At 53.8% G+C, this 126,965-nt stretch overlaps 3 protein-coding genes and 1 long non-coding RNA gene across 5 annotated transcripts; 3 read left to right on the top strand and 1 right to left on the bottom strand.

Moving 5' to 3' along the window:
* The first annotated feature begins 9,739 nt into the window (after window positions 1-9,739).
* Window positions 9,740-27,043, top strand: Cdx1 (caudal type homeobox 1). The gene is given in 5 exon segments (XM_028890083.2): window positions 9,740-9,919; window positions 9,921-10,260; window positions 23,711-23,720; window positions 25,292-25,437; window positions 25,925-27,043. Coding segments are annotated over 5 exon segments (831 nt in total). The 5' UTR covers window positions 9,740-9,821; the 3' UTR covers window positions 26,162-27,043.
* Window positions 27,044-31,812: 4,769 nt separating this feature from the next.
* On the top strand, window positions 31,813-50,752 carry Slc6a7 (solute carrier family 6 member 7). The gene is given in 15 exon segments (XM_028890103.2): window positions 31,813-32,039; window positions 36,685-36,868; window positions 38,385-38,516; window positions 38,636-38,870; window positions 40,538-40,676; window positions 41,885-41,957; window positions 41,960-42,018; window positions 43,285-43,388; window positions 43,515-43,639; window positions 44,395-44,507; window positions 44,579-44,710; window positions 45,153-45,252; window positions 45,421-45,521; window positions 46,056-46,223; window positions 49,281-50,752. Coding segments are annotated over 15 exon segments (1,911 nt in total). The 5' UTR covers window positions 31,813-32,006; the 3' UTR covers window positions 49,494-50,752.
* Window positions 50,753-60,006: 9,254 nt separating this feature from the next.
* On the bottom strand, window positions 60,007-122,747 carry Camk2a (calcium/calmodulin dependent protein kinase II alpha). Its single transcript, XM_028890118.2, is given in 20 exon segments — window positions 60,007-61,505; window positions 61,764-61,992; window positions 66,082-66,176; window positions 68,681-68,756; window positions 76,101-76,149; window positions 77,112-77,144; window positions 81,796-81,815; window positions 81,818-81,832; window positions 85,686-85,728; window positions 87,149-87,232; window positions 87,849-87,971; window positions 88,690-88,784; window positions 88,887-88,970; window positions 90,509-90,611; window positions 93,644-93,716; window positions 93,819-93,884; window positions 94,712-94,766; window positions 99,068-99,127; window positions 106,259-106,353; window positions 122,484-122,747. Coding segments are annotated over 20 exon segments (1,464 nt in total). The 5' UTR covers window positions 122,546-122,747; the 3' UTR covers window positions 60,007-61,501.
* Window positions 107,968-116,376, top strand: LOC119086275. 2 transcript variants are annotated; one of them, XR_005089523.1, is made up of 4 exons: window positions 107,968-108,133; window positions 109,207-109,301; window positions 111,049-111,992; window positions 115,229-116,376. It is a non-coding gene; the product is annotated as an uncharacterized LOC119086275 (long non-coding RNA). The 2 variants fall into 2 exon arrangements; XR_005089522.1 differs by lacking the exon at window positions 115,229-116,376 and having other exon boundaries at window positions 111,049-112,921.
* Window positions 122,748-126,965: the final 4,218 nt, after the last annotated feature.

The following is a 126,965-nucleotide window of genomic DNA, read 5'->3' as shown; positions in this document are numbered from 1 at the left end:
CACTGAACCTCTGCCCCGTGTGAGGAACCATCCTGGGTGCCAGGACTCTGTAGCAAGAGACCATCTGAGTTGGAGAAACATTCCCAGACAAGCGGGTACCCACTGGTGGAGTGGCTGGCAACACACTAGAGGAAGAAGACCCAATGGAGAGACCCGGGAGATCAGGGTCTTTAAGACTGCCACGGCTGAGTCCTGACTCTTCACCTGGGCCTGGAGCTGTGTCCTTTGCTACCTTAAACTTCGGGTCTGATTCCCGTCCATCTCTGCATACAGATGAGTCCGTCATCAAAGGCATGTCTGACTCAACACTCACTGCAAGATAAGAGCCTCTAGGCAGTGGAGAGTGGTGGAGCAAGCCTGTGATCCCAGACAGGCACACCAGAGGACCGGTCTTAGCCACATGGGGAGACGCTGTTTAAAAAAAAAAAAGTATATTCTTAGATTCCAGAAGCAGAAATTCTTACAGGCAGACCACCCCAGGAATCCAAGCACGACCGGAGCTGAGTTCCCCTCTCAAGCTGCAGCAACAGCAACTTCCCAGGAGCCCCGGGGACCTCACCGGACCAACCCTGCGACATGATGAGCCAGACTACAGGATGGTGGGAGACAGCCTGGCTTAGGCACCCCCTCCCCTTGGTCCCTGTCCTAGACTATTCCCCTCTAGCTCTTGTTAGGACCACAGACAGGGCTTAGGAGGACAGTGGCCATCTCTTCCCAGTCTGACCACCCTGGAGATATACACAAACATGTCTCTTGCTTCACCGTCACATTTCTGACTGGAGTCCCCAGGCAGCAGCAGAGGCAGAGCCTGGTGGGTTAGGCTCTGGTGTCAGGTCTCTGGCCTGGGGCTCCTGAAACTCTCCCAAGAAGGATAGCATCAGTCTTGTTTTCTCCAGAAGGAACAAAGGCCCAGAGGTAAACTGGCACCCAGAGAGGGAACAGGACTTGTCCAAGGTCACCCAGCACATTGCCTCACATGTTCATGCCTACCCCCTCTTTAGCATCATAAAGCCCCTGGGGAAACAGGAAAGGGATTTGCCCTGTTTTATAACAGGGAAACTGAGGTACAAGTTTAATGAGCTGCTTGAGCTCATCTGGCAACAGCTAGGATGGATGTGGGTGGTCTGGAACCACACTCAGAGCCAGGTACCCTGCCCCGCCTCCCTCCCAGCTTAGCTGCTGAGCAAGGTACCACCTGTGTGTTCCGGGCCATCTCCCTGCTCTTCTTCCCCAGACCCTCTGGTGGCTTCTCTTCCACATTCCCGCGTCTCTAAATCCCTGGCCTCAGACTCCTAGCCCTCCAAGATCCACTGGGTATTGTTTCAAAAGGACTTGGGGACTTGAGTGGAGCGACCTGCCCCCCACTCCTGGGGATGCTGGTCTCCAGGGTTTGCAGAAGGGGTGTCTGAGATCATGCACAGCTAAGTTCTGCCCTCTTTTGACCTTATCTTCTGTGTCTCTGTACCCCACCTCCCCACCCGCCCTCTCCTCCAGTCCTACCAAGGTCTCAGATCAGGGAAATTCCATTATTTATCTTGCTATCACTTCTTGGTCTCGTCTCAATAGCAATTGCTCGGCCGAGTGCTGGGCGGGACTGTGTGGAAGAGGGCACTCTGACTGGCCCAGACCATGTAGGGTAATGAGTCTCCAGGAGGAGTGCCTGACCCAGGGCTCAGTGTCTACGCAGGGTCATGGGGGGGCATGGATGATGCCAAAGGTCACAGGGTCAAGCCTACACAGGATTTCCTGTGCCAAAGACTCCACCAGAAACTGTCAGCTCCCTGGGTTTGAGCCCCAAAGCACAAAACAGAGGGAAAGAGAGAGATGAGGGAAGAGGGGGGACTCTACCCCCAGAATTTCTCTTGGTTGTGGTCCTCTGGACCCTCAGAACAATTGCAGTGCTCAGAATAGCTTAAAAGAAGCAAGGAGGAGGGTCCACACCAGAGTCCCAAAGGAAGTCGGGACACCTGGCCCTGGACTTTCACAGTCAGTGGAGGGGCCCCTCTCCTATCCCGAGCCTCAGTTTCTCAGCTGGGGTCACTGTTGCACACGGACTTTGGGATGGTCAGCTGCAGGGCCCCCTCATGACTGGACACTGACTAGGGAAAGGAGGCTGGCAGGCCCTGGGGCAGGGGACAGTTGGGGGCCAAAGACGCGGCACAGAGGGGAGGGGTGTTGGTGGCGGCTCCCCAGGGGAAGCTGGGGGCTGTCGTTTCCGGCCAGCCCTGCTGTCCGCTGGCCCATCTGGAATCATTTAGCTCTACCACCATTAACCCTTGGTGGGCACAGGAGCTGTTTCTCTTCCCGCTGATGGTGGCGGGGGTGGGTGGGGGGGGGCGTGGGGGGCGGGGGCGGGGCACGCGGGGGATGGGGGGAGCCAGAGGCCGTGCACAGGAGATACGGAACTACACAGAGTGCCACAGGGCCCTTACGAAGGCCTCGATCATGAGGCTAAACTGTCACAACCAAAGATAGATTTGGCACCCAGAGACTAAAGTCGGGTTCAGATTCCGGCCTCTCTGTTCCAGGCTGGAGAACCCTGAATGAGTCCCTGAGTTGCCCAAGCCTCAGTTTCCAGCTCTAGAACACAGGTTAGGCCAGGGCGGACACCTTGGACTGTTGAGATTGTTGCTGTCCTCCAGGGCGCAGCATGGTGCCTGTGAGAGCCACCGAGGGAAGGGTGGCTTCTCCCCCTGAGAGCACCCCATCACTGTGTGCCTCTGCACTCACTACTGCTTGGGCATTCTGCAGGGATCAGGTAGCACCGTCATGCTGGGGTGGCGAAGCGAGGTCCCAGCCCCACTGTGGACAGAACAAAACATGTACCTTCACTCCCCGCCCGTATCCTAGGAGCTCCTTTGGCTATGGTCAAACCGTGAGGGGAAAGCTGTTAGCAGTGGGTGACGCGCAGAGCTCAGAGGGGGCTGGCTGGAGGCCTTGAGGCACCTCGCTTCTCACTCCTACAGTCCGGAGGTAAACTAAGGGGTGAGGGCCTGAGCGCTACGCCCGAAGTTCCAAACCAACCCAGGTGCTTCTTAGCTGTAGGACTCACAGAACGCCCCAGTCTTGGAACTTTAAAATAGAGATACAAGTGTCTGCCTCACGTGCTGTGAGAGGCCCGAGTCCAAGTCCCCACACAGGTTTGGTGTGAGCTGTAGTGGGTAGCCATTCCAGCTTGGATCTGGAAGTTCCAACCCCCAACAGTTAGAGTGCTACAAAGGATAATGGACCCTCAGGTATTCCTAGGGACTGCTGTCACCCCGAGGGGTTCATGACCAGAGCTGGAGGGAGGCCTCTCTGCCCACTCACTTACAGTCAAGGTAGAAGGTCATGACAGAAGCGTCTCATGGCAGGCCATATGATCCTGGAGTGTGGGCAGAGATGCAACAGCAACAAAGGCCTGATCTCAACTTCTACACTCATTGTTCTGCCTTGGAGAGAGGGTCCGGACTCTGTGTAACCCCCAACATCTCCCTCACCATCAGAGCAGGAAGCAGCACTCTGCGGTGTGAGCTGAGGGCCCGGAAGGGGAGCCCCCATGGGAGAAGTCCCCGTGGACCAGCTCAGCCCTCCCAAGGCAGGGCCAGCAGCCACCACAGCTGGCTCTCCCACGCTCCTGGAGCTGCCCTGAAGGCTCCCGGGGCAGGCCTCGGGTGTGAGGAAGCAGCACACGTCCCAGACCTTAGCGCGGTCATCTCCAGTGTCAGAAGGGCATCCTCAGCACAAGGCCACTGGACAGGCCCAGAGGATGGAGGGCTTCCTGGGGGAGGTGCCCGAGCGGCAGGACCCTCGGCTTCACCCTAGCATCTTTCCCGGCTACACACCGTGAGCAGATAGGTAGAGCCTCTCTACCTGCAGCTGGAAAGCCAGAGGCTTAGAGTCGAGCTCACAGCATGGCGACACTTTGAGCAGGCGAGGGGAGCAGGGGGCCATGGGTCACCTTCCAGAGATTCTTGGGACTTCTCTTCCTAGGCCAGGCTGTAGCTAGTGAAGCAGGCCAGGATGGCAGGAGATTTGGAGTTCAAGACATGTCCGTTCACACTTACCCCAGCACTCCACCCCCCTTCCCAACATCCCCCCCCCCCCCCCCCGCCATCGCAATGCCCCAGGACCACAGCGCACTGTGGCGCGCATCCTCCTACCACACACAGAACAGCGGCGGCAGGACCCCTGAGGACCCAATTGTTTCTCCCTCATGGGAGCACTGGCTCTTAAGGTCCAGGGGGGGGCAGCACCTGCTTGAAGGCATACAACAGGTCTTCCAGGGGTGGTGGGGGTGGCGGGGGGGGGGCTTCTTACTCTCAGGCTGCCCTGTTTCTCCCATCATGCATCTGCGTGAAGGAAGTTCACTGAGCACCTACTATGTGACCCACGCGCGCCCCTCCCCACATCCCTCAGCACTTACTAGCAAACATCAAAGGAACAACATTAATAATACTCATTTGTGGTTGGTACAATAAAAGCGATACAGAGAATCCTGGGTTGGGCAGATGAGCGTTCTTGTCCGGGTCTCAGAAGCTTCCTTCGGGAAGACGTATTTCAATTCTGACCTGAGGTTGAAAGGTCACACAGGAAGCAAAAAAAATGGGAACAGTGCTTGAAGCAAAGGGAACAGCCTTTGCAGGATCTCTGAGGCCAGAAAGATCTTAAAGTGGTCGACCAGAGGAGAGAAATGGTAATGTTGAGATATATAAAGGATGGGGAGGATGAAGGACTTGAAGGCTTCTGGGAGCCTGGCTTTTATCCTGAGGCCAGAAAGCCACCGCAGCTGAAGCATGGACGAGACCAGGTAGCTGAGGTACAGAGTGGAGTTTGAGGCTAGGCTGGGCTGCTGGGGAGCTTTCGGGCAACTGTGAATCAGAGTTGGAACCTCTGGGTTCTGTCTGAGCTCTGACCACTGAGCCTCCTTGCCTCCTTTCATTCCTGGCACAGTGCTGGACACAGGACTCCTTCTGATGAGGACATTCTGTGCTTGCTCTGGGCCCTGGCTCTGGTGTCTCCTTTGGTCCCTGGTGTCTGGGGAAGGAGGCTGGCTGCCTCCGTTTCCCAGAAGAATAGTGGGGGCCTCTGTCGCCAGAGCCTAAGCAATAAGGGACAATTCCTCTTGCAATGCTCCAGAGTGACAGCAGGTGGCGACCTCACCTCTAGAGGGGCAGAAGGAGCGGTGGCAGACAGGGCCCTCTGAAAGGCAAAAAATGATCCAGGGAACCCTAACAGCCCACGTCAAGGTCCACCTCTGCCCCCGAGACGTGGACAGCCACCCCCACTTCTGAGGTGAAGGAGGGGTCACTGACCTGCCCAATGACGCAGAGCAAGCCTGAAGCCTGGCTGGCCTTCGGTCTGCTGTCTAGAGAAGGGTTCATGGGGCTCGGCCTGGGAACATGGCGGGTCTGACGCTGGCCCTGGTGCCCACCGGTTTCTCTTCCGCAAACCATTTCCAGGAGAAACTGAGCCCCAAACCTTTCTGTTCCAGGGCCATAAACCAAGTTATCGGTGAGATCTTTATGAGGCTTTCCTCCTGGGCACCCCACCCCATGAGGCCCTGGTGTGAGAGCAGCCTGGAGTGAGAGCTTCCACGGGGAAGAGGGAGGAAGGAGGGGCCCAATAAACAGCCACACCCAGAGAGTGGGGGGGGCGTCCAAAGGAAGAGGCTGGTTTAGGATAGGCAGGGGCCACGCACAGTGGTGTTGCCATCTGCTGCTACCAGTCCTGGTGGGCACATGGGAGACTGGGTCCCAGGGGCGCAAGGTCAGATGGCAGGTCAGAGGTGGGGGGTACAGGGGCTACCGTTTCAGATTGGAACTCTTAAGTAGAGTTACAATAACTTTAGTTATAGGACTGAGGGAGTCACATCCATGATGCTGTATCTTCTGACGAAGGGGTCCACCTAGGGGTGAGGGTGAGGGGCGCCTGGAGCCTCTTTTGCATGAAGAAGCCTGAGGAGGAAGAGGAAGCAGCAATTTGTTTAAGCAAAATCCAGTGTCAGGGCCCAGTGTTGGGGTTCAGCTCCGGCCTATCGAGGGGTCCCTTGAAGGAGGGAGTGAGGAGTTGAGAAATGCTAGATAGGAAATATAGACGGAGACGGAGAGAGAAGAGACACATGATAACTTCAGGAGGGCCCTGGGTCAATACCCAGCAGCTTCAAATTTATTTCTAACGGGCTTTTTTAATACACTAGTAAAGGGAGAGGCAAAAGACCTACCCTTTTCAAGATCAAAGGACACCATACCGTACAACCAAGTGTAGAACCTTCAAAACACCTGGTAGGGGCTGAAGAGGTAGCTCAGCAGTTAAGAGCACTCACTGCTCTTCCAGAAGGACCTGGGTTCAATTCCCAGCACCCACATAGCAGCTCACAACTGTCTGTAACTCCAGTTCCAGGAGACCTGACACCCTCACACAGACATACATGCAGGGAAAACACCAATGTACATAAAATAAAAATAAATAATTTAAAAAAAAAAACACCTGGGAACCATGCCCCATGGCAAAGCATTTTGTGATGAGGACCTTGACGTATAAGACACCTGGTAACCATGCCTCTGCACCCTATTATGCAGCCTTGGAGAGCAACGTAAACTCTGACCTTTCTGACCTTGAGTCAAAGCACAAGTTGGAATCTTTGTGGGCTCCCACAACCCAGCTAACAAGCTTTGGGGTGGGGAGGCAGACACTCATCCGGGGTCACTCTCTGTGCTCACCAGTCAACCATCTCTAGAGGGAAGAAAAAACTGCCAGATAGGTCATTGACCCCCTGTGTGACCTCAGGAAGGTGACTTTACCTCTCTGAATCCTTATGCTAATCTGAAAAAGAAAGCGGGGGTAACTATGGCCTCTCTTTCTCTGGGCTGTGGTGAGGATGGGGGGAAGTGATGTATGCTTGGCGTAAGGCCTCCCCCTGAGCACCTGCTCCGTGAGTGGAGTAGGAGGGCCACTGTCGCAAACCAGGCTGCCATCTCAGGGAGAGAACTCAGGAAGGGCGGTGCATCTCGGGAGTGCCCGAGGGAGGGATGTCCACCTGGGGTCCCCTGACTCTTCTCTTCCCTGCTCCAGTCCCCTGCTGCTCTGACCTCCCTCAAAGCTTCTACCAAACGCTGGCTATGCCTCAGCCACTCAGGACCGCTGTCCAGCTTCTCTCTCCAGCTGTGAGGGCTAGGGGGAGGCTCTCAAAGGCCTCCTGCTCTTCACTCAAGACCGGGTTATCAGTTCGAGGGGATATATGCTTTCCCTGAGTCCACGGGGCTTCTCTTCATACTGACGCTTGGACTACAGTACCCCACTCACCAGGACCCCCGACCGACCGTGTGCTACCCCCTTCTGCAGGAATCCTCTGCCTCCTGTTCCTGACCAGAACCAAGACGTAACATCCGCTTCATTGCGAACATGACTTCACTTCCGGCCCCCAGCCCTGGAAGGTCCCCTCAGGCAGGGGGGGCCTCGTTCCATGCTGAGCATAGTGCCAGCACAGGTGTGTGGGTCCGTCAGTACCTGGCAAATGGGTGAACGCAGGAACAAATGAATCTCTAATCTCAAATGAAAGGCCTCTTGACTGGGTGTGAACTAGAATACTCTTGGTTAGAGGCCACCAATCCTCGGCCCTCCCCGGAATGAGATCCCTCGCTGGAGATGTCCAGCGATCCCTCGCACACCTCCCTTGGTGGGACACTCACTCCCCGTAACCCCTCCTTCACGCTCACCTCCAATGAGCCAGGTTGCTCTTTCTGGCCAGGTGGGTCAGACTCCATACCTGCAGCTTCCCCACCCCCAGGTCCCCACCCTCCCTCCCGGGCCTTCCTTCACTTCCCACAGTAGGAGCAGCCCTAGTCAGCCCAGCTGAGAGAAAAAAATTCCACCCTCCTGGGCTTCATCTTTCGCCCTGTGTCTCTATCTCCTGGTTGGGTTCTCAGTGGAGCCCAGACTTGGGTTCTCAGTGGAGCCCAGACGCCAGGTGTCTTCTAACCTGGGCAACGGTGGCCTCCCCTGTGGAGACAGCTGTGTGTGCCACTGGGTCTACACTCAGCCTCGTTATGGAGCATGAACTGGAGTTTTGCCCATTTCCCCTCTGGGCCTCCCTGCTTCCATCCATTCAACGGCAGGTTCCCTTGAGCAGGAAGGGGACCACCGTTGAGGCGTACTGCTGTGTGTAAGTGTGATTCTGATCAGGGACACCTTCTCGGGCAGGTCATCTGTGCAGTCACCCAGGGTTCAGCTTCCAAGGACCCTCGTGCCTGGATGAATCCCGCCACCATGAAATTCCAGGTCATTTCTGAACAACACACCCGGTATTTTCATTTTGCACTGTGTCCCCCAGCAAGTTACAGTGTGACCACGGCTCACCTGCCGGCCTGGAGGTGATGCCGACTGGCCCTGTAAAGAGAAAGAAAGCTGACAGTTATGACGTGGTTCTGCCTTGCTTTGAGAGTCCACACACATCCTGTACATCTCCTGGTGCTGGGACGGGAGAGAAGGTCAAACCTCAGAGGATTCTTCTGCACCGTTCCCTCCCTGGCCCCGAGCGCCATGTGGAGGGGTCCTCATCTACTCTAGCCTTCCCGACCCAGAAGACATCTCCTTCCCCAATTCCTCAGCCATGACCCCCAACCCTCCACCCCCATAGTCTCAACTATCTCCTCTCCTGTTCCAGCAGCTGCGGAGTGTCTGCCTGTCTTCGACGGAGTAGGAAAGAACACACAGACCTTTAAAATGCCAGCGTCGGTTAACCAATGAGGATTCATCGAGCCAACTGCAAAAACACATTCCGCCCCCAATCAGTTGGAGTACGCTGAATGTAAACTGCATTAGATAATAAATACTCAGGAATTTGTCCATGTATTTTAGAAATGCCGTCTGACATGTGTAGGGGTAAAAATGACATGAAGCCGGAAATTTGTTTTAAAATGCTTTAGAAAAAGGCAGTAGGTGGGGGAGGGGGGGAAGGTGATAGAAACCTGATAATTACAGAGGCTGCATGGTGGTGGGTTCGTGATGCGACTCTGTTTTTGTGTTTATTTGAAGCATCTCGGCAACAAGAACAATAAGGGAAGGGAAGGAGAGTCTGTGAAGTTTCCCAAGGTGTCCTCAGAAGACCCCCCCACCCCCCCACCCCTGGCCCACACCTTTGAGAAATTTCTCCGTGGTGGAGCCAACAAGGGGGGAAACACTCAGGAGCATGCAGACTGGCTATCTGCATATGCACATTTCCCACAGCTTTCATCTGGGACCCGAGGGGTCGTGACCCTTGCCCCCCCTCCCCAGAAGACGCCCTCTACCTTACAGACGGAACCCCCGTTTGAAGTCAGCCTTGCTCTCGCCCTCACCTCAAGCTGGTGGTCGCCGCTGACAGCCCCACAGGCTCACACGGCACCACCGTGCGCTCTGTGAGGCTGGCCTAGGGTCCCCCCCACCCCTCCAAGCCAGTTTCTCCACCTGTAACCCCGGGGCCGGTGGTGGGGAGGTCCCCGCGACCACCGAAGGAGGAGTCGGAAGATGAAGCCGAGCCTGGACCCTCAACCCAGGCCGCGCCCTCTGGGTCCCCAGCCCCCCAGGCCCATCCACCTCCTGCTTAGGGCGGCAATTTGTCTCCTTTTGAACCCCCTCGCCCGACGGGCTTCCCCCTTTGATTCGCGGCCCCGAGGCTTCCCCCCGCTTTGAAATGCAAAGCCGCCCGGCTGGGGCCGCGGACGGCCCGCGGCTATAAAAGGCCGGGGTGGGGCGGGCGCGGCGGCGGCCGCGGGTCCAGGTGAGCAGTCGCCGGTCGTCGGGGCGGCCGGCCGGCGCGGCGGCTCCAGGGCCCAGCATGCGCGGGGGACCCCGCGGTCACCATGTACGTGGGCTATGTGCTGGACAAGGACTCCCCCGTGTACCCAGGCCCCGCCAGACCCTCCAGCCTGGGCCTGGGCCCTCCGACCTACGCGGCCCCGGCCCGGCGCCCGCACCCCGCAGTACCCCGACTTCGCGGGTTACACGCACGTGGAGCCCGCCCCGGCGCCCGCGCCCCCTCCGACCTGGCCCGCGCCCTTCCCTGCGCCCAAGGACGACTGGGCAGCCGCCTATGGCCCGGGCCCCGCGGCCCCCGCCGCCAGCCCGGCCCCGCTGGCCTTCGGGCCCCCTCCGGACTTTAGCCCGGTGCCCGCGCCTCCCGGGCCCGGGCCCGGCCTCCTGGCGCAGTCCCTCGGCCCGCCGGGCGCACCGTCCTCGCCAGGAGCGCAGAGGCGGACACCCTACGAATGGATGCGGCGCAGCGTGGCGACCGCAGGCGCGGTGGCAGCGGTAAGGACCCTTCTCCCGCCTGGGCCTCCAGACGGGTTCCCGGCCCTGGCAGGTGCCCGGCGAGCGAGGCCCAGGCCGCCCTCTCTTTGACCTCTTGCCCTGGCCTTGACTGACTGACTTCCCAAGAGTGTGGCCCACTGCCACTCCTGCCCTGGGGAGTCAGTTGTGTCGCCCTTCTTTAATCTAGGGGGCTTGGAGAGCTTTGAGTCGCCCAACTGAATCCTTCCGTATAACTGGGGGAAACTGCAGGTCACTTCCTCTCCAGGACCAACTGGCTCCCTCTCCCACAGGGAAGAGACAGGATCCTGTCCTTTGGTGGACCAAGCTCCCTTTGGTTGCCTGCGTCCAGGGGTCTCTACCTAGCCTCCCCAGGACTCTCCCTGAACTCTTGACCCCGGGGGAGGGGCAGCAGGAGCATTTGGGAAGGTGGCTGCTGTTTGGCTTCTTAGCCTGTGAAGCTCCTGCCCCTGGGCAGGCCTCTCTGATCCACCCCTCTTCAAAGGCAGGGGAGGGGGCTGGACAAAGGCTCGGCTTAATGAGGGACAGCCTGACCTTTATGGGTCCCCCCCACCCCCCTTTGTCATGTCACCGGCTTTGCTTTAGCTCAGTAGTGACTCCTGTTGGCGGGGAAGTGAGCAGGATCCCTCATTGTCCAGATTGTGTTTGGCCTGTCCTGACAAAGGCCACCTGGCCTTGAGGGCGGGAAGCTGGCCTGCCTACTCTTTGATGTGCGGCCTTTCCTTCCCTTCCCCCAGCTGGGAGCAGGCCTGGAACTTCCTCTACCAGCTCTTCCTTCCCTCCGCTTATCCCACACACCCATCTCTGCCCCTGGGCTGCTGCTGGGAGGGTCTGATCGGTAGCTGCAGGCCCGGGTTGTAGCCACACTCCTTAGAAGTCCCAGGGAACACAGACCCGCCGGTCTGACTCCGGGGATGTTTGGAGGGCAAAGCGGGGGCCCCTCACTTCTGTGCCTTGAGTAATAGCAGCTAATACTGGGGGACTCTCGTAAGACGTTGCTGTGGGTGCCGTCTTCCACATGTTTGGAGGAGGAAGAAACTGTGGTACAAAGATGGTCAATACCCGCCCAAGGCCACAGCCAGGAACTGGTGGGGCATGCTGAACACCATACCTGTCTCCTAATCCTCTGTACAACCAACCGATTCCCTGGATGACTCACCTTTTCTGGGTCTCATTTTATGGTCAATGAAACAAGGAACCAGGGAAGGTAACGTGGTGAGATATATGTGTGTGTGTGTGTGTGTGTGTGTGTGTATATATATATATATATATATATATATATCCTGCTTCAGGCTACAAAAAAAGAGTCCAGAAAAAGCTGATGGGAAAGAACATGTTCCATCCTTTGGTAGATGGATGTAGGTGTGTTGTTTGTGTGTGGAGGCCCTCTGAAGCCTTCCTTGGTCATGAGTGTAGGGAAGAGCTTCACACTGAGTGATAGGAGAGTGCCCTCCCAGCATCCTGGGGTCTGCTATGGCCCTCTAAGAAGGAAGGCGCATTTCTAGTCTTCCACTAGCCGCTTCCTGTTGGTCAGGTGGCTCTGGAGAGGGATGAGGAGGTTCCCCTCAGGTAGAGCCTTGGAGCAAGGCCTTCCATTGTGAAGCAGTGTGGGCAGGAAGGAGCGGGCAGAATGAGGTAGTGAATGAATGGCGTCTACTATTGAGGTCACACAAGCCTCGTGTCTCTACTCTCCGACAGCTGTCACTCATGGATCATTTCCTGCATGCAGATAGAGCCATGGCTATCCAAAGGCGGCAGGGTTTTTCCCTTAGGTCTGAGAGTAGAGGGCAGGATTTCAGGCTTGGGTTCTGGAGTCTCTAGGAAGGAAGGACTTCTCAGGACCAGACATTTGGCTGAGGATGCTGGAGTCCGGGCCTTCCAGTCTGCTCAAGCCACAGGACTCTCACTGATGCTCCAGAAACAGGGCCCAATCGGAGCTGGGGGAGGAGTCTAGACTCTCCTCGTGGGAAGAGTCCTTCCCCTCCCCCTCTGTGGCTCAGTTTCTCCCTCTGGGCACACTGAAGGCACAGGTTTCCCGAGGGGGCTCTTGTGCGGTGATGAGGTTGTTGTCTGGGACAGCTGAGGGACGTTCACTGTGTGCCCCATCCTCCAGAGCCCAGCGACACTGGCCACAAGGTCTTCGGGCTGCCACCTTTCTTCCTTCTTTCTGAGCTGCTGACATTCTAGAATGTCTGCATTGGACAGTTAAAGAGCAGATATACTGAAGAGGAAAGTGAAGTCCAGAGGCTCTAAGGGATGTTCCAGATACAGATGAGTCCGTTTAAATTTTTTTATGTGGATTCCCATCCTCTTTAGGATGAACAGCACACTCCTTCCTCGGGTCTGTGAGACTCTATTATAGCACCCATGCTTGCCCCCCCCCCTCTGGACCTCACCCCAGGCCACTCCCCTTGGCCACTGGGCTCCAGCACCCAGCCCTCTTTCAATCTTCAGGCCCGCCAAGTCTTGCTTCAGGTCTTGTGTACAGACCTTCTTTTCCCTTCCCTCCGACTCTTTGCATGCCTGGCTCCTGCTCACCTTCAGTCCATAGCCGAATGAGAGGCCCTTTGTGATTCCCAAATTAGACTTCCCACCTCAGCTCCTTTTGATGACTTCAGCTGGTGTCCTTTAAAACCGTGACAAATTCCATTGTTCTCCTACTTCCATGTATGTTTGCATGTTCTGTCCCCAAAAGGTCTGGAGCCATGTCTGTCTGACCCAAAATTGTTGGGGGGGGGACACCAGCTCCGTGCCTGCCACCAGTATGTGCTCAATGCATCCAGTTGGACGGATGAACCGGGAAGGTGAAGGGGCAGGAGGCATATCAGGAGGCCAGGGGAGGGCAAAGAGTCAGCTTCCACAGGTTCCTAGGGTCCCTCCCTGCGGGTTGGACCCGTGACTGTCCAGGCAGCATTTCAGGCTAGTGGTTGAAAGTTGGCTGCCCTCCCCACACTTGGTCCAGTGCTCCTGACTACGCAATGGGGGTGGCCGAGGCCAGACTGTGATTTGATTTGGTTTGATTCGAAGAAAGGGTGCTGGACACGGGGGTGGGGCGGGGCGGGCTTCAGTTAGGCTACAGTACCTAGAGTGTTAGCTGGTTCTGAGGGAGCCGTGCCGCTCCCGAAGCCGGGGTGCAAATGATTGCAAGGGGCTCCGTTGTCTGCCTTGACGTTTGTTTAAATATGAGTCTTTCTGTCAGGAGGTCATGATTGTCCTTCACCAGAGGCCCAGTCTGACTGCTGTGACTGAACACTGATTTACAGGGCTGGAATATGTCTGCCCGATGATGGGGTTGTTGGGATGGGCTTTAGATCCTGTCTAACCCCCTCAGCTTCAGACAGGGGGAAAATGAGACACACAAAAAAGGATGAATATGTCCCCCCTGTCTCTTACTCCATAGCCACAGCCACCAACCTGGACTCTCACCTCTGACCTTTCTTTCATGCATGCTCCACCCACCTGCCAGACCTCCCTTATTAGGGCCCATCGCTGCTCAAGAGCAACCCCATTTCTGGATGCCCCAATTCTGAGGCATCTAGAGTCCTGTTGAGAACAGATCCTAACTCACTGTTGAAGACACTCTCCTTGTAGTTTGCTCAGAAGCCCAGGAACCTTTTGGAGACTGTTAGAAGTCGAAGCTTGGGAGACTTTACCTCTGGGATTGCATTTCTCTTAGATACCACCTAGCCAGAGGCACAAACTTGGGTCATTTCTTCTCTCTCTCTTTCTTTCTCTCAAGAATTTTATTTATTAGCATGAGGAGGCGGTGTATGCCACAGCACATGCGGAGTCCAGAGGACAACCGTGTACAGTTGGCTCTCTTCCACCTTTACGTAGGCTCTAGGACTCCAACTAGAGTCAGGCTTGAGTAGCACATGCTTTTTTACCCTCTGAGCCTTTTCACCAGCCCCTAACTTGGAGAATTTCCTGAACCCACCGTGTGTGTAAAGCACAGCCCAGCATTGGGTGGATGGCCGATGCTCAGTGCCACTTCTTGGCAGGTGCAAGCAGGCCTAAGCCTCACACTTTCTGCATCTCCATCCTGGGCCCTTTATCTGCCCTGCCCTCTCGTGCCTCTCCTGCATCCTTACCAGTTCAAATGCTTCTCCAAGGCCACCTCCTCCAGGAAACCCTTCTTGATTCTCCCCACTCCAAGTGGAGCACTCGGAGTGAAGGGCAGTGATAAGCCTACTGACAGCCTCCTGTTTTAGCCATCTCTATCATGTCTACTTCTGTCAAATTGCTTGTTTCTGCCATTTCCTATCTGTAATCCCATCAAGGACCAATCCTAATCAACCTCCTCGTGCCCTGTCTTGCACGTAGTAGGGTTCATCATGAAGTCGCTATGCAAAGGGTTTATTATTGGACACATTTTACAGATCACATTGAAGAGGCTTAGAGAGGCCCTGTGGCCTGGCCAAGCTCACACAACTAGGGTATGGCAGCATACGGTGCTAGCCAGGATGCACAGCCTGCCAAGGGCCGTCAAACAAAGCAACATTCTCTGGCCCACGATCTCTCCTCTGCTGCATGCCTTCCAGCCAGTGCCCATCCAGGTGAGGAGAAAGAGGCCAGCAGGCAGGAGCTGGGTGAGGTGGGAGGGAAGGAGAGGGGGAGAGGAAGAGGGAGCAAGAAGACTGTGTCTTTAAAGCTGGCTTTCCCTGCAGCAGAAGCCACACCTGACACCTCAGCTCTCAGATGTAGCTGGGAATGACCTAGTTAGAAAGTGGCTGGAGATTTTTTGTGTTGTGGAACGTGTCCCCTTCCCCCAGCAGATCTGGTGCTTAGAGCATCCAGACAGCTTTGTTAGCGTCAGGGACCAGCTTTTGTGAAGGACATCCTCTCCCTGGACAGGCCTCTCAGGACAAGCTACCATCACATCTGGAGTCAGGGTCATTGCCATGTTTTGCTGCCCTCCCTCTGCGTCTCCCTCACCGTTCATCTTTGAGTGGAGAGGAGAAGCAGTGCTTGCCACTTGGTGCTTGACATCCTCAGACCTGCCTGGGCTCTGAAAATCAAACCCAGACCCCTCGGCCAGAGGTTCTGTTAGTCCTCCACTCACAGCTAATGCCTTCCCTCCCTTCATCCATCCTGCCCCTTCACCCATCCTTCCAGGAAGGCAGGCAACAGTATTCTCTTCTGTGCTGAAGACTCTGTTGGCTGATGGGGGGCTATGGCGGAACAAAGGTGGGATCATCTGGTGGCTCAGCTTCCCACTCTGATCTTCGTCTGAGGTCTTTGCATAGGCGGTTTTCTCTCTGCGTCATACTGTTCCCCATTTGTGACATGGAAGCTTCTTTCCCAACCTTCAGGTCTTGGCCTATGTGCCATCCCTCTAAGAGATCTCCCCAAGGCTAAGTAAAGAAGGTCTACCCTCCAACCAACTTAGCCCAGCCCTGAGTTCCTTATTCATGGCCCTCTGCATTCATGTTCGTGGTTGGTCATCACTTAATTGACATGCTGGCTTTTTACATGCCTGCCATGAGAACAGGGACCAGAATAGTGCTAAGCACCTAGCACAGTCAGAACGAAATGAGCTGGTGTCTCCCAGGCATTCAGCACGTGTGCTCAACCCTCTTCAAATGCAGTATTACTGACCCTAGAGTGGTAGACTTCTTGATTGGCCTTGAGGCTGAGCAAAGAGAAGGACACAGTAGCCACAGGCAGGAAGAGCTGCTTTGGAGGCTGAGCCATCAGGTGAAGGGATGGAGTGACGCTCTGGACTGAGGGTCCTTGTAGAATAACTTTGGGAGGATGAGAATGGGTGGCAGGAGCTGCAGCTAGTGTAAACAGTGTAGTTAGTGAGCTAGGCAGCTTGGCTCCTGGTCCCTGGTGGGCAGAGAACTATAGAATTTCCTGTCTCTGTGGAAATGCACCAGGTCTGGACTCCCCAGCGACCAGCCAACAGTACATACAGCAGTTGAGCATGTGAACTCTGGTTAATGTGACAAAGAAAACTAAAAACAAAAGGCCTCTAGTGGTTTACCTGGGGACATATCACTAGCCCATGGCCAACAGGTGAAGACTTTCAGGGCCACCTAACTCTAAACGTTTTACAAATTATTCTCGTATTTTATGTGTATGAATGTTTTACCTTTGTTTATGTCTATACCCACGTGTGTGGAGACCAGAAGAGGGTACCAGATTCCCTGACACTAGAATTACACATGATTGTGAACTACCATGTGGGTGCTGGGAATCGAACCCAGCCCTCGGGAAGAGTAGCGGATGCTCTCAACTTCTGAGCCAGCTCTTGAGCCCAAGACTCCACAGTTCCTTTTTGCCACCTCACAAAGCCCAGGGCTGGCTGTGGGCCTTGAGGAAGATATGGTAGTCAACAATGCACAGGTGCCTTCAGAGCCACAGGGCGTAGCTGTGATAGACGACTCTGACTAGGAAGAAGGGCTGGTTCAGGAGAGCCTTCCCCTAGGCTACTGATTTCCCCATGAAGCTTCCTCAGAGTTGGCTGTGCTTAACCCAACCTCATCCTTCCTCCAGGGCCTGAGTGAGGAGCCATAACATAATAGTCTGTAGTTACCCCTCAGCCTCAAGGATGAATTGTGGGCTCAGCAGGAAGCCCCATGACTCCAGAATGGCCTCCATTATCCTGAGGATGGCCAAGGCTTCTGCTCCTGCAGCAGAGACCCTGCCATGGGTGAGACAGTTAGGGAAACAGGCCCAAATTGAGACTTCATGGCAACTGATGGCCTAATCCGATCTCCGCACTCCAGGGTGTTCTTTGACATGTGACTTCCCATCAGGCAGCATTCCTCCCGTCCCCAAGGGAGCCCGCCAGCATCCGCTTCTGCAAATAGTTCAGTTCTGCTTTTTTGGATCCATAGCCCTTTGCCCTTTACAAACTGCTTTCACGTTTATTTTGTGTGCTGGGCAGGGAGGGGACCCAGGAAATCCGTGGTCCTTCCAACTAAGGATATAGACCGGGCCACCTCCCAGCTCTCTGCCCTGGTGCTAGGTTTAGGTCCTTAGAGTGCCTCCACCACACGGATGCTCATACCCTGTCACTTCCCCCCAATCCTCTTATGTTAATCTGGTCTTAGAGTTATTTGTGTGCTCAGCGTACTTGGAATTCTTTTCCTCACACATCTTTTCTATACAAAAGATGCTCGCCGGGTGGTGGTGGTGCACGCCTTTAATCCCAGCACTCGGGAGGCAGAGGCAGGTGGATCTATGTGAGTTCGAGGCCAGCCTAGGCTACCAAGTGAGTCCCAGGAAAGGCGCAAAGCTACACAGAGAAACCCTGTCTCGAAAAACCAAAAAAAAAAAAAAAAAAAAAGATGCTCATCCTGGTCTTGTCTCTTCTTAAGGGACGCAACACTGCCCAACTCTTCCTTAGTAGATGGGGATGTGGAGGCACACAATGGAGAAGGTGGTCCTACCAAGCAAGAGTCAGGGGCATAGCTAGCACAAGTCACCCCAGCCCGAACCTGTTCTTTGGTGTTCCACGGGGCCTGGGAAAGGCCTTGGCTGATGGTGCCCAGGTGCCTGGGCTGGCAGGGAAGCTGCTCCTCCCAATACCTTTGAACCCCCTCTGTCTTTCTTTCCTTCTTTTCCGTTCCTTGACTCTGCGGCTGTCCTCATCACATGACCCAGTGACCTTTCTGGGCTTCTTCTCTCATCTCCATCTTGAAGAGGGGTCCAATGTCTTCCTTTCCCTAAGCATCCTCCAGCAGGCGCCACAGACAGAGGCAGGCAGGCGATTGCCCCCTGCTCTACCGGGCTGGAGGGTGTGTGGGTGTGCCCTCTCTGTACATGTAATGGGTGGTGGGGGGGGCACTGACCCCTCACTGCTCACCCACTACCCGGCGAATTGCCTAGAACTTGAGAACCTGTAGTCTGGGGGTCATAGTTCAGTGGAAAAGCACATCCCTAGCATACATGAAGTTCTGGGTTCCATACCTTGGTGCTGACACCCACCCCTCATTGGGAGAGACTGAGACCCACAGATGAGGGACTTGTTTAAAAACACTCCAGCTGGAGCTTGTTAAAGGTGAGAGGGCTGAGGTGTAGCTGAGAGGCAGAGCTGGCTTGGTCCTCAGTACCACACTCTCCCCCACCTCCAGCAAAATGATAGAGAAGTGGAGACCCAGGCCTGAGTAGAACCTAACAATAGGTATTTTTAACAAAATCCCATACACACATGTATTTGCCTCTGTGTGTGTGTGTGTGTGTGTGTGTGTGTGTACATGCTGGGTGCAGATGGCATCTTAATGTATAGCCATTTGAGGTACCCCACGCAGTGAGAGATCAGAGAGGTCTGGGGCTGGACTTGAGGCTTGATAGTCATTTAGTCATCCCTAGGAGCCACAACCCCAGAAGCAAGTCTGACCCAGAGATCACTTGACTTTCTGGGAGTCACTCTGTCTTGGAGCAGAAGCCAAGTCCTCCTTGTCTGTCCTGGGCTGGATGAGGGCCCCAATACAGGCCACCACAACTCTGTCCTTGTCTTCCAGCTGGCCAGGCCTGGTGTCTAGACTCCAAAACTGGGAAATCAGCCTTAGAGTTCTTTCAGCAATAATAACAAACACAGTCTAAGAATCAACAAACATTGGGAGCCTCCTGCTTTCAAGTTGGAAGGGACCTTACAAACGCAGGACACAGCCCCACTTCCTGGCATCCCTACAGGGGGTACCCCAACACTACTGGCAAAGAGTGGACTCTGTCCCTCTCTGTGTGTACCTGCTATATCCCAGGTATTGCACAAGGAGCCCTCCTCATCCCACATGAAACCCTGTGCATCTCAAACCTAGAGAGGACTGTGAAAAACCATCCACTGTGTGATAGGTTCTAGAGTGTTTCTCTCTCTCTCTCTCTCTCTCTCCCCCCCTTTCTCCCCTTCCTTCCTTCCTTCCTTCCTTCCTTCCTTCCTTCCTTCCTTCCTTCCTTCCTTCCTTCTTTTCCTTTTTTGTTTTGTTTTTGTTTGTTTGTTTTGAGACAGGGTTTCTCTGTGTAGCCCTGGCTGGCCTGGAACTCACTCTGTAGAACAGGCTGGCCTTGAACCCAGAGATTCGCCTGCCCCTGCCTCCCAGTTCAAGGGAAAAAAGGTTTGTGCCTCCAAGCCCGGCTCTAGTATGTTTCTGAGGACAAATAGACCTGGCTTTTTAAACGTGTTTAATTACATTTGTTTATCTGGGCCTTGTGGGTTCTAGGTATGGAATTCAGGCCATCAGTAAGCACCTTCCCTGAACCATCCATCTCCCTGGTCCTGGATTGTCTCAAATCCCACCATTTGGTATATAAGCCTCACTGAGCCTGTTTCTTGTATGTAAAAATGGGATACATAGCCAGGTGTGGTGGCACACGCCTTTAATCCCAGCACTCCGGAAGCACAGCAGTTCAAGGCCAGCCTGGTCTACAAATCGAGTTCCAGGACAGGCAGGGCTGTTACACCGAGAAACCCTGTCTGGGGGAGGGGACAACAAAAGGAGATACATTACACTGTCCCACGGTTGTTTAGGCACATACATATACAAACTGCTTGGCCCATGGCCATGGTGGCTGTCCTTAATGGTTATCTCCATATTACAAATACGGGACCCAGAGAGGTAGGGAGATGATCCCTAGCCACCCTGGCATGCAGGCGGCCTGCACATCCCTAGAGGTCTGCTTGTTCAAACAACCACATACCAGGAACACCTGGAGAGCTAGCCAAGCACCAAACCCCAGGAGCCAGTGTCAGCCCCACCCACTCCAAATTTGGGGACCAGGATTTTCTGGACAGCTCACTGGGAGTACTGAGGTTAAGGGCCAGGCACTGGGAGCCATCTGCCTGTGGCTTCCCTGGACCTTAAACTGCTCATGCTTCAGAGATGTGGCGTCCCATTCATGCCTCCCACGGCAGCCTGTGCTACAGGAATGAGACATTCTGCATAGGACCAGAACCAGAGCAGAGGGCGAGCCTGCCATTTAGGTGAGTGAGCCGAGGCTCTTCCCACCATGCCGGGCCCTGAAAATCTTCACCCTCTCCCCGTCCCCATTCTCACTGGCATCTTGCCTAGAAATTACTCATTCTGTGTCTGGGAGTGGCCGGCCCCTCATCAGACACCTGTTCCCGGAGGCTGGATTTCCCTCTTAACCCCAGTGTCCCAGAGATCTGTAAATCATTCACCTTGGCCTCCTCCCTGCCCTGTTCCTCTTATGCACCACGTTGCCCTTCCTCTCGGGGTTCCGGGGGTGGGGTGGGGGGACACAGGTGCGCACAAAAGGTTAACAGGGAGGATACAGGCTTGAGTTCTGTCCAGACCTGCCACTGGAACCCAGGGCTCCTGGCTGTCACTGAAAATACAGTTTCCAAGGATGGGAGGGCCTCACCAGGCCCCACCCCTGGCCGAGGAGCTGTTGGCACTTGGTGGCTGCTGGGGAAAGAAGGGTCATTTTTCTTCGGGGTGGCCACTGGTAGGTTGCAGATGACCCCACCCCCTCCCCATGCACATGCAAACAGCACCAAGTGGATTCTGGGTTAGAGGGGAAGGAAGATGAAGAGCAGAGAGGGGGGCAGATGAAGTTGGGAAGGAGAAGAGAGCCCCCAAGGGAGCTGGAGGAGGGCATAGGGGTGAATACGGTCAAAATCCATTATAGGTGTAGGAAATTCTCACAGAATAAATAAAGCTAATTTTTAAAAAATAGAGTCCAGGGCCTGGGCTGGCGTGTAGCTCAATAGAGTGCTGTCTCAGCATGCACAAAACCCTGGGTTCAGTTCTCAGCGCTGCATAATCCAGATGTTGTGGTGCACCTGTAATCCCAGTACTTGGAGGTGGAGACGGGAGGATAAGGAGTTGAAAGTCATCCTCAGCTGCATCATGGGTTCAAGGCTAGCTTGGGCCAGAGACCCTATCTTTAAAATAAATAAACAGCCAGGTGGCGCACGCCTTTAATCCCAGCTCTCGGGAGGCAGAGGCAGGTGGATCTTTGTGAGTTCAAGGCCAGCCTGGTCTACAGAGCGAGATCCAGGAAAGGAGCAAAGCTACACAGAGAAATCCTGTCTCGAAAAAGCCAAAATAAATAAATAAATAAATAGATTAATTAATTAATTAATTAAAATATAAATTAAAAACCCAGGCGTGGTGAGGCAGGCCTATAACCCTACCTACAAGGGGCTGAGGCAGGAATTTACAACTTCAAAAATTGCCTGGGCTACAAAGTGAATCCAGGGTTCACCTAAGAAACTCTATCTCAAAGTTTAAAAAGTACAAAAAGGGCTGAGGGAATATGTCCTCAGGGTCGAATGCTTGTCTATGATGGCTGAAGCCCTGGAGTCAACCTACACACACACACACACACACACACACACACACACACACACACACACGGATAATGCAATGGCCATCGGACACGGTAAGACTTGAAGCCCTCTAAAATCACTCTCCTTTCTATGGCTTCTCACCTCCAGCTGCCTTCCTAGAGGAGGGAGCTTCTGTGGTTGGGCTCCACCTTAATTTTTGAAGCAGGGTTTCTCACTGAATCCGGAGCTCACCATTTCAGCTAACAGTAACAACCCCCCGCCCAAGGATTCTCTAGTCTCCACTCTCCACCCCTAAAAGTGGGATTACAAGGGAGGGAGCCACCATAACTGGCTTTTACATGGGTTCCAGGGATCTGAACTCAGGTCCTCATCATCAGCCATCTCCCCAGCCTGGTAGCAGGCTTTTCCTATAGTATCCCATGTCTTGCTCCCTTACACACTCAGTTGCTGAGTGCTCCTCTCCATGGCGTTCCGTATCTTAGTTCACCAGATCCCTGCTCACAGACATGGACATCGTTTTAGTCTTGTGCTATTAGTGACATTCACTGCTGTGGGCAGTTCTCTGTGAGGTTATTTCCTAGGAGTGGAACTTATGGCCCAAAGCTCTGTAAAACCAGGCTACGTGATGCTTAGTTGGTGCCTAGGAAGGTGTTCCAGTTAGTGCTCACTTTGGACAACGTGTAGGAGTCCCCAGTTTCTGGGCTATACAGGGACTCGAACATGTTGTTCATCATGGTTGGATGTTTTCTTAGCAATCAATCTGTACTCTTTAAGCAGCTGGGCTAGATAGAAGCTGGCTGGTATGTTCCTAATCCTGTCAACCCCTCTCCAGGGCTGTGGACTAGGGTTCCACTGACCCTGGCAGGGACAGAGGTGCTGCGGTGCACCCGACACCCTGTCCCTGTCTGGTCCCCAATCTGGAGATCGTGGTTCACATCATCCCCAGGGGGATGGCCACCGTGGTGAGAGTAGCTGTCTGTGCTCCGGCTCCGGCTGTAAATGACTGTTGTGGGTCCCTATTGCTCACCACAAGGGGACAGGGGCAGGGAGTGGGGAGAGACAGAGAAGGGTGAGCGAGCGAGGTACTTAGAGAACAGCTGCCTTCATGACTGGGCCTGGGCTCCTGCAAGCAGAGCCCCATCTGCTGCTCAGCCTCGCCTCTTGAAGATCGCTAGGAGTAGTCTTTGCATCTAAAAGTCCCAGTCCGAGGCTTTCCCGTCTGCCCGTGCCATGGTCCGACCCTCCTCCATTCCAGGGAATGGACATAGAGGTGTGGTCTGCTCTGTGAGTTTCTGTTGCCAACACTTAGGATACTGGGCAGCTCAGTGGTACCTAGAGATGGTAAGAGGGGGAGTTGTGAGTTGGAGGCAGCAGAGAAGACTCTAGACTAGAGGACATGGCATTAGCACATGTGTACCCACTTGTCTCTTGTGAGCCTGGCTCTGCGGGGAGATTGGACTAGAGCTAGCAGGAGTGCCCAGCCTTTGACATTAGTTCATTAAGTGGTGATCTAAGTGGTCATGTGTAGGCCTGCGTTCATAGCTATGGTGGGACACTTGTGGCCCACAGCTGCAATCGGGCATGCCTGGAAGAACTCACGGGCCTCTTCTTTAGACCTCCAGCTGCCAAATGACTACCTCAAGCCATGGTCTCTCCATCTGAAGCTGGCAGGGGACGGGCATCCCCAGGATTCCTTCTGGCTCTAGCTAGTGATCCCAGTGGGCTGTGGGTTCAGAGCCCAGCTAGGCCATGGTGGTGATAGCCTCAGGCAGAGCTGTTTCTGAGCCAAGATTGACTTTTCTAGGTCAAGGAGGAGCCCCATCCGGAGCCAAGGCCTCAGCAGCCTCTCCCTCGGCCGCTCTTCTAACCATGCCTGGCCCAGGACTGCAGGCCGTCCTGTGCTGTGTCTCTGCTGTCAGGCGGTACTGTGAGTTGAGCGCATACGGAAGTGGCCAGTGTGGTTCCGCTGCTCCGGCAGAAAAGCCAGGGAGAAGCCGCCCAGGAACAGCTGTTGTCTCCCAATTCCCCCACAGAACCACTTGGCTGGAGAAGAGCCCAGGGCTGTCCTGCCAAGTCGTGTGGGATGGATGGGCGGAGGCGGGCCAGATGCAGGTCTTTAGTGCAAGGGCATGGGGGGACAGGCTGAGCCAAGGCCCAGAGCAGGGTGGCAAAGGCCAGGCTGTTTGTGGGCACGTGGGCGGCAGGGGAGATCCAGGGTTATCCCAGGATTGGTCATGCCCTGGTGTGTGCTTGTCTGCTGTCACCATGCACCTTCTAGTTTACCCATGTGTTCAGCTTCTTACAGAGAAAGCTGATGCTCATCCAGGCCCCACAGAGTAACATTCTCCCCAGACAGCCCTGATGTTAATAACCTCAGACGGTCTTTCAGCCCAGTTCCTGGCCCAGGCGTCACCACCTAGAAGCCAAGTCACCGCCCTCTTGTCCTGGGACATGGCAATCCCTTCCTGCTCCTCTTATTCCTGCCCTTAGTCGGCTCTCCACACCGCCGTCAGAAAAACATGGAAGCCTGCAACAGACCACATGTCCCCTCTGCTTAGAGCCTTGCTGTGGCTCCCATTCCAGACAGTGAAACCTAAGCCCTTTCCCTGACATCTGCCGGGTCCCACTCTCTGCTCCTTGTCCCACCAGCTCCCTCACTCAGCCTCAGACATGTCTCCACCTCGAGGCCTTTGCACTCCCCCAGATTCTGTTTCTCTAGGAAGCCCGCATGCTCTTTCTCTTTCGGTTAGGGTTCCAGAGCCATTGTGTTGAATGTTTGACTTTTTCTCGTCTTTTCTTTTTTTTTTTTTTAACAGGGTCCCACTATGTCACCCAGGCTGGTCTAGAATTACTAGATTCAAGGACCCAACCGAGCAGCAGGGACTATCGATACCATGGTCCCCTTACTCAGCCAGCACCACTCTGTTTGAAATTCCCACGCCTTCCCGCTGCCGCCGCTGCCGCCACCACATTCATTCTTAGGCTCCCTATCTTCTTTCTTTTCCTCGAAATAATTGCCAGTGAACAAAGCCAGTGCTTTCCATTTTTATTTTCTTTTTGTCTGCCTCCTTCCCCGAGCATCCAAGCATGGACTTCTCATTTTTTTTTTTTTTTCTCTCTGCCCACCCCAGTGTGTAGCTTGAGGCAGGGACTTGGTTTGTTTAGTGGAATGAGCTGAGTCACTGCATCTCTGGGCCTGCATATAGGAAGGACTGTGGACAGCTCAGGTAGATCAGCCCCTGGCTCCTGGTGCAACCCTAGGGCAGAGCCTGGTGTCCTGAATGTCCTTCTGGGTACCCAGCAGACCCTAGGGTCCACCAGCAGCCCTGGGCCTCTCAGCCTTTGGGCTAGCAGTCGGTAGAACTGGGGAGCCCCCCAAGCTCAAGGTACTTCCAAATCCTGTTTTTCTTCCACTATTGTCTTCCTTGTGCATCAGGGAGGAGTGTCTGGCAACCCCTTTTAGCCCCAGGCCACCCTCACCAGCCAGGGGTCCCCTTCATGACAGCGATGTTCAGACTCACACTCTGGGGACCCTTGAGTCAAAACCACCTGGGGAGTTTGTTACCACACAGCACTGAGGCCGTCCGAGGGAACGGCTGGGGATCTCCAGAAGCCTCACTTTTCACAGCTGACGTAGCCAGCCTCGAGTCGCATCCCAGCGATCAGCTCCCTGCCAGGGGACTCCTGGGCCTCTCTGGGCATTCCGGGCCACTCACCACCCCTCTTGCCCCTCCTGCTCCTCAGGTAAGACTCGGACCAAGGACAAGTACCGTGTGGTCTACACAGACCACCAGCGCCTGGAGCTGGAAAAGGAGTTTCACTACAGCCGCTACATCACCATCCGGCGCAAGTCAGAGTTGGCTGTTAACTTGGGGCTCACAGAGCGGCAGGTACGTGGGTCCTCCGCCTCGGCCCAAGTAGCAGGGCCCAGAGTTGGGCTTTCAGGATGCCATGCAAAGACAGGGCCCACAAAAAGTGGACAGAGAGGCTGTGTCCTGAAGACTGGCACAGCACCACACACTGGACCACTGCCATACTGGCAACCAAGCCCAACATGGCTACATGCGTGCACGCATGCGCTGTGTATACACACATGCACACACACACACACACACACACACACACACACACACACAGAGGCTACAGGGGGCAGGAGGTGCTATTCAGACCCAAGTGCTATGAGGTAGCCACAGGACACAGGGCCTCTGGAGTAATGGCGCCTTGGAAAGGGGAAGAAGGAGGTTACAGAGAAAGGTGTCTAGGGCACCGGGAGAATGTGTTTTAGTCCCTGAGGTCTGGTGGCCGGAGCAGGAAGTGGACCGTGAAGACCACCTCCCCGGACCCAGCTTGCTGCATAAAGTCTGTGCAATCCCACAGGTGAAAATCTGGTTCCAGAACCGTCGAGCCAAGGAACGCAAAGTCAACAAGAAGAAGCAGCAGCAGCAGCAGCAGCAGCCGCTACCGCCGCCGCCGATGCCCCCCTCACAGCTGCCCCTGCCCTTGGATGACAACCCCACACCATCAGGGCCACCCCTGGGTAGTCTATGCTCCACCAGTGCAGGCCTTCTGGGTACCCCCTCCCCAGTGCCTGTCAAAGAGGAGTTTCTACCCTAGACCCTTCCAGCCTGGGGCCCAGGGATCTAGGGACTGGAATGCTGGGCACCCTGGCTTTGCAGGAGCCCAAGAAGCCGGTTCTGAGTTCCAGCCCTGCTGCTGACCTTTGGGGTCACTGTGGACAAATTGCCTACCTAGGACAAGTCTCTTGCCAACTCCCTGCTTCCCTTGGCTGGGTCACGTGATGAGCCTGCTGGACAAAGACCTCTTCCAGCTCCTGTGTCCTAGGCCATGGGGTGATGGGGAGCCACAGCGACGAGGTCTCAGTCACTTGAAGAGATCTCAGGATCCAGAGGGCTCGCTCCACAAGCCGTCAAGACAAGGCTGAGGCTCCACTTTCTCCTCCAGGGGCTCCAGAGTGAGGTGGGAGGCTGCTGCATGGACCAGACTGGCCCTGGAGAGGAGTCAGTGTTGAGAGACGACGACGGTACCCATGGGTCTAGACTCAGATGTGAAGCGTCAGGATGATGTCAGTCCCACCTGTCTCCTCCTGCGGCCTCATCTCCACCTGCCCTAGCACCCCATGCTCCCATGATCTGTCCCCCGCCCCCTCCCCAAGCCCGGAGGTGGTCACAAAGCCATCAGGACCAGGCCTGAGGTAAAGGTTGGGCAGTTGGTCACTGCTCTTGAGATAGAACTTGTCCCCTCCCTAGTACTACAGGAAGGCCTGTGGATGGAAGAGAAGCTTCTCAGGATAGACTCAGAGTCCACTACCTACCTGCCCATGCCCCCCTCCCCAAGGCAGTCCATCACACCTAGGGAGCCCCCAGACCCTGGGGAACTCACAGCTGGACAGGGGTTAAGTAGAGTGGAATCTCTTGGATGCAGGTTCAGGAATAAGTTTTTTCCTTTTTAAACAGTTTATAAAAAAAAAAAATCCTACATAGCATTAAAGGAATTTTTAAAAAAGTTTAATCACCATCATCCTCTCCTCATGATTGTGTGTCTCCCTTCCATTCTGTAATTCCTCCAACAAAGTCACCTTTCAAACATGGCCGATCAAACAGGACCCTGCCAAGGCAGGCCTGAGGCTGAAGGAATGCCAGTCTGTGTGAGCAGTGGCTCCAGACTACCCATCAGTCTTCCCGTCCTCACGGCGCTTTCAGTTCGGCCTTCTCTTTCAGCATTATCATTCAGATTGCACTCTATGTACCAGGCGTGGCAGGGCCTGGGAAGCATGCAGCCTCCCCCACCCCGTCCCCAGAAGTGCCTGGCCCAGGGGGAAGAGTCCCACACACATAGTACGGTTAACATAAGAAGGTAAGAGCCAGTCAGAACTTCCGCTCTGGACATGGCAGGCACCAGTGTGTGTGGAGTTGGAATGCAGAGCTGGCTCCCGGCTCATCAGGAGACCTAGAAGGCTTCCTGGAGAAGGCGGTGCTTGAACTAAGACTTACAGGCAATGGTCAGGTCCAGAAGGGAAGGAACAGGAACAGTGGGAACTTAGAGTGTGTTTCAAGCTTCTGGGAGGAAAGGCTGGTTCTCACCTTCTTCCCAGAGGTGGGCAGAAGTCAGCTACCCAGGACCTTGTCTGCCCAGAGGGCTCTGGTGCCAGCTGCTTGCCCCTCTGTTTACTGTTCTGGGAGGTGGCTAGGTCATAAAAGGGTGTTCAGCCTGCCGCCCTTTGCTCCTGGGCCTGGGCTAAGAGTGCACAGGTGTTCCCAGCCCCAGCACACCAGCCTCTTCTCGCCTGCTAGCCACTGGGGAGATAGAACGCAGGGCCTCTCTGTAGCAGTTGACATCTGAGCCACAGGAACCAGGTGGTACCAGAAGAACGGAGTAGGGAGAGGCTTCTGATGCGCATGACCCTAGGGTAACTACTTCCCCTCTCTGGGCCTCCATTTCCTGCTCTGGTCCAATTGTTTTGGGTGTAAATGGAATTTATGCAGCAAATGCTTTTACCTGCTGAGCCCTTCCACTGGCCAGGCTGGCCTGAAACTCACCATATAATCTAGCCTGGCCTTTGAAAGCATGGTGATTTTACCTCAGCCTCCGGAACGCTGGGATTACAGGCATCAGCTAATGCTCTGCCCATGTTCCTCAGGCTTCAAACCCAGGACAATGACACCAGCACTTGTGACCATCACACACACACACACACACACACACACACAGGAAACTTGGCTTTTCCTGACTGAGGGGAGCATCAGGTTTTGAAGTGAAGCGTGACTGTCAAGTGTAATACACTGAGCTCCAATGTGACCGCCTCCAGTGACCCAGAGAGGTGTTTAGCCTCTCTGGGTCCCCTGGTCTGTCAAAAGGAGCTAGAGTAGCTATTCTTGGGACCGAGGAGGATAGGTCCAGCCCATGCTTTGCACCCCACTTGAGATACTTGCATGCCTGGCTGCAGTCCCAATTACCGTAGCCCTGAGGTCAGTTGGCATGAAGAGACAGGTCCTACTCTAGAAGACCTCTACCCAGCAGGCAGTGGAGCTGCAAGTAATCACTCACGTGGGAGCACCTGTCCATGGGCATTTGAACTCCATGAGGAAGAGACGCCTGTATATGTTTACAAGCATCTTCCTGTCACCTAAAAGCATCCCATTGGAGGGCTGGGAATATAGCTTTGATGGTAGAGATGTTCAAAGCCCTGGGTTCAGCCTCCAGGACTGTGAAAAACTGGGTCTGGTGGCACATGCCTGTAATCCCAGCACTTGAATGGTGGAGGCAGGAAGATCAAAAATTCAAGGTCATCTTTGGCTACCAGGCTGGACTACCTGACACCCTATTCAGGAAAAAAAAAAAAAAAAAAAAAAAAGAGTTCTGGGCAAGGTTGAGGCATGTAGCAGTGACTGAGGGAAGAGACCCTGCAACCATGTCAGAGACGGAGGTGTCCCAGCTATCCTCTAGGGACAGCAGGTATTGTTTTGTAGAGGGCAGTTGTACATGTCCTTCTGCTGGGTGACAGGTCCGAGCTGCTGCTGGGGACCTAGGGTCCAATAGTAGGCCTGGCCCCCTAAGGCACAAAACTTGGTCAGGAGCACTAGCAAATGAGAACAGAACACAGCAGCACTGTTTTGTATATAGTTTCCTTGGGTCCATAGGACCCTAGCTCCTCTCTGAGAACCCCCGTCGTGTGGAAGAACTAAGCCACTATCAATTGCCAAAAGGGTGGTGTGAGCTATCAGGCCCTCCCCCCCAGAACATTCTAGAGAGAGACTCCAGGTTGGAAGCTCAGTGCCTCGGGAGGAGGTCTGGCTCTGGGATGGGGAGACACACAGACTGGCAGCCCACCAGAGTGGCCCTGAAGGGCAGTCCCGGCCTGCTGGGCTGTTCTAGAAGGGCATCCTCCTCCCTGAACCAGATGGACTGGCCGTCTGGAGCCTCGCTTTTCACAGACACCACACTCCTCCTGTAACAAAACACATGCTCGACGGTGACAAAATCCAAACGTTGAAGCAAATTAAAAATGTTTATTTATATGCATTTAAAAATACCTCCCTATATCATAAAGGAAGTACATTTCCATCTAACGCTCTCCTTAAATCAGCACACATCTCCATTACACTTCTGGCTTGTGGTGAGACCTGGAGACAGGGAAAGGAAGGGGCGGGGAAGGAAAGGGGAGAGGGAGGGGATTTAAGGAGTGCCAGTATCCAACAGGGAATAGTCACGCATATCTGGTCACCGAACCCTCGGATCTTGTGCGACTGTAAAGTTGGGGCTTCAGAGCTTAGAATGACTTAGAATGGCAACATTTACCAGGAATCTTAGTGTTTTGCTTTTTCCCCCACCCAAGACTGGCAACAGGGAGTTGGTGGCCGAGAGGTGATCAGGATAGTGTAGCCTGGGTGGGCTCACATCCGATATCCCAGGTGTAGCTCTGCCCTACCCTGACTGAGTGGTTTTTGCAAGTCCTTCCCTCCCTGGGCCTCAGTTTCCCCATCTGGAAAGTATGGACTCAGCCCACCTGCAGACCATACCCTCAGTGACTGTCACCAAAGCTCAGTGGTCATCGTGCTTGCTTAAGGAAGGCTAAGTTTCAGTCCTGCCCCCAACCCTCAACCAGGTGCTGCTCTGCAGGGGCCAATCTCCTGGGGTCCAGAGTCAGCTGCCTCACCCTAGGCCCTGTTCCCAAGGTCCTCTGGACCTTCCAAAGGCCTGACAGTTTCCAGTGTCAAAGGCAGAGTAGGAGGAGGGAGGGAGACCTGCATGAGCCTCCTTCCTGAGACCCAGGCCTCTGCTCCTCCCCAGGCAGGGCCATGGGCCCTCCAGGCTTATTCCCAAAGCCTGGAGATTCTCCGAGCTCTTGGGCACATGGCATCCTTCTTCTGAGAAAGTTTCCTTGTGCATAAAATTTGATCTACACTTACTTGCCTTCTGGGGCTGTTGGGAAGAATTAATAGTCGAATGCTGGACACGAGCATCCATCATAATACATCAGGCTCAGGAAATGCCCTTTGCCCATCTTGGTCTCCTGGGGCTCCTAGGGGCAGAAGCAGCTGGGGGAAGCTCCTTCCTCCTAAGTCAGGGAAGCCTTGACTGGCTAGACTCTGGTAGGAGTAGCTGAGAGAATGGGGAGGAACTCTACCCAGCTCAGGAACTCTGGAGCCCTCCTCTGCTCAAACCCCAGAGGTCAGAGCAGACCTTATCCCGCCATCTCCTGAAGACAGCAAGCATGTGGATGGTGAGTGTCTGAAGCGGGCACCTTTAGAGGGCACGGATTTGCCCTGTCTGGTTTCCACAGTGGCTCATCCCAGCAAACCAGTGCACCACCGATTGCTCAGTTACTCCAGCTGCCGATTCCCCATCCTAGAAGAAGGCTCACAAGATGCCCAGGTGCCTGGAGAGCTCAGCCAGATACCTGTTGGTTGGTGGCCCTTGTTACAGATAAAATGTGTGGCCCTGAAACCTCGGTGCTGGTAGACAGGAACTTGGTTTATCATTTCATCACAAGCCACCACAACAGGGTGACACTTGCCTGTCCCTTCTCCTCCCCCAAAACCTCCCCATTGCACTTTCATCCCAAGTGCTGAGGGCCACTCTGTCTATGGGACGTCTGTGAAGCCCGACTCTGTTGTATGGCCTTGAGTGTGTAACTAACTTACCTGTCCTTTAGTTTCCTCATCTGTGAAATGGGAAGACCAACACCAGCCTCTCTAGGCTGAGAAAAGGAGATGTGGCCCAGGATCATTTTAAGGTACTGGAGAAGTACTGATAGACTAGTAGACGATTGGCTGATGGCTGAGTGAGCAAGCAACAGTCAGTAACACTCGTTAGATGAGTTCCTACTGTGTGGCAGCTCCATGCTGGCTGTTTTCTGTTTGGCCTCCGTGAATTCCTTACACCCCAGTAAAGTAACGTAAGGTAAAGAGGTTACCCAGGGAAAAACAAAAAAACCAAACTTAAGGTCATCAGCAAAGAAGATGTAGTCGGGTGCTGGAGCCCCATACATGAAAATTAGTCTTCAGGAGCATTCTGCCTGCGTCTGTCCTCACCCAACTAATGAAAGGGAGGCCCAGAGAAGGCAGTCACTTGCCCAAGGTCACGCAGGAGACCGTAGCTGTGGCCGATGGTTTCTGTCACGTACCCCCCTCCCCACCCGCTCGGGCCGCTCCAATCCGCATCTCTGCGTGCGGGGGCGCGCGCATCCCCCCGCCGCCGTCTGTCCGTCATCCGATGTGTCTGGGTGTCTCCCCCGGCGTAGGGCGCTGAGCAGGGAGAGGCAGGGCGTTCGCAGCGCCCCACGCCCGCCCGCAGCGGCCTCACCGCAGCGCCTGCGCCCTCCCCAGCCGGTGCGCGGGAGCCGCGGGGGCAAAGGCGCCGCGGTAGGACCAGCGCTCGGCGCCCGCCTCGCCGGCTCTCCTCCGCGCGCTCCGGCCAGCGCCAGCGCCAGCTCGCCAAGATGAAGAAGCTCCAGGGAGCTCACCTCCGCAAGGTAGGGCACGGGGGCGGAGCGCACCTGAGCGAGGCTTGGGAGGATCGTGGGGGCCAAAGGGATGCCCTCCCTGCTCAGGGCTAGAGAACCTCCTCCCAAACTGGATTACGGGGAGGGGCGGGGTCACGATCTCCCCTGGTGGGTCGGAGTGTAGTGCTAGGGTCCAGATTGCCGGTGCCCCGACCTGCAAACAGGTGTCTGCAGCCCCAGGGGGGCGCGGATGGGTAGTTGGGGGTCACATACCCCCCCACCCTTTTCCGGTACTCCATCTGTTCTCTCAGGGCCTGACAAGGTGGGGGTGTTAGAAGCTACATGTCAATATTGAGCTGGACTCTGCTGGGGCTGGGATCTCGCCCTGGCCTCTCCTGGGCACTCTATACCCAAGGGCCTCTGTCAGCCTCCAGTGGACCCACTTCAGTCCTAAGGACTTGGGCCCTGGGGGCCGGGCCCCTCTGTTGCCTCCCTTGTCCCTTTTCACTCCAGCCTTCCCTTTCCTGGTGAGACACCCTTTCTCCCCCCCGCGCCCCCCCTCCCCGGCCCCCCGCGGAGACCCCAGGCTGTGCCTGGTTAGGGTTGAATCCCTTCCCCGGCAAGGGTGGGGTCTGGGAACCTAAGAATGGGAGGTGGGGTAGCAGTAGAGATGTCGGGGAGACCTCGATCTCCCTACCTGGCCATGCTGGACCCTCCTAGTTGTTTGTGGGGGAGGGGGGGACACACTGAGGTAAGTTTTCTGGTGGCAAGCTTTGAAGTGTCAGCCCCACTAGTGACAGAACTCCTGAGGATTGTTTCTGAAGCTGCCACTCGGTGGGGACTGGTCAAGTCCAATTTCTCCAGCCGGCCATCTCCGGTGTGGAGAAAACAACCAACCCCTCACCCACTGGGGCTGTGTGAGGTGTGGAGATGCTGTGAACTGAGAGGGAGACAGCTACACGGGAGGAGACTTCACAGGGGCTGGCTGCTGTTATCACACCACCACACACACACACACACACACACACACACCTTCTTCATTCAAGCTTTCTGTCCTTATGCTCCCAGACCTGGAAGCACTGGGGTAGCTGGGTCTTTTCTATTGGCTGACGGGAGTCACTTCTTGAAGCCATCTGTGGACTCTTGGATCCTATTGGGTCTTGTCCCCATTCCCCACAGGGTTCTCGATCTCTCTCTCTCTCTCTCTCTCTCTCTCTCTCTCTCTCTCTCTCTCTCTCTCTCTCTCTCTCCTTCCCACAAGAGCCCCTGCCCCTCTCCGTCACAGCCACACATGACAGAAACAGCCACGTGGTAGGAAGCTCTTGCCCAGTTCCCCCACTGGAACTTCTTCTCCGGTCTCTTCTCCCTGAGCCATCCACTAGACCCCACTAGCCCATTTTAAAGACAGGGCGACTGAGGCATAGAGGGAAGTGCTCCGTGACTTACCTGGAGGGGGAAGCTACCTAGAACACCCTCCCCGCCCCATGTCTCAGAGAGAAGAGGGCATCTTCTTCTGAGCAAAGCCAAGGGTGGGCAGAGCCAAGTCTGACTGGCTGGGGTGGGTATCTGGTCTTAGGAGTGCTCTGCCCTTGACTTGCCATTTAACCTTGGGCCCCTCCCTTTCCTCTCGGGGAGCTCAGCTTCCTGCCGTGAAGTGGGATTAGCGATGCCTTTTGTCTTTCCAAGAAGGTAAAAGATCCCCCTAGGCCTCTTCTAGTGCTTTCTCCTGATGCCTGGGGGTGGGGACCCATGTCTCTGGGTCCCTAAAAGAGAGGGTACAGGTGCATGCTCTGAAGTGTGTTCCCGCGTGATCCAGAGTGGGGCGTGGGAGCTCCCGACCAGGTGGGAATGGAAAGCCAGCCAGGTAGGTTCTGGCCCTGCCCCATTTACTTGTCTGCTGCGATCTGCTGCTTCTGGACCAGCCCCAAAGCCTCCTGGGATTCACCTGATGGTGAGGCTAGGGCTCCATGTAGGTTCCTGATTGGCTCAGCTTTGGGGGGGTACCCCCATCTCCTGGCCCTGGAACAGGAGCAAGCTTCCTTCTGATTGGGGGAGGTGGGGGACCAGTTGGCAGCCTCCTGCTCTTAGAACTCTTGTCGCCATGGAAACAGATCGGACTGCTCTGTGAGTGTAGAAAGGGCAGCGTCTCTGAGGGGATCAGAGGAGCCTCATTACTGGGACCTCCTGTCAGCAGGCCTGAAAGGGGCAGTGTGTCTCTGGGTGACAGGCCTACCTTGCAACCTGGTGTCAGGTGGCTGCCACCAACTCCCTCTTAGAGTTCCTGCAAAAGCCCGAGGGGCCCCAAAGGCTGGTTCTCACAACTAGAGAGGCCCACAAGAGGCCAGGGGAGGGAGGAGCTCCAATAAGCCTGGGAGTTGCTGCCACACTCACCACAGAGCATGCCCTAAGCCACAGCAAACAAACAAACAAACAAAAAAACAAAAAACAAAAAACCTGCCACTCGAGTGTTTATTTATTTCAGTCTTAAAACACCTTTTCTCATTTTTGTCTGTCACCATCACCCACAGTCATGCCAGGCTGTCCCCGACACCATTGCTTAACCACAGACAGGATTGCTGTCATGGTCACAACTGCTGTCACGGAGTCAACCCAGCACTGTCATTTCAGGGCAGCCCCAGGATCCACTGCCCGGCCTGACACTCCAGCAGACATCTCCAGCTGGGTGATTCTTCGTTCATCTCTCTTCTGCCAGGGATGAAAGCCAGGGCTGGTGTATGAGAACAGATGCTCCGCCACTGAGCCACACCCAGCCTCCCTTTCATCATCTTGATCCTAATGATGCTCGTGTGGCCAGTGCCCAATGAAGCCTCCTCTGTTCCTACCTATTTTGGGTGGAAAGTCTTTTTTTTTTTTTTTAAGATTTATTTATTTATTACAAGTGTTCTGCCAGATCTCACTACAGATAGTTGTGAGCCACCATGTCGTTGCTGGGAATTGAACTCAGGACCTCTGAAAGAACAGCCAGTGCTCCTAACCCCTGAGCCATCTCTCCAGCCTGGGATGAAAAGTCTTTAGGGAGGAAACTCAGCTGGTTAGTGGCTTGGTTCTGAGTCCCTGGGGAGGCTCTTACCTGGCCGTCAGTCTAGGCCCTCAGACTCCAGCAGAAGGCTCCCTGACTCTGTCTAAACTCACACCTCTGAAGGTACCCCGAACTTGAGACTCTTAGGAACACTGCACTCTAGTCCCTATTTGGAATGGCCTGACCCGTTAAATGAGCTGACCGGCCCTGCAAGCAAAGGCGTACATTTTTAGATGGTGTGAACCCAGCTTTTGAGTGGAGAATTCTTCCACGGAATGCCTGTGAGCATCGCAAAGGGTATGTTTCTGGAAACAATGATCTCCCTACTCCCCACACTGTCTAGATGGGGAAACTGAGGCTCAGAAGACTATGGTCACACAGTGTAATAGCATAGGCCATGGGCCAGAATCATGCCCTGGTTCCCAGGATTTCTCAGGATAGAAAGCTGAGGGAAAGAGCTTTTCTCCTGTGGTACACACCATGGCTGGGTATTTACTGACGGGCCTATTTTGTTTTTCCATTCTGCTGGGCACTGAGGGATTTCAGAAGCAAACAGGCAAGGTGGGCTGCCATCTTCTGACCCATTCCCACGTTCCATTTTAGGAATTGCTCTCTGGATTTTAGGTGGTTCTCCCGATACCTCCGAGCTTCCTTCAGGTACTAAAGCCAAGTAACCCACAAACAGGCCACCTTGCATTCTTTAGGGACAAGATCCCAAGTGTCTGGAGCTGACCTCCTCCTCCTCGCCCCAGCCACAGGGAGAGTGCCCAGTGGACCTCTCCAACCACAGTGAATCATGGAAGGAGACAGTCAAGACAGCTGGCCTCATTCTCTCCTGCACTTTCCTCTCCATTAATGATAGTTGGGCTCTGACTTTCTGAGACAGAGCATAAAAAGGTTTCTTTCTGAGTGCTGGGCAAAACCCACAGTCCCCGATAGGCTTTCTAGGCCACAAGACAGTATTCAGATCCCTTCCTTCCACTTTCTGTCAAAGTCCTCAGCTTCCTGTATCAAGGGTACCCTGGTTTCTTCCTTCTGTCCCCCCGGAGTCTCTTTTCCTGAACATCTTCCAGTGTGCCCACCTGCCCTTGGGTGTGCTCCACACTGGTCCAGTACCCAGATGGAGATAACCTCCAAGAGGGTGGAGATGGGGCCGTTAGCATCACGTGTGCCGGGTGCCAGACATGGTTCTCCTACCAGCCAAGTAGGCTAAAGCCTCAGGTAGGTCATGACCCCTCCTGGAGCTTCGGCTTTCCTCCTCCTCGTGCTTGGAATGGTGTGTGGATGAGTAGCTGGCTCAGGTGATGTGAATAGAACATTTACCGCTGTGATCACCAACACACAATGACCGTCACAATGATCATCGCTGGCAATGACGTTAAAATGGTATCATCCTTGGCCTGTTTCTGCCAGCCAGGATGAGGCCAGGCAGCTTCCGAAGGCCTGAGCCACCCTGCTGTTCCCCGAAGCCCTGCAAGCTAGAGCCTCTCGAGTCCAGGTGAAACCGCTTGACTATCTGAACTGATCGATCATTTCCCACTCAGCCTCGTCCAAACCACGGTCTTGGCTTGGGTTCCCCAGTTCCACTCTGGCAGCGCCCTCCTCCATCTCTCCTTTGTTCTCTCTTCCTGGCAGCCTGTCACCCCAGACCTGCTGATGACTCCCAGTGACCAGGGCGATGTGGACTTGGATGTGGATTTTGCAGCAGATAGAGGCAACTGGACGGGCAAACTGGACTTCTTGCTGTCCTGTATCGGCTACTGTGTGGGCTTGGGAAATGTCTGGCGGTTTCCCTACCGAGCCTACACCAATGGAGGCGGTATGGGCCTGGGGACCTCTTGGGAGTAGCTGGGATGACAGACCAAGGCTTGGGGGGCTATAGGGTGACCTTTGAAGTGAACTTAGGTTAGAAGGGCGTTTCCTCCTTCATCATCACCAAGCCCCTCCCCCGGCCTTGCCATGCCCAGGATGATACCCAGGTTTCCTCCCTGAGGCCTTATGCTTCCCAGGTCCTTTGGTGGGCAGAAGGAATTACCCACTTGCCCATGGTGGGTGTCAAGTGTGGTACCCACTCATACCCATAGGCTTTGCATTGTCTCCTGCCCCCTCCCGCACCTCCTCCAAGGCCCCGCCCCATCCACCATTCCCTCTCTGCAGTATTCAGTGTTCCATCCTCTCCGGGTTCTTTCCACTCAGATTTGCAAACACGTGATCTATGTTGTTTTACAAGTAATTCTCTTTGTCCTTGATTCTCCGAGTTAACATTCTAAGCCTCATCAGCAATGACTAGGGTTAAGTAAACCACTCACTAGGTCCTGGGCTTGGTGCCTGCCCCATGCCCTGATAACAACCCTCCTAGGTAGGCACCTTGGAAATGCTGAGGTAGCTAGCTAGGGTCTGGAGAGGCCAAGTTCTCTGTCCAAGGTCACATGGGGCAGACCCAACCTTCCAACTGCCTTCTCCAGGGCTACACGCTCTTGCAGTATCTCCAACTCCCTCTCCCAAACTTGTTAAGACGTCAGTGTTAGCAAAGAGAGATCCAGGTAAGACTAGACCAAGCAAAATTGTGAGCCCACCGCTGGGCTCCGGGACCCCGGGATTCTCCCCGCTTCCCCTCCCTTTCTGTGTCCTGACCTCACGTTTTCCTCGGACGCCCAGCCCTCGCCCATGAAGCTGGGGTGGGGAGCCCAGACATAGACACTCTGTTCTGTAGGGCTTAGCCATCCAGAGCCTCTCAGAAGATCACCCTAGAATGAGTCCGTATAGAATGGCAAGGAAAGCGATCAGCGTGACTTGGGGTGTTTGCCCACATAGCTCCAGGAGGGAGGGCAGAGGGCTGCTAGCTGTGCGATGACAGCCCCACCACAGCCTGGTGGCAGGCAGCTGTCTGAAGGAGGTGGCTGTCTATGTGCGAAGGGAAGGGGAGGGATGGCAGGCCCAGGAAACTGCAGGTGTCAGCCAGAGCATCTGAGGCAGCATTCATGAGGAAGGGACCACTGGAGCCAGATTCTGGAGGTGTAGAGCTGGCGCTCCTTGGAGGAGAAGAACTCATTCATCCACACTCTTCGTTTATTCACTCACTGGGCCGGTGTTTCTGGAGCATCTTCTGCTCTGTGCCCAGCCATGTTTCTGGGCTCTCTAGCGACAGAAGTGTGTGAATACCCACTAGCTCCCCCAGCCTCAGTGACCCTTGGGAGAAGTGCTCCATCCACCCAAGGTGGATGGTAGGTGGCTGACGTCACAGGACAGTAGTGGGGGTGGGTCAGCCAGTATGGAGCTTTGAGGGGGGGGCTGGTTCACTTGAATCCCACCCCCTTTTGCTACCTTCTCCGCAGGAGCCTTCCTTGTCCCCTACTTCCTCATGCTGGCCATCTGCGGCATCCCCCTCTTCTTTCTCGAGCTCTCCCTGGGCCAGTTCTCCAGCCTGGGACCCCTGGCTGTCTGGAAAATCAGCCCCCTCTTCAAAGGTAAGGCCTCAGCGATTGATTCCTGGCTGTGTGTTGAGCCACCAGGAACCCTGGGGAGTCGCTGCCCTGCTCCCAGGCTCCGGCAGGGAGGTGACGCTGCCCCCTGCCCTGCTCTCCAGGTGCGGGCGCGGCCATGCTGCTCATCGTGGGCCTGGTGGCCATCTACTACAACATGATCATCGCCTATGTCCTCTTCTACCTCTTCGCGTCCCTCACCAGCGACCTGCCCTGGGAGCACTGTGGCAACTGGTGGAACACAGAGCGCTGCCTGGAGCACAGGGGCCCCAGGGATGGCAATGGGGTGCTGCCCCTTAACCTCAGCAGTACCGTCAGCCCCAGTGAGGAGTACTGGAGGTCCGTCTGACTGGGGTAGCCACTGGGGGTGGGCAGGAGGTGGGGGTGCAGTGCTGGCCTGTGGGGGACGAAAGATTTGGATCCTGGCTCCTTACCTGGCCAGCTTCTTTTAGAACAGGACACCTGTAGTAACAAAGTCAGAAGGCGGCTGTGCCGATCAGAGGAAAGAGTGGCGTGGAAACTCTGGTCTAGCTCCGGGGTGAGAGGGTTGGTGAGTGTCCACTTATTAACAAGAGTGCCAGCTCTTATCCAAGGTGACATTTCAGAGTTTCCGTTTCTTCCACTGCCACAGTGAGGGTGATAGCCGTACCTGCTTCATAGGACATTATCCGTTGAGTCCTTCACTCATGGAGTCAGTCTTTGAATAAGCATTTACTGAGGTTCTGTGTCAGTTGCTGAAGCACTTTGGAGAGCCGGGGCCTTGCAAAGTTATAACCATCTCTGATGAGCGTAAGAACAGGGGTGAGATGAGAGTTGCCTGGGAGATTTGAACGAGGCACCATGGATAACACCGTCAGTGCAGTGCCAGCCAGCCACGAGCCCCGGAATGGTGGCTCCAGGAAGACATCGTGGCTCACTGGCCTATCCCAGCTGAGAAACAAGGGCCAGAAGCTTGCTCAGGAGCAGCAATGGTGACACTAAGGATTCCTGACTCTCAGTCTTGTGCCAGAATATTCTAGAGTAGCCCAGACCCTGGATGAATAGTTCCTTCCTTCCCCTGCAAAGGATTGCTCGCAAGGGTTCCCCCAATAGGTTCATGTTTGTTTGTTTGGGTTTTTGTTTTTGTTTTTTGTTTGTTTGTTTTGAGACAGGGTTTCTCTGTGTAGCTTTGTGCCTGTCCTGGAACTCACTCTGTAGCCCAGGCTGGCCTCGAACTCACAGGGATCCGCCTGGCTCTGCCTCCCCAGTGCTGGGATTAAAGGCATGTGCCACCCCCGCCGGGCAGGTTCATGTTTTGAAAGGATCCCTCTCCCAGCTTGACCTGTACAGTCCACTCATTTCTTCAATTCCAGGCCAGCCCGAGGGCCTGTATCTGCTAAAGTGCAACCTATGAGTTTCCGTATACCATACAGAACTTAAGAACTTGACGCGGTCGCTGTGGCTGCCGAGGGTCTCTGTGGCAATACCGAGGCTGATCGCATTGGTGAGGTATAGGCAGGGGCAGACGGCATTGCCAAAGGGGTTAATTGAAGGGAGTTTGATGAAAAGGCTTTGTAGAGAGTCAAGGAATCCACATGGAGAGATAGAACACCAGAACTATCCCTAGAGAGAGCTGCTTCCATGGAGCTCCAAGGGGCAAAGAGAGGGACTGTGGACCCTGGAGCCTTGAGAGTGGGACTACCCAGTGTGAACCACGGCTCAGAGGAGCACAGCCATGGCCAGACTCCTGAACGGAGTGCACGTGTGTATGTAAATGTATACACATGTATGAGTTTAGATACCAGATCCATCAAGCCTTCGCCTGCTATCTGCTCCCCAAAGGAGGTGGGGAGAGGTAGAGACAAGCTGGACTCAGCCAGCCCAAGAAAAACGGGAGGGATTTGGAAAGCATCACGTGGGGAAAAAGCTATTGGGCCCGGAAGACATGGCTCCCCGCGCCCCCCCCCCCCATACCTATGGAGTGTGTCAGGGTGACCAGAGGATTCTCGGATTGTTGTCTCCCACAGCCGCTACGTCCTGCACATTCAGGGCAGCCAGGGCATCGGCCAGCCTGGGGAGATTCGCTGGAACCTTTGCCTCTGCCTGCTGCTGGCTTGGGTCATCGTGTTCCTCTGTATCCTCAAGGGGGTGAAGTCCTCGGGCAAGGTGAGGCTTGGGAGGCTGGGTGCCGAAATTCAGGGGGGGCTGGAGAAGAAGGAGGGTGCTGGCCAAGGCTGGGAAGATGATAGGGTTCACCCGGGGAGGGGAAGAGAGGATCTGGGGGGTGGAGGGAGCAGGGCTCTGCTTGAAGGAGAGCATGGAGGTTAATAGGGGCACTGGGGTTCCCCGCTTTCCTAGGCTAAGTGCCTGCTTCGGGCAATACCCATGGGTTATTCAAGTTGGCATCCTTGCCCAGAGCTTGGCACCCTGCAGAGAGAGAGATTCAGTGAGGGTTTATGGAACGCTTACGGGATGGATGTATAAATCAGACATCTTGGAGTTTCGGGGGCTCTGTACCCAGGTGTTACACTAACTAAAAAGCTGCCCCTCACCCCCAGGTGGAGGACAACTTTGGCATAGGTCGGTCTGGGGTTCCATGGCTGTTACCACAGTCTGCTCCTGGGACCTCTCTCTCATTGAAGCCTTCCTCCACACTGGCTTCTTCCCCTTGTGTCCCCAAGTCTGTAGATCTCATAGAACTTACCTTCTTGGGTCAGGCGAGCTGTGTACCCACCCCGTACCCAGTCTCTGTGGCAGGAAAGGGGTTATCTGCTTGGCTTGAGCTATCTGCTGTTCATGAGCCCATCACTGCCATTGGACGTGAAGTGAATCCCAGATAGGGAAAATTGGACTGCTGTTAGCAGGTGAAGACCAACTAGATATCAGGAGGCCAGTGTGTGCTGCAGGGTGATGGGCGGAGAGAAGGGAGGAAGGCTGTTAGTCAGAGGCCATAAATGACCTTGGCTAAGCAAGAGGACATCACTATGCCATATAGGGTGCCATATAGAGAGGAGGGGCCACCATGGCCGCCATCAGGGCAGAAGATGAGATGGAGAGAGAGGTGACTGACTTCAGGAAGTTGGGGGGTGTCAGGTGGTTTACAGGGGCACAGGCTAGGCACAGGATGGGGAGACTCACCACCAGTGGTGCTAGCCTGTGCCAGGGGAAGTAGTAGAAATGGGACTGGGGTGGCCTTGGAGGCGGGGTACGAACACTGGGCCGGTGATGGAGAGAGCAGGAGACATATCGAGAATGGTGGCTGTTCCTGACTCAGGACCCCCGGCAGTCGAGAAGGCGGGTGTCTGGGGTGAAGGTTTGGGCAGGCAGAGCTGTGTGGAGGGTCCTCTGCCATCCCAACGTGCCCTCTTCTCCAGGTGGTGTATTTCACAGCCACCTTCCCCTACCTCATCCTGCTCATGCTGTTGGTTCGAGGGGTGACCCTTCCGGGGCCTGGAAGGGCATCCAGTTCTATCTCACACCCCAGTTCCACCACCTGTTGTCTTCCAAGGTGAGCAGGGAGCGTGAAAGGAGAGGGTGCAGGGGCGGGGACCCTCAAGGGGGGAGCCTCCAGCAGCAGCACTGTGCCAGCCCTTCCTGGGTATCCTCATTTAGTCTTTAAAATCCCATGAAGCGGGGACTGGAGATATGGCTCAGTGGTTAAGAGCACCTGCTGCCCTTCCAGAGGACCTGGGTTCGAGTCCCAGCACTCATGTCAGGCATCTCACTTCCATCTATAAAGGGTGGGGATCCCACTCCCTCTTCTGGTATCCACATACACATTGCAAACACTCATAAGACACATCTGGATAAATAATAAAAGCTAAAAATTATTTTTGGCCAGGCGGTGGTTGCACACACCTTTAATCCCAGCACTCGGGAGGCAGAGGCAGGCGGATCTCTGTGAGTTCCAGGCCAACCTGGTCTACAGAGTGAGATCCAAGACAGGCTCCAAAGCTACACAGAGAAACCCTTGTCTTGCAAAGACAAAAAAAAAAAATCCCATGAAGCAGTTATTATTTTCTCCATTTGACAAAACATAGACATACACGTGCACACATACACGTGCACACATACACGCACACACATACACATGTGCATGCACGCACACACACACTCCTAGAAGCTTACAACAATTAGTGATGAGCATAAGGTGTCATGACTGGGGTTCCATTCAGATCTGTCTGGCTCCAAAGCCCAGGGACGACTTTGTACCAGTGATGATCACAACGCGGTCCTGGCAGCTGACACTATTGACCGTTGACACCATGGACACTGACACTTCTCTACTTTCGTAATGACCTAACCCTCACTGTGCCTCCCCATGAGGCAGGCACTGTTCTCGGTCCTTCGCCACAGACGAGGGACCCAGAGCGCGGAGAGGGGACGGGCCTTGTCCAGGATGTACGGTTAGAAACTGGTAAAGATGGGTCCCGGTTCAGACCCCTCTGGCTCCAGGCAGGGAGCAAAGTGCTTACATAGGCCTGTGCTCAACTCCAATCTGCTTTCGCCTCGGCATTAGTCACACCTTCCTTCAAGACTGGACCAAGCTTACAGACCATCTACTAGACCCTGGGTGGGTAAACTGAGTCCCAGAAAGGGGAAGGCCTTGCCCCCATCCTGCATTGGAAGTGCCGGGGCTAGGGATGCTCCTGGCCCTCATTTGTGACCCTCCCTGGCTGTTCCTCCTTCCTTACTGAACCTGTTTCTCACCCTCACCCCTCCTTCTCCTCTCCTGGGCCCTCCCTGCCTTCCCTGTCCCTCTTTCCTGACACAGGTGTGGATTGAAGCTGCTCTTCAGATCTTTTACTCGCTGGGAGTGGGTTTTGGGGGTCTCCTCACCTTCGCCTCCTACAACACATTCCACCAGAACATCTACAGGTCAGTGCCTGCCGCTCCCCAGTGCCAGGGGCCACACTCAGATGGACGGTTGCCCGGGAGGCTCTCTTGGGTTGAGGTTGCGGCCGGCCAGCTCACCATGGCTTGGGTTGGGATTCTCCCCTGCAGAGACACCTTCATTGTCACTCTGGGCAACGCCATCACCAGTATCCTGGCTGGCTTCGCTATCTTCTCAGTGCTGGGCTACATGTCTCAGGAGCTGGGTGTGCCTGTGGACCAGGTGGCCAAAGCGGGTAGGTGGGAGCAGCATTTGGGGGTTTGGCTGGGTGAGAGGTAGCTGGGCCACAGGGCATGCTATCAACACAGACTGGCAAGATAGGGGGTAGCTGTGTGTGTGTGTGTGTGTGTGTGTGTGTGTGTGTGTGTGTGTGTGTGTCCCGGGCGTCTGTGTGTAAATGCGCGGGTATGCAAGGGGGCGCAACAGCAATCTGCTGGAGACAAAAGGGTTTCTGTATGAGGCTGCCTTATCTTTCAGGTCTTGTTTGTCCAAACAAGTCACATCCTGGGGTGAGATGTGTGTGTGTGGAAGTGCAAATAGGTCACATCCTGGGTTGAGATGTGTGTGTGTGTGTGTGTGTGTGTGTGTGTGTGTGTGTAAGTGAATCTAAGGTGCCAGTGAGCTGTGAATCCGCGTGTCTTGTGTCAGCGGATGGGTGTGAGTATGTGTACGGGTGGGATTCTCGTTACGAATGAGTGTGTGCAAGACCTGTGTTCTGATTAGGAGCCACTGTTGGTCCCTGTGTGCATGTGGGCGTGGTTGCTAATTCATATTCAGGAGCCTCATGCGCTGAGCACTTGCAGGGCGCCAGCCTGAGGCCTGGAAGCTAGGAAAGTGATGAATGTTAGTATTCCGTTGGTATTTGTCTCTGGACTTGGGTGTGGTGAGTGAGAGAGTTCCCACATGGACACCAGGCACCCTATGCATTTGAATGCATATGGGAGCATACGGTGTCCTCCAGACTGCTAACCCCGCATGCCCCCGGCCCAGGCCCTGGCCTGGCCTTTGTTGTCTACCCACAGGCCATGACAATGCTGCCCCTGTCACCCTTCTGGTCCTTCCTCTTCTTCTTCATGCTTCTGACTCTTGGCTTGGATAGCCAGGTGAGCCTTGCCCATGGGAGTGGGCACTGGTTTGTGCGTGGGCAGAACTCTGATCCCAATACCCCTTGCAGTTTGCCTTTCTAGAGACCATCGTGACGGCAGTGACAGACGAATTCCCCTACTACCTGCGGCCCAAGAAGGCGGTGTTCTCAGGTCTCATCTGCGTTGCCATGTACCTCATGGGGCTGATCCTCACCACCGATGTGAGTGACCTGCAGGGGGCGCACACGCTCAGGGGACTGGGCGGGGCAGTGCTTGCCGAGGTAGTTTTGGCCAGGTGAGCAGTCACTGAACTGCTTCCGGTCCTACCAGGTCCTGTTTCCTGTGGCAGGCACCTTGGTCTGTGGTTGAGTTCTGGCTCTGGAGTAAATGTGAAAGACCTGTTTTAAACCTCACCTCTCCACTTGCTGAGTGACTCCAGACAAGTGAATTTCCCTCTCTGAACCCGGTTTTCCCTCATCCATAAAAGGGTTCTGTTAGGAGATCTGGCTGTCGGGAGGCAGGAAGAGACATTGTCTCTACAGGGCTGAGGGGGTGGATCGTTTCCTGGTTAGTTTTGCCCTGGAGGCACCCTGGCTGCTTCCCACTCACCTCCTGCGGGAGGAGAGTGAGGCTGGAGGCCCAGTGCCATGCTTTGTGTTCTAGGGCGGTATGTACTGGCTGGTCCTTCTGGATGACTACAGCGCCAGCTTCGGACTCATGGTGGTGGTGATCACCACGTGCCTCGCGGTCACCCGGGTATATGGTGAGAAGAGCTGGGGAGGCAGGCTGACACTCCTCAGAGTGAGAGAACACTCGGGGTGTGGGGCCCTGTGGCGGATGGAGGTCAGGCAGGGAAACAGGCGTGGAGGAGGGGGGTCACAGGCACCGGTGGGACCAATCACGGGGGCACCCCTTCTCCTCCCCTGTGCAGGCATCCAGAGGTTCTGCCGAGACATCCACATGATGCTGGGCTTCAAGCCAGGCCTCTACTTCAGGACCTGCTGGCTGTTTCTGTCCCCAGCCACACTGCTGGTAACCAGGGGTGGGAAGGAAGGTGGTTGGCTGGGGCCCCAAGGCCAAATGCAGGTCCCTCTGTGCATTTAGTCCAGCTGGGTTACCCCAGCTCTGAGTGAGCCTCTGCCGGGCCTGGGGAGTAGGCATGAGGACCTGGCCTACACATCCTCCTCCACGCCCCGGGTTTCTGAGCTGCGCTATTCTGGCAAGTGGATGGGGTTTTCCTAATCCTTAGGGCCTTGGGAGGGGGGGCCTCAGGACTGTTTTGCTGGTCATAAGGCGGGAGCAACTGGGAGAGAGGCTGTCCCAGGATTTAGGATATGTCAGACCCAGGCTGTCACAAACCTCCATATCAAGTCAGCTTGGAGCTGCCCAATGGGCCAGGTCTGGCAAAGGCCCCAGAAACGGGCCATCTTCAGTTCTGGTACAGCTCAGGACCATGGGTAGGTCCCAGCTAGGCTTTCTTCAGGCCTTGAGGTGGTCCAGACCCGGGCCATGCCATACTCTGTGTCCCGCAAGAGGACCAGTGATGCTGCAGTCTCCACTCTGCAGGCCCTGCTGGTGTACAGCATCGTCAAGTACCAGCCCTCGGAGTATGGCAGCTATCGCTTCCCTGCCTGGGCTGAGCTGCTGGGCATCCTCATGGGCCTGCTCTCCTGCCTCATGATCCCCGCTGGCATGCTGGTGGCTGTGCTTCGGGAGGAAGGCTCCCTCTGGGAGGTGAGTCTGTTTTTTCCTGCCTGCCTACAGTCTTCCAGCCCTGTGGCTAAGCCCTTTAAAAAAAAAAAAAAATCTGCACCAACATCTTATCCAGAGCCTGGCAGGATTCTTGAAGTCGGCAGAGGCCCATGTGGTCTAGATGCACTTAGGGCTGAGATCACGATCTGAACCTCATATTCGCACGGGGCCTTGGTATTGGGATTGGAGAGAAGAAGGAATCCAAAGACCACCAACGGTAGTGTAGGGGTCAGGACTTGAACTTGGAGACCAGAGCCAGTAAACCACATTGAGAGACCCCCCCCAAAAGGTAGGCTGTCCCCTCGGTCCTGTGTTGAGTCCCTGCTGGATCTAGAGGTACCAGTTTAGAATGACTATGTTAAAGAGAGCAATTGGCACAGGAGCTAACAGACCTTGAAAGAGACAGATAGCAACCCACTGTGGGCCAGCAGATGTGCTGTGTGACCACAAGGAGATCCTGCCCCTCTCTGAGCCTGGGGCACCCTGGCCATTATGAGTCTGGAGTTCTCCAATGGTCAGAGGCCATCGTGGTGAGTGAATGGAGTTCTGGTGAGTCTGGTAGGGGGTGTAGAGAGAGCCCGGGGACCCTCCCTACAACACGCACCTCTCAGAAGGTGCTGGAGCCAGCCAGCCTTGGCTCCTGAGAGCTGGCTGTTGAGAATTTAGGGACGGTGTGTCCCATTGTTAAGCTAGCTCTCACCGGAATTCGGCAGTGGCAGGAAGTGAGCTATGGAGCAGTGCCCTGAGCCTTCTGCAGGCCTGTGCCCTAGCACACTGCTGCGGCATGCCCGCTCCACACCACCACACGCGCATGCGCGCTCTCGGGAAAGCCCACCTGGTGCTCTCTGAAGTCCAGCTGATGCTATGCTTCCAACCACTGTATGGTTTAGGGCTAGGCTCTTCCCTGAACCTCAGAACCATCCTGTGCCTCCCAGAGAATTGCCAGCCTCCCCTTGCTCGAGCGCCAGGTGTGTGCAGAGAACAGCAGGATGGGGCAGCTTGGAGTCAAGGATGTCGGGGCTTGAATTTATGGTATCTGTGGCTAGGCGCCGGAGGAACCTCTCGAGATCAGGGCTTCCTTCCATCCACCAGGTCAGAGTCCCAGCAGCGCTAATGGCCCTACTCTCCAGTCATCCTTCTAGCCTTGGTTTCTCCATGAGGACAGTAATACCTTCCTATAAGGTTGCTATGAGGAGAAAAGGAGCCAGTCAGACTGAGAGACAGAGAAGCAGAACATTAGAAAAGTTCGAGATGGAGCCTCTCCAGGTTCAAACCCCAGTGCCACCACTTCCCATCTGTGTGACTTTGGCCAACTTAAGTGACCTCTCCGAGCTTTAACTTTCAGATGATATCTGTGGGAGTAAAGAGGGTGGAGTATAAATAACTCTTTCATTGGGTACCACAAAGATTAAGAAGGCCAACACCGAGCACAGAGCTTGGGTATGCTATGTGCTCAATTCCAGACCAGGAGTTCCCATAGAGGGTGGTTCCTCCCTGAGCAGTGGTATTAGTGATTGTTGTGGAGGGTAACTGAAAGGACTATAGGCTGGGATCGTGGTTAGCACCCTCCCATGTACAGGACAGCCCCACAGCTTGTCCCTGACAGATGGCCAGTAGCACTGAAGCTACGGAACCATAGTCTGGACTCCTTTTTTTGTGTTTGCAGACACATCTAAATCCTTGTTCTCGGGGACCTTGTATTTTAGTGTAGGAGATTTGCAATAAGGACTCGATAGCGCTGGCTACGTGCTACACCTCACAACAACAAACAACCTGAAAAGCAGAATGCAGAAATGGAGTGGTAGAAAATGCTTTTTTAGCTAGTGCAGTCAGAGTCAGGGAGAGATGTCAAGGTGATAGATAAGAGAGCATCCCCGGCAGCTGACACCAGGGATAAAAGCCGTGATGGAAGACCAGCTGGCATGTTTGAGGACAGCAAAGAGACCCGTGTGACCGGGGCAGAGATAATGGAAGGGAAGTGGCAGGTCCAAGGTTGTGCAATGTCTTACTTTGCTTTCTATTGCTGTGTTTAAAACATGACTCACTGCTGGAGAGATGGCTCAGCGGTTAAGAGCCCTCACTTGCTCTTGCAGAGGACCCTAGTTCGATTCCCACATCAGGTAACTCACAACTGTCTGTAGCTGCAGCTCCAAGAGATCTAACACTTTCTTCTGGTCTCCGCAGACACCTGCACTGACGTGTACATACCTATACACAGACACACGCACATACATGTATTTAAAATTAAAAATAAACTAAAAACAAAAAAAAAACCCAAACAAACAAAAACCCTCACACACTATGACCAAAAGCAAGTTGGAAAGGGTTTTTATTTGGTTTGTGTCAAGTTGACCAGCCCAGGAAGGTGGGCAGGTCAGGTCAGAGAGAGCATGGCAAACATTCAGATTGCATTCCAAGAAAGACAAGAAAGCATTGGCAAGTTTGTGAGGTGCCGGCTCTAACAGTTCAATAAACGCCACCACACTCGGAGTGCCAGTGACTTTGGCCCTAGACCAAGAGCCTTTCACACTCCGTGCCCTTGGAACCTGTACCCAATGGGCTTCATCAGTTGTTGGTGGCCTCCTTTTTCTCAGGGTACAGGGCTCTTCCTCCGGCAGGATGGGCAGAGAGCCCTGGGAATGTGGCTAAGGATGAAGGGTCTCTGGAACCGTAGGCTTAGTCAGCTCCCTCCTTCCTGGACACAGGACTCTGTTCTGGCTGCCAGTCCTTTCATAAAATCCCCCCAGCAAGTCTGAATTTGGCTTTCAGCACTAGGGAGCTGGAGTGGGCTCCTGAATCTACCTTTGGATGCTTGTCAGGGTGTGTATGTATCTTGTCTCATAGCCTTGGAAGCCATGTTATTCCCAGCACCAACTAGTTATATCCTCTTTACAATGCCCCAGTGTGGAGTTTACAGATGATATCTGAGGCCACCAGTCCAGATGTGGCAGAACAGATTCCCACTGGGCACAGGCAGGCCTTTGTTGGGTGCCTGGCCGTGGAAAACACTCAACGTCCGTTGTTATTGCTCTGCCACAGCGGCTTCAGCAGGCCAGCAGACCCGCTATAGACTGGGGCCCATCACTGGAAGAGAACCGGACGGGCATGTATGTGGCCACACTGGCCGGGAGCCAGTCACCAAAGCCGCTGATGGTACACATGCGCAAATACGGAGGCATCACCAGCTTCGAGAATACGGCCATTGAGGTGGACCGCGAGATCGCCGAGGAGGAGGAAGAGTCCATGATGTGAGATTGGAAACTACCAGACCGGAGGGCTGGCCAGGGCCTCACAGTCTCTTCCTTGGGGGCTGCAGGGGACAGCGATGTCTGCTGGGATCCTGAAAGGCAGTTGGAGGTTGCCACAGCAATGCCAGTCCCCAGTGTAAGTCCCTCTCGGTGGCCTCTGCCTCTCCTGGGACCTCCATCTAGAGGGACATACACACATACTATGTAGTCCATTCAAAGCTGAAACGATCCAGCTCAGCCCTCACTTTGCAGAGGGACGTGTTGAAGCCGGAGAGGGACGAGCTGGTCCAAGGTCACATGGCCAAGAGGACTTGTTTCCAAGCCTCCAGCCAGCCACCTCCCTTTCTCTTGGGGCAGCGGGCTCCATATTTGACATCTTTGTTCAGACATTCTGACAAGACACATTTCCATACAAGCCCACTTTAAACCTGGGGTTCCAGGGAGTAAGAAACCTGGAGGGTTTTCCTGGATTTGGAGAATTAGTAAAATGAACTGGGCAGAAAAAAAAAAATCTCTGTGGGTTCCTGTGTTAAGGCCACGTTCTCCCAAGAGATGGGAACTCGGGGGCTGGGGGATGTGGAGGATCACAGATCAGACAGGAGGGGGGGGGGGTGTATGGGCCAGAGCTGTCCCTGAGCCAGGAGGAGGCCAACCTGCCAGAGCAGAGACCGAGAATGTCTGGAGAGGGTGGTGCTCACCGGTTATGAGAGGGAGCCAGAGAGGTGGGGTTGGAGGGGACTTGCATGGCACCACATATTGCTCTAGGTCTGTCTAGGGGCAGGTATAGAGATGGGAGGCTTCTGAAGGACAGGTGAGAGACAGGTCCTAGTGGCTGGAGTCAGGCACTAGGGTGGGAGTAGATAGAGTTCACCCGTCACCACATGGACGTTGTGCCTTGGGCTGGCAGAAGGCCCGAGGAGCACCCACCATGGAGGTCGGGATGGAGGCTGCGGTCAGGACCCTTCTCCCCTGTCCCCGTGGCTTCCCGTGACAGAGACGACCAAGACTCAGAGATGGTCCACGAAGGACATGTGTCCTGATGCTGCAAGGCACCTGCCATGAGGGCAGCCTCCGTCCTGGGTCCCTGGGAGATGGCGTTCAGGTGTGGCCACCAGGTGTCCTGACATTGCATTTCCCAGCGGAGCAGGGTCCTTTCACGCAGCATAGCCAGTGGCCTCTGTGCCCACCCCTCTCCTGGCATCTCCCCAGCCCATTTGTGTTCTGCTGGCTGATTGTCAATAAATACCAAATGAGGTCACCCTCCTTACCTGACTCCTCGCTACTGAGGGCACAGTGGGCATCACAGGGTACGTGCCAGCTCCCACCGGACGGAGGAGGGGCCCAAGGCTGGCCACCTGCTTGTCGCAACCCTGACTTCCAGTGTTTGCTGTGGATAAATGCTGGACCCCCTAGAAGTTGCTCAGTCTCCCATTGTACATAAAGACAAATGGAGCTCCAGAGGGGAGAGACTTGCCCAAAGTGGGGAGGATAGCAGGTCATGGCAGCATCCTCCAGTACCCCAAAGTATCTCTTCAAGTGAGGCTGGAGCTGATGGACTGGTCTTGGGTTTTCTAAGCAGAAGAATCTCCCGGTGCTCTCAGCCCTTGCCGGCGGGGCCTCAGCACCTGAAAGAGCCTCACGCCTTTCTAATGCAGACCCCAGGTGTCTGCAAGGCTTTGATGGAGAGGAAAGGAAGATGGCTGCTGTTGAGTATTAATACATTCCCCCTCACAAAGGGCCAGGCCCGCCCACCCCTTTGTTGGTACTCCAAGCGGGAAAAGGATGATGTAGCACCCTTTCCCCAAGGCAGGCTCCTCTTGCCACCCCAGGCACAGCCTCTACTTTCTGGCAGGGGCCCTGGCCTGCGGCCTTCTTGCCACACCCATGTGGGGAGTTGACTGTTCACTTGGGGCCATGGTTTTGAGGGCCTTGTCTTGGGCACCTAGTCATGGCTGCCGCATAAGACAGGAGGATCTTGGAGCTGGGACCTCACTTCTCTCAAATTACAGTGTGAGCTGGAAGGTTATGGGGCACCCCGTTTTTTCGGCTGCTACCTCAGCTCTTAGGCTTTCCCTTGCTTGCACCTCCGACTCCTCCCCCATCCCAGCCTTGCTCTCCAACCCAGGCCCCGGACTTGCAACTTCTTGTGTTACCTCAGCTCAGTCTCTGGCCTGGAATGCCTACTCCATTTCCATGCTCTTCAACTGCCCTTCCTGTTGGGCTACAGTCTCCTAACTGCCCCCCCCCCATCCCAGCCCTTTACTGATTTCAGATCTCTGAGTCACAACAGACTTGGATAGACACCAGCCAGGTTGGGGAGCTAACTGGGAACCAGAGATCCCATCTGGAGGGCTCCATGACAGCATCGGATGTAAACCAGAGGGCACACTAGCTCTATCCACAATAGGAAGGACCCCAGCCTGGGGTCTAGGAGGTATTGGTTGGGTGACACCCCAAGGGTCCATAGAACCAGTTAGGGAGGCAAGGTGAGCGATAATGTTGGTATCAGTGGGAGAATGACGGGCAAGCGATCCTTACTGGGTGTTGACAGGGCAAGAGGGAATATAGGGTTCTGGAACTGGAAAAGGAACCATGTGTATCACGTTCTTGAGACTTACGCTACGTCTCAGAAGGTAGTCTGGTTGCAGCATGCCCTAGCTCCTCTCAGAAGGCAGCCCAGTTGTGTGTCCTAGCTTCCAAAGAGTAGCTGATAGTATGGGTTTGGGGTGCAGGTTCTCAGCTCTGCAGACTCAGGGCTGAGCAACTCAGAGGACAGCACTTGTTGAAGTCCCTTGGGACCATTCTGGAGCGAGGCCAGGCCTAGACTCCATCCCACCCACCCCCCAGTCATCTGCTTCTAGCCTCAGCTGATCTCTGCACCCACGCACCTCTGAACTTGGAAAGTTAATGGGGAATGTAAAGAGGCAGCGTGTCGGGCTGGTGGGGATGTGGGAGAGGATGCCCTGGGGCCTGCACTTCCCTAGAATTTGTTAGAGTGAGTGCCCTGCTGGGTACCAGGAAAGACGGACCAAGCTCCTGACTCTTTGCAGTCACTTCTCATTTATGCTCTCTGGATAGCAACCTAGATGGGGAGGGGCAAAGGTCTCTTCCTCAGTCTGGTTAAAGATAGCCATATCCCCCAAACCAGCAGAGAGGAGGGGGAACTGGTCCTCAATAGGCCCCGCCCACTCCTGCTGCCTTCTACCAGGCCGGCAAATTCCTCTCTGCCTGGGCCCACACAGACCCAGGCTAGCCTCTGCTTGGACTGTCTGTCCTTCCACCCTGATCCTGTGCCATCCGAATCCTAGCCAACCCCCTGCATGAGCTTTTCCTCCATTCCCAGCCACATGTGACTCCTGAGTCTGACTCAGCCCCACATCTGGTGAGTCCGGACGGCCAAGCCTTTCTGTCCGTGGCTCTCATGTTCTTCAGGGACAACGGATTCTATTTCTATGCCATCGAGATTCTTGTCTCATAGTCCTTGGACCTCAGAGCACTTTAGGATGTGGCAGGGTCCTTTGCAGGGAGAGGGCCCGGCTGCTCAGCCAGCCACAGGCTTGGCCTCTTCTCAGCTCTGTCTGCCTGAGCCACGTGACCAAAGGAAGTCGCCGTGCCTCTCCAAGCTTCAGGCTCTTTCCCTGTAATGGGGTAGCCACGATTCTTCAGCAGGAACCTCGGTGGGGCTGAGAGGCGTGGGGGAGGATGCTGCGAGGCTCCAGCACAAGCTGAGGCATACCTCTGTTGATTGAAGGCTCTGCCCCAGTCCTCCAGGGCCAACCTTGGCCATCCCTGGTCTTTCACAGTGATGCACAGTAGAGTGGCAAAGTGAACACAGTTCTCTGGTGGCTCTGGGGACAACCGTCAAGAGTTAAGAGAGCTGCAGGCCCCTGGGAATACCATGGGTCCTGGGTTGTTCAGCTTCCGGGATTGCGGTGTGCGGTCCTTGACATTCATCTTTTTGCTGGTAGCTCATGGAAAGTTTGGCTTCTTTAGCTTCAGGCCACTCCTTCCAGGGCCCGAGTTCTCAATGACACTGGTCCTGCCCTGCAAAGGCGTCCAGGGACGTCTGCCCACAGCATGTTCTTGGCCTGCATCCCCCTGTCTCCGCCTGACTTCCTGTAACCCTGGACTTCTCTCCAAGGGACTGGGCAGCTGTCCGCCCCCTCAATCCTGATCCACGGGGAGGCCTCCTCCCAGCACCCTCATCCAGGCTTGTTTTTGTTAGGCGGAGAGAAAAAAACGTTTTTTCCATTAATGTCCACAGCATCTGTGAGCGCCGGCCCCTAGAGGATTTGCTGTAAGCAGGAGCCAAGGCAGAGCGACATGGTCCGAGTCACATCCTGGCCCCGCAAGCCTGAGAATCTGCTACTTCATGTTTCCAAACCCCAAACCCCTCCGATGTATAATGGAGGGCTACTTTTCCTTTTGCAAGAGATTAAATGTGATATTGTTAGGTCCCTAGACTACACTAAAAAAAAAAAAAAAGAAAGAAAGAAAAGAAGAAAGAAAAAGAAAAAGAAATCATCCAAGTGCCTAACACAAAACTGAATATGTAGGTAAGATTATGCAGGCAAGAAACAGTCTCATCTTCTACTTCCAGTTAGCCCAGGGAGGAGGAGGTCAGGGACTCACAATTCTGAAGGCTGGGACCAGCTGCCATCAGCCCCAGGACATACCAGTCCTGTGACAACAGACCTCAGTGTTCCATCCGTAAATCATGTAAGTTGAAGAGGAATCACGGACTCTCTACCAAGGTGCCTGATGGGAGAGATAGGAACAAAAGGGAACCGGCTGCCCCTATCCACTCCTGCAGGCCTTCTGCTGAATACCCCTGCCATGGACTCCCTTCTCCAGAGATGGGCTTTGCCTGGTGGGAAGGAAATGCCATCCTTTCTCCCCGCTAGGCTGAATGATTGGGAGGCCTGACCGTTCTTCCAGTGAACCGGACAGAATAACCCTGCCAAGCCAGCAGGATGGGAGTAGACTGTGGTCCATACTTAGAGCCCTTGCCTAGCATGTATTAGGCCCTGAGTTTAAACCGTAATACAACCTAAAATGAGGCGTGGTGGTTCTCATGCTTGTAATCCTAGCACTCAGGAGGTTGGTGGCAGGAAGATCAACAGTTCAGGGCCACTGGGGATGAAACAAGTTAGAGGCTAGCCTGGGCTACATGAGATCCTCTCTCAAAAGAAAAAAAAAATCTGAGCCCTCGCTTTGCCTTGCCCTTTAGTCTGCTTATGACAGTCAGGGTCCCAAAGAGCTTTGGGGCTCAGGAATTTGAGGCAGGGGAGGGTCTTGTCTTCAAAATCCTTCTTCTGAGCCCGGGGGTCAGAGATGAAGTGGGAAGCCTTGGGTAGGTCATCCCATAATGACATCTTAGGGCAGCCAGCACAGCATTGGAGACTGGGAGTGGGCAATCAGTGCAGAGGCAGGGGTTTGTAAAGCCATTGCTGTCTGGGTCCCTGCTCAGTCGAATAGAATCTTACTCCCCAAGAGTAGGGCCGGACGCACACTTGCATCTAGTGGATTCTGTGAGTGAATCTGCGGCAGCCAACCCAAGTCCCACATTTTAGAACCACAGGTTCAAAGGTCATTCTTCAAATTTACTTATTTTATGTGCCTTGGTGTTTTGCCTGCATGTATGCCTATGTGAGGGTGTCAGATCCTCCCGGAACTGGAGTTACAGACAGGTGTGAGCTGCCATGTGGGTGCTTGGAATTGAACCCCAGTCCTCTGGAAGAGCAGTCAGTGCTCCCAACGGCTGAGCCATCTCTCCAGTTCCCCAGAGTCATGCTTATAATGAGAAAAGAGAGGGGCTATGACTCACCGAGAGCCACACTTGGAGAGGACAATAGTCTCTACCCCTTTTCTCCTGAGTGATAGGACTGTCTCCCTCTAGTTCCTTCCACCCCTCCACCTAGGTCTGGGAAGTGAGGTGTCTGGGTTAGACTTCCCTGAAGGAAGTGGCCTCTGGGACCTTGGTAGTCCAGGTGGGGGAATGGAGAAGGACAAGGAGAGAAGACATTCCCAACAGGGTTGGTATCTGTTCCGCCTCTTCCTGAGTAAACACCCCCAGAACCCACTAGGGGGTGTTCTCTGAAGGATTTACACCCCAGGCCTGGGGAGGCCATTTCCAGTGCTGGGGACCCACCTATGTCCTGGAATGGCACAACCATGTCTCAGTAGGTTCAGGGTTCCCTTGGCCCTCTCCTACTTCCGGTCCCCACCACTTCCTTCTAAGCCTGCTTCCCTCACTCACATGCTTCCAGGTTGTCAGCTCCTGCCTTGTCTCTAGACTTCCCTCCCATCCCTCCTGTGAAGTGTCTCCACACAGCCTCCCAAGCCTCAAGGCATGTCTCTCCTCTCTCCTCTCTCCTCTCTCCTCTCTCCTCCACCCCGCCTGTCCTGAGTCTTGACTCTTGTAGTCCGACACAGCGTCAGGGATTCTTGGAAAACAGGAAATAGTTCAAGCTCATTTTCAAGTCTTCTTGAGACTCCAACACAGCCCAGAAAAGTCAGCATTTGCTGTGGCTCAGGGTCCAACTCACCTCCCCCAACCCCAGCCCCATTGGGCGGCTTCTCTTACCCTTCAGACTCAGTCTCCTTATTCATGTGTGGCCCATCACAGGGCTGTGCTGAGGATTGAGAGCATTCAAGTAAAAGAGATGGGACATGTGTGGACCTGGTCAGCACCCAGTAAGTGACGGCCATTGTTGTTGCAGACTGGTGGAACGATACATCTGCTCGTGTCATGTCTGTGTGTCTTTAATCCCAGCCACATGCTTACCAGGGGTGGCTCCGTGCAAGAGTGGCAATGCCTACCACATGTGTCCTGAATGGGGACTTGCTGCTCTGCCTGCTGTCCAGGAGCATGTGGATTTAGGGACACTTGTTTAGGTCTATGGGTGGGATAGGTAGAGGGCATTGTGAGAGCCTGGGATCTGACCAAGTGTTCGGAAACCACGGAGTGGACAATACAGATGAGGTTGAAAGGGGACCGAGAGTCAGAAAGAAAAAAAAAAAAAAAAAAAAAAAAAAAAAAAAAAAAAAAAAAAAAAAAAAAAAAAAAAAAAAAAAAAAAAAAAAAGGGGACGAGAGTCAGAAGGTGGCAAGCCTCTCAGACCTCCACTCACTATTTGCTGATGCCCAGAGTCGGAAAGACCAGAACTGAGGAACAGGGATCCCTAGAGGACCTAACAGTTGGGTGAGTTCCCAAGCAGCTCTCTGAGTCTTGCTGTCCTCCTTGCTCCCCAAAACTGTTGTATCTAGGGCAAGTGCTGTGAAAACACGCTGTGAACTGCAGCATTACGTGCTCTTGTAGGTTAAAAACACAGTTCTAATCTGAGCTGGAACACTTTGAGAGCTCCAAAGCTCTCTTGAGACCTACTGGACCTGCCCATGACACACGCCTGTAACCCACTCGCGTTCTGCCACCTGCTGGTGAGAATCTGCAATGGCAGCCCGCGTAAGCTCCCAAGTCCCTCTGCTCCACCCAGGATCCCTGGGCTGTGAATGCAGAGCTGAGACAATATTTGTGTGCTCTCTCGTGCTCCTCTGAGCCTTGGTCTGTACTCTCACTGTGAAGACTCTTAGCCGGGTGCAAAAGGCACATTTCTCTTAGACACTCCCTTTTAGTTACCCCACATACCGTCCGTAAGATAGACCCGGAAAGCAGTTGATACAGGAACTTTGGGGTACCAGTAGAAGGATCACAGTTTAAGAGGATGCCATTAGATAATTCTCTTGGCCCCATGAAACTCGAGCCTTTGTGGGAAGAGGGTTTGTGGCTTAGGATGGCTGATTCATCTGGAATGCCTGAGACTGTCTTAGTATGTTTTGGGGTTTTTTGTTTGTTTGTTTGTTTGTTTGTTTTCGAGACAGGGTTCTCTGTGTAACCGTAGCTGTCCTGGAACTCAACTCTATAGACCAGGCTGGTCTCAGACTCATAGATTTCCCCCTGCCTCTGCCTCCAGAGTGCTGGGATTAAAGCCATGCACCACCATGCCCGGCTGATTGTTCTAGTTATAGGCCCAAAAAGCTCATGTCAACATCTGGGACAGTCTCAATCAAACCAGATGCATTTGCTGGTCTTTGCTGTGAGCGGAGGGCTGGGGGCAACCCTGGTGCATTGCCACACCAGCCCTGCTGTGCTGAAGGTGAGTGGTGTGGCCACAGAGAAATTCCCTGTAGTCCATGGAGTCTCTCACTGGCTTCCTGCTGTCTTGGCCCAATGTTCTTCCCCAGGCGCTAGACTCTCTAGACTACGTTTGTAATCTGGAGACCTTTCCTCCCTTAGCTCATCATCACATGACTCACTTAGGGACTCTGAAGCCTAGGGATTGTCTGTGAGGTCATGCAGAAGGAAAAAAAATGGGCAGAGAGGGCCTCTTCCGGACAACCTTTCTTATCGTCCAAGGGAAACTGAGGCCCTAACAGAAGATGAACCTTAACCTGTCAGCCCCTCAGAGAGACTTGAGTTCTTGGCTGCTTGTGACAATCCATACCCACCCCCTAATTCTTGTTAAGGGTACCCCAAATGCCTGAAAGGAAGCAGACTCCATCCTTGATCCTAAGGGCGCAAGCGTGTGGTCCAGACAATTGCGTAGTGACCTGGCCCACCCTTGAGCACGTGATCCAACTTATTTCAATCCGTCTGAAAACTGACTGGGACTTTCATTTTGCAGCAGGGGAGACTTGGACCAAAAAACATCTCCTAGAGTTCCTCGCCTTGACCGGTTCAAGAAGACATGGAGCCACATTAAATTTGCAGCTATTTATTGCACTGAAAACACCAAGAATAAAACAGACATCTCTTCTCCCCCGCCCCCACCCCACCCCACCCACCCCCACCCTCAGTAGCAGAAAGTTTGAGCAGTGGTCATTCAAGTTCACAGCCACGTATTAAAAAAGAAAGAAAGAGAGAGAGAGAAAGAGAGAACTGAAACAAAACCCTAAACAGAGAGTAACAAAGAAACCAGCACAGGAACCTAGCAAACATATTCCCCCAAGGGTCTCCCTTTGAAGGGGGCCAGGAAGCCACCGGGCAGGATTTGAGCTATGGCACATAAGGCTGGAGATGCTTTTCCTACAACCCTGACCAGAGCCTGAGTTTTGATTTGCCTTTTCTCTTTCTTCTCTTTCTTTCTTTCTTTCTTTCTTTCTTTCTTTCTTTCTTTCTTTCTTTCTTTCTTTCTTTCTTTCTTTCTTTCCTTCCTTCCTTCTTTCCTTCCTTCTTCCTTCCTTCCTTCCTTCCTTCCTTCCTTCCTTTCTTTCTTTCTTCCTTTCCTTTCTTTCTTTCTTTTTTCATCTAGAGGGTATTTGGGAGGAGCATGGAGCTTGTCTGGTGAGGGTGGGCTCTGGGCAGTTTTTTTTTTTTTTTCCTGCCCGGTCCCCTGCCTGCTTGGGAGTGTCCCAAGGTCTACACCAGTTGGCTGCCCACCCACAGGAGCGGTCTCTGCAGAGTGGACCGTCTCAGACTGGGGTAGGGATCTGCCTCCACTGCTTCCACGTATGGAGAGGCACAGAGTGGACAGGGGGCATGTTAGCCAACGGAAGGCAGGGCACAGACGTCTTCTGGTTGGGGAAACTGAGGCCCCATGAGGGGCAAAAGCCTCACCCAAAGCAGCGACTGGAATCAAAGCCACCCAAGTCCCCAAACACTTCTTTCCCCTGCAGTCCATTGCTGGAGAGCAACAGACGGGCACCAAAGAGGAAAATGAGGGGCAGGTAGGGAGGGAAATGGACAGGGACCGGCCAGGCCTGGCACATAAGTAGGCCAGCCAGTGGCCAACCCCGCAGGCTCTCCTGCGTGGGGTGGGCTTCGTGTCACCATCTTGTTTGACCCTCCATCATGCTGGGTAGGAACATGGATGGAGAAACTGAGGCTCGAATAAGGGATTAGATCTTTCTTGGTAATTGCAGCATCCCCTGGTAAAGGCCACATCCTCCTCTACCTTTGGCTGGGGATGACTGGGGACAATGGGTTCGCTGGGCCTTATGAAGAAGCCTGGTTCTGAGGCAGGGCCAGGGCCCATGCAGGGGCTGCGGCAGCAGTGTCTCTCTGGCAAGGGCAGAGGACTACAGTGGGGTGGCTTGGACCAGAGAGTCACTCTTCTGCCCTGCACGTGTCCCCGGGCAGCGGGACTTGAGAGAAGAGCCCAGCACATAGCTCACTACGTGGGGGAGAGGGGAACACCAGAAAGCTCTGGGTTAAACATCCCTTCCACTTCTGCTCCAGTCCACCCTCAGAAAAGCTGAGAGGATCAGTGCTGTCTCCAAAGCCCTGGACACACGGCTCTTCCTCCCCTAGAATCCTCCAGAGGGGACAATGTCTCATGCTGGCAGAACACAGCCACACGGAGACCAAAAGCACAGAGAGGCAGCAACGGAATTCCAAGTTGGACACTGAGAATACAACCTCGAATGTTGTTATTATTAATTATTATTATTATTATTATTATTATTATTTTGTCCAAAACATGTCGTTTGATTTTGCTGAGTGTTTTTCTTCTTTTTTGTTTTTTTTTTTTTTTTGAACATACTTACTGCATATAAAGTCATGCAAAGAAAACAGTGCAAGACAGGAGATCCCCATGGACGAGACACAGCATTCCATATCAGAGCCAAGAAGAGGGAGAGAGGGGAAGAGAAAGGAAGGGAGAGAAGAGACGGAGGGATGGAGGGAGGGAGGGCGGGCGGGTGGGCAGGCGCACTAGAGCCGGCCCAAGTTCAGTGTGAAGTAGGAAAATAAGTTTCTGGTGCTCTGTTTCGTCCAAGTTAAGAGAAGTAAGGGGTACGTGCTCAGGAGGTAGTGAGGGATGGGGTGGGGGGTTGGCACAGAGATACGGGGAAAGAATTCCTGGGAAGTACAGTAGTGAGGACGACTCCAGTTCCAGACATGTCAAGTCTGGATCCTCCTATCCTGGTGGCCTCCGCGGCCCTGACTCACTCACTGTATGTTAGTCATGCTGGCCCTGGAAGAAATCCTGTCAGCTGACCCTGGGGACCAGAATGGAAGGAAGCTGTGCTCCCTGGGGGGTGAGGCCACCTCAGAAAGAGACCTCCCCGCCGTCAAAAAAAAAAAAAAAAAAAAATCTGGAACAGAGTAAAAACTTCCCCTCACCCCTCTTCCTACCCACTTCTCAACCTGATCCGACTCTTGAGGTCTAGTTAGACATAAATATCCATGAACGCAAAATCCATTTACGAAATACACAGAAGTTTGGCTGTAAAAAGGCATGCGTCCAAGTAGAAGGGGATACCTAAATGTTGCTTGCTTTGCCCCTGAAACACCATCAGATTTCCTCTCCGACAGAAGAAGCTGGAATTCTCCGAGGACGTTTGGAGGGTAGAATGGGCAGGTGGACGCGGGAGGCGATCTTCACAGAAAGGCTGAGGCAGTCAGTGGGGCGCCGGAAGGAAGGGGGAGAGCTGCCCACCCCTCCCCCACAGCGGATGGTCTGGTCAACGCAGGGCCAGCATCGACGATGAGCACAGCAGTTCCAGGCGGGTGCTCCTGGCACTGGCTCCTCCTCTCTTACTCTCCCCCATAAGGAGTTGGCTTGGAAATTGAGGGGCTCCTCCGTGCTTCCCTGGGGACCCCAGAAGAGGAGGGATCCAAGATAGGGGCACACTTGCCCTCCTCTTCCTCCCTTCCCAGTAAGCACACAGGCCTCCTCACCTACAGCCAAAGCTAGGCCAAGCCAACCACAGTGGTTGTGGGGGGTAAGGGCTCCTGGGCCAGCATCCTGGGTACCCAAGCCTGAAGAAGGTCCCCACTGGCGGGAGAGGGAGAGGAGGGAGAGGTGGAGCCGGGAAGAGCTGGCCATTTGCTTGGATGTGGTGATGGCTTGCGCGCGGGAGCGGATTGTCATGATGCAGGTACAGAGGCGACAATGGGGTGATAGGACAAGGAGAATTCCAACAAAATCCGAGAGAGGACCAGCAGCCACATTCCACGGACAAAGAGTGGATCTCTGCGATGCGACAACGCAGGGACCCCGGCCTGGTCCTTCAACTGTAAGACACCATAAGCCCCCACGACCTTAGACACGGGTTGCCTCCCAGGGTTTCCGCCCTGCTTCCCCCCAGGATCTGCAGAGTCTCTTGTCACCCTCTCTGTAGCTATTCAGAGGCAGAAGGCAGCCTCCTGCTCCCTTGGGCATGCCCCGCTGCCCCCACCCCCACCCCGCACCAGGTCAACACCCCGTAATTCCCCCTAACGGCAGCGCATCAGCTCCCCCTAGCGGCGGCGCGGGAAGAAAAGCATTCTTACTGGGGCAGGACGGAGGGTGCCCCGGATCTGTGGAAGTGGACAATCTGCCATTTGCCATCTCTACGATGCCAGACACGGGTCTCCTCTGACTGGGCCGTGCGGGGGATGCCGCCGGCATCCAGGTACTGCGTGATGCGGATGTAGGCGATGCACGCTGACTCGTCACCCATCAGGTGGATGTGGGGGTTCAGGATGGTGGTGTGCACGGGCTTGCTGTTCCGGGACCACACTGGAGGCAGGGATGGGGAAGGGGCTGAGGCAATGCAACCCAAGGGGGGTGGGACTTCCTGCCTCATTTCCATTGCACTCAGCTTCCAGCTTTCCTTTCCAGGGAGACACCTCTGCCTGACTCATACGCAGTAGGGGAAATCTCTGGGACAGGGACCGGCTACTCGAGAGTCAAGGCAGAGCTGTTGTGGAACCTAGGTAACAGGATACCACCTCCCGGATAAGGCACAACGGACTTCAGACATGCCAAACTGCTCAAACACAGGGGGAGTGGGATTTCAGAATTAGTGTCTTGTACACACAAACGCACGAAGCCCAGACAATTTACTGAACCAGGTAATGTTGCTTTTTCTTGAACACAGATGCACACTGGGACCAGGCCAGCGCTTAAATGACAGAGGCTGAGCTGGGAATAAGATGCTGATGGCAACCAGGCCACTCCCTCTGGGTCAGGGAGACAGTAGGGAGTGGTGGGGACTGTGGCGAATAGGACTCCTTGTCCCGACTAGAGGGCACCCTGCCCACAGCTCCTCTGGGTACCACATGTTTCACACCTTATTGCTCAAGAGAGTCTGGAAAATCTCTCTGGATTTTCATAGGGAAAGCCTTCACTTTTAACTGTTGTTCTGTTATTCAGCCTGTAAACCACATGAAACGTCTGTCATCTGGACGGGCCCACCCTGTCTTTCATCACTCTATTGCCATCTACTGAATTACAGACACAGGGGAAATGGAACTGTAGAATCTTCGAACCTTCAGTGTTGGGGGATTGTGTTAGTCATCATGGAGTGAGGTCATAGGGCTTTCTAGGGCTAGGGGGACACGGGAAGATCTTGTTGTCATGACAACTAACCAGAGTGCCTGGAAATGGCTCCCACCTCCATTCTCAACATCACCAGAGTATTCTAGAAACTCTCAAGTTGTTCATCAAGATGTAAAACAAAGGCACAGAAGACATTGACCCAGGGGCAGACAGAGGCCATCGGGTTCTCACTCTGACAAGAACCCTTGTGTCCTTCCCTAGGGTCGCCTCAATATTGGTCCCAACCGTGTGAACAGCTAGCCTCAACTGTGGAGTCTCCGACACTACCCAAGACGCCCCAGTTTGAGACTGTGTAACACCAGTATTTCCTCTCCATCCTCATAGTCTGATTCTATGACCCAACACGATTTGCAAACTACATATCCTCTGGAAAATGTAAGCTATCTTTTTTTTTTCCTAGACTGAAAAAAAGCACCTAACGGCACCCAGCCTTTCGTATTGTAATCATCGTGTGACCAGGCCTTCAATAAGCAAGTCTCAAATGGAATAACAGACTCAGAATTTTGAGCTCCCAGGCACAGAATATGTAAACTTTTAGAATAACTTTAGAGCAGTGGTTCTCAAACTGTGGGTCATGACCCTTTGCATCAACTGACGCTTTCACAGGGGTCACCTGAGACCATCAGAAAACACAGATATTTACATTACGATCCATAACAACTAGCAAAACTACAGTTATGAAATAGTAACAAAAATACTTTCATGGTTGGGGGGTCACCACAACATGAGGAACCGTATTAAAGGATCGCAGCGTTAGGAAGGTTGAGAACACTGCTTTAGAGGCTAAGGGTCACCAAGTTTTCCTTTTCCAAAGTGCATGAGACTTCCCTAAATGTTCCTGAATAATGCATGAGGCTGGAGGCAACGTGTCCATTAATATGCATGGAAATGAATCCAAAACCATTATCTGACTTGGTGGAAGCTGTCAATTTCTGGAGGAAAAAAAAAACCCGCAGAAGACAAGCTCACAGTGGTTGGATTAGGACCATCCACGTCCATTCCCAAAGGAACCAACAGCCTAGCATTGGTAGTGGTGGGGATAAGCTTTGCCATTGTTGATCGTGGCTGGGATCCCAGGGACTCTAACATAGCATGGTGTTACTTGACCAGAGAAGCAGCTCCCAGGTTACCCTTCTCGGGGACAAGGTGGGAGACAGGGCCAGGTGCTGGGCAGGAAAGGACAGGCAGAGAAAGGAAGCTCTGCAGGGCTGAGAGGCTGTACTGGGTCACATCCCTGTGAGTCCTCCTGACAAGTGAGCACAGGGTCTGGGGCCAGTTCTGAGAGAGCTCCTGCTGCTTGAGCAGACCAGAAACATGGACTTCCTTCTGCATTTGGACCCCTTGGTGGTGGTCCCTGCACCTGCCGAGTGCCTTAGCCTGGTCTCTGCCTGGCGCTGTGGAGACCTGAGGACCACAGCAGGGAAACAGCACCCCCAGAGGACAGAGGTATAATGACAGTCACGGTGATGTCCCCCAGTGGTGGGGAGCTGCTCACAGGATGAGAGGGCCCAAGGTCCAGCTTCCTCTCTTAAAAGAATCCAGTCTCCATCACTCAGCATGGAGGATCCTGTCTGATTCTGTAAGGAAATGTAGCTCCTTTCTTTCCTTTTTTAAAAAACAAAAAACGAGGGAACACTTGGAATCCCTGTACTCCCTAAAATACAGCCAGAGGGGTGCAAGCCCGGAGGTGGGGAGTCCTGCCTGCTATGCTGACAGAACGGGCCTTGTCAGCAAAAGAAAGGCACCAGATGGAGACAGAGCTAAGTCTGCAGCTTGCTTTGTGGATTCTTCTGGACAAGTCACTTCCCCTCTCGGCTCAGCCATAGTGGGAATGTCTTCTGAATGACAGAATGGTGTTTCACCTTGAGTCGGCTCAATACCACCTGTGCTTTGTGTCTGAAACCATATGTAAACACCATCTGTGCTTATTTCACGAAATGATGATCCTGGTTAGCTTCATAATGTGTTTGTTTATTTTTAGGATTTTATTTTTATGTGGCTGTGTGCTTGATGTGGGCAGGGTGTGTGGGTGTGGGTGGGTGAGGGTATGTACACAGGAACGCAATGGCCTATGAAAGCCAGAAGAGGGCGTTGGATCTTCTGGAGCTGGAATTATCGGTAGTTAGGACATTGACATGGGTGATGGGAACTGAACCCAGGTCCTCTGCAAGAGCCAGTACACACTCCCAAGCCCTGAGCCATCTCTCCAGCCCTAATGTGATTATTCTCAATAAAACTTTCCAGCATTATCCCTAGTGGACAATTGGCTGCACAGAGTAAACAAGAAAGTCCAATGAAGGGAAAATAGTTTGATCATTCTTGTCCCACATTCTTGCCTGCAAGGCATCTGAGCCCTTGCTGCTCTTGGGGAAGGGGGAGAGGGAAATTGGGAACTGTCAGAGAGGTGTGAGCTGGGTCTTTCTCTGCCTGAGCACTCCATGGGGAGGGCTTTCTTGCTATTTGAGTCAATGCTATCTGTGGTGCCTAAAAATACCAGAAAGCGTGCGTCCGTGCGTGCGTGTGTGCGTGTGGTCTGTACCTGTCATTTGGAGGTAGGCTCACTATACCACCCCTGAGGTCCATCCTCCATATCCTAACCTTGGCTCAGTCCCTGTCTGGCCCCTGGCCTGGGTAAGACACAGACAAGCAGGAAGCTCCCTGGTTCAGGCCCAGGCTCAGCACCCTGCCCACCCTGGTTGCAAGCTTCTGAGACCTCTCCTGCAGAGGAGAGGCCTAGGAAGGACAGACATGCAGGACAGAGACCTGGACAAACAGGCAGGGCACAGCAGTGTGAAATCTCTGCTCCTCCCTACCTATAAGGTCATATGCATCCTAACCCAGGAGCCACCGTGTCAGCCACTGGGCAGCTGGGATGGCCCCAAGCCTCCAGATGACTGTAGCTTGTGGTATGAGTTAGTAAAAGCTCCCTGTCTATAAACGGGAACAAAGACCCTCCACATAACTCTCCCAGGCTAAAAGGCAGGAAGGGGCTAGGGAGGCTTATCATAGGTGTCTTTGGTCTTTGGGGACCCACCCCGGCCTCACCCCATCCTCAGCCACAGGAAGGACAGCTGGTAGTCCAGCTGGCAATCAATGGAGAGGGAACCAAGAAGGTACCAACCCCTGTCCACATGGGATCTTCCTCTTCACTGGCTCCTGAGGGGCTTCAGCCGCCCCTGAGGCCCTGCCTGTCACCCTGCTGTGCCATCCAGCAGGACATGGAAGGAGAGCAGACAACAGGCACCCCAGAGACAAGGGATTGCTCACGGTTTTCAAAATAGAATCGATGAAAGTCCAGGCCCTCGACCAGGTTCCCCAGGGCCTCAGGTTCGAAGGCTGTCATTCCAGGGTCACACATCTTCCTGGAGGAAGGAAGCCAGAGGAAAGAGGGGCCTGAGAAGACGACTTCTCATCGACCCCCCTTGGAGGGTGAGCTGGAGAATGGGAATGACCACACCTTCCTCGAGGGGTCAACAAAGGAGGAGTTTGCACACTGTGGAGCAGGACAGGTGGGTGCCAGCTACATCCAGGCAGCCCGAGTTCGGCCCGGGTTCTACCGCTTATTGATGATGGGGTCCCCAGCATGTACATTTCCCTCTGGGAGCAAGAGTACCAGGAGGGGGTGAGGCATCATGCTGTACAGCCTGCTCCTCATTCTCCACACTGTACCCCATTCCCAGGCAGTGACCCAAAGGGGCTTTTCCTAACTTGTCTCTTGGGGTGAGGTGCCTTTTTCTTTACGTAAACTGACCTCAGCTCCCCAAGTTAGGTGTGTACATGGGGGAGGTGCATTTTACTAATTTGGACAAAATGGGCCCTATGGCTGGAACACCCCGACTGTTTCCTCTGCTGTGAACGAGGAAAGGAGCCTTAAAGAAGATGATGTCCCTGAGGCTGGAGTGATGGCTCAGTGGCTAAAAGCACTGGTTGTTCTTCCAGAGGACCTGGGTTCGAGGGTAGCTCACACTCATCTGTGACTCCAGGTCCTCTTCTGGCCTCTATGGGTACCAGACATGTGTGGTATGTGGTACCTAGACACACATGCAGGCAAAATGCCCATACACATAAAATAATACAGTTTTAAGAAGATGATATCAAAGAGGAAGCAGAGAATGTGGCGGGGGTTGGGGGGGGGGCAGCAAAAGGAAACTGTGTGTTTTCAGCTGACTGTCCCTTCCTGCTGTCAGTCTTCTGGTGTGACTGCTAGGCAGGGGCAGGATGCAAATGGGGAGTCATTTATATACCTGGAGGATCTCTTGAGGTACAACACAAACCCCTGTGACCACAGCAAAGAAGCTAGGGTCAGGAAAGGCCCCTGCGCAGGCTAAGCTTCCTGTCCACTTTAGAGCTGGCAATCTCAGAAGAGGACATCAGGCCCGGCCTTGCCTGGGGTGGACAAAGCTTTTGAGGTTACCTCAAGTGCAGCCCTGCGGCAGAACTTCATTAAGGGGGTGTCTGGGTCCTCTGCATCCGTGAAGGACTTGAAGGCTGTCTGCTCCAAGTATATCGTACATGTGTAGAAACTGAGGCTCAGGGAGATGAAGGGGCTGATTCAGGAGCATGGGAGGCTACAATTCCAGGGCACCCCAGGCCCCAAGGCCATGGTAAGCTTCAAGGCCTAGAGTAGGCTGATATCACAGCCTGTAACATTACAGAGGGGGGAAGTTTTCCCATGACACCCAGAAAGGCCACCTCACTGGCTCTTTGTTTCCTGGCTGCGGTTTTTCAGAGCCACCAACCTGATGCATCCTGACTTAGCATCTCTAGAACTACCCAAAAGACTAGTGACTGAGTCTGCTTCCATGCCTTGATGCAACACCCTGCTACACTCTGGCACACATACCTGTGTGCATTCCTTGATCATATACTTGTAACTTGTGCACATGCAAGTGCATGTCCAAGCATATGTGTGTGTGTGTGTGTGTGTGTGTGTGTGTGTGTGTGTGTGTGTGTGTGTGTGTGTGTGTGTGTATGTATATATGTATGTATATGTATGTATGTATAATGTGAGGACCCTGGGCTTCACATATGCCTCTCGAGTACCTTGTTCCTCCAGAGACAACCAATGACTTTCCAATGACTGAATTTAGTTCCCATGGTTAGAATGCATGCACATTGCAGCTTCCAGTGAACTGAGATCACACCAGCCAGGCTGTTCCCACCTCATATTAACCCCACAGGCAAGGGTCACTCTGTCTTGGTTGGAAGCTTTAGCCCACCAAAAAGCAAGTGTGGGATTGCCAGGTCCAGATCCCATCGGCCCTGGGCAAAATGCCAACACCTACACCCAGAACACCTACCTATTCTCTCTGGGTCAGGCAGAAAGACCAGCAAATGTGTGGTGACCACTAGGGGGCGCTGAAGCCCAGTTTATGCACACAGCCGCCTATCCAAGGGCTGGAGCAGGTGTGTGAGCAGAGGAATTCTGTTTCAGACTGTGTTCCTCGTTCCCCAGAGGGTTTAAGGTTCACTTTGCTCACTCTTACTCATTGATGGTGCACACCCTCTGGGTCCCTGCCCATTCCTGCTCAATTGAAGTCAAAGACCTGTGGAGATCCAGGGAATGGACCCACTGGGCAGGATGGAGAAGGGCCTGCCTCCATTCCCTTCTTCCCATGAGAGGGCACAGACCTCTTTTCTTTTGGGGAGGGAAAACAAAAGCAGCTTTACTGGGGCTCCTCCTGGGACCAGGCTGGCAGGAAGAGGAACAGGTAAGTGTCGCGAGCGCCCCCAGTGCAGGCCAGAAAGGACGCAGCTCCATCTCATTCGCAGCCCATGCAGAGAGTGAGTCGGCTCAGTAACCCACGGCTAGCACCCCCGGAACCCCATCCAGGCAGAGCATGCAGAATGAGCCTGGCTGACTCACGTGTAGGACTCAAAATCTCCATTGCTTATGGCTTCAATCAGCTGCTCTGTCACTTTGATAATTTCCTGTTTGCGCACTGTAAGGTAGGAGAGGACACAAATAATAACAACGGCGGTAGTCACGGGGGGACCAAGCACCAGCTTCTGAGTCCCTGGCGGCGGCACGTGCCAGGCAGGCTCTGTGGCGACCTGACACGCTGTACAGATGATCTCACTCAACCTTTTGCTATCCCTGGGAGAGAGAGAGATCATGAGCCCTGTTTCCCACAAGAGACTGAGGCTGAAAGCAGGGGGTGGGTGGTGGGTGGGAGGCAATGTCGTTCTCTGAGCTACAAAAGGCAGAGGCATTGCCTCGGCTGCCAGCCTTGACCTCCAGACACCATGGTGGACGTTCAGACTCCGGGTCTCGTTTGAAGCCGGGTTTTGACTCCAAAACAGCCATCTTGATTTGCCGTGTGAATCGAAACAATGCTACACGTTGCATGATTACTGGCAGTCACAAATCAGGGGTCCCCCACAGGCAAACTTGGGGTCACAAAGGAAAGTCTTTGAGGTTACTCATCCCTTGTGTTGTCTAGGTAGTTTTCGCTCTATTTGAGTGACTGTAAGATTCAGGCCGAGTTGCCTAGAAACTTCTAGGGTCAACTGCTTTCCCCTGTCTTCCGCGGAAAGACAGGAAGCTGATTTTCTGGTAGAGAGTTAAATGCCAGGCCCCTTATTAGACGTGCAATGGCCTGACCCTCGCTAGGCATCCCCACCTGCGGAACGAGATTCACTCAGAACTAGCCGGTAGCGCCAAGAATTCAGGTTTCAATTCCAGACAGATCTTCATCTAAAACCCAACTGGGGCCCTCATGGGCTGTGGGGGCTGAGGACCACAGGGCTGACAGGCTTGTCAGGTGGAGAGAAAAGTGTCCTCCTCCCAGAGCTGGTCTGAGCATGAAGCAGTGTCCCCAAGCCCGGCCCACAGCGGGTGCTCATGGTAAGCACAGCCGTGGCCGGCAGCCCACACCTCAGCTTGCCTTGCCTGCTCCTCCCAGACCCCCGGCAGGTGGGCAACACAGGAGATGACTGACCCTCAATAATGAAGGAATCTGCAGCATCCTGGGCCCCAGCGGAACTGAACAGACCCTACCCTAGTTAGTCCAAGGCAGGACCCTCTTTCCCTCAGATGCAATTCTCCCCCAAACCAGGCCACCACTCCATGGTGAGGCAGAGGCCACACTGCCCAGGAAGTGGGTTCAGCAGGTCTCAGTATCCATCCCCCAGCCTCAGAACCAAACCTGGCCGAGTCTCTGACTTGCCCTTTTTCTTGCCAGCTGCCTACACCGCCTCAGGCACTCACCTCAGACCTGGGGGAGATGGGACTCTGAGGGCATCCGGGCTGGAAGAATTACTGCAGGCCAGAAACCCAAACTCCTTTCTGGGCTCCCGAGGAAACTGAGGCCCAGCGAGGGTCGCAGCTTGCCCAGGGACATGAAACACAGGGTGCGGTCTGGCTCACGGCCCAGAGCTTTTTCTACGGGGTCCTGGTGCTGCGGCCCACATGTTCACACCCCACGTCCTCAGAACACTAACCCCTCACAGCTGCTTGGCACTCACTCCGTATCTCTAAACTCAGTGCCAGCTCATGGAGGTGGGGACTCGACTTCCTTGCACACCTGGAGCTGGCCCGACCCTACCGGCTACAGCATGGACTAAGCAAGTGGGTACGCACAGCTGTGGCCAGGGACGTAGCCTGTGGAGTTCCAGAGCTTCGCCTCCGCACCACAACTGATCTCTCCCCACATCGGTACCCGGCATAGCCCTTGGCATGTAGCGTGCGCTTGGCAGAGAGAACAATGTTCCGGCAACGTAGCCACCACGATGCTCCTGATCAGCCAGCTTGCCCTGACCGGTTGGAATGTCTATCAGAGCCCGAGGGTCATTCATCACGAGGGTTGTTCCCCTTTTTTCAGGGACCCACCAGGGCAGAAGTTGTACCCAACATACATATATGGAATGAATGAATGAATGAATGAATGAGCAGATGGCTCCCAACTAGAGCCTGGGCTGTCACCTCTGCCCTGCGTCTGGAATTGCCCAAGCTACCTGTACACCTGTTCTGAAGCGCTTCGGAACCTGGGCTCCTGGTCAGCCATGCTATTCTTCTCAAAAGCAGACACAGGTCATGGGGCAAGTGGACTTTGCCAGCAGGGACTGCAGACTAGCCACTCCCTGTGGGCTCAGGGGGGACAACGAAGAGCAAACCTACGTGCTCCTGACAGGCTGTGGAAGCTGAGCCAGAGCCCTTGCCCATGCCCTGGGACCCTCAAGCATAGCTTTCCTTCATCTCCTTCATCTCCTTCCTCCTGCGGGCTGCTTCTTGCTGCCTTCACAAGGAATGTGGCAAAGTGGTCCAGCCCTGGGCTTTGAGGTCAAGATCTCTAAGCTTGGATTCTTGTTCTGTCTCCTCATAGCTCTAAGAGACGACCGTAGACCTCAGTTTACCCATATGGATAATGGAGATAGCAGAAGCACCTACATTTTAGGGTTATTCTGAGACGCGGTAGAAAGAGCAACCACATGCAGCCCTACCTGGGAGCACCTGTGTTCCAAGCACCCAGTATCAATGCATCCATCATTTGAGTGACAGTGTCTGAACTGAAGCATTCAGAGCAAGGCCTGGCGCTCACCGAGAGACAGCTGTCAGACCTGTCATCCGCAAACCAGGAAGCAGAAACTTGTCCAAGCCCTGCTTCAAGGTTCCAGATGAGCTGCGTGCTTCCAGCAGGTCTGAGTCATAGGCCACAGTCCTATCGGAGTTATGGACTGCAGCAGCCAGCACTGTTAGACAAATGTGTATGGACCTGACTGTGTGTATGTACCTCATGGGCTTGGGGCCTTCCGGGCTGAAGGCTGCCTCTGAACTATATGTAGGAGCTCTTCTTTCTGCTTCCTGGAGCCCCCAAGAGAGCCCCTGTTCCCCAGTCTCTGCCCTCCCCTGACCCATCTTCTCTTCTGGGGGATGTGGTTTCCAGATCTACTGCAAGTTTGCGTCTGTCCCAAAGCTCCTGAAGCTGGCTGAACACACCTCTAAGTGTGATACATGGTCTCAGATGGTACAGTATTAGGTCTGGAGTCACACTGAACAATGTGCCTCCATGAATTCATTGCGAGGTGAGTCTGACTTGGCTATGCCTTCAGACACCGGGACAAAGACACCGAGCTTTCCAAGAGTCAAAGCTACTAGAGCAAGAATCTCCCTAGCTTTGTCCTCTGGGATCGAAGACCTGGCTGGCTCCTGGTGCTTGTGGATCTGAAGGCCATTCTAACAGGGTCTTTCCCTTCCCAGGGCTCTAGTACCTCCTATTGCTTTACAAGCAGTCTTTCCAGCTGTTCACTGCAGACCGCTGGCTAGTCTCCTCACCCAGATGATCTGGAATATTCCTCTAGGGACAAGAAAACTGAGGCCCCAGAGAGATTAAGGAAATCTCTTGGCCAGGCGGCGGTGGCACACTCCTTTAATCGCAGCACTCTGGAGGCAGAGGCAGGCGGATCTCTGAGTTGGAGGCCAGCCTGGTCTACAGAGGAAGTTCCAAGACAGGCAGGACTATACAGAGAAACCCTGTCTCAAACAACCAAAACAAAACAAAAACTCTCTTAAGATCACAACCCAGCACACTGAGGCTGGCTCAGCTGGGATCTGCACTCCTGATTAGTACTTCCTGGTGTCTACCCAGTTTCTGACCAGGTTTCGTGCAGAAGCAAGGGTATGCATGGGAAGGAAGCCTGGCAGAGCCTGGTACAGCTCAGAGAGCCCGGGCCCTGCGTAAAGCCAGAGGTGCTCAGAACCACTCTCGCCCCTCCCTTCTTCCAGGGATGCTGTTCTGACGAATAACATTCCCAGTGAACTGTAACGCTGGGTCGGAGTCGACCAAGCTGACTACTATGCTCACGTGCTAAGAAGATTTAACGGGTTCATGCCAGAAAACAGTGTGGTACTCCCGGAACTTCCTCTGAACTGTGGGGCCGGGGTGCGCTGGGTATAAGGGCTTTTCTCTGCTCTTACAGGAGGGTGCTTTCAGAACATTGAGCCATTGGGCAGTTTGTGCATGAAGAGGGGAAGCCGGAGCAGGGACAAGGTCCCAGATCTTCAGCTAGTAACCACGATGCTTAATCGTGGTCGTTAAATGGACAGGGTTTAAAATTATCACAGAGAGACACCCTTGAGTGTGTCTCCGAAGGCACTTCCACAAAGGTTCACCTGAAGAGGGAAGGCTCACCCTGAATGTGGCTGGCATCATCCCACAGCCTGGGACCCTGAACTGACTGGAAAGGAACAGGTGAGCTGAGCACGGGCATCTGCTTCTGTTTCCTGACTATTGGTTCCTGACTGCAAATTCATCATCCCCGGCTGCCTTATGCTCCCACAGCCTACCACAATGGATGGCGCCCTCAAACTAGGAGCCAAAACAAACACTTCCTTAAATTGCTTTTGACAGGCTATTTTGCCACAGTAACAGGAAAAATAACTAATACTGTAACCCATGTGGGCCTCTCCTCCCTCTATAAAAAGGGGAGGAAGTAAATTAAAATCCGAGACAAATTGTTCCCCGGCTCCCTCACAGCGGAGGAGGCTGTTGGCAAATGTGAAGCCTCACGGCACAGCCCAAAGTCACCATCCAGGTGGAACAGATCACTGGCAGCTCCTATTTTACATTACCAGTGCATACACATTTTATATTCTATTCCAAATATTCTGTCTGTTTAACATATAAATATTTGTCTTAAAATAGTCTTGGAATCAAATTGACACTCCAAAAAAAATGTCATGGGGCTTCCTGTCACTCAACCAAGGAATTCCAGTTTAAAAAAATAAAAAGAAATGAAGATTTATTTTTTTAAACAATCACACATGCCAAATGCTGTGTGTGTACTGTACTTGCAGCTGCCATTTCATCTGCACAGAAATATCAGAAGTTGGTACTATTATCATAACCTGATTATTATTAAGGAAACTGAGACTCAGAGAGGTTGAATAAGTTGTCAATGGTCACCCAGGCAATGGAGTACAGAGCAAATCACCTTCTTGGTTTCTATCTGCCCTAAGGCCAGGAATAAGATGGAGTTGTCTCAGAATCCCAGAGCCCATCTCTTCCCACTGGGGCTGAGAGTCTCCCATATGGTGAACGTCTAAGAAGCAACTTAGCTTGACCAGAGACCTATGACCTGGGGTCGGCAGGGCATGTGCTCCGGACAGACTCACAGGGCCGAATGAATGCACTTGCAAGGCTGTCCATGGAGCTACCACGGACACCAATCTACTAGCCCCGGACTGCTTCCTCGACCATTTGGAAATGACCAGAAAGGCACATGGACAGACGGACTTTCTCCCAGGTCCCTGCAGGATCAGAAGGCCACCATACTTTGTGAAAACTGCTGTAGCTTGTGCAACCTAATCAGCACTCAGCGAGGCAGCGATCCTGTGAGCGAGCAACTCTACAGTGACTAGAAAGCGCAAAGCTACAAGAAACCTAATCCACTGACCCACACAACATTAGGACATTATAAAATGCTTGTCATATAAACACAATCTCTTTTCTCCCCCCAGTGTTAGGGATCAAACCCAGGGCTCTGTCACCAACCTATAACCCTAGCCCTACTGAATATTTTTTCATAGCAAAATATCTACACCCCTAAAAATAAAAATTGCCTCAACTAGCACAGCTGAGATTCCTCCAGGCCAGCCATCCTTCTCCAGACTTCAACAACCCTCTCCCCGCAGGGCATCTCTAGCTCCTCCCCAGCCTGCAGGCCTCTGGCTGAGTGCTCTACTTTCCCTGACTTGGGAAATGCGAGAGGGAGAGGGCTGGTGCAGGCAGAACCATCAAGGAGCTGTGTTTCCTGTGCAGAATCGGCACACGGCTCCTTCCCAGAACACCTTCCCAAGGCCTCCTAGTACACTGTCTGCTCACCAGGGTCCAGATGCAAATGTCTGGGTTCAAATCCCGACCCCACCTTGAGTCACGGCCCCCAAATTCTCCATCCTGTACTCTTGGCTGGAGAAGAGGGTTCATGGAAGGTTAAGTTGTGAGACCATGGAAAGCATCCGGGTTCTCAATCTGTGGGTCGCTCGCGACCCTACTACAGGTCCCATGTTGGATATCCTGCGCATCAGATGATTCATAACAGTAGCAAAACTACAGTTATGAAGTAGCAATGAAATAATTTTGTGCTTGGGAGGATGGGGGTCACCAGAATATGAGGAACTGCATTAGAGGGTCACAGCAGCATTAGAAAGGTTGAGAACCACAGCTCTAGGTCCGCTCTTTTCACACTGTGAAATAATGTTATCACCTGCAGTGTTCATGAACAAGATCTATGCAATACAGTCACAAAAGTTAAAAATAAATTGAAACACACACACACACACACACACACAAACAAAAACAAAAAAACACATTTTAGAGCTGGAGGGATGGTTCCGCAGTTAAGAGAACTGTCTGAAGACCCAGGTTCAGTTCCCAGAACCCATATGACTGCTTACAACCACCCATAACTCCATTTTCAGAGAGTCCAGGGTCCTCTCTGGCCTCGAAGGGCACCAGATGTGTACTTAGTACACTTACACGTGTCCCCAAAATATTCATACACATAAAATTAAAATAAATGAATCTTTTCAAGATGTCGTGTTTTAAGTAAGTCTGTGATTTTGTGTTGGGCTGTGTTCATGGCTATCCTTGGCCACAAGTGGCCTTTAGGCTGCAGGTTGGACCCACCCACATATTGGTCCAGATGGAGCCCTGGGTTTAGCAAGTATCCATGAACCAAAGACGGCTCCTGCTATTTCCTTTCTCAAGACTCCTGTTCCCACGGGGCTCTTTGCTCCCTTATCCATCAGATAGGTTTTATTGGGAGCCCAGGTTCCAGCATACTGGCCTCAGTTCATGCCTCTTCTGCTGGCCGCTCATGCACTGGGACTACAGATGTGCCACCCCAGCTGGCTTCTGAAAGCAATACATGGTGAGCTACCAAACCCCTGCATTTTTTAGTTTTGCTGGTCTTTGGTTTTGACTGTATGGGTTCCAGCTGACTGAACTTTCTGGATTTTTGTTCTCTATTCCTTGATCCTCATTGCTTCATGTTTTAAAAATGAAGTCAGTCAAAAATAGATAAATAAAATGACTTATTTCCAAAGGAAAAATTACGCTGTTCCAATGTATCTATGGCTTCAATGTTAATTTTTTTTCCTCCTCTGAGAGGTGGTGAAATAAATCCGTAAGCTAAAGTATGTACACCGCCCCCGCCCCCTCCAGCGCTGGGCACGGTCTGGGGAAGCCACGCCCACAGTATGCCCTGCTTATCAGAAGCCGAAAAATCCAGGCTGTTAGCAGTGGGCACAACGGTGAGGGTCTGCTCAGCAGGCCAGGCCTTCCTACCTTTGGTGTCTTCATCCTCGATGGTGGTGTTGGTGCTCTCGGAAGACTCCTGCCAAAGAGAAGAGGGGGATGGTGAGGAGGGCCTGGCGATGACGGGAGGGGCTGGGTCAGCTTGGCAACCTGGCTGCCTGGTGATTCGCTGGGCTCTGTGGCTTCCCAGGCTCTGTGGTCCGGATGCTTTAGACAAACCCTGCCAGACCCTCCAGCCTGAGGGGACCCAGCTAAGCAGGTGGCTGAGGCAGGGCTCCTATGAAGCAGTACCTGCAAGGAGATCCCTGGCCTCTCGGGGGTGGGGGGTGGGGGGGGCGCTGAGAGGGGCTTCCTGGGTCCTTTCTGCTCAGGAGGCAAAGAAAAAGGGTACAGAAGAGCAGAAAGACACTGTGGGAGCCACAGAATGGGGGAGGAATGCACACACCGGCAGGAAAAGAAGAAAGAGAGAGGCAGGCCCAGTGTGAGAGAGGGTGGGCTTTTCAGAGGGGAGAAAAACCGCGCAACCGAGACAGTCGTGGAACCAGAAGAAGAGGGACATGGGCCACCGTGTCACCCCTGGCCCTCTTGACCGAGGCAGGGCTGTGGTTCCTCTGCGGGTGGCCCGCACAAGCTCAAGGAACCTCCTCCATGATGCTTGCTTCTCTGGCCAAAGCAAGCCCCACCCTAGCAGCAAACGGTACAAACCAAGCCCTGAGATGAGCAGAGGGCGTGGGAGAAGCAAGAAGCCAAGGGCTGGACTTGGTTCAAATCCACCTTTGGACTGGAGGAAGGCCTTGGATCTGCTGTTGGCCTGCTGGTCTGGGCCATGGAATTGGAGGTGTCAACAGAAACACGCAAACAACACACACACACACACAACACACACATATTGTCACACGATGCACACGTACCACGCATGCCCTGAGCACACTCTCCCCGCCCCCGGGTTCCTGTGCAGCCTGCAGGAAGGAGGCAGGGAGCGAGGGAGCGAGGGTCTGAGGCCCAGCATTTACCGGTGTTTGGGAGACGGCGGACACTCACCATTAACTGAACGCTGGAACTGGACTTTCTTTTCTGGAAAAACAAGGAGAAGAGATGGGACAGGAAAAGACACCGCGTGAAAAGAGGAGGGAGGTTAGGAAGGAGGACGGCCTCGGGGCCATCCTCTGTGGTCCTTTCTGATCAGCAACATGGGGGCTGGCAAGATTCTGGGTCCTCAAACGCCTGGACCTGGTTCTATAAATCTAACATCCGAGGCCAAGCCTGGCTTCAACTAGGGCTGTCTACTATTCCCTCACTCTGACAGGGAAGTTAGTCTTGGCTCTTGGATGCTGGCTGGCTGTTCATTTTAGGGGACAGTAGGGTGCTCAGACCTGGACATGAGCCCCAGACTCTCCATGCGTGTCTGCTTAAGCGGACCCCACTCCCTAACATCTTGTCACTGGGGAAGCTTGCCTTTTAATTTTTGTTCTTTCTGAAACCTAAGGCCTTAGGTATTCCAGCAAGTTCTCTGTCACCGAGTCCTATACAGAAGCAGGTCCTCTCTAAGGACTTTGATTAAGTCTTGGTGGGACTGGTCACGTCCACTCTCAAGAATATTCACAGGTGACCCCGGGGATGCCTCTGCGATCCCGTTTGTGTTCACAACTTCTCAGCCATTGTGTTATTCAGCTCCCGTATGCTGACAGGGAAACTGAGGCGCAGGCAGAAGTCTGGAACCTGAGTCTAGTGGCTCTGCCGGTTGGCCTAATCCAGTCTTTGTGGGCTGCACCAGCCATGTGTTAGCTTTGGGGTCCAGGGAAGAAAGAGGTGGGGACAAGGGGGGGCTGCTTCTCCTTCACTCAGTTCTCAGAGCCAGGCATCTTGAAGACTTACTCATAGAGTAATACAGGTCCTGAGAGACACTTAAGTCCAGAGAAGACAGATGGGGGCCTAAGAGGGTTGGTGGTCTTCACAGGCTCTCTCAGAAGTCAACAGCTATGCTAAGGGAAACAGAGGCGCTGAGGGTAAGGCTCTTTCTTCTGTCCAGGACTCCAAATAGACTCCTCAAAGGCTCGTGCTATCTTGGCTCCCTGCTGGAAGGCCGGGAGCCCCTTGCCTGCCAGCCCACGAAGAAAGAGAGACTTACGGCCTCTCCAGTGTAGGCCTGTGCTACAATACGCACTGGATAGGCCTTGAGAGACTCAGGTTAGATTTGGGGCTTCCTGCTTTTGTAATCCAGTAAGCATCTGTATGCTAGGGCCTAAATGTGTGCCTTTTAACCAGGGGGGCCTCCACACACTGGGCAATATACCTTGCTGGACATTTCGATCTCATGTATTCAGGAGGCATGAATGCCCACCTTCCTAGGTGGCTTCATTGCAAAACACTGCAACTGCTCTCCTTTCCTCTCCTCTCCTCTCCTCTCCTCTCCTCTCCTCTCCTCTCCTCTCCTCTCCTCTCCTCTTCTCTCCCCTATGCTGGCCTCCCTCCATGGCTGCAGCTTGGCCAGACAGCGTGTGGGGAAAGGGGACAGGCCCACAGAGCTCAGCTGTCAGCAGAAACCCGAGGAAGCCCCCATGGGCCAGAAGGTTCCAGGTGGAACATGAAGAGGAGAACACAGAGCGGAGACTGCATCGGATTCGGACGTACAGTGACAGGATGGGACATGGGGAGAGGGCAACGACGTCACGGATGCGACACCAACAGGGCAGTGAGTGAGGTGAGGGGTGGGAGCAGTGGACTCCTGTGGAAACCAAGGCCTAAAGGAGGCCAGGGCCGGGCACTGCTTCTGGGGGACGGAGATTCTATCTCCTAGAATCACGAATGAGGTGGCCACCATCTCGACCAGCACTTGAGCGTTGGATTGAAAGGGGGTCGTCAGCAAAGGTAGAGTCGCCTCTCTTAGAACCGCCCATGGAAGCTGGTTCTAAGGTCGGCAAGGGTTGCGGAACAGCAGTATTGTCAGTCTCAGCCCTGACGGGCCCGTAAAGGCTCAAGAAGCTCCTGTCACTCAGGCCGGGCAGCCCTTCCCTTGGTGACAGAACAGGCCGCTAGCCTCTCCATTAAGCGCCACATAGAAAGAACCATTTGTCTCTCAGCACGCAATTGTAGAAAGAGCACAGATATTTCCCCCCTGAAGCTGGGGGTGTGTCTGCATGATGCAACTTCCCAGGGGTCTCTCTGGTGAGGCCATCTCACCAACCTTTGGAAACAACTCTCTACTCTCCTGGTAGAGGTAGCAGGACCCGGACCAACCCCTGGAAGAAGGAAGAGCGAGGCCCCCATTCCACCCCATGGCTTTTTGACTTGAGGATGTGAGAGTCTGTAACTGTCACCTCCCCAAGCCCTGCTGTCCTCGCCACTCCATGGAGGAGCGAGGTATAGCCAGCTGTCCCCCCAAGTTCCAGGCCAGACCCAAATTACTCTTCCCTCCTCCATTTCTAGGAAAGGAGGGAGGTTGTGCTAGAAGAGGAGGCTGGGCCAGGACAACATTAGAGTTTCTCTTCATCCACATCTAGGCCACCCTAAGAAGTCATTTAGGGTATGTCCTACCCTGAAGGAAGCAGGGATGTTTTGTCCAGTTTTACTCGCTGGAAAGCACCCTGGCGACTAGCAAAGCATCATGCCACAAGTCCTACCTCCTGCCTCTGTCCCTGCAAGAGCAGCTGGATCTGGAGTTTCAGCCCTGACCCTGGCCCAACATGAGCCTTTCCTGACCCCAAATCCAGTAGCTCTTCAACAATCTGCTAGGGTCAATCCAGGAGCCAGGCAGACCGCGGCACCCCAACTCAGCATCTACACATTGTGGGTAGAGAGGGTCCCCAGTCACCTTACTCCTGCAGCCCCATGTGGCATATTCCTCTAGCCCCCATTTCAAGTTGGGAGCAAAAGCTGCCTCAAGGACACCCCGACAGCAGACCAGAGTCCACCCCAACATGTGTGTTCACTCTATGACAAGTGTGTGCTAGCTTTCCGTCTCAGTGTTTGCTTGAGCGTGCTTTGTTCTCAAGAGCAAACGAAGCCTGACACACGCAACAGGAAAGGTATTCCTGACTCAACGACTTCTCGTGCGTGTGAGCACTGCTCACACTGTCCACATGTGGTAGCCCAGCTGATCCTCACAGCCAGCCAAGGGGGAGGGAGGGAAGGAAGCACAGTCCCGGGACTTGAACCAGCCAAGCCCCAGCTGCCAGTAACCCACCCTACTCACTGACCCACCACGGTGACTTTGGCATGAACTTGTTGAGGTTGCAGGAATCCCAGGACCTGGGTCTTCCCCGTTCTAGTCCTCCTCAACTCCACCTGCTGCCAGAGGAACCTCCCCAGAATATTCGGGTCCAAAGAGTTCATTGTGAAAAGCCTTGATGTTTGTCTATTGACTAAATAATGGTGTCTAGTCATGTGGTTCTTCATGACAGGGACATATTCTGAGAAATGTGTCATGAGAAACTATGCCACCCATGCAGGTATCATACAGTGACTTTAGGGCATATGATATCTCTAGTGTTCCTAGGCTCCAAATCCTCACAGCATGTTACTATGCCAAATCCAGTATGCATGTATAATACATGGTAAGAAAATCTAAGCATGCCTGGGTATGGTGAGGGCCTGATATAGCGGTGTACACCTGTAATTTCAGCCCTCTGGAGGCTAGGCTAAACAGGTGGCGAGTTTAAGGTTGACTTGGGTCGCATGGTGAGATCCTATCTCAAAATGGGAAAGCGAAGGAAAAATGGAGGAGGGTAGAGAAAAACCGCTAGGCAATAAACAGGAACTTCATGGCCCCACAGTAGTCTTTGAGGATCACTATTGCCTATCAAGTCTGTCTGACCAAGCATTGTTACACAGCATGTGGCCACAGCCCCTCAAACACACGAGATGAGAAGGGAGAACCGTTAGATTTGGGAGAAAAGTTGCTCTTTGGGTATGTTTCCAGAGCCGAAATCTCAGAAATGATCACCAAGTCCACATCCCACCTGAGGCACCTAAGAGACCCTCAGGTGGAAAAAGGGGGGATGGACAAAGGGGAAAGCCCAATTCTGGCCTGACACCCAGCCCAGACGCTCCCCATGCAGGTCATAGCCATTCTGGTTGAAGCTGTGCGGCCGCCAGCACACACTGAATGGCCCCGGGCGGCCATTCAGGATCTCACACCTTCTAAGGTCCGGGGCAGGTGGGTGCAGAGTCCAGAATAAGGCAGTCTCCAGAGATGAGACCCCCGTGAGGCAGTCAGGTAGCGGGGCGGGGCGGGGGGGGGAGGCTGCAGAGAGCAAAGGGACTAGGCCCCAGACAGCAGAGGGAGAAGTGAGAAGAAACAGGAAAGAACGGCACAGTCAGCGGGCCAGGCCAGGACGTTGTGGAGAAGAGGCTCCCAGCCTTGGGCCCATCTAGGGTGCGGCACAGCAGGGAGACAGGCATTGTCGGAGGAAGTAGGGCCCTTCTGTGCGACCTTCAAGAGCCTGGGTAACAACAGACCTGGCCCATCCTCCATGGGTTACAGGCTACACTAGTGTACGCACAGGCCAGAGCCCATCCAGTCCCCTCACCCTCCAGATGAGCACATCCATTTCGCCTCGTACCCTCTCGCAGCGGAGAGCAAGCTCCTCAGTCGCCCCTCTCCGGCCCCCACCTGCCACCCTCTCCCAGGCCGGGAGGGGGGCCAGGAGCGCCTTGATCTAGCCCCTGACCGCCCGCCTGGCAGCAGCACCAGCCCCGCCTCTGCAGACGCCTGCCTCCGGACTACCTTCACACCATCGCTTCTTGCCCTCCGCTCTTCCCTCCTGTGGAGGAGAGAAGTAGCGTAGCACACCAGGCAGGGCACCAGAGCCCACAGGCGAGAAGAGCAGCATTGCGCCGGGAGGAGAGTAGTGGCCAGTGGACTGTCTGGAACAGAGCTGGCTTGCCACCAACGGGAGACTTCCTCTTCCTCCTCTCCGTCCGCTGGTCTTCCACCTTCCACTCCTCTTCCACAGAGTGGCCTGCGATTCCCCAGTTCTCAGCAGTCTCGGGATAGAGAGCCCTGGGACTTGAGGCTGGAGAGGTCCCAACGTGTCCCCCCCGGACGGTAGATGCGTTGAGCCTGGGATTCCCTCTGATCCCTGTCACCGTGCTCTGTGGCCAACTCAGAGGCCTGCAGCCCCGGTTCAGGGCTGGAAGCTCCCTGCTTTGCCCCCACCTGCCCTGCCTCTCTATTTTCCCATGCTGCTGCTGAGTCATGTGTCAGCCCTGCCACTCATCGACAGCTGCAGACTGCATTTGCTGACGGAGCAGTTCCCCCGCTGGCCCACCCCCTGCCAGCACACTCATTCTCTGCCTTCTTCTCAGCAGCACAGACCGAGTTCAGCCTCTGGAATCCCACTCTAGGCTGGCTGCTGAGTCCCGCGTAGCGCCCCACCGCTCTCCGAGCTTGGCCGTGCATTCCTTCCTCCTCGTTCCTGACTGGACCCTGGCAGTGTATGAGACAGTAGCATGGATGCCCAGCCCTACCTGCTGGTATTTGACACTTCAACCTTTTAAAATGCCCTAAATGAACATGTTCTATGAAGTGCTTAGCACAGCATTCAGGATATATATAGTCGCCTCGATGACATTTATGATATCCTTCTCCAGAGCCCAAGAGGTGAACGGGGGGGTGGGAGCGTGAGGTACAGGACACTGAGCCCAGGCCTCTGAGGATAGCTCACAGTGCCCAGCTCTCGGTCCCTCTAAACTCCACCTGACACCTCAAAACTCCAAAGGTAGAGTCATTCTGTGCCATGCCTGAAAGTCTCTCTCTCCCAGCTGTGCAAGTGGACCAGACGCACAGCAGGGAGAGCGTGCACCTGGGACTCTCTGCTCAGCACTGTTGTACAGCTTGTTCAGTGTAGCAGACCTCATTTTCTTTTCTTTTCAGATAGGCCTGACTGCCTTGATTGACGTGTGACTTTATTTCTTGCTCCATCTCCGATCTGGATTAAGCCATGTGCCACCACACATGTGTTTTTTTTTTTTTTTTTTTTTTTTTTTTTTTTTTTTTTTCATACAAGTTTCTTGTAGCCTGCTGTTCTGGAACTTGTTCTGTAGACCAGGCTGCCCTTGATTTTTATTTGGTATTGGAGAAGAACTCAAGGCTTCAGCCGGACAGTGTTGGCGCATGCCTTTGATCCCAGCACTCAGGAGGCAGAGGCCAGTGGATCTCTATGAGTTTGAGGCCAGCCTGGTTTACACAGAGAATCCCTGTCTTGAAAAACAAAACAAAACAAACAAACAAACAAAAAAAACAAACAAATGAGAACTCAAGGCTTCATGCATGCTAGGCAAATACTTTACAATCTAAGATACATCCCCAGTTCCCAGAATATTTTCAAAAGATCACAGAAATCTCTCTGTGTCTCTGTATGTGTGTCTCTCTCTGTCTCTCTGTCTCTCTCTCTCTCTTTCTGTCTCTCTCTCTCTGTGAAATCTCTTGATTTTTTTGTGTTCTATGAAGTGCTTAGCACAGCGTTCAGGATATATATAGTCGGCCCTCGATGACATTTATCATTAGTCCTTCTCCAGGGAAGTATGTATGTCTGTGGCACACATGTGTGTGCTAGGTCTAATGTTGGATACCTCCCTTGATCACATTCTTCCTTTTCTGGGGTGGGGTTGGGGGACAGCTCTGGCTAGAACTTTCTTTTTCTTTCTTTCTTTTTTTTTTTTTTGTTTGTTTTGTTTTGTTTTTGTTTTTTCGAGACAGGGTTTCCCTGTGTAGCTTTGTGCCTTTCCTGGAACTCACTTAGTAGCCCAGGCTGGCCTCGAACTCACAGAGATCTGCCTGGCTCTGCCTCCCAAGTGCTGGGATTAAAGGCGTGCACCACCACCGCCCAGCTAGAACTTTCTATACAGACCAGGATGACCTCAAACTCACAGAGATCTACCTGCTTCTCTGCCTCGTGAGTGCTAGGATTAATTAAAGGCATATACCACCAGCTCCCCTTTGTTTTTTGAGTCAGGGCTTCTCTCTGAACCTGAAGTTTACTGATCTGCTAGACCAGGAGGCCAGCTCACCTTGTCTCTGTCTCCCAGTGTTGGGATTACAAGCAGGTACTGACACATTTAGCTTTTCACGTGGGTGCTGGGGATCTGAACTCGGTTCCTCGTGCTAGCCCTCAGGCACTTTACCCAGGGAGCCATCTCCCCAGCCCCCTCAAATCTTTGATTTTTAATGGTTAGAAATCTAATTCCTCAATTTTCCTTTTCTTTCTTCTTCCTCTCTCCTCTTCCTTTTTGTATTGGAAACCAAAGTCAGGCCCCAAAATCCTTCTTTATGTGTGTTTGTGTGAATGCATGTGCACCACACTGTACAGGACCTCATGGAAGCCAGAAGAGAGCATTAGATCCCCCAGAATTGGAGTCACAGGCAGCTGTGAGCCTCCATGTAGATTCCAGGGACCAAGCCTTGGGTCCTAGGCAAGAGCAATAAATGCTCCAACTGCTGAGAGCCATCTCTTTAGCATTCCTCTGCCACTGTGAGGGAAAAAAACAAAACAAAAACAAAACAAAACCAAAAAAACAAAAAACACTTCTCCTCACAGCCCTGGCTTACCAAGCCACGGGCCCCTGTTCTGTGGGCTTGAGACTGGCATTCTCTGGGGTGCTATAATTGTAAAACAACAAAACGAAACAAACTCTATGTAGCCCAGCTTTCTGTGTTCAGTGAAAGGCATGGCCGGATCCATGACTGAGGAGAGTTCAGTGCGGATGCAGCCCACTTCTGAAGCTGGACCTTCTGCTGGGCCATCCATCACATGGGCAGACCCTCCTAGGGGACCCAGGCCTGCCCTCTGCTCAGAAGTGACCCCTGGCTGCGGTTGGCCTGTCTGTACACGCAGCTGTCTGTGCTGGCCCAGCCCCGGTGCCAGGGCCCTGCCAGTGAGCTCGGCCACTTCCGCTGACTATATCTGCTCGGCTGCGCCGTCAGCACCCAGGACTCCCCAGGGAGAGGCCTGAAGCGGCATTGGCCCGTCACTGACCCTTGTGCCAGGAGGAGTTGCTAAGCTCTGACAATAATCCCTTTCCCTCCTGTTTGGAGCTACATGCCCAAGTCCTTGGCCACTCCCTGCCTGGGAGTCCTCCTGCCCTGGGCTCCTGGGTAACCCAGCCTAGAGAAAAGCACCTGCTCTGAGTTGGTCAGACCTGTGCTGAAGACAGGTTCTGCCTCTCTTGAGTTCTGGGACCTGGGAGGAGACCGAGAATACTCTCTTAAGCTTTTATTGTCCCACCTGGAAAAAGGGGGGGGAGTGTCACCCCACTGCTTGTTGTGAAGCAATCTGAGCTGAAGCTAAGCACCTGTTGGCTTACGGCTCTCAAGTCTGACCCTTCCTGCTGGACGAGACCGCAATCACTGTCTGCCCCTCTAGCTGGCCTGGCCTGAAAACCCCAGTGCTGCTGCGGACTGGGAAGTCAGATTGAACCTCTAACAGGGCCTTGGTTTGCTGACTTTCAATCTCTTCTTTCCTTTCTCCGTGCCGACTGTGAGAGGTGAGCTAAGCCTGGATCATGTATCCTCCGCAAGCCTTCTGGGGACACCCAGCTACCCAACAGTGCAATGGCATCCAGCAGCCAGGTGCAGGGTGTCCATCCCGTCCCGGGGACTCTCACCCCACCACCTACCGGAGAAGTTCCTGGTGGCCAGCATAGTAGTGAGGATGGCTCCCTGCAACAGAAAAGATGGGCCCGAGAAGAGGTCCAGGTGAGGGGAGGAACACAGACAGGAAGAGAAGAGCCCGGGAAGAGCAGGCGGTGTGCTCTTCAGAGACAAGCCAAAGCCTCTGCCCCTGCCCCTCCAGCGGACCCCACCCCACCCTCCAGCCCAGAGCCCATCCGCTCTCCCTGGAGGGGTAGCTTTGGCAGGCACAGGTCTTGAGACAGAGCAGACATGAATAGGTCCCGCGATCTGGTCAAAACGAGTAGACCCCAAAACACTCTAGCAGGGGCTCCCAACGGCTACCGAAGTTTCCTGCCTGGGTCGGGAAGGCCAACTAGTCTCGGGCTGCTCTAGGCTTGGAGGACCTGGCTCTAGAATCCGTCCTTCTCTCCACGGCCCCGGAGGATATCAACTTGGAGAAGCCCCCTCTGTGGGCGAGGGGCTGGAAACCAGGGCCCAACTGGTCATCATGCTGTCTCATTAAGACCTGACTCAGACCATCTCCAAATCCAACAGCCCCTCCAGTTGAGAATCCCAGATCCCCACACTGGGAAACTTCCTTCTTCTGGGACACTTCCCACGGGGGTGGGAGTGGGACTCAGTGTATCTAGCACAGTGCCAGTCGTCACCCTGTGGGTTCAAGTCCCCGTCCTGAGCCTCCGTTCCAGGTCCGGGAGCAGTAGGTAAGGGAGGTTCCCGGTGAGCCAAGGCCTCCACATCTGCCACCCTCAGTGTCCCCATCAAGCGCGCTGACAGCTAGCTATCCTAGAGAAGCCTTCTCAGCCTGCCGAGTGCAGGACCCTGCTGAGAAGGCTCAGCTCAGGACCCACCTTGATTCCATAGCAGCTTTCTCAGGACCCCCCCCCCCCCCACCTATCTCTGACGGACTCATTCACTCTTCCTCCATGTTCAACAACTGGGATTCCCTCTCTCTCAACCGTGGTTTCATGTCTGGTCACATGTTGCCCCTGACCTCCCCAAAAAAAACTCTCTTAAACCATCCGTGGTTCCCTAGAGAGCAGTGCTCACGCTTGCAGACATCTGTACAGGCCATGCTGTCTGGAACATCCCCCCCTTGTCACACTACACCTATTTGTCCTGAAGAGTCCACTCAAACGCCACCGCCTCCAGGAAGGCCTCTTGAAATCCTTCCCAGAATCCTCCAGACCAGGGAATGGCATCCCCCTGCTGTGTTGCCCGTAGCCGCCGCCACCGCCACCGTCAGGCACAGTACTCACCATGCCCTAGTGGAGTCCTGCTTGTCTGACCTCTCGGTCAGAGTGCAGACAGGGTGGGGTGGGGTCAGACTGGCTGCTCGCTCCCCCAAACCCTTGGTGGCCAGGGCACGAGAATGTCCGGAAAACACACGGGAAACCGACGAGGGGAAGAACTAGTGGGTCCAGGGACGCCAAGGGTCAGGACCGGTTACCTTCAGTTTCCTCCGGGCATTGAACTTCTTCAGGCAGTCCACGGTCTCCTGTCGGTGCATGCAGGAGGCCACAGTGGATCGGTGCTGGAGAGAGAGTGAGAACTGTGTGAGCGGAAGGCCTGTGGGAGGACAGACCAACCCAATCCTTCACCCTGCCACATGGGACGGGGTGGTTAGGATCCTGGCACCAGTCGGCTGATGCCAGTGACACCCCCACACACAACATGATGCCAACCTGGAATATCCCTCATTTCTATATTGCCCCTGAGACCCACAGCGAGCCAGAGATTCTTTGATAAGGCCCCCTTGTAGTGGGTAGCCATTCCAGCTTGATCTGGAAGTTCCAACCCCCATTGAGGCTTCAGTAACTGTCACGCCTACAAGGCAGGGCCGAGAGAGGACCCTGAAGACCTGAGATCTGGATGCGCTGGCTCTCTTGGTTTCTGGACCCTGGACGCTGGAGGTAGACCGAGCAGAGTTCTCCAGAGAACACTGCTGGACTGTGCTATGCCTTTCCCAGATCCTGTTACCTATTCCTTCACTTGTGAGTTACCCCACAAAATAAACCTCCCTTTTAACTACGTGGAGTGGCCTTAATAATTTCACCGATACCCCTCAACCCCACACTGAGGCTGTGGGGTGTAATACAAGACCCTGAGGGACCAGGCCTCCCCCCTGGGCTGGGCTGAAAAAGCCTCACCGAGATCCAGGGGTGCTTGAGGGCCTCGGCGGCCGTGATGCGCTTGGACGGGTTGATGGTCAGCATCTTATTGATGAGATCCTTGGCTTCGGGGGTGACGGTGTCCCATTCCGGCGATGGGAACTGGAAGGGGCAGAGGGGCCAGGTTTGCCTAGCCTGCCCCAGGCCACCCCTGCGATCCTCCAGCCCCTGACTGGCAGGGGAGCAGGCAGGGGCTCTCATGCCCAACCACTCAGACATCCACAGGGCACTTAGAAGCATGGGCGCCGGACCCTACTGCGAAACTCTCGTCCCAGGCAGTAAAGCCTCTTGGTCCTCAACCTCTCTGTGTGTATAATGAAGGGTGATAGATTATGATTGGGGTCATGGTTCCATGTGATAATACATGGAGAATATTCAGAGGAATGAGACAGAAGTGCTCGGTTATTTTAATATAAGGAAGAAAAAAAAAGCATGTCTCAGAGTCAGGTATGATGGGAGACAGCACTTGGGAATTGGGACAGGAGATTAAGTGACTACATAGTGACTCTCAGACTACCCTGGTCTCATGAGACATTATTCTTTTTTCAATTAATTAATTCATTAATTATAAATACGTAAGTAAAAATGCTTGGGGCCTGTTCCTTGTCTCTACCTTCTAGTGCTCCACGGAATAAATTCTATGACTTTTAGGCCCTAAATCACTAGGCACCACGTGGCCATAGCCTGACTCTGCTGGTCAGTCTCGGAGCGACCCTGACTGAGCAGTAGAGAGTAGTGGTGTGTCCCCAGACCTCTGACCTCCTAGGCTCCTGGTTCCCATCAGAAGGGAGCATCAGCTGGAGAGCGGAGCAACACTCACATCATAGGCACCAGCTTTGATCTGCTGGTACAGGCGGTGCTGGTCCTCGTCCCAGAACGGGGGGTACCCAACCAGCAAGATGTACAGGATGACCCCTGGGGAGAGGAGCAGGAGAGGAGAGATGAAGCAGGAGCGTGAGGAAAGTTGGGGAGGGACCTACAGGCCCAGGTGAGAGTTAGGCCTTCGGATGGACTTACCGCAGGCCCACAGGTCCACAGGCTTCCCGTACGGGTCCTTCCGCAGCACTTCTGGGGAGAGGTATCCAGGTGTCCCTGCGAACCCTGCTCCCCAGACACACAGACAGGCAGACACACACACACAGGTTGGCACGTGAGTAGCCTGGAGCAAGACCCTGCAGGAGAGGGGACGAGGATAGCCCTGGAGCTGCAGAACACAGCCCTGCCCCAAAGCTGGGGTTGTACTGTGCAAACCCAGGGGTCTTGGTAAGCTGATGAGGCCTGTGCACCGGGCTGGGCCAGAGAGGTATATAGCACACCTGCCTTCTACACCCCATCCAGAGCCTCGGGTAGACAACAGTAATCAATCACAGAGTTCCTTTCTCTGTGGGTCCCAAACTTCCCTGTGGCCATCACCTACCACTTGCTGGTGGCCTTTAAGAGCTGATCCATTGCCCATACCCTATACTCTGCTCAAGGGCTGTTCATGAGGTGACAGAGGTTTGGTCCTAACTCTGGCTAAGTTGTGTGTGCATGTGTGCATGTGTGTGTGTGTGTGTGTGTGTGTGTGTGTGTGTGGTGTGTGTGTGTGTGTGTGGTGTGTGTGTATGTGTGTGTGGTGTGTGGTATATGTGGTGTGTGTGTGTGTGTGTGTGTGTGTGTGTGGTGTATGTGGTATGTGTGGGGTGTGTGTGTATGTGTGTGCACCCATGTACGAGCGTGTATTTACCTTCCAGGCCTTAGTTTCCTAATCTATCAAATAAACGATTAGATGGTCTTACCTTTTTAATACTTCTCAATACTGAGAAGATTATTGGAACAATGAATACCAAGATATCTTAACTAGATATCTTAACTAGTCCTCTCAGGAGTAGTTACTAGTTGCTGCAGATGTGTGCTAAGCATTGGGCTGGTCACTTCACATGCCTGCTATTAGTTACCGTCTTGGATTCCCTGGGGGACATGCTACTATCCTCTTCTAAGAGACGAAGAAAACAAGACTTGATTAAAACCACACACCTTGTAAGTAGCAGAGTCAGGATTTGAACCCAGAACTCTGGTTTTTATTTGTTTTTGTTTTGTTTTGTTTTAAGGCATATATATAGCCCAGGCTAGCCTTGAACTCCTGTTGATTTGCCAGAATTAGAGGCAGCTGCCACCACACCCAGCTTAAGCGTTCTGGTCAGTATTAGACACTGGTCAGTATTGCTCACTAAGAAGAACCCAGAAGGAGGAAACATGCATGCCCCATCATTTCCAATCCTGAAGCAGGCTGGGTTGTCTACACTCAAACACCAGGGCTCTACACCTGTCAAGTTTTCCTGACCGTTCCCAAGCTGCTTAACCTGTCCATTCTCAGTGACACCCAGCATCCAGGGGTCAGGGGCGCCCCGCAGAGTTCCTGCCAACCTAGAAGTGCATGCTCTCACAACCAAGATGTACCAGCTGGTTAGTAATAGCCCTGTGCCCATACCTAGTCCTGAGGGAAGGAGGTAGGCACTGCCCGCTGGCCCAGAGGCTGGCTGGGTGTAACCCTAGATGGTCAGCCATTTCATCTCATCCTGAGCAGAAGGTTCCCAGGGGCACACAGGTCGCCCAAAGTATGCCCCTCTCCCCTCCCGGCCACTCCACACCCTACTCACCAAACCATGCCTGCTGCTCCCCCTCAACCTCTATGGCCAGGCCAAAGTCTGCCAGCTTCACAGCAGCACCCTTGAGCTTCGAGGCCAGCAACAGATTCTCAGGCTTCCCAGGACCAGGGAGGGAGAGATGGAAAGAGGGACCAAGAGATAGTCAGTAGGTTTGGAATCTCACCTGCAGCCTGGGCATACAAGAATGGCTGAATGGCCCAGGATCCCTCCCCCTCCCACACCTCCAGGTCCAGCATCCTGAGTCCCTGGGCCCAAGAGGGGGACTATGGCAAGACCCTCAGCTTTTGCAATGGAATGATTATTCCTCCCACAGCATCCCCAGGGTTGAGAGCTGAGGCTGAAAAGAGCTGAGACAGACTAGGGTGGCCCAGCCCAGCCTCATTAAGAGAACAGCAGCGTCTTTTAGAACCAGCACAGTATTGTGGTCCACCATCAACCTCCCACCAGTCACCCCAGAGACCTCAGGACAGGTACCAGTCCTTGCTTCCCCCAATGACCATTTTCACCCCTCAAAACAGTCCTCTAGTCCCCAGCTCAGGGCCTTTGCATTGCCTGTACTCCCTACATTCTCCTCCCAAATATCTCTGTCTTACTCTCAGACTTGTGTCAGCCTTCCAAAGAGCTCTCTCTCACCAGTCCCCTCCCCCAGCTCCTTTTGTTAGCTATGTGTTATCATGGGTATAAAATGGAGAAAGCAGGGCTCTGAGGGACTGTGTGGTTTATCACAGCTGTTCAATGATGGGTGTCAGAATCAAGGCAAAGGCTGACTCCATCCTAAAGACAACGGGGCTTGGATGTGGGACCGTGGTTGACATGGAGGATGCCCACAGCTGACACCTGGCGCAGCAAGGCTGCTGCCTCTGGCTTAGGTACCCAGATTTTTTTTTCCACTTCTTGCATCTTCCTACCACCTTGAGACTCTGGACAAAGGGGAGCTAGGAGTATGGATTCCACGCTTTGTCTCAGCTTCTCATTCCAGTGCTGCCACGGCTGTGATGGAGCCCGGCCAAGCGAGTTCCCTTCTCTGATGCTTGGCTTCCTTTCAGAGAAAAGGGACAGATGCCTGTCTTGTAGCACAGTGTCTAGGTGTGTAAACAGCAGTTCTGCTTTATGAACACCAGGCCCCAGGGCTCACACTTCCTGCTGGGGGCGGGGCTGAAGCACTCTGTAGAGACAGCTGGTGTCTGCTCTGGCTCTCACTCTGCCCCCAGCAGGACTTCCAGGGGCTGCACCAGACCTTTCACAGTCCAAAGCTAGCATGGTGCAAAGAAATAAGGCCCTCCTTCCACCTGGCTTGGTGAGGCCTCCTTCGTCCTCAGGGGCTGTGTTCCCAACATGTCCTGTGTCTCAGTAGCGTCCTGCCCTGATTTGACAAATGTACCCTTAATTAGTGATTCCAGAGTGGCCTGAATCTGGGCCGCTTTTCAGCTCTCCTGCTTCCTCTTTCCCGAGCATGGTCTGTTCCGAGAACAGCCGCTTGGGGAAATCCACTCTGCCCTCGGACTGAGACCTTGTTCCCGAGTCCACCTTTTTGTCACCAAGGTAGAAGGAACTCAGCTGGGCCACAGCTGAGACCTCAAGGAGAGCCTGAGGTAATAAGAAAGAGCTAGGGAACCTTTTCAGAGTTCTGTGCCCTGAAGAAGGCTGGAGATTGGCTGGTTGCTGACCAGGGAGGCTATCCTGATGGGAATGGGGATTGCTGCTCTGGGAAGCCTGAAGAGGATTGATTCCTCGATGACTCTGGGGCTCCTAAGTCCTTTTGCATTCCAAACTGGGGCTGCAGGCAGTGTCCACAGTGAGTGTAAGCAGGAGTGTTCTTGCCAGGGCTACCCCACAGGATGTCCGAACAGTTGCTGATGATCAAGGTTCCTGGACACCTGGCACGCTTGTCCCAGAGCGGCTGCTGCAGAAGCTGAATTGGATTAAGCAGCTTTCTGGACCTACACTGTGGGGGAGGGGTCACAGACTCTGGGTGAAAGCCAGCCAGGGATCCTTCTCCCTGCTCAGACTCCACTGAAATGCATACCCTCGACAAAGCCCTTGGATTCTCTTGGTTTGTTTCCTGTTTTGTGAAATGAGGGTTCTATGAGTTACTGACTACTGATGCCATAAGGCAGACAGAGGAGATCCATGAGGTCCATACTTATTGGGCAAGGCCAGGCAGCCCATGACAATGCTAGACTTCTTAGTGCTATCCCTTTCCTTCAGGTGGGCGGAAGGGGGCACAGAGGACCCCCAAGCCCTGTTTTCTTCTCCTCTGCCTGACAGAGACTCAGGAGCAAGAGTAACAGGATGTCTGTATCCCAGGGATGTCGTGGTTTCATTTGACAGACTCATCAATGGGGCAGAGGTTGCCATGACAACCCCTCGGTAGGGAAGCTGAGTCACCTGCAAGATACTCCAGCCAAAGGGGTTGGAAAGATGGCTCAATGGTTAAGAGCACAGGCTGCTCTTCCAGAGGACCCGGGTTTGAGTCCTAGTGCCCACATGAAGGTGTACAAACTGTCTAAATAAGTCCAGTTCTAGGGGGCCCCCGATGTCCTCTTCTGGTCTCCATAGTCATCAGGTATGTGGTGTACATAGGCACACACACATGTGATGCACATATACACGTGCAGGCAAAACACTCCTACATGTTTAGGAGGAGGAGGAGGAGGAGGAGGAGGAGGAGGAGGAGGAGGAGGAGGAGAAGAAGAAGAAGAAGAAGAAGAAGAAGAAGAAGAAGAAGAAGAAGAAGAAGAAGCCCACTAGTTGCCAGGCAGCAGACTGAGATCAGCCTCCTTCCCAGCCCACTGGGAAGCCCCAGTTCCATGCACCTCACCCTCACCTCCTGGCACAAAAGGCATGAGACCTAGACCTAGCAGTCCTACCTCCCTGAACTCCATTTCCTGACCTGACAGCCTTGACAACTGGAAAACACAGCCACCCACCTCAAGGTGACGAAAGTAAAGGAATTTGGGGAATGCAGAGCTGAGGGCCTGGGCTGCATTAACGGAGGGCCTTCCCCAGGCCCGGGCGGCGGTGGTGGTGGCGGCGGCGGCCGCCGAAAGAATTTGGGCGGTGCTTGCAAAGGGGGCTGGAGGGGAGTGCCGAGGCCGGGACTTTGGCTTCTCCGGGGCTGCTCACCTTCAGGTCTCGGTGTACCACCCCCATCTGGTGACAGTGCAGCACAGCCTCCAGGATCTGCTGGATACAGTGACTGGAGAGAAAGGGAAAGGGGAGGTCAGGCCCCTGGGGAAGCTGACTGGAAGCACGGATACACTCCCTCCAGGAGCCTCTGCCCGGCTGCCCCGATACTCACCTGGCATCGGCCTCGCTGTAATACTCCCGGGCCACGATGTCCTCAAACAGCTCCCCACCAGTGACCCTGGGGAGACAGGCATGGAGTCACCCTTCCACGGAGACTCCAGGTGCCACCTGACCTGGAGGAACTTTCTGGACATCATCTGGGAAGGGCAGGGCCAGGGACCTTAGGACCTCAGCCCCCAGAGGAGGCACTGGATCATGAATGTCCCTGCTGCCGCTCCTTCCTGTCTTCTGACACAGCTGGCTTTCCCTGACACCTCTCCCTCCTCTCACTGGGTCCCGACTGATGGGGACAGTAGCTCAGAAGCAGTCATTGGGTCCATGAGGCTCCTGGAGGCCCATGGGCCATTTGGTTTCATTTAGCTTATTTGGTTCACTTTTCTATTTATTTCTATATCATTTTTTAATTGAGTGGAAGCTATGGAGGCGATTTCTTATGTGCTCCTATCCCCAACATGTGCTGTCCCCGCCCCCCCCCCAACTCTTCCTCAACATCACTGTGTTTTATGGACCAGGCCAACATCCTCACGGATTGCCGCTGGCCACCCAAGAACAAACGAGGCCTGTCATTTTGCTCCTGCTTTGACAAACCCGATTTCCAAATGAAACTTGAGATCGCCACCGTGAACGGCAAGGCAGCATCACCGGCCACAAATAGAGACGCAAAAAATAAACCGATGATGCTAGATGAATGTGTCTGGTGTTTTAAACAGGAAGACCAGCTTGCACAGCTTGGGGAGCGGCCCTACTACATGTAGGGGAACGCTGGGGCAGCCTGAGAGCATGCAGGATCCCTCAGGCTAAAAGAGTCCGTAAGGGTCATCCCTGCCTAGGCACCCTTCCCCCATGGCCCATGAGGGTGTGTGTAAAAAAAAAAAAAAGACTTACAGATCGAAGATCAGGTAGTGGTGTCCCTCTTCAGAGATGCTGTCATGGAGCCGGACTGTGGAGCAGGGCCAAGGCAGTTGGTTACCCAGTGGTTCGCTGTTCTCCACCCGCTCTCCCCCTGTCAGCCTCCTGGGGTTACCACCTCAGCCCTCAGTCCCTGAGCACCAACCAGCTTTGACAAAAGCAGGTGGAATGAGCTCACCCCACCAAGACCTCCAGCATTCCTGAAAGGCGTGAAGACTGAAGACCTCTGTGTGTCGGCTCGGTCCCTCTCCCTGTTCTAACCCTCGGTTTCATCAAAGAGCCCTGGGTGCCAGTCTCCGCCACGGACTGGCTGTGTGATGTGGCGGTGGGTGGGCAAGGTGCTAGGCCTCTCTGAGCCTCTTTTCTCCTTATTTGGACCTCGCTACAAGAGGCCCATGAGGTGCACAGCAGTACCCACTCGGTGCTGTCCCTGGATTGGCATCCCTGCTCTGCTCGCAGTCTGAGAGACAATGGTGTTCCCGGGGCTGGAGTGAGAGAGACAGCGGTTGGTTCCTGAACTCTGATGGCTGCAAATTTGTCATCTCTTCACACCTCATTTACCAGGAACAGAGGCAAGGCTCCCAGGAGCCCAGAGCTCCCTAAATTGCTCAGCTTTTAAAAGAAGGGCCTGCGGCCGGCCTAGGACTGACTCTGGAAGGAAGCTCGGGGCTGTCAGCCAAGGACCAGTTCTCACAAGCTAGGGGCCCGTCCTTCTCTGTGTCATAGACCATCTGTGTAATGGGGAGGGGGGTGTCTGGCTGGGACAATTAGGATCCTCCTGCACGATGGAAGGCACACAGCTGTTGGGATGACTCGGCAGTTCACCTGCTGGTTTGGAACCTTCTCCAAACTCGGCCGTTTGGTGGAAAAGCAACGTGTAAAGCTGTGGGGTTCTTTCTAAGAAGATGTTTGAGCTTAGGTCTGGTGCAAGTCTGTCTAGGAAGACGTAGAGAAGTGGGCAACAGGATTGTAGGCCCCCTTCTCACTGGAAACCGTAGCTAGCATCACTGGGTGTTGTGCCAGTGGCCTTGAGCTACAACGCAGTATGGCGCCCTTGAGTGACTCATGGCCCTCAGACTCATACATAAACTTGGTGGGCTGAGAGACAATTCCTCAATGGATGCCCCAAGGGACAGGAGATAGCCACCAGAGATGGAAGATGATGGGATGGGGTGTGGTTTGCACAGACTTAAATGAAAATGTTAAGACCTTTTCCCTTTTAATAGCGCTGGGATTAAACAGAGTAAAGGATGTGCTCTACCACTGAGCTGCATCCCCAGACCTTGGTCTGTTGCTGTTTATTATTTGTTTGTTTTTAGAGAGGGCCTCCTTGTGTAGCTAGCGTCGGGCTAGCCTCAAGTTCACAATCCTCCTGCCTCCCAAATGGGATTACAAGCATGTCATGTGCCTGAAATGTTAAGCCAAATGTGAAACGTGCGTTCTCTTTGAGAGTTTTATTTTTGTTTGTATTTCTGCATCTCTCTGTGTATGTGCACATCAGTGCAGGCGCCAGCAGAGGCCAGAAGGCCTCAGGTCCCCTGGAACTGGAGTTTCAGGTGGCTGTGTTGGGAACCCAAGTCAGGTCCTCTGCAAAGCAGTAAGGGCTCTTCATTGCTGAGCCATCTCGCCAGCTTGTGAAAGAGTTCTTAAACGCTGATAAGCTGTTCCGGCTTTGGGTATGAAGTGTCTCCCAAGAAGGCTCATGTGTTAAAGGCTTGCTTTGCAGTCAGCAGTGCTATGGGGAGTGACTGGATCACGGGAACACTAACCTCATTCGATGTATGCTCCCATGAGGAATGAATAGATGAATAGGCTATGGAGCATGATTCATGAATATCTCCTTCATGACTTCAACTTCTCTTCCCTGTCCCAAGCTATTCACTGAACTCTCAGATTATGACTAGCCCCAACAAGGTTTCCCATACTCTGGCATGGGCATGGACTTCAGGGGTCTGTCTATGACAAGTAGTGACGGCACCGCCCTCACCCAGGCAGGAACAGAGGGGTAAAAGGTCTGCAGACGCAGCTGGATCAGGCTGTGCTGAGATCCCCACTCCCACGCCCTTGGACAGGGCAGTGGACACAAGCAGATAACAGCCCATCCACCTTGCCTGGATTGGCCAAGCAGGCTAAGATCTCATGAGGTTTCTCTGGGCGCGATGCCCTCTGGGCTTCTACACCACATCTATACCATGTTAGGTTTCTCTGGCAAGATTGCCGCAAGAGCTTAAAGCGAACTGTTGGGCAGGGGCCAGGGCCTTTCCAGCTCCCCAGCAGTGGCTCATGGCTTCAGCTCCTCTGAAATTCTTCTGGCTACATTCTCAACCCTGCACCCCCGAAGTAGCCATGTTTACTCCAGCCCTTATTTCTCCCGACAGCCTCAATGCCTAGGAGAGGTCTGGACATATGGTAGAACCTCCAGCGAACTTGACATTGTGTGAGTGAGGAGTGAACAGCTCCATGGAGACAGGGAGAAAGGTGGTAACTCATTTCGGGGCTCTTGCACCTCAGCTTGTCAAGGTGTCTCCCCGTGTCGATGGGGCTCGTGTGGGGTCACAGGTAAAACTTCTCTCCTGGGGAGATCACGCCAAAAAATGGCAGACTGGGGTCTGGGGTGGCCGAGCAGTGCAAAGCACATTCACTCTGTCATGGCATTATTGAATTACCATACCCAGCCAGGAAAGGATAATTCTGCATTTCCAGAGAAGTCTGAATTTCAGAGTGGTGAGGCAATGTGTATAGTAGGGTCCGGTCGGTCACACAGTAACAAAGCGGTGTTTGAGCTGCAAGTTGTTACCCCACGGCCCATGTACTCCCATTACAGATAGGAACAGGAAGGAGAGAGACATAGACAAGAGCACTGAGTTCAGACAGATCTGCTGCAATGCCCAACCCCACCTAGATACATGTGTGTGTGCACATCACACACATACACAGATATCACATACAGACACCACACAGGTACAGAGAGATACCACACATAGACATACTTACACACAGATGCCACACACACACACACACAAACACATACAAGCACTCAGAGACACACATACACAAAGAGACACACATACAGAAACATACGCACACAGACACTACACACACAAAGACACACACAGACACAGACACTCATACAGAGACACAGACACATGCACAAACACAGAGATATTACAAACATATGCAGATCACACACACACACACACACACACACACACACACACACACACACACATCAGCACATGTATACCGCTGTCCTCCTCCCAAGCTGACAGCCTCCTTGAGGACATGGGGCTTCTGTCAGAGCTCACTGAAACCATCCATCAGCAGCGAGGGGTGGAGGACCCAGGTGAGCGGCGGCGCATGGTCCAGCTAGGGGCCTCCTCCAGCTGTGGCCTTTGCCTCTTTGCTACTGGCCAGCCTCACTGGCTGCTGTGCAGAGGGGCGGGGCCTCTGGTATAAATAGCAGATGGAGCATTCTCCCTGGGGAGAGTTAACCCTTCCTGCTCTGTGGGAGAAGGTAAGGCAGTTGGAGCTGGAGCTTCCTCAGAGAACTCAGAGGCAGCTCACCTGGAAACAAGCCCTGGGAACCAGCGGCTTAGCTTCCCCTCGGTGAGAGGCTGTGAGAACTTCAACACCTCAGCCCATCGGAGCAGAAGCTGCCATGACACAAGACGCCCCGGTGAGCAGACAAGGACAAGCGCGGGTGGAGAGGAGGGGAGCGGCTCGGAGAGGGTGACTTTCCCACTAAGGTCTCACAGCTATTCCCTGACAGAACAGGACCTAACAGCCACGCTCCTCCCCGACTGGCCCAGCCAGATGTGCAAGCCAGATGCACAGGAGGAGAAAGGGGACGCGAGACAATGAAGTGTGTTTCAGGGCCTTCCCTGTGGTCCTGCCTCCACGGACCAAGCATCTCCAGGAGATTGCTCTCGGTCTAACTCTGGGGCAGGGGCTGAGCTCCTGGAAAGGCAAGAGGCAGGCGGAGGAGCAGGACTCTGAAGCAGGACGGGGGGCCACAGATCCAGGCTGACACTGCATGTGGTGGGTCGGGGCGTGGGCCTCGCTGGTCAAGGCCACGCTTCCCCCTGGCCTATTTTCATCTTTCTTTTTCAGCTTCGAGAGCTTTCCTGAAACAGCTTTTCCGGAGGAGGATGCTGGCAGCGTGGGAGGGAGGAAGGGTCCTTTTTTTTTTTCACCTTCCCCCAAAGCAAGCTGGTCCTGAGCAAGATGCCCCCTTCCCCATCTCCCTCCACAGCCTCCATCCCCAGAGAAGAAAGTGGCTGCTCCCTACCACCCCACACTGCTCCAGGACCCCCTCATACCCCCAGGGCTCACCGATATTGGGGTGCTTCAGCAAGCGGCAGATGCGGGCCTCACGCTCCAGCTTCTGGTGATCTGAAATACAGATTCCCACGTAAATCCCAGAGAAGTTAGACTCCCACCCTGCCCCTGTTGTTCTTACCTCCCAGGGTGGCCCCAGGCACTGGACAAGGTGGCCTATGTATCAGGGCTTCTGAGTTCCCAGACAGGGTGGTGAGAGGGAGCTAGATGAGTCTCTCTCCCTCTCTAGGCCTCAGTATCCAGGACTCTTCATGGACTGCCTTCTCCAACCCCCTCTTGTATGGCGAGGCCCAATCACCTGGAGGTCTGGAGCCCTGATACAACTCCCTGTAGCTCCTCCAGGCCTGCCTTCAAACCCTAGCTCCAGGCAGATGAACTTCAGAGTTTTCCCTTCCTAGTTCCCCTCTGGGAGCCACCAGTTCACTGGCAGGGACACCATATCACCAGCCATTGCTCGATCCTACCTTCCCTTAATGTCATTGGTTTCTAGAAGCCCACCCTGACTTTAAGCCTATAGGGACCGTCCTCTGGGCTCCAGAGGGAGAGGCAACATCTTCATGTCTTATAGAACCTACATCCTTGGGCAGGGTCTCTGTTGTACCACCTGCATGTACTTGAATGCCTGGTACATGTTAGTTATTCAAGAAATCACCAAATGAATGGATGGATGGATGGATGGATGGATGGATGGGTGGGTGGGTGGGTCGGTGAATGGATGGGTAGATGGATGGGTGGGTGGGGTGGGTGGGTGGATGGATGGATGGATAGGTGGGTGGATGGATGGATGGATAGTGGGTGGATGGATGGGTGGATAGATGGATGGATGGGTGGGGTGGGTAGGTGGAAGGATAGGTGGGTGGGTGGGTGAGTGGATGGATGGATGGATAGGTGGGTGGGTAGGTGGGTGGATGGATGGATGGATGGATGGATGGATGGATGGATGGATGGATGACACAAGCTTCCTACAGTAGTTTTCTTCAGAAGAGCTGTACCCCAGCAGTCCCTCCATTTCATAGGACACTAGAACCAGGGACAGACATCTCTAAAGACTTACAGGGTAGAATTTGGTGTGTCTCTCCCTTGTGGCTGGCCCAGAGCTGCTCACCTGCCTGCCAAGACCACTGTCCAAGACCCCCTGTCTCCCAGACACCTGCAAGAGCTTGTTGAAGCTCTGCATCCTGTGTGGTTTCTGCCTCAGGCTGCTGGGAACAATCGTGGCCACCACCCCAGTCAGTGCCCATTTCACAGATAAGGACACCTGGCCCAAGTCGGTGGCAGTCTTGGGGCTGCAGTGGCCCTTGTACATTCTTCAATTCCCTTTGTGCTGTGTCTTCCACACTTCAGTAGTTAATGCTTGAGTTAAATATTTAAAGGGAAATTGCTAGCAAATGTGGAACAGAGGTTTAGCATCTCTTGTCCAAAACGCTTAGAACCTGGGACCAAAAGTGTTCGAGATTTGGGGTTTGGGAATATCTGCATATACATAATGAGTTGTCTTGGAAAAGGGATCATAGTCTAACCGCAGAGTGTATGCATGTTTATGCATGTGAGGCATACATATATACACTCCAAGGGTAATTTGACTTCAGTACATGTACTGCCAAAGTTGGCACCTAAAGGTAATTTTATATGACATTTTTTCATGGTGTTGTGCATAAAACCCAGTTTTTCCTGGTGTGGAATGTTCAACTTACTGGATTACATCCATCCTCAGAGTTTGGATTTTCTTGGAGACTCTCAACCTGTATTTACTTGATGCCAGGCACAGGGCAGAGCATTTGTGCACCTTTCAAGCAATCCTTAGGGGACACTGTCATTTTTTTCTGGCTTCACAGAGGAAGGAGGCACTAAGGACCTAGTGTGACTGGAGTTGGATTTTAAACCTTCTGTTGTACTGTTCTCTGGAACCCAACTCAGAACTACCAATTCTGCCTGCCTGTGCCCTGATTGGAAGTTGGGGCTTATAGAAGGACACTCATATTACATACAGTCCAAGGCTGACCCAGGACTAAAACCTGACCATAGCATGGTCCCTCCAGAACAGGTGAGGATGGAGAAAGCCCTTCTTTCCTCAGCTCCCTCCACTAGATCAATTGCTAGCTGCCCTCTGCGGACTGCAGAAGCCAAGATCAATGCTACAATGTGCCTTCACCATCAGCAAAGCAATTAAGTTCAATTCTGGTTGATAGGCTCAGCTCCCCAGATGAAAACCTGCTGCAGGCTGCGGGAACTGGGGATGGGGTGCAAAGCCAGACTAGCTCCACACACCCTCTTCTCCCTCCCTCCCAGCCTCCTTCAACATCCTCAGGCACGGAATGCTGATTCCTGGGCAGAGGAGGAGACCCCAACAAGTCCCCTGCTCCATGTGCATTTCACTTTCTCCCACAGCAGAACCAGAGATCTTCAGAGGCAAGGTCCAGACTATCAGAAGGAATGGGACCTTCTGGCCCAGGCATTCAGAGGGAGAAGGTACAAGGCTAAATCCGGAATTGTGCATGAGATGACCCAGGAATGCAGACCCACTGGTAAACTATACGGGGGTGCGGCAAAACACTGGTCACAAACCCATCAACTCTGTCTGGTTACTAGACCTCCTTGCTGGAACTGCGAAATCCTCGTTTTTTAAGACTCTGATGCCAGCTGCAGGCATGATACAGCTGCCCTGCCTGATGACTTTCCCCGTTAGCCACACCCATCTGCTGCGTGGGAACAGAATGGTGTGCAGGATTTCCTAGCCCCGTTTGCAAAGTTTTCATTTGCTCATGCACTGAGACGCTCAGGTGCTATTGGGCCATGTCCTCTGGACTGTTCTTGCTCTGCTGGGTATAGGAAGAGAAAGTGAGACCTGGTGATAAAGGGGTAGTCCTTTCTTCAACGTCACTGATCAAGGCAGCCAAGCCCTTTCAGAATTTAGAGCTTAGAGCTCTGAGGACCTCACTCTGGCGGTGAAGGGTTTTTTTTTTTTTTTTTTTTTTTTTCCTTTTGGGGGTATAAATAAGACCTGCTCTTCCTGGGTGTCCAACAGACTAACGGCTTCCCAATGTGTTTACGATCCAACCCAAGGCCCTAACTATCATATTAGCCACAAAGCCCAATCACACTGACCTCTTTCTGGCCTGGCATACACCATGCTTCTTTTTGTTTATTTGTTTTGTTTTGTTTGTTTGTTTTTCAAGACAGGGTTTCTCTGTGTAACAGCTCTAGCTGTCCTGGAACTCCCTCTGTAGACCAGGCTGGCCTCGAACTCACAGAGATCCTCCTGCCTCTGCCTCCTGAGTGCTGGGATTAAAGGCGTGCGCCACCACTGCCCGGCTCTACTGTGCTTCTCAGGACCTTTGACTTGCTGTGCTCCCGTCCTAGAGTGTCCTCCCTGGGCTTTCTTCTGCTGCTTTCCTCCTCCCCAGACAGATCCCAGCCCAAAGTCGCTTCCTCAGCTGCCGTTTCTAAGAGTGTCCCTCTGCCTGTCACTTCCCCATCACCAGGCCTGACCTTCCTTTTAGACAGTCTCTCTATGCTATAGCCCTGGCTGTCCTAGAGCTCACTATATAGACCAGGCTGGTCTCGAACGTGGACCACCATACCCGTCTGATTTTCTTGGTAACAACTCCTCAGTTCTTCACTCTACCTAGTCTATAGGTGTGCTTCATGTCTCATCCCCAAGAAAGCAGGCCCAGTGGGAACACAGCCTTGTCCACTGGTTACCGCCAAGTTCCAGGGGCCTAGCCTGGGACTTCTGAGAGGTTTGTCCAAACTCCTAGTACAGGCAAGCGGCGGAGCTGCGTGTCAGTTCCCGCTAATACCTGCACCGATCATCAATTAGCACATGACTCAGTCCCAGCCCACGGTGATGAGGCATCCAAGGAACACACCCTGCCGGGTACCTGAGAACATGGCCCCTAATACCCACGATGACACCTTTGGGGACCTTCATCCCACCTTGGTTGGGTCATCCTCGGGGTAGTGAGGCCAAATTGGAGACAGACTAGTCCCAGGAGGCAGACAGTCCCCGTAAGGCCAGGCAGGGCCAGAGCCATCCAAGCACACAGAACACAGGGTTTTGCCTTAGAGAGGCTGGGCTCCTGCCAACGGGTGAACACGGGTTTGTGGCAGGAGGGACGAAGAATGGAGGAGGGTACTGGGGACAGAAAAGGCCCCTCCTCCCCATCCTGAGGTATGAGAGAAATAATCAGAAGAGCAGAGGTGCCGGGAGAGAGAGTGTGTGGGTAAGACAGACTCATGGGACCCCAAAGCCTCCGGAGGGCTCTGTAGTAGGCGCCTCAATGAAGCTCAGAGATGGCTCTTGAGCCTGTGCCGTGAGTCTGAGCCTCAAGCCTGAGAAGACCCCCTGACCACTGCACCAACCACATCCTTGTGCCCAGAGTCCCTAGGAGGTCCATAGAGCACCTGGCAGGCTCTGACCCAGAGCACAGGGCTGGCATCTACTCTGCCAGGACATTTGCTGTCCAGGAGCCTCGCTGAGACAATTCAACCCCAGGAGGAAGCAAGCTCAGGCAGTTAGTTGCATTTTGTTTTTAAGACTGGGACTGGGGACCAGCGGGGATGTGAACAGGCAACGTTTTTATGTTTCATTTTATTTGCTTGTGGTTTCTTTGAATGACACCACGAAGGTTTTGTTCCTAAGAACTAATTTTAAAATACATATAAAAATATCTCCCGGAGTCGGGAACTACTTGCTTGCTAGAAGAGGCCTTGCGTGCGGGGTGCGGGGTGTGCTAGGGGAAAGCAGGGCTTGCCGGGGAGGAGCGGATAGAAGAAGCCCTGGGTGGGTCCAGCCCCCGCTGAGAGCAGCAGGAAGTCATCCCAAAGAGTCAGCAGGAGACGTTTAGAGAATAGTGTCATCTGTGACAGCTTTAGAGCCCCCTGTGGAGGCGAGTGACACACAGAGACCTGCTAAAGGAGTCTGCTCCCCTCCCTGCCCGGGGAGAGGGCTGGCAGGCGGCGGTGGCGGCAGGCGTGGAGAGAGTTACCTCATGCCGCTCCCTGTGCCTAGCCTCGGGTTACTTTCCTCCTGCCAGGAGGTCAAGGTGTCCACAGGCGGTCAGAAAGAGAAAGCCTAGGGAGTAGCTGCCTGACACAAACAGGGAGAGTCTTCCCTGTCCAGGAATGCTTAGTCACCACCTTCCCGAACAGGAGTGATGGTCTCTGTCTCTCTACGCACGTCCCCTGAGATGGTGGGTGGTCCGGTGATCCAAGAACCGGCAGCATCCAACCTGATGCTGCTCCCTTCTCACCTTCCTTCCCGATGCTCCTCTCGAGGGCAAAACTTGACCTGGCAGGACCCTAACCCGGGGTTCTCGACCTGGGGGTCGCGACCCCTCTGGGGTTAGCCTGACCCTTTCCTGGGGGGGGTCGCCTAGGACTATCAGAAAACACGGGTATTTACATTGTGGTTCATAACAGTCGCAAAATTACAGTGATGAAGTAGCAACGTACGTAACTATGGATGAGGGTCACCACAGCATGAGGAGCTGTATTAAAGGGTCTCAGCAGTAGGAAGGTTGAGGACCACTGCTCTGTCTCCTATCTCCAGGCTCTCTCGGGAACTGAGGTACAACTAGGCCCATAGAAACAGAAGGCTGCTCCAGGCCTGTCAACAGGAAGCAGCACCCTAGACGGACTTCCTGCCCACCTGGTTCCTCGCCTCCGGCTCCGGCTCCAACTCCAGGCCTTCCGCAGGCCTGGCCTTTTTACCCTAGGCCTGCCAGCTGGGGACCCTCAGAGCCTCTCCTCCTTGCGGGATGCAGAGAAGTAAGTAAACCGAGCATCGTGGGCCAGACAGCAGGGCTGGGGACAAAAGGTAGCAGCCACAGGCCAGTCCGGAGCTTGCTGGGAGGCCCACAGAGAGCAGCACGAACGCCCTGTACGGCATTCACAGAACCTTCCTAAGCCGTGCACCTGCTGGGCCCTCGTCCAGACTCAGCCGCGGCCTACCAAACACTTAGACGCTTGACTTCTCTCCAGTGATTCTGCACCCATCTCACCCAACGGAATTCTGCTCACGCCAGCCTTCAAGGCATCTGCTTGGGGTGGATGTTGGCTTTGCCATCACCCACTACTGTCCTAGACACACAGGAATGACCAGGAGTCTTCTGGGCAGAGTTCTCAAACTCCAGTGCCCCCGGGCATCTTATTATTTATTTATTTATTTATTTATTTATTTATTTATTTATTTTTGATTTTTTTTTTCCGGTTTTTCGAGACAGGGTTTCTCTGTGTAGCTTTGCGCCTTTCCTGGATCTCACTTGGTAGCCCAGGCTGGCCTCGAACTCACAGAGATCCGCCTGGCTCTGCCTCCCAAGTGCTGGGATTCAAGGCGTGCGCCACCACTGCCCAGCTTCCCGGGCATCTTATTAAGGTGCCAGTTTGACCGTTTGGAGCCTGAATGGGGGCCATTTCCCAGGGAAGCCTGCTGCTGCTGCTGCTGCTGCGGCGGCGGCGGCGGCGGCGGCGGCGGCGACTGGCCAGGATCATTTTAAGGTTGGGGGTGGGCGCTAAAGTCCCTACGGCTTCTGAAGCCAGAATTGGCTGGATGTCCTTTTCAAAAGCAGGCCACACCTCAGAGCACCTATTCAAAAACCAGGCTGGTGGGAGCAGAGCCACGGACAGAGCTCTGCCAGCACAGAGGCCTGGCCAGGGTGCTGTCCTGGGTGCTGAGCACAGAGCAGTGGCTGAGTCCCGGCCGCTCTGTCGGGACTCACGGTCACCACGACCCAGGGATTGAACAAGGAGCCAAAGTGGTGAGCAGAATGAAGTGAGCCAGGGGAAGGCTCCGTGGAAATAAGAAACAGTAGCAAGAGAAAAAATGGAGACTGAGGGGAAGGCAAGGAGACTGCTCTGAGGATGTGACCCTGAGTAGAGATCTGCAAGGAGAAAAAAAGGGCTGCCCGTAAAAGGAGCCAGGCTAAACACTCAGGTAGAGATACAGCAAAGGCTGGGAGACCAAGGGGGAGGGAGTACCCCTGAGGGCTCGACCTACCTGGGAGACCCTGTAACCTCTAGCCTGGATTCCCTGAGGAAAGGGTCTATTCTCATCACGCTCTCAGAAGGCAGAGCCTCCCAGCCTGCCAACGGCGTCTTCCAGAGGTCAAGCTCAGAGTTCGGGGCTAGGGCAAGAACGATGGCAGAGTAGGGGAGCTGGCCGTGGGCGGGCAGCGCAGAACCTACCTCTGGCCGAGAGCTTCTTGGTGTTGATAATCTTGGCAGCATACTCCTGGCCAGCCAGCACCTTCACACACCTGCGCACCACGGAGAAAGCTCCCCTGGAGGATAGAGAACAACATCATACAGTGAGGGAGCCTGAGAGCTGTGTCCCCAGGCCACCAAGAGCTCCTGGACCTATATGGTACTCCCAGACCTATATGGTATTCCCGTGCCTATATGGTACTCCTGTACCTATATGGTACTCCTGTACCTATATGGTATTCCCGTGCCTATATGGTACTCCTGTACCTCTATGGTACTTCCGTGCCTATATGGTACTCCTGTACCTCTATGATACTTCTGTGCCTATATGGTACAGCCATACCATACAGGAAGGGCCACCTATGTCACAAGAGCTGAGGACCTGGCTTAAGGTCGCATTGGTCAGGAAGATCAAGAGAGGGGCCCAAATCCTTGGCCTCATGCAAGCTGAGCCTTCCGGTTCTATAAAAGTTAGGTCACCAAGTTATAAAACGTTAGAAGCCTGGAGTGAGAACCACAGAATCTAGGTCTCTGAGAATCTTCAGAGCTTTGTTCTTTGAGCAAGTAATACATCACATAGCTCCGAGTTCAAAAGAAGTAAATATGTAGACCCCGAAATGTCTAGCCTCCACTCCCAGGTCCCAGCCTGTGCAGGGTCCTCTCCACCAGGGCCTCTGTTGCTGGGGCCTGGAGTCCCTCCTTGTAGATCCTCCCCTCACACAGCACAGGTAGGGATATCGTGCTGTTTTCTCCTTTCTGCAGTTAACTTTGGTTTTCCTTTGAGACAGGGTCTGACCACGTAGACCAGGTTGGCCAAGAACTCAGATCCACCTTCCTCTGCCTCCCAAGTGCTGGGATTAAAGTCATGAATCACCACACTCAATGCAGTTAATGTATTTTGAAGGCCCTCTTTCATAAATGGCTCTTCATTACATAATACATATGACTGTCCTATAGCCTAGTGGCTTGGCCAGTTTCCTCACTGAAGTCCCCTATTGAAAGGCAGCCGGGTTAGGGTCAGTCTCTAGCTATTAGAAACAACACCCCAATGACCCTGTATGTGTGCATTAGAATTGATTTAATCCTAGCACCCTGGAGACAGAAGCAAGCAGATCTCTCCCTCTCCCTCTCCCTCTCCCTCTCCCTCTCCCTCTCCCTCGCTCTCTCGCTCTTAGTTCAAGACTGAGTTCAAGGGCAGCTTGATATACCTAGTGTATTCCAGGACAGCCAGGGCTGCATAGAGAAACCCTGTGTCAAAAAAACAAAAACAAACAACAACCAAAAAAAAACATTGCATTTTCTATGCATGCCTGAGTCTATGGGATAAGCCCTATGTACTGGTGGGTTTTGGTTGATAATGAAGCTGTTGAAAATGAACTTATTTTCCAAATAGTATGTGTTATGGGTTGAATCTGAAATGTCCCCACAGACCTGTGTCTTGATTTCTGTTCCCCAGCTGCTGGCACTGTTTGGGGAGGCTGTGGAACTGTTGGAAAGTTAGGTGTGGTTAGCAGAAGTAGGTCTCTAGGGCCCAGTCTTTGGAGGGTCCACCTAGCTTTGGATGCAGCCTTCTTCTCTTCCTCTTCTTCTTTTTGGTTTTTTGAGACAGGGTTTCTTTTTATAACAGTCTGTCCTGGAACTTGGTCATTCTGAAGATCAGGCTGGCCTTGAACCCACAGAGATCCATCAGCCTCTGCCTCCCTAGTGGTAGGATCAAAGGTGTGTTCCACCCATCCTGGCTGTTCTCTGCTTCTTGATCTGTCATGATGTGAACAGACTGTCATGTGCTGCTACTTCCACGAACTAAGCCGCTCTGCCTTGTCAAAGCACTGAAACCCTCTGAAACCGAGAGCCAAGGTAAATCTTTCTCCCTGAAGTTGCTTCTGTCAGGTAATTTTGCCATAGGCATACAAAAAAATCACTAATATAATATATATACGTGTGTGTGTGTGTGTGTGTGTGTGTGTGTGTGTGTGTGTGTGTGTGTGTGTTTGTGGGGACCAATTTTCTCTGCCTTTGTTAATATGGTGTGTTACCAAGCTTTTTTGTATTTGCTGGTAAGAGGGGTAGGAAATGCCTATTTGGTGCAGATTCAGTTTTGTATGTATGTGTGTGCTGCATGCACGTGAGTGTGCTGAGCCATGTGCTTGTACAAGCACTACGGAGGCCAGGGCAGGATGTCAGGTGACTCCTACCACTCTTTGCCTTATTGCCTTGAGATACGGTCTTTCACTGAACTGGGAAGTGGCCATTTCAGCTACTCTGGCTGTCCATCAAATTCAGGATCCTCCTGCGTCTGTGCCCCCCAGTGCTGGGACTCAAGGCGCATGCATCCGCGTTTGGCTCCTTGTTTCAAAAGAGTTTGAGCAGAGAACCAAAGAAAACTAGTTTGAGGGCTGGATCTGAGCTTGAGCCACCATTTTTCATGGCGCTTCGTGAAGGCCATCTTGTCAACCACACTCACACCACGGAAGAGACTTGTAAGGGGTGTCACCATCATCCCTGTCCTCACACGAGTGACCAGAAGAGAGAGCCTAGGAAGACTTCTTAGATGCAAGCGTGCTACTATCGTGTGAATCATCCAGACACAGTGCAAAACCATAGTTCAGAGGCCTCCGGTGTGGAGTGGAGATCAGGATGCTGAGCGCCAGTGCTCAGCTCCGTGTAGATTGCTCAAGTTCACACTGCAGATCACAAACAGAGCTGCACCCAGGCCTCAAACATTTGCACATGTGGGTTTTTAACGCCTACACTGAGTACCCATCAAACTTCCTATTGACCATGTTCAGCTCCCAATAGCCTGCAAACTTCCACCCCCACACCTAAGATGATGAGCATGCCCATGCCACAAGATGATTAGATGACTCCTGTGAACCCTGTTGTCTGGAAAGCCGCGTCATAATCTCTCTTCTTGCCATTAACATGTGAAGCAGGAGCAATTGCTAGTGGACCCCGAGGAAGCCTTCGGTCCGGCGCAGACCCCAGATGAGCACACTCTAGCCAGCTCAACCCAGGGCAGCGAAAAGTAAGTGGGTGGGAAGTGACAGAGGAGGACAAGGAAGAAAGGAATGGCTAGAATCACATGTATACTGAAGGCCTCACACAGTAACAGGTCTTCCCTGGGATGTTTAGCTCCACCTGTTCTTTACCAGTAAGGAAGCAGAGACCCCAGTCACTTCCCTGAGACACTGCCTCTACTACAGCCCCTCCACTGTACCCCACAAAGGCCCCATATAGGGAAAGTTCACTTGCTATTAGCCGACCCCCACAATACTGGCCACCAAATAAAGGTGGCTTCTTGTATGGCAACCAATCCTTGTGCTGTCTGTATCCTTGTTGAGTGTCTGACAAGTCAGTTACGGTGCCATCTGGAGTTAGGGCAGATCTACAGGTTAAGGGCTCCATTCTGCAACACCATGCCCTTCCTTCAGATGCTAGCTGTAGGAAGCGGTTCCCCAGGCTGCCCATATTCCTGTACCACTTTGCCAACAATGGGAAGTTCTTACTGCTGTTCTCAAATTGGAGGGTTTTCTATGGTAGCTCAGAGAACTCAGGAAAACATGTCTGCTGGTTTGTTATACAATATCAGGCATGGTGAAGAATACAGATGAGCAGCTGGATAGGGGAACAGAGGCCAAAGCCTGGGAGATGTGGGCACAGCTCGACGCCCCCTGGAACTGAGATGTGATACTCTGCTGCCACTTGGATGTGTTCACTGTCCCAGATGTGACCTTGCCCCTGCCTGTAGGGTCTTTGTGAGGACTTCATCATGTAATTGTGACCAGTCACTAACTTGATTTCCAGTCCTCTCACCTCCCCAGAGAGTGAAGAATGAGGCTGAAGGTTCCAAGCATCCAATTAGTGCTTGGTTTTTTCTGATGGCCACCTCCATACAGAAACCCGCAATGAGTCACCCCATAAGAGCCAAAGATGTTTCTAGCACCTGGAAATCCCAGGGGAATTAAGAGTTTTTGTGTCGGGAACTGGGATTGGAGATCAAATATGAGAACAAAAAAAAAAAATGCTCCAGTTGCCCCTATTACTCAGGAAATTGCAAGAGTTTTAGGAGCCCTGCACCAAAAGCCAGATAAGAAGACTGAAAGTGTATCGTATTCTCTCAGTCTTATGATCCCACCCCACCCGTGACCTGGCCCTTGTGGGGGCTGCTTACCCACTTTCTTGTCTCCCCCACCCACTATGAGTTCCTATGTCTAGCACTTAGTCCCCAACACTCAGCATCCGGAACCTAGCATCTAGCACTTGGAACCCAGTGTCGAGTGCCACTAACTAGCACCTCCATAAACAGAACTTGCAAGACCAGATAGTGATTTTAAACAACAGGGAAGGGAGCAGAAATGAAGCAGGAAGGAGGATTTCAGTCAGGAGCGCTGGGGACAGAAACAGGCATTTGAAGACAAGGAGACAACTGATATTTCAGAGGCATCCATCTTACCTAGGTAGGGGAACGGGCCTGAAAGCCATTACTAGGTTCCTGCCCAGCTATAGACCTTGATTCCCGTGAGGCCTTAAAGGGGAAGTGTTTCAGTAGCCTCACTCATCTGGGAAGGAGCAGCCTAGAGACGGTAGGGCCTAGCCTTGTTCACCGGTACCAGGCCCACGGTGGGTTCACAGCTAGACCTTCTTAGTGTGAGTCCGGTGGATGCAATCAATTCAATTGCAACATTCACAGGGTGGGGGGAGGGAGGGAGGGAGGGAGAGAGAGAGATTAACTCTCTCCTCTGCAGGCAGTTATTTCCTGTCCTATTTCATAGCACACCTCCTGGAATCAGCATTGATGGGGCTCTGAATGGACCCTGCAGGAAGCTTCATGGAACCCAAGGAGCAGGGGCCTAGGAGCTCCCTCTGCTGAACCAGACCAGCCCCCCTCACTGAACAGGAGCAGCACAGCTTTCCTGTGAGCTGGGGGTTGCTACCCAGGGACACCGAGCCCCCGAAGGACATCCTGAGCACACTGCCTAGAGATGCACAGCCTTCCTCGGGTACCCAGAGGAGGTACTTCCTGAGTCAGGACCCAGCTCCTGACCCCAGGATACAGATACTCTCAAGCCCAGGTACTGCTGGAGTCCTTTTGATCCCACAGCAACCTGAAGAAATCAGAGCCACACTTCACAGATCCAGAAACCGCAGCCTCAAGTGAGAAGGAATGTTTCTATGGAGGCAGTGAAGAGAACTCAGGGCACTTCAGCCTTTCCTCCTGGTTCCATTAAAGGCAGGGGAGTGGAGTCTTCAAGAGTTGGGCCTCTAGCTCACAGAGGTTCCCTCCAGGCTGGCCCCTCTTGACCATGAGACTCTGAACTTAGCCTCTGATTCTCTTTCTCCCCTAAGGAGAGCAGTGGCAATCCCACTCTGGGTGCTCAGAACATGTAGCCCAGGACTAGGACCACAGCGCACAGAGCACAGTAGAGGATGAATGGGGTTCCGTCTGCGCAGAGGAAGGCTCCCTTCCTGTCACGCTGGGGGAATCAGACATGACAGACTAGGCCAGAGTCAGGGAGCCAAACCAAGAGTGAGGGAGGCAGCCAGGCTGCAGCTCTCTCTGCAACTGCTGCAGCTTTCATCTTTGGTTTAGAAAAAGCACGCCTGTTCATTCTCAACCTGCGTGAGAAGTGACCACAGCCCGGAAGCCTTGGCCAATGGAAGAGCCGACCCACCCGCTCCTCCCAGGCAGGGCTCTGAGCGGAGCGGAGGCCAGCAGGTGAGTAGGCAGGCCAAGGCCTAGCAATGGAAAGGCAGCAGAACCGGGAGCATCAAGAAGGCCAAGATGGAGAAGGGAGGGGGAAGAAGTGATCCCAGAGGAGGAAGAGGGCCTGCTGGAGTGGGGTGGTGGGGAGGACTTGACCTGTGAAAGTGTTTCTGATTGGGGGGGGGGGGAGGGTGTTTCCTTAGCCCAAGGACAAGACTGTTCTGGGTGTGTGTGCAGTCAGTGCTCCGGGTGTAGAGGGAGGGAGAGGCAGTGTTCCTGGGTGCAAAGGGGGAAAAGTGGAATGTTGCTCCCAGGTACGAGGGGACAGATGCTAATAATCACCTGGCTCTAGCTGGGTCTGTGCTGCCATGAGGTCCTAGGTATGAGAGAGCACAGGTGTGTCACCCTCAGAATTTACCCATGTCGTCAAGAGATAAAGTTGGGGAGAGGGATGTGTATGAGACACAGAGAGAGCAGGCATCCGATCTCAGCAGGGACTTTCGGGTCTCAGCCATTTTGGAGAATGTAGGCAGAGGTGGGCCCCACGGGCTTCCGTTTCCTCACTGGTGGCACAGAGGCCTGTCTGACTTCAGTACTGTAGCCTAGTCAATGGCTCCTGCCCGTCCTGCCTTGGCGAACGCAGTCCTAAGCAAGAGCGGTCCAACCCCGAGTTCAAATTCCCATCGTTGTTCAGCCCCTGACTAACAAGTGATGTCATCTTGGTCTGTCTGCCTCCTCCCCCGTAAACTGTGGACAATAGAGTCCCCACCCTGAGCAGTTGCTTCAAGGATTCGATTCGATAATGAGGCAGACAATGTGTTCGGCAGAGTCCCTGGAGTATAGTAAATGCTCAAGAAAGGATGCCTTGTATGGGCATCATTACATTCAAGAGGATAAAAACAGCCGCGTCGGGGAAACGAAATGGACCCTGTCAGCTGAGCTTGGGGAAAAGGGGGGGGGGGCGCTGGCAGAGGGGGAAGGGGCCTCTCCCTAGGGCTAAGGAGTCTCTCCTGAGTGTATGCGCCAGGAGTGAACGTGAGCAGGCAAGGAGGCCCCACCCAGCAGCACCATGCAGACAGCATGAACAGCATGAGGACGGAGCAAAGTGGGTCCACCGCTGAGAATGCGGGAACGTGCTAATGGGCTGTGAAGAGCGGACTCTCGCACCGGGGAAATTGTTTTCTGGCTGACTAGCAGGGCTGGTGCCCTGGTGTCCTGGGTGTGGCTGGCTGGCCCGCTACAGGTGCCCATAGCCTGGAACCCCTTGAAGGGTTGCCATGGCAGCCGCGGCGGGGGGGGGGGCAGCGCCAAGGGCACTAGATGGGAAATGAGAAGTCCAGAATCGTCGCCCGGCTTGGTTACAAGCTGGCTTATCCTGGTGGGCCTCGGTTTCCCTATGTGAGAGAGGGGTATGATGAATCCTAGCCCTACTTCCTCCTGGACACCCCAAGACAGGTCACTTCACCTGCCTTCACAGCTCCTCTGGGTCTCAGCAGAGAGGAGCGTTTCTGCGTGGGGACTTTCTGGGTAGAACTCCTCAGGAACTTGCCCTGCCCTCTGCACCCTCGGAGTCTGCTCGTCTGGCATCCTTACAGTCCTCGGGACTTCCCTCCATTGACTGCTTTCCTAAATACCCCTCCCCCCGACAAAGTAAAACCACCGTCCTCTCAACTCAGCAGCCTGGTTGCCTGATTCCCCCTTCCTCCATGCTGCCAAACTTCCAGAACAAATGTCCGACATCCGCTGCCTCGTCTTCCCACCTCCTACACTCCGGGAACCCACCGCAATCTGGTCACCGCCCCCAAGGCTCCATGGAAGAAATGCGTGTGCCAGGCTCGCCCACCCAGTGCCTCCCCTTCCCCCAGCCCTGGCAGCACCCCCTAGGCCTAATCTGCCTCGCCTGCCTCACCCTCTGGGGACTTACTTGATACCCTGAACGCATGACTTTGTGGTTCATCCTCAACTGCAACACTCCCTTCTGCCCATTGCCTGCCAATGGCCACTCCCTGTTCCCTCTGCGTCTCTCCTCTTGTTACTTCCTCTCCGTCCTGCAGGGCTATTAGCTGGGCCGCCAGGAAGGCTCTAGGCTTTGATGAGCCCATTTACAATGTCATTAAAATGATTCTGTGTCTGTGATGCTCTAGGCCAAGACTGCTTTCTTCTTCAACTTCACAAAGGAGCCTGTGACTCCTGCGAAGAGCTGGATCCACTCTAGCCATCACTCCAAGAGATCTGTACACACGGGCTCCTCCTGCCTTTAGAATCCTAGTCCCATCCTTTGAGCTCTTCATTCTCCGGCTCGGATGCTAGCCACATGGCAGGTGTCTTCCAACTGGTCGCTCCCCCCAAACCTCCCTCTGTTAAGATCTGCGAACCTTCTGCCTCTTTGGGTCAAGCTGAGGTGATCTCAGAAGGATCCCGACCCAGTAGAGATGGACCTGCTATCTGGGGTAGGATTTGAACCTGCTCCTATTGTTCTCCTAGGCAATCTGATCTGACTGCCCAGGACGTGGAACTCAGAGCAGGTGTGGTTAAAACATCTACAGGATGACAAAGAGCTAAGGTCGGCCACCTGAGCGGTGTTACCTGTTAGACCACAGTGTGGGACCCACGTGGCTATCGGGGGAGCTGGCATGCCCAGTATATCTTACTACAAAGGTCAATAGATGAAGAAACTGAGGCCAACCAGGAGGAGGTGGTGGCACATGCCTTTAATCCCAGAACTCGGGAAGCAGAGGCAGCCGGATCTCTGTGAGTTCGAGGCCAGCCTGGTCTACAAAGCGAGTTCTAGGATAGGCTCCAAAGCTACACAGAGAAACCCTGTCTCAAAAAACAAAAACAGAAAAAGAAAGCAAGAAAGAAACCAAGGTAGAGAAAACTTGGACCAGGCCTCTGACTCTGGCCATTGCTTTTCAATATTCCCCACGGTTGGGGTGGGAGAGAGCCACTGGCTTTAGCGCCATGGCTATGCTTTAATTCTGTGAGAAATGGGCAAGATTCCACGTGTGAGAAAAAGAGAGCAGTGTGCAGGGAGGGCGGCCATGGCTTAGACAAGCATCCCCCAGCTCTCAAGATCATTAGAAAGCTGTGGCCAGCAGAGTCCGTTTGGAAGCAAAAGGGAAATCTTATATGAGGTGTTTTCCAGCTCTCAGCCCTGGGCCATCATCTTAAGCAGATCCTTCCTGCCGGTGACACTGATGGTGGATGAAGTGATGCCCGAGCCCTCTTTTTCTTTTCGTTCTCTTCAGGCAACGCTGTCCTTCCTTAATAATGAGCGAGCAAAACTGAGCTATGCCAGTTCCAGATGAGAGGCAAACTGCTGAGGGGAGATAGGGCTGGGCCCAGGATGCCCTGGCCTTCCTGTCTCCACGGCACCTCTGTGAACAGATGGCCACATGCCACAGCATCATACGACCAGAACATCCCAGGACCTGCTACCGAAACCTCGCCTCCCTCCTCCTGTCCCCGGCGGCGGCGCACCGCCCACTCCCGGGCTCCAGAAGATGCTGTGGGGACGAGCTGTCCTGCAACCCCGCCCCCCCCCCCAGCTCCAACGCCAACCCAGCAGAAGTCTCTCGGAGGACACAGAAGGCCTCAGAACCGGAAGATTCTGTTTGTTGAAGAGAACATTGAATCAACAGAAGTTCCAACATATTCCCTGTTTTGGTCGCACATGCCTTTTCTTGAATGGGTTACAAAAAGGAAAAATAGGGAAAAAAAATGTGTGTGTGTGTGTGTGTGTGTGTGTGTGTGTGTGTGTGTGTGTGTGTGTGTGTACTCAGTGCCTAGGGGCCAAGCCAGAATTGGACAAAGCAGGGGAAAGGCAAAGAGGCATCCTTGTCCACTACCTCTTCTGACTTGGTCTTCCCTTGCCATGGTGTACACACCTCCAGAGACTTGCTCCAGTGTCAGAGAGGCTCTGGGGGCAGAGAGCCATGCCCTGGAGTAAGACGAGGCTGGAAAGCCCAGTTCTGTGAGTCACTGACCTTCTGGGCCAGAGTTCCTATCCACAGAGCAACAGCACCAGGCGCTGGGTTATTCTCAACAAAATGGAGAGTATCGCAGCCCCGCCGCCACCACCGCGGTCCCCCAGATCATTCTTACAAGCATTGCTCCTAAGTGAGGGCAGGGGTGCTGGTTAGGAAGGTGCCAGGAAGGCCAAGGGCTGTGAACAGGGGCTCGCCTATCTGCCTTAGTGCCTTCTCCAGAGACTGTTGGCACCAGGCGCAGTTCTGATCCTTGGAAAGTTCTCTCTGGTGTTAAGATCAAATCTGCCCGTCTTTCTCTGCACATTCTGACACTCTGTCCTCTGTGACCCCTAAGTCCCTCACCAGCCAGGAAGAGAGGCCGAGTCCTAAAGAGAGCTCTGTGACCTGTTCAAGTTCCCCCACAACTCAGTACTTGACTTGGCCTCCAGACCCCCCACCCCCTGCCAGCCTCCCCCTCTACGGACACAGGTCCTCATAGGACCTAGCATCTGGACCTTTGGGAATGGGCTCTGCAGACCAGAGAAGAGGGGGACCCCATGTGCCCCCTGAGGAGGATGTGTACCACTGACTTTCCTCACAGACTTCGCCCGAGCTGCACTGTGACTGGGAGCATATTCATGCCCTCTTCCTTCTGAAGAGTTTTCATTCAGCCTCCAGCCCCCAGTGCCACCTCCTCAGGGCATCCTCTCCAGGACCCCTGCTCCTCACAGGCAGAGCCTCAAGTCTCACAGGTCCTGTTTGTGCTCCTAGTCCGTATTCAGCTGCATTTTCAGGACTGGAGGTTGGGGTAACTATCCCTTTGTCTTCGTTGTTGTTGTTTGGTATTTCGAGACAAGGTGTCACTGTGCAGCCTTGGCTGATCTGGAACTCATTATGTAGGTCAAGTTGGCTCGAACTCATAGAGATCCACCTGCCTCTCTGTCTTCCGGGTGCTGGGATTACCGCCATGTGCCACCACAGCCAGCACCCGTCTAAATAATCAGTCCGGAAGAGATTGAGCTTTGGCTCTGTGCCAGATTGGGCACCCCATGAGGGCAGAGACCATGTGAGTCCTGCGTGTTGACACATGATGAGCACAAACCAAGTTGGGGGGCAGAAACAGACATGTGGAAATGGCCACAAGAATCACAGATAAATCCCTCCTTTATATGACCCCAAGGTATCAAGGCCCTCAATATTCTATGGCTCCGTAAGTCTCGGGGGCCTTATAGCACCCCCTGATACTATGTGTAGCCATGTACACCAATGATCTAGAGCGCCAGGGCTGGGGCTCAGCGGGGTGGGCGGCACTTGGCTTGCCTGAAGTGGGCTTTTCCTAACAGACAGTTCATGGGAATGATCATAAGATGGCAGGCCTTGGGCAGTGTGCATCCAGGGACACTGTGAGCGAGGGCAGAAGGTTTGTCCAGAGACAGGAAGTGGGAGAGAAAGAGGCAGACCAGAGAAATAGAAAGAGATATGTGGGGAGACAGAGAGTCCTGAAACCCAACCGGTGCCACCTTGCTGTTCCTGCCTTGAAGGTGGATCCATACTATACGTTCTGTGCCAGCGCACACACATACACGCGAGAATGTGTGTGTGTGTGTGTGTGTGTGTGTGTGTGTGTGCGCGCGCGCGTGCACATGCGCGTGCACACACACTCACGTGCATTAGCCCAGAGGGCTGCCCTCACACCACACAGAGGGCTGCAGCTCCAGGCTGCAGGGGCTGCTGACAGCAGAGTCGCTGTGCTTTGGAGGGAGGGAGGAGGCTTGGAGAGTGTCAGTGTGTCTCAGCCTGTGTGGGGGCGCCGGTGTGGGGGTGGAGGGCTGCGGCATGCACCAGAACATGTGCCTGCTTGCTGCTCTGATGTTGCCGAGAAGCCGGGGAAGGCTGGCCCTCTCTCTCCCTGCCGTCCAGGACCTGTCTCCCCGTCTCCCATCCTTTGGCCTCCAACCTCTCTCACTGCAGCCTCAGACAGACCACCACCCTCCAGGAGGCGCCTCCATCTGTGCAGTGCATGGACAGTCTCCACAGCCCCCCCAGGGTGGGAGCACAGGATCTGAGGGAGGCCACAGAGGGTGTTTCGGACATCTCCAGAGATAGGACCCCCATTTTACTGATGGTAAAGTGAGAGCGTGCAAAGAACAAGTGATTCACCCAAGGTAGCCTAGTAAACTCAAGGCCGAATTGTGGCCAGAAAATGAACCCCAGCTCATCATTATCCCCCCTCACTGCCCCCTGCCACCACCACCAAGACCACGCTGCCCTTTGCCCCTGGCGCATGGGCAAGAGGAAAGCTCTTGCACAGATACAGCACCCGATGGAGCCTTGCACAGCAACCTCCCATGGTCAAGGCAACTGTCCCTAGAGCTTTCCTGCCACCTCCTTAGTCTGCTCATCTGTAAAATGGATCCATGAGCCCTGCCCACTTCCCTCGGGCATAAGCTAATGGACAGGAAGGTACCATGAGACCCAGCGAGGCTGCGAGAAGGACTTGGGTGCAGAATGACCCTGACTCTAGGTGGGGCTCTGGTGCCTTAGTGTTCTCTCACCATGACAGTGCCCATTTTTCTTCCAGTTCTGCAGGGAAAGGGAAAATGGCCGAGCACATGCTACAGGGCGTTGGAGCTTGAGTCCCAACAAGGCCTTGTACATCGAGCACCTAGAAACCGGATGCAGGGAGCTGCCTCCAAGCCAGGCCACCACCCCCAGGTCAGTCCACCCGAGCATGGTGCAGGATGGAAAGCCATGGAGAAAGGGCTTTGTGCTCAGGGGCCAGCCCCCAAGTCCCTGTCAACCTGTGGCCACCCACACTCCCACCAGCCTCTCCTCCCCTGCACTGCCTGAGTCAACTTCAGATCCCTGTTTCTAGAGAGAAAAGAGTGGGCTGAGCTCTCTCTCCTCCTCCCCCCCTCCCTCAAGTAAAATCTCCTCTTGAGGTTCCTTCTGTCCAGAGCAGCAATTGTAAGACTCACAGAGCAAGGCTCTGCCTCGTTAACCTCTGCAGGTCGGGGCCGATGGAGGCCTGGGGAGACCTGGCTGGAGGAGGCTTCCTACCCCAGCGTCTGCCTAAGCTCTCTAGGGCATTCCTTGCCTGTCTCTACCCCCCTCCACCACTACCCACTTCCTGCCTTTCTATTGATTCTGGATATCAGAGAAGGCTGAGGGAGTGGAAGAGAACTCTGGGGGCCACCCTGGCCCACCCTGGCGTACCCTGGCACTGCCGCCCACTCCAAGCAAGGGTTTCCATTTCTTTCATCCCAGGGAGGAAGAGGGGAGTGAGCTCATCTCTGGGTCCCTAGAAACAACCCCATCTTAACCCGTTAGGGGACCCAGAAATCAACTTCTGAGCTTCTCTGAATGTATGTGCTTCAGTGCCCGGGTATAGAGGGGCTCTTCAGTCTGGTAGCATCTAGAAGTTCCAGAAACCCCTGTTCAAGGCTTTATCCAGGCAGGGGAGGGAATCTCTGCTCACACCCTAGGCTCCCGAAGGCCGCTGGTGACAAGCCAGTCTTCACTAGGCAGAATGCCAGGAAGTCTTTGTGGAGTGCTAGACCTCTTCTACGCTGTGGCAATCTGAGCCCTGACAGGGGTTAACCAAAGTCTCTTTTTAGGTAACCAGCTGGTTGTGTGGACAGAGTTCTGGGTGGGGGGTTCAGCATCCGGGTAGCCACACAGTGTCCTAGCTAGAAGGCACAGGATCGCCAACTGAAGGATGAACTCTGCAGACAGACAGACTTCTTCATTGCTTCCGTCACGGAAGAAGAGCCCAAGGAGACCTTGACCAACATTTCCCCTCAACAGGATACTCTCTACACAAAGGTTAAACATTGAGAAGGCTCTGCCTCCTCCTCTAGGCTCGCCCGATCCTGAAGGATAACAACCACCCCAGCTGTCCTGCCAGAGACCCACTGTGTGTCAGCCAAGCTTGAGGCTGTGTCTTCACACACCATCTGCACAATCTTCACAGCCCTTTACAGCTCCAGCTTGCAGGTCAGAAAGAGTGGCAGCCCACCCAATGTCGCAGAGCTAAGGGTCACGTGGGGCAGCCCCTCCCTGAACATCCACACCTCGGTTCAGACCAAGGCTAAGGTGCAGAGGAAACGCCATCGGACTCGCCCTCCACGGGGCACCCTGGCCTGTGTTACTCAAACACCCGAGCCACACAGCCGGCCCAACACAACCTCTTCTCCTTGACCCGAGTGCAAGCCCATGCACAGTCTCCTAAGGTCCCACATGCTCTGACCCTGCATGCAACATTTTATAGGTTTATGCATTTTTCTAGGGAATATCTATTTAGGCTTCCACCAGATTCCTGGAGGAATAAATGACCTAAAAAAAGGTTAAGAGCACCAATAGTTCTGGAAGGAAGAGGTCTGAAATTGATTGGACAAGGGCCTGGGCATCCCTGCCACTCTTGGTTTTCCTGCCATGGCTGTACCACTGTTCCTGGTCCCTTAAAATTCTGCCCCTACCCTAGCACCCTCTTAGCATCCAGGCAGGCAGAGGGGCTGAGAAGGCCAATCAGGCAAATGAGCTCGGTACTAATGATCCTCCATCTCTTCTCAGGGCAAATGAGCACTTGGTGTAACTCTGATCCCTGGAATCACATCTCAACTCCATTTCATTGTGCTCTGTGACGCAGTCCCTGCCAGAACCAGCTGGAGTGGCTCCTGAAAGGCAGCTTCTGTCTATTCAGGAAATCCTTAGGCTCCAGGTGCACACTAGACATACTTTGGAAAGGGGTCCCAGATAAAGTTAAGAGACCTTCCTCCAGAGCAGCCTTGAAAATTGTATTCCTGCCCCCCCATCTGCCCCCCAACACAAAGACACACAGAACAGCAGGAAGTCTGGAGACAAACGTGAACACACATTAGCACAAGGGAGTTAGGTTATGTGTAGGTGTCTGGATAATCTAAGTGTGTGTGTGTGTGTGTGTGTGTGTGTGTGTGTGTGTGTGTGTGTTCAGGGGCTATGCTTATACACAGCCATAGGTCTACCTCCCACACATATGCAGACACCAGCATAAGCTCATACATGCCTACAGCACCCACACACCCACATGAGCCCATGAGTCCAGGCAGGCCTCACACAGGCGTGTGCACACACACACACACACACACACACACACACACACACACACACACTTCCTGTACATATTCCTCAAGCTACATGCACACTCAAGAACATTTTGTCCACATTTCTTATCTGTGACCTTATAAACCTTATATACACACTCATGTTCACTGATATTCACGCAGCTCTGTCCTGCCACACATGTGCACACAGATGCATGTCCAAATTTTCGCTGCAGTCTAACCAGGAGCATCCCTTGCATAACTGCACACACACACACACACACACACACACACACACACACACACACACCACACACACACACATCCTTGCAGGGCCCACTGACATTTTTAGGCTTTCCACACAAATGACACACTTGCACATCTCTCCGTGGCTTGCTTGCTCCAGTATTTGCATGCCTTTTCAGTTCACACTGTGCCCAGCGTCAGTTCTTATACAACTCCATCTGCTCCCCATGGAAGTCATATATAGCTTCTCCTCAAAAATGTTCACTGGTACATGCATCTCCAGGTCTCACCCTGGCACACATCTGTCCACAGGGCCCCTGGTCTCATATCCCTACTGCTACAACTGGGGCCCCACAGGGCTGGTGCGGGCACTTCTGCGTCCGTGGGGGCACCCTGCCAAACTGCTCCCCAACTCCTGATGCATCCAGGACCCCCATAAGCCCCGCCGGGAACATCTAGAAACCTGCCCTTATATCTGTAGCCTGCTGATCTACCCCAGGGAACCTTTCTCTTGTTGGCTTCCCCACCCTTCCCTCAACATCAGGCACATCACGATGGGTAACTTTGCCAAAGGACCACTGTTTCTAGTGCACAGCCTGCTGCCACAGTGGCGGCATCCCCCCCCCCCCCCCATCAGCTTGCTGATTGTTCCTCCCCTCCTCCCAACACCACAATCTCTTTCACGTTAACCCCTTCGGTACCGGAGCCCTTGCTCCTGGTAGGGAACTTGGGAAGGGGGAAGGGATGTGACACTCTGCACGGTGTCTAAAGTCAGGATCTCCAGGTGGGTGATGGTGAACTCTCTGTCACTACAGGCATCCAAGTTCAACTACAGAAAAAGATTCCAGTCCGGACCCAGCCAAGTGGGGAAAAAAAATCCCTTTAAAATCCCAAGTTTCTAAGAATCTTTGGGCACCCAGGTCATGTGTACTTATGTACATAGTTGTGTGCATATACCGTCAATCTGTTACCCTTTCAACACACACACACACACACACACACACACACACACACACACCGAGGCTGGATGGGCACATAAATGTGTCAACGCCTGACTCTGGACACTCTGTGCACACACAGTGCCCCCAAATCATGCAGGACACCTCCCTCTGCATGCACCAGAGAGCTCTAGTCACACAGGCACACGCCCCCTGCCCCAGAGGCTGATCCCCCCCATGCCCTCCAAGACTCCCTGAGGTGTGACTCACTTTCCCAGTTCTTCAAAGAGCTGGTACTCTTCTGTGAATCGGGTGCAGGTGATGGTGGCCATCCTTGCACCGGGCAAGCAGGCAGGCAGGCAGGCGAGGCTTTAGGCTGAGATCTAGGACTGGGACGCTGCTGCTCTGCTCCCAGAACTAGGGGCCCGCTCGCCTGCCCGTGCTCCTGAGTGCAAATGGAGAGCCGGCTTGACTGACGAGCTTGGGGCTTCTGAGCAGGGCACTGTGGCTGCTCACAGCCTCGCGAGCCTTCGTCAGCATCCAGGTCCCCATGGCAACCACCTCCGAAACGCCCTGTTCCCGTTGCCCCGGTAACTGCCTCCCCAACACCTGCCTGCCTTCCACTTCAAAACCTGCTCCTGTGTTGCCCTGGCACCCCCCCCCATACACAATCCTGCAGGACTGAGTGGGCCCAGGAGCAAGTGGACCCTGTTTTCCCAGGGTGACATGCTGAGGGGGATGGAGAAGGGGAAGAGAACAAACTTAGTCCACAAGTGATCTTCTCTCTTCCTTCCTCCCCCACCTCCAACTATAGGGCCCTTTTTAACAGACGGGATGGGATTAAGTGGGGCAAAGAGGCAGTTGCTATGGTAACGGCTAGTGGGTGCCACATTCTGGGATGGTCCTTGAGAAAGACAGGATGTAGTTACCCTGGCAACTTCATCTCCTCTAGAGAGACAGGTATTGCCCCGTTGCCCTGGCAACAGCTGGGTTCTAAGGTTTACAGGGGAATGATGGCTAATTCATCTCTCTCTCTCCTTCCCTTCCCCCGGTTCCTCTGCTCCCTCTGGAAACTGGTCTGGTTGACTTGGCCTCTGCCTCTGTCCTTATTTTGCTCCTGCTCTCTCTGCTTTTTAGCCCCTGTGTGTATCACACTGTCACTCTAGCTCGGGGAAGAAGTACAGAGCAGACGCAGGACTCTGGCTCTGGCTTGCCTTTTCACCCCTGCTTGTCACCGCTGTGCAGCTGGGCCCCTCCTGAGGCCTCTTCCGCAAGCCCTCCCCACCCATGCCCCTAGAGGGACCGTGCAGATTTGGTCTCCTGGGGCTCCTGTCCCAGTTTCTGCTTGTGCTTTATGTCAAGGTAGAACTGGCGAGAGGCAACTCTAATGAAGTGAGCATGGCCTGGCTCACCCAGGGCTGGGCCAGTGGCGTGGATGTGCCCTGCCCTGGAGTCTTCTCTCCCAAACTCTAGTCCTCTTTCCTGATGATCTCACCTCTTCAGTGTATCAACCACATTGGCAGCCACAAATCTTGCCCCAAGGCAGAGCGTTTAAGACTAGTGATCTGAGTTCGAGTTCCAGCCCTGGCGCTTCCTAGCTCTGTGACCCTGGGCAAGGCGCTGAGGAAGCTCTCTGAGCACCCCATATCCTTTTCTAGAAAACAGGAAGAAAGTCATCCTTGCAGAAAACTCCCATAAAGATGCAGTGGCCTAAGGCCATAAACGGGCTGTGGGAAGCAGGCAAACCTGAACGGTTCTCAATTTCCAGAAAGCAAAAAAAGGAAGCTTGAAAGTGAGCCCATGGCCACTCCTACCAATGCAGCTGGGTCTTGAACCCCCATCCCTTCCAGTCAGACAAAAAAAAAAAGTGCCTCAGTGTGTTTCACAGGTGGCTGTGCAGAGGTCTCATGCCAACATTTGTCCCCGGTGAGCAAGGGGCAGATAAAAGGGCCTGGAAATGCAAAGCCGCTCTGTTTCCAACTTGCCCCTCAGAATCCATTCATCACTGTATTGCTCACCTCACTTGTGGACACAGTGGTACCTTCGATGATTCTCCAATACCAACAAGTGTCTGACCCAGCTGAGGGAAGGGGCCCCTGGAGACATCAGGGGGCCCCTCTATCCCTCTTCCTGAGAGTCAGTGGAAGGCTGAGGGAGAGCTGTTCAATAATTCAGCCACTTTTTCTCAGGAAAGAAGAAAAAAAAAAGAGGGGGAGGTGGAGGGGAAGGAGGGAGGCGAGCCAGGGAGGAGGGGGTAATGGCTTAGCCACTAATTGCGCCATTACCACCTTCAGAAAAGGAAAAACCACTCAGTTTTGTTTCTGCACACAATACGCTTCCCGCTTCTGCCGCCAACGTGGCAATTCAGAGGCAGAGCAGAGAGGCCTGCGCTTGCAGGGCCGCGCAGCTGGTGGGTAGCAAGCAGGCACAGAACACCATGGCCAAGGCTAGCGGCACCGGAGGAAGGCAGAGGTGGGGGGAGAGCTCTATTTCCATCCTCCTGCCTCAGACCCTCTAGCCCAGCAGGTCTCAGCCTTCCTAACGCTGCGATCCTTTAATACAGTTCCTCATGCTGTGGTGACCCCCCCAACCGTAAAATTATTTTCGTTACCACTTCATAACTGTAATTTTTCCTGCCGCTATGGGTCGTAATGTAAATATCTGTGATTTCTGATGATCTTAGGCGACTCTTGTGGAAAGGTCATTTGGTCCCCCAAAGGAGTCGTGACCCAAGGGTTGAGAACCACTGTCCCAGCCTGTTACCAGGAGAATTCCTGGGACCACCCAGCCACTGCTCAGGGGAAACGGTGTCGATCAATTGTTAGTGGCTACATGACTTACAGGCTGTGATTTTGAGTCAGTGTCCTGACTTCTCTGGACCTCTTCAAGTGCAAAATTAGGTAAATGATGTTCCTCACCTGTAAAGCTGTTTTGTGGCTGAAATGAGATGAACTCAGCGGCTGATACACAAGGAATTATCATTAAGGAATTAGAAATCCTTCCTGAACTGTGGAAGCACTTTGGGGCACTGTTCTCGGAGATCTTGCTGGGGGTTAGCTCATGGTAGACATTGGCCTGGCATTGGCCGTATTTGCAGTAATTCCTGCAAAACAAACGTCAAGGACCGAAAAAGAGGTCGCTGGGACCCTCACTTATCAGGGCCCAAGGGCATGGCAACTGCTTGAAAATCAGTAAAACACTAAAGGGAATTGCTAAGGCTGTAACCATGGAAATGTAACCCTGTGAACAGAGGTGGCCATCCTCTCAGGCCAGTGCCGTGCTGGCCGCTGCTCCTGAAATGCAGTGCTTGGCTCAGAGGCCAGCAAAGCATTCAGGAGAACCCCGGGGGCTCAAGGGAGCATGTGAAGGCACTGGCCAGCCCGATACCTATCTGCCTCTGACAGGGACCATGGGGTCCTAACAGCATTGTGGTCAGCGTGTCTCTTTGTCCTTCCACTTCCAGCTCCCTTCCCTGCCTTTCTCCCTCATGCCCTCCTCCCTGGCACCCTCCCTTCCCTGCCCCTTCTCTCTGCCTGATGCCTTACTCTCCTGTGCATGTCAGGCTAGGGGACAGGCAGGTCCCCGGACCTTGGGCCCCCCTGATGGTGGAGAACTAGCAGGACAGAAGAAGCAGGCCGTGGAGGTCTGTCTCAAACCTGCACGGGTGCATACCTCTTGGGACCGTCTAGAGACAAGTTTGGGGGTGCAGGCACTGGCTTTGATGGGCACCTGCATACCGAATGCAACTGTCACTCGGCCGAGGAGGCATGACCACTAATTCACCACATCCTCTGTGCCCACAAAACTGGCAGCCGTGCCTAGTGGCAGCGGGCACCAAGGACCCAGCCATGCCTGTGTGGCAACGAGGCTAGGCTGACGATCTTGCACCGGGGGTGGTGTGTGTGGGGGGATTGGTTCTGCCAGGCTTTCCACTCCCCGGGGCCCCAGTAGGCATAACAGCCCAGCACGTGCACCCCATCTGCAACACGTGTGCGGTCCTCGAGCACAGGCCTGTGTGTCGTGGGCCGGTGGCCAGGGGCGGGAACCCTGAAGTTTGCTGAGCCAGCATGGTGGTGCCAGAGAGAGATCGGCCGTGCCCATAGACGGTGCCTTGTGTCAATGGGAGGAACAGAAGGCGGCTGGGCTGAGTTCCAGGAATGATGCGAGGGAGGCTTACAGCGCCAAGGGCACCGTGACAGCCCCTCCAGGTGCTCTCACGCAGATGCTAAATGTCACAGGGTCTTGCAGGGCCTGAACACGCACCACAGGGAAAAAAACGTGCCATCTGAGTGATCCCGTGGGGCCTGTCCCACTAAGGGCAGCGGAAAGTGAGGGGCAGGCTCAGTAGAAAGTGGGCCAGGAGAGAAGGGATGCTGCGAGGGTCTGAGTAGAGGGGAACTGAGGTAGGGCAGCCTGTCGAGTATCACCAGGCCTGAGAGAAGAGGAAGGAAGCAGCGCTGTGCCCTGAGGTGTCCCACGCACAGGCCCTCCCTGAGCGGGCAGTGGTGCACACTCTCCAGTTAAAGGTCCCAATTTCTATGCTAGGACAGCTGGAAACAGAGCTTTCCCAGGAGTCTCATTTCCTCCTGGGAAGGTCAGGGACAAAACACTCATTCTTGGACCCCAAAGACATGAAGCAGTTGCTCCTACATCAGAGCCAAGCCCCCACGCTAAGCATTTTTTTTCCCATGACACTGTTTGGACCTTGCAGCAATGTGATAAATACAAGTATAATGGTCCCATTCTGCAGAG

Source organism: Peromyscus leucopus, chromosome 19 (genome assembly GCF_004664715.2).
Source record: "Peromyscus leucopus breed LL Stock chromosome 19, UCI_PerLeu_2.1, whole genome shotgun sequence".
Classification (NCBI taxonomy): domain Eukaryota; kingdom Metazoa; phylum Chordata; class Mammalia; order Rodentia; family Cricetidae; genus Peromyscus; species Peromyscus leucopus.
Note: the sequence above shows the minus strand (reverse complement) of the source record. Positions and strands in the feature narration are given on the sequence as shown.